Source organism: Camelus ferus, chromosome 22, assembly GCF_009834535.1.
Source record: "Camelus ferus isolate YT-003-E chromosome 22, BCGSAC_Cfer_1.0, whole genome shotgun sequence".
Taxonomy (NCBI): Eukaryota; Metazoa; Chordata; class Mammalia; order Artiodactyla; family Camelidae; genus Camelus; species Camelus ferus.
This window is the reverse complement of record NC_045717.1, coordinates 3926213-4050555: the sequence shown is the minus strand read 5'-3', so window position 1 is coordinate 4050555 and position 124343 is coordinate 3926213. Positions and strand designations below refer to the sequence as shown.

Sequence of the window (124343 nt, the reverse complement as noted above, 5' to 3'; positions counted from 1 at the left end):
CTTCTCCAACTGTGATCGCATTCCATCCTCACGCACCCAGCACAGATGGTAGTTCTACACCCATGTTCACAAATGAAGAAAGAAATTGATGTTCAGAGGGAATAGACACTTAGCCAAGCACACATCAGATTTGCACCAAGCTCCATCTTGCCCCAAGACCAAGGCTGTTTCCTCATCCAATAAAGCTTTCAGCAATACTTTGGTAAGGACCTGTGGAATGGCTCAGCGACCACAGTCTCTGTGGGTCATCATATGAGCATCACAAAAAGTACCCCAAAGTGGACGTTCGTGGTGGAAATCAGGGCCAGCACCCACGGGGACAGGGCCCCAGAGGCTGCCTCCATTCCCAACCATTCCTGGCGTCTCCAAAGGACAAGGTGAAGGCTCAAGACTGTCTCACTACAGAGCCTAATCACGCCCTACGGGCCAGCATGCCCCCAGCCCAAGGACCAGCACGACGCCTGTCTTTGAAACTGACCTTCTCTCTGCTCTTGAGAAAAGCACTGACGGACGCTCTTGCCTGAAAACCCCTGGACTCTTCCTTCCACAAACAAGAAGGAACCCCTTGCAGATAATGATACAACCTCTACCCACTGGTTCAAATGAAAAGTTAATCTTTCCAAAACCACGATCCAGAAACCCTGCACTGATGGGATGCTCAGAGAACTCAGAGCCCTGCAGAGTCAAGCCGGACCAGCTGAGCCAGGACAGAGCATGAGTCTCCCGTCGAATGCACGTCTGTCTGCTCTTGCGAGCCCACAGAGGTTACTGCTTTCCTGAACGCCCCAGTCCTCTGACAGTCCATTGCACAGATGAGAAAATGGTAACCCAAAAAGAAGCAAGCACGCCAGTGACCCAGGGCAGAGCAAGACTTGAACTCAGACCCCTTTTCCTCCAGAGACCATCCTACCCTCACCTCACCACCTTTGCCAGCACAGTGAGAAACAGTAGCCCGGTGCAAGCAGAACTGAGCTCCAAGAAAGACAGTTCTTCATTGCTTCAAAAAGAAGCTAAGTTGCTCCTCTTTCCTGGCATCTGCAAAGTAGGATGGCAGGGACGCTAAGGAACAAAGTCACTTACATTCTGCCCTGAAACCCTCAGAATATACTGCAGCTCTCTGGGAACGCGTCTCCTTAGCCACATAAATAATTGAGAGCCCGTGCGTCCCGTGGCATTTCTGCTGAGATCATCACTCACCCACACTGTCTGTGCTTCCTGCAGAGCCTAAGAAATTCTTTCTGATTTTTTTTTTTTTTTTTGTAATGCAGCCTTTTGTTGAAAGCAACGTTTGAATTCAGCATCCACGGAGCACCTGCTCAGTGCCATGCCCTGTCGTAAGCGGTGGAGACGCAGAGATGGTTTGGACACAGCCCTGCCCTCCGGGAGCTCAGATCCTGCGGAGAAGAGAGAATTCAACAGACTGTTAGAATGTCCACCCTGTAAATTATTTACCAGATTGAGGAGGAGGGGCCAGCAGGGAAGGAGGGAGCAGTGGTAGGTAAGTGCAGACTGGACTGGCAGGTCTGCACCTCTCAGGAGGGCAGGAGTAGTCAAGGCTAGGCCCAGGGGTGAGCCACACTGGGGAGAAAGGTGTTCTCAGAAGGGGGCAGGAGGAGCGGGGAGCCAGCCCAACAGCAGAAGGCTCTGCTAGGAGCCATGGGATTCCTCTGTAACATTTAGTTCTTCTGTCATTAAACTCACACAATCACAGGTGTGATGGGTTTTTTGTGGAGAGGAAGTGTGTACCAACGTGTGTACACCAGCAGTTGATCTGAGGGGATGTGCACAGATGCAGGAGTGGAGGACCACGTGGGAGGAAAGCCAGGGGCATGCAGAAATCAGGGAAGATGTGAACTCTGAAGCTGACCAGTTAGTGCACTCCAGCTCCCATAGCCATTGGCTTAATTAATAATGGACACGTGACCCCAATCAGCCAATGAGAGCCAGCCCTGGGACTTTTGCTGGAATGTCTAGAAAAGAGACTTTTGTCTTCCCCTGGAGCTGCTGCTGATCACTGTGAGGGGAGTACCTGCCTGAGAATGAAACCACACAGATGAAAACATATTCCAAAAGGCGTTATTTAAGCACCTCTGCACGACTGAATCTCCCTCCACCATGGGCTATCCAATGACCCAAGCCAAGAATTTCTCCTTTTTTGTTTAAAAGTATTTGAGATGGTCTATCACACTGGTGACCTCCAGGGTTGTGACAGTGGGTGCAAAGACGTAGAGGTGGAAGATGGCCAGTGTGTCCAGATGCTCACAGTCAGCAGGTTGTGGAAGGGAAGGTGGGTGGTGGCCAGGTCCCAGGGGGCCATGCTGTAAAGCCAAACGTGAGCTGTGGGAACCAGGAAAGGGCTTTAAGCAGGAGAGTGATATACGCACATATATATTTATGGACTCTCTCTGTTTATTCAAATCTGTTTAAAACCTAGAAAGAATTCCCCAAGTAGAATGCGAGCCAGACATTTTTCTTCTCCAGTTTTTCAGCACGAAGGTGCTATTCAAGGTACTAAGATCCCCAAGAGGACTCTTCCAGGAAAGGGAGCTTGCTGAGTCTTGTGGGAGGAGAGTGGCATGCCAGCTCATACAGTCGAAATGCCGGCGAGTTCTAGTCCCTTGTTTCTGCACAAATGGAGTCAGCCCTGTGCTCTCTGTCTTCCTGCTCCCACAGACGGGGAAGACAGTCTCCTTGCATATGACTGCTCGCTGAAATCGACCTCAGGATACACACAGATCTTTTGTCCTTGCCTCCGCCTGGGCTGATGGAGCAGGAGACTAATAAAACTCACAGCCAAGGGGCCCAGGTAATGAGGTCTTTGATACTGGGGGTATGCAAACAGCCAGAATGATCAACACACTCGTCTAGGGTTGGTGGTAGGTGGCATTATTGGCCCCAGTTCTTCAATTCTCCCTGCATGCAAGCCCTTTGTCATGTGATGAGTCCCTCTCATTAAAAGAACACGGTGTATTTTCCCCTTCTTTGACTTTGGGCTTCACCGTATGACTTGCTTTGGCCAAAAATAGGTGAACAGAAGTGATAATGAGCTTGTTCCAGGCTTAGACATGAACAGAACCAGACATTTCCGCTTAGCTTCTTGTAATGCTGCCATCACCATGAAAAGAGTGTGCACCAGTGAGGCCATGGTTGGGGAATAATTCTTCATGTCTCTACACATCTTGCGAGCAGAGTCATGACTGCCTACATAATTTGCAGGTCTCACTGCAAAATGGAAATGCAGGGTCTTTTATTCAAAAAGTATTGATAATTTCAAGATCTGTGATTTTATGTGCATGGCCCTGTGCAATTTCACAGGTCACACACCCAGGAAGCCAGCCCTGGCAGATGCAGTGATAGTTTTTGTTTTAGACCAGGGGCGAACAAACTCCGGTCTCCAGGTCAAATTCAGTCCATCATTTGTTTTGATTTTCCCCTGGAGCTCAGTGGTAGAGCAGGTGCTTAGCCCGCACAAGGTCCATGGTTCAATCCCCAGTACCTTATTCATTAAAAAAAAAAAAAGTTTTAAATAACTGATTAAAAAAAGAATGTTTTTACATTTTTAAACAGTTGAAAAAATCAAAAGAAGAATACTGTTTTGTGACATGTGAAAATTTTATGAAATTCAAATGTCAGTGTTCATAAACAAAGTTTTATTGAAACATACCCCCAGACATTCATTTACGTTGAGTCTGTTGCTTTCATGCCATGATGGCAGTGCTGAGTCATGGCAACAGAGATTGTGTGGTCCACAAAATCTAGAATGTTTACTTTTTAAAATAAGTAATTAACTTTTTATTGTCATACAGTCAGTTACAATGTGTCAATTTCTGGTGTACAACATAATGTCCCAGTCATGCATATACATACATACAATCATTTTCATATTCTTTTCCATTAAATGTTATTACAAGACATTGAATATAGTTCCCTGGGCTATACAGAAGAAATTTGTTTTTTATCTTTTTCTTTATATAGTGGTTAACATTTGCAAATCTCAAACTCCCATATGTATCCCTTCCCACCCGCTTTCCCCCAGTGGCCAAGGCTGTTTACTATGTCTGTGAGTTTGTTTCTGTTTTGTAGATGAGTTCATATGTCCTCTTTTTTCTTTCCTTTTTTCTTTTTATTTCTTTCTTTTCTTTTTTTTTTTTTTTTAAGATTCCACATATGAGTGACATATGATATTTTTCTTTCTCTTTCTGGTTTACTTCACTTAGAATGATGATCTCCAGTTCCATCCATGTTGCTGCAAATGGCATTATTTTATTCTTTTCTTTTTTACTACTGAATAGTATTCCATTGTATAAATATACCACAATTTCTTTATTCAGTCATCTGTCAATGGACACTTAGGTTGCTTCCATGTCTTGGCTATTGTAAATAGTGCTGTTATGAACACTGGGGTGCATGTATCTTTTTGAATTAAGAGTTACCTCTAGAGATTCCTCAAAAGACTAGGACTAGACTTACCATATGACCCAGTCATCCCACTCCTGGGCATATATCCAGAAGGAACCCTACTTCAAAAAGACACCTGCACCCCAATGTTCATAGCAGCACTATTTACAATAGCCAAGACATGGAAATAGCCTAAATGTCCATCAACAGATGACTGGATAAAGAAGATGTGGTATATTTATATGATGGAATCCTATTCAGCCATAAAAACCGACAACATAACGCCATTTGCAGCAACATGGATGTTCCTGGAGAATGTCATTCTAAGTGAAGTAAGCCAGAAAGAGAAAGAAAAATACCATATGAGATCGCTCATATGTGGAATCTGAAAAAAAAAAAAAAAAAAGAACTTAAACACAAAACAGAAACAGACTCACAGACATAGAATACAAACTTGTGGTTGCCAAGGGAGTGGGCACTGGGAAGCAACAGACTGGGATTTCAAAATGTAGAATAGATAAACAAGATTATGCTGTATAGCACAGGGAAACACATACAAGATCTTGTGGTAGCTCACAGAGAAAAAAATGTGACAATGAATATATGTATGTTCATGTGTGACTGAAAAATTTTGCTCTACACTGGAATTTGACACAACATTGTAAAATGACTATAACTCAATAAAAAAAAAGTTAAAAAAAAAAAAAAAGAAAAGAGTTCCCTCCAGATATATACCCAGGAGTGGGATCTGACTTGTTATAAAAATTAAAAAAAGTTTGCCTACCCTGCTTCCAACTAGACAGAAGAGTCACCTTCTCACTGCCTGCTTGGATCGGCTGAGTGCCAGCTGGACCACAGATCTCTGAGAATGGAAACTATTGCTGTATGCCCCCTGAGAGCTTGTCGTCCTGTGTAATGCAGCCATCGCTAACCCATCAGGCTTCAATCTAAGGTTTCTAAAAGGATGGTATGTGGGATGATTTCACAAGTACGTGGAGGAGCCTTACATAGCATTGAGTTGCTTCATAAGAAAGCACTGCTGTTTCCCATTCTCTTTACATCCTTATTTCCTCAAGGAGGGAGCCTCAGCTTGGTGATGCTAAGTCTTTAATTCTGTTCTCACTCCTGATCGTTCTTCAGAGCAGGGATCCAGCAGACCTTGAGCTCAGTCCCTCTATCAGGTAAGGCATCTCTAGAACAGACAAGACTGCTGTTTTCACTGTATTTCTTTCTAGGATTTACCTTCTATTTCTGGCAAGCAGTACTCACCTTCTATTTATGTCGGTATGTTAGCTTCCTTTTTAAATGCAATTGTTGGTGTAAAAATTGTGAGTTTACTTGAACAAGAATTATAAAGGTGATACTATTTAAATAAAACTACAAAGTAAATCATGGTGCAGATATAAAATAGCAGAAAAACATCGCAGAGTGATGGTGATGGACACATGGTTGAAGCTTGGGAAGCATGGATAGAGATGGCTTCTGAGGTCCCCTTTCTTCTCTGGTTGCAGAGCATGACGCTAAGCATGTTAAATCTGGGACCACTCTCCCTGGTTCAGGCTCTATCTCTGCTGCTCATTGGCTGTTTAACCTCAAACAAGTTACTTCACCTCTCTGAGCCTCTATCCCACTACTGCCGCAAGGAGATGAAGCTCTTGCCTCCGAGCTGTAGTGAACACTGGTGGCTGCCTCCCAGCATGCTTCTTCTTTTGGACTCTGCGAGCAGAACCCCAGTTTTGTTCAGGTACCCCTCCAGCAACCACACGCTTCAGGGAAGCTGAGCCCAGCTCTACGTGGGGCCTGATTGCCCTTCTCCTTTGCCAGTGGTTTGCCCAGAGGTAGGTTATGCTCCAATGCTGGCACTGAGGCACGGGAGACTTTTGAGAGCGTCTCACAGCTCCTAAGAGAGAGTCACCGGAAATAATGTTCTCTTATCTTTGCCTGGATATTATTGGGTCTGGATGTGATTCCTGGAGCCAGTGTAGCCAGTGTAGCCAGTTGCCTCTGATGAAGCCAACACCAGCACAAGAGAACAAATGGGTGGACAGACCCCAGGCTTGGTGATACCATTAGGTTGCTGCACCAGCCAACCCTGAAGCTAATCCTACCTCTGGAAGTATAAGATGTGGGCTTATAAATGTCCTTATTGTTTAAGTTGGATTGGGGTTTCTCTTACAACCAAAGGAATCCTAACTGACACAAACATTGGTGTTTTATATTCCAGGTTCAAATTGCTACATTCACACATCCTCCAAATGGTCTACTTGGTCTGTGATTATACAGATAGTCCTTTCACGAAGGCATTTGTAGCAGAAACTCCAGTTTTCCAGCCAGTGTTCCTTACGAACAGAATCCACATTTTACTCAGGGTAGCAACGTGCCCAGTTAAAAGACTACATTTCCCATCCTCCCCATGCAGGTAGTTATGACCACATGACTGAGTTCTGGCCAATGGCATGCAAATAGAAGTGAATTATGTGCATTCCAGGAAGACTGCCTAAAAGGAGCTGATTCAGCTGGAAGTATACCTTTCTGCCCACCGTCTCCTGCTCTTCCTTCTGCCTCCGGTGAAGCTGTGATGGTTGGAGCTCCAGAGCCTTCTTGGAGCACGTGGTGACCTTGAGGATGGAAGTTTTGTGCATCAGAGTGCAAAGATGGAAGGAACCTGGGTCCTTGATGAATTTCTGGAGCTTCCATAACAACGCTACACTGTAACTTTCTATTTTATGTAATAAAGTAAACCCTTGCCTGTTTAAGCCCCTGTTACTTTGGGATTTCTGTTACACACAGCAGCACCCAATCCTAACTGATACATATCTAATTGGAAATTCCTTGTTCTTTTTTAAGATGCTGATGTCTGCAAATATGTAGTAGTGTGGCTGGAATAATTTTCAGATACACAAAAGATCAAAGATTTAATATGATCTTTATTGACACTCAGAGTCTCCAAATCAACTTAAGAGTTGTTGGGAGAGTGAAAACGAATCATTTATGTAATACACTTAACTCAGAGTTCAGTGCACACAAACCACCCAAGCAAAGACGACTTCTAGATTATTATTGTTGTCAGCTAGTCCAACCATCTGATTTGATATGTGAGGCAATGGATGTCCAGAAAGAGGAAGCATCTTGTCCAAATCATGTAACCACTCAGCAGTGCAGGCAAGACTAGGACTCGTATTCCTTCACTCTTGCTTCAGAGGTCTTTCCCTTCTGCTGAGCACTTTTGCAAAGCAATGAGCTCCACCACCAAAGAAGGATGCAAGGGGACCTGTAGGCCCACATCCCTCCAGGGACCCTTCTTGTAGTGATCTCAGTCCATTAAACCTGCTATAACAAAATGCCACAGACTGAGTGGCTTATGAACAGCAGAAATGTATTTCCCACAGTACCTGAGGCTGGAAGTCTGAGATCAGGGTGCCTGCATGGTCAGGTGAGGGGCCTCTTCCAGGTCATAGACTTCTCATTGTGTCCTCACATGGCAGAAGGGAAGGGAGCTCTCTGGGGCTTCTTTTATAAGGGCACTAGTCTCAATCATCAGGGCTCCACCCTCACGACCTAATCACCTCCCAAAGACCCCATCTCCAATACTATCATCTTAGGGATTAGGATTTAAACAGAAGAAGTTAAGGGGGAAGCACACTCAAACCAGAGCACCCCCCTCTTAGGGAGCCAGCTCAGTTGCATGGTCTCTTAGTTTCTTCCAAGTACAGGATTCCACAACTTGTTCAGGACCAGAATGAAAGGGAAGGATGGAGAGTCCTTTCCGCTCCCATCCGTGTGCTCCCCTCTCTCTGTTTCCATAATGCCTGTGAGTGAGTATAACAACGTATTATGGAAATGAGAACAACAGTGGGGAAAGTAAATAGTCTAAACCTCAAATTTGATCCAAACCTGGAAACAAGTGGGGTGGGTTTAAGGCCAACTTTCTTCTTTCTCTGGGGTCTTTGCTTGCCTTCTTCTCAATTGCCCTGTCTTCTGTAGGGAAGGTGGGAGCCACATGACATCGGGGTGGCTCACACAACCGTGGAAGAGGGTCTAGAGATGTCGGACCCACTCCGAGACCTAAAGGGAAGCCTGGAAATCTCCGGAGGCTGTTTTGATGCTGTCTTCCTGCCAGAGGAGTAGCTGTTATTGGCAGAACTTTATCAACATTTCCTTCGTGCTGTTATTAAGGCAGGCAGCTTGCCCCAAGCTGATGAATTTTAAAAGGAGCATAAAATAATTTTTTTGAAAAAAAAAAAAAACCTCGAAGCTGAAAGAGCAATGAATGTTTAAAAGCTTTTGGTGCATTGGAAGCATCGCTCTGGAGCAGACAAACCCACTGGAAGCATCGCTCTGCAGCAGACGAACCCACTGGAGGCATCGCTCTGGAGCAGACGAACCCACTGGAAGCATCTCTCTGGAGCAGACTAACCCATTCAGCGATTATGAGCTCCCCCCCAAAATGATTATTAGCAGATTTCAAAAACCGTGTTCAACATTAAAACATCTACAACCGTTTAATTCTTAGAAGAACCCGATGAGGCAGGGAACTGTTCTCACAGTGCCCCCCCACCCAACTCAGTCATAACTAAGGGAGTTGGACTCACTCCTGGGCCCACACTCTGGTCTCCACCCTGGGCTGTGCCCCTGTTCTGGTCCTCCACCGGTGACCAGTCCACCCTGGGATTCAGCCAGGACAGATGGCCACTTAGCCTGCCCAAGGACAAGCTCTCGTATTTGCCTGCCAGCTCTCAGACCTTCTAGCATGGCCAACAAGGTCAGAAAGCCCTTCGGGGACGGGGGAGGCAAGAGAAGGGGATGCCGTGTAGCGTCTGTTTGGACCCTCCTCCTCCACTCTCGTTGGCTCGGAGAAGCAGAATGCCAACTCCCCAAGAGAGTGGAGGGAGAGCCGGTCTTGGTATCCCCAAGGGCAGAGCTAGAGAGTTCAGAGAGGAGGCCCACACAGAGGCAGTGGACCGCCAGCTTCCAGCAGAGCTGTCCAGCCAGACAGGATGGAGCTTCCCGTCACTAGAGGTATGCAAGCAGGGCCATGCTGCCACCTTCCAGGAATGCAGTAGGAGGAATCCCGGCCTTGGGTGATCTTGGCACTCAATGACATCAAAATAACGCTTGTTCCAGGAGAACTTAGGACAATCAGCATCACGCTAGCGTGTACCGAGCCCCTGCCCTGCCAGGCTCTGCTCCAGGTGTACAGCCCATCCCCACGGCTCCGCAGGTGGGGATCATTGGCCCCATTTTACAGAAGATAGATGGCTTGTCCGAGGTCACACAGTTCAACCCACATCCTCCTGTCTCCCTCACCTGTGCTTTGGCCTTTCTGCATCCTGCCTGAGGCCAGTCCCATTGGCAGAAAGCAACCATTCTACAGGGGAGAGAGATCTTGTCCTCATAATATTGAAAACCACTACTATTTATTGAAAGCCTGCTCCGTGCCAGGCACACTTCCATGCACAACGCAGATATTATGTAGCTTAATCCATCCGCTAAATCATCTTTCTCCTTTGATATATGAAGGAACTGACTTCCCAAGTTGAAGTCACTTGTCCAAGGCTACAGCCAGCTAGTCAGTGGCAGAGCGAGCCTGACTGTGAGCTTGGGCTCTGCTTTGTTTTGATACTCACTGTTCAGGCAGAGGGCAGACTCAGCTGCAAGGCGTGTGAAACAAGAAGAGGGCACTGAGAAAGAGGAGGAAACAAGGACGGTCTGGGGCCATAGGAGGCTGGGGAGGACCTTCCACACAGGCGCCTGGCTGCGGGATGAGGGAGGCTGCCCAGGCTCCAGTGGCTAATGCGGTCAGCTGTGCAGCCTTAGTCAAGTCACTGCCCCTCTCTGGGCTTGGGATGGCCCCATGGTTTAAAGCAGAGCTCCAAGCCCAGCAGGAGTAAGAGGACAATTTAGGAAACTGAAGCAATTAGGCAGTTACAAAAAGCTAGATGTCCACAAGCCCAGAGCCTCCCAGGTCCCCTTGCCAGCTCCCCAGCCGGGAGTGCCCACTTACTCTCCCCGTCCTGGGGGCGCTTGGGAATGGAGACCCCTCCACTTGCAAAGCACTGGGTCCCAGATATTCAGAGAAGGAACTGGGGTGGCCCTTGGAAGATGCCATCTCAGCCTCCCGTACTCTCAGATCCTGGATGTTCACACACTTTGCCTTTTTCCAATAAGGACCTGCAAGGGGCACCATTTCCAACCATCTTCTAGGGAGTTGATCCTCTGGGTCTCTTTTATCCTTTTGTTTATTCACTCAACAAACGTTTACTGGGCACCAACAATGTACCCATTTCAGAGCCAGGTATGTTCAGGCCCATTCCTTTGCTGCTCTGAGGTGAGGCTAATTATCCCCCATGGTCATGTGACTAGAAGGGGCAGGGTCCGAACTTGAACCCATGACCTCGCTGTCACAAGGGCCAGCCCTGACTCCCTGTGTCTGAGATAAACCCACAACCAGGGGCCTGCTGCCGGAGCCATGTGCCTGCGTGTCTGAAGGTCCCGGATTTCCCACAGTCCTGGCACCTGTCACAGTTTAGCAGGTTACCATGGTATCGCTCCCCAGCACCCCGGGCAGCAGGGACCACCATCTGTTTACACGGCTGTCAGAGGAATTGATGTCATACGAAATTGTCAGCTCAGCAGGATGGAAGGAGGAAGAGTGGGCGGCTCTGAGAGCTTCCAAGCCATCAACACTCATCTCAATCAAATCCATGGGCAAGTTGCTGCTCCCCTGGGGGTGGGGGGAGGAGAGGAGAAGGGGTTAGGCAGAGAAAAAAATGTTCCCGAGAGGAAGAAGCAGTAACGCTAGTAATGGTGAGTATTATTCTTTCCATTTTTATACTGGTTTACAAATTGCAAGCTCATGTCAGCTTCTCACAGCCCCGGGAGGTGAGCATCACCATGAGCTCCATTTTACAGATGTTCCGAAATACACAACTGAGACTCAGAGACTCAGTGAATAGCCTGCTCAAGGTCGTAGCAAACCGCATGGCAGGTCCAGGAGGAAACAGCTCCCTGATTCTCGGACTCAGAGGCTAGGAGTTGCTTTTGGCCAAGAAGAGAGGCAGGTGGCCCTGCCCAGGGATGCACAGGGTGGCTTTTCTGTTGACCACACCTGCAGAAACTGGGAGGGAACAGACGTGAAGAGCGTGGGCTGGGAGCCGGGAGTCCCGGGCTCTAATTACAGCTCTGACGCAGCCGATGCTGCAGTCAGGGACAGAGCAGCTGGTGGTTGCCCAGGGCTCAATTAAGACACATTCAATATCCCTGGAAATATAACTGGAGAGTGGAAATCCGTTACTTGCTGCTCACCATCCACCCCTCTTCCTCAGTAACAGCTTACTGATTCTCCCCTGGGAACCAAAGCTCCTCTAGTCTCGCTCCACTGGGGATTGGGGAGGCTGAGCCACCTCCAGACCACCCTGATCTAACCTAGCCGGTGTATCTCAACTCCAGGCCATGGTGATTGGCTCAGGCACAGGCCAATGAGAGCCAGGAAAGAGAATCTCTCCCTTCCCCTGAGCTGATAAAATGAGATGGTGTAGGACAGAACCGGGTCACCATCTTGCACCAGAGGGCGGAGGCTACCTGAGAACACAGCCAACATCAGGTAAAGCAAGGCCAGAAAGGAGAGGATGACAGATTTCCCCTGGATCCAACCAATCCTGAAGGAGAATCTGTTGGATTTACATCGACTGATACATTTCCTCTTTGGCTGAGATAACTGAGTTGGGTTTTCTGTCACTTGCCTCGCCCCTACTCATCTCAGCGAGAGAACCCTGTGGGGTTGGGAGGAATCATGGAAGAGGCTGCAGTAAGAGTGAGGCCTCAGGGAAAACAGTAACAGGTGGTCACTAAACTGCCTTCAAAGGAGTACGAGCAGGGTAACCACAGGGTTTGGTTCTGCTGGGTGGGCTGTGAAAGTTGGGACCAGAATGGGATTGCTAGAGTGAATGACAGGCTGAGGCAGCCACCAGCGACTCCTGTCCTCACCCTTCTCTGTAAAGCACCCAGCCTCACCTCTAAATAAACATTGACCAAGTATTTAGAAAATATTGATTTGAAGGAACCCAAAGTATTAAGCTGCTTATGTGACCCGCTTGTCTCCAGCTAGCCCAAATGCCGTAACACTTGGTAACCTTGGAAAGCTCCTGTTCCCTCCCTCAGTTTTTTCATCTGTAAAGTGGGGACTCTCATTTGCATCATTCTGATGGGGGAGGGGAAGCAATGAGGAGACAGGATTCGACTGACCTGCATCGTGGAAGGGTCGGGAAGCGCTTGGAATCTCTCATCACTTACTGGGGATCACGGCCTTCCAGTTTCAAATAAGCAAAGATTTTCAGCTGGGAAGTTTATCTTCCTTTAAAAATATATCTCCCCTGTTGCTTATTTATTTTATATATCTAAAACTAATATAATATTGTAAATCAACTATACTTCAATTAAAAATGTGTACGTGTACTGTCACCTCCTAAAGTAACAAACTGAAATACTTATGGGTGAAATGATACAATGTCTAGGATTTGCTCCAAGATCATGTGGAGGAGAGAATGCAGGCAGAGGTAGAGATTAACCAAGAATGACCAGGAGCTACTGAAGCTGCCATGATGGATACATGAGGATTTATTATGCTATGTTTCTACTTCTGTATAAGTTTGAAATGGCCATTATAAAATGTTAAAAAATAAAAATAAACTCCCTGACCATCTATTGGGCTGCTCTGACATGTTTCAACATGCTCCACCCAGAACCTGGGACAGGCCCAGCCCAAGGGAGGTGAAAGGAAGTGTTCCAGGGTCTTTGATGGAGATAGTCATTTGAGCTTTTCGCTTCTTGTAGTTCTTCTCTTCCTGCGTCTAAAGCAAGTTGGTGACTTTGTGCTCCCAGACTCACGACTCACAGGGAGGCCAAGGCAGAAAGTCAAGGCTGTTTGGGTCTTCAGTGACGGGCAGGGAGAATTTTCCTGAAGTTGGCAAGAGAGGAGTGGGAGAGGCTTCCCCAGCCCAGACAAGGTCCCACCTTGACAAAGCTCTTTGTGTCCCAAGAGCAGCAAAGAAAACACAGAACCACCAACGGTGACCAGTGGGCACTGCCAATGCCCATTGACAGAGGGGACCCCTGGGAAGTGCTGGCAAGGTTGAAGAATGTGTGGCCTTCACCTTGAGCCAGGGGTCAGGCTGCTCCCTGAACGGCTGACACTGACCTTCTGGTCTGTCTAATGGGTTGAGGGGTTGGGTTTTAATTTAAGCCAATTTAAAGAAAATAGAGGAATATAGAATGGTGGGCACATGCCAAGAACAGGAAAATAAAGCAAGAGGCTCTGAAGAGCAGAGAGTAGGATTCTGATCCTGGTTCTACTGCTTACAGGCTATGAGACTCTGGACAAGTCATTTCCCCTCCCGATACTCAGATTCTCCACCTGTAACAAGCTGACGATGGCAGACTGGACACCATGGGCTTGCTGGAAAAAGGAAGATGAGGGGATGCTCTGAACAGTGCAAGACACTTTCCATGCCTTCTTTCTCCCCTATCCTACCCCTCCCCCTGCCACTAGGAAGAAACTGTTTAAAATGGAACTGTAATCCATATGCAGTCAGCAGAGCCTAATTTGGAATTTATTTTTACTCCTGGATTAAATGATGTTTTAAAGTCTGGTATCTCATTTTCTTGGTTGGCTACACAGAGTCCTCTGGAGCCTTCTGTACATGGTGAGGAAGACCCAGTGAAATCCACACCCAATAATAGGTCATGTCTAGAGCTGACAGCTCAGTTTAGAATCATCTTGCCCTCCAGTACCCGTGCAGCAAGGAGGGTGAAACTCACACTGACAACCCTTGATTTCCTCCAAACTCGCTCCTCTCCTGGACTACCCCATCTCAGGAAATGGAACCCCATCCCCTCCAACCCTGAATCATCCTTGATCATCTCCATTCTTCACATGTTCCCATCCTACCCCTCACCAAGGCTGCTGGCTTCGTACCCCCACCCCCACCACCTGCTCACTTCGCTGCATTTCCACGCCACCTCCCAAGGCAAGCACCATCTCCTATGGTCCAGAGCCTCCTCATTGGTCTCCCTGCCTCCCATGCCCCCTCCTTCCTCCCTCCATGTGACAGCCCGAATTTTTCCAAATATAAATCAGAGTACTTAAAATATTAATCAAAACCCTCCAATGGCTTTGTACTGGGCTTGAAATAGAAATCCACTCCTTATCTCAGCAGATCAGTGTCTCCTAGCCTCTGCCTGTCTTCCCACCTTATATGTCATTGATCATGGCCCATCTTTTCTCACTCAAGTCCAGCCCCTCTGGCCTTGTTCTGTCTCTTGAACACACATGCTAAGCTGTTTCCTGCTTCCAAGGCCTTCGTATCTTCTCACAGCTGCCTTCTTTTCATTTCACAGATGTCAGCTCAAATGTCACCTCTTCCGAGAAGCTTTCCCTGACTGTCCCCTCACCTCTATAACTCTTTGTTATATAAATGAGCCAAAGGTGGCACTGTGTAGTGGCCCCTGGGTTATTTCTTCACAGTGGGCTGGGATCTGTTGACTCAAAAGCCCATCAGACTCAAAGTTTTATACACCTACTTGTTTTTAAAAAACCAACCAGCAGATGTCTAGTTATTTAGGGCCTTCCTGCTTTGCATACTCCACAAAGCTGCACCCAACATTTGCTGGCCATTGATAAGTTCGAGCCTGTGGTTATAAGACCCCAAGATACTATTTCTCTTCAGAGTTCTCTGACCCAGGGTCTCCCAAGTGTCCTGCCATCACCATGAGTGACACCACCTAGACATGCAAACCTCACCTCTGGCCCCCCAGGAGTCCCCTTCTGGATGCGGCCTCCTCGCCACAAGCCTCTGGACGGACTCCTGCAACGAGGGACATCCCCCTCCTCATGCAATCCTGTCCAAGTACCACCCGTTAAACCTTGTCATGTGTTATCAGCTCTCACGGTCTCTCTTTTTCCTCGATGAGGCCCAAATTTCTTGAACCCCCTGAACTCTCATCCACTACAGTGTTTTATTTTCTTTATAATACTTTTCACTCTCTGAAATTGCTTGGTTACGCTGCTTGCTTATTAGGATGTAAAAATCCATGTAATCGGTCAATAAGTCTATGAGAAGGAGATTTGCCCTCACTAGTCATCAAATAAATCACAGAGTAAAGTCATGAGGTGTTATTTTTCTCACATGAGTTGGTAAAATTTCTAAAGTTTGACAACAGTGCATATTGCAAGAATATGGGGGGAAAGGGGCAGCTGCCTACACTGCTAGTGGGAGTGCAAATGAGCACAGCGTGGAAACTTAAAACCCACACAGCTCTGAGCAAGGAATCCCACTTCTCAGTAGGTAGCTACCCTTAAAAAAAATCCTTAAGTCCGCGTAAGGAAGAACGTTAAGAAATAAATCAATAAAAGAAAGATGGAGCAGATGTAATTTCCCTATTCCTCCTGCTAAGGACAACTAAAAACCCCAGGCGTTATATATAAAGCAAACATTAAAAGACACTGAAAGGTGAGAGAAAAAGGTGAATTAGCTAGAAACCTCAGAATCCAATGATGAGCTCCCTGTTGTGTGTGTTTGTTTGTGTGTTTTGGGTTTTTTGGTTTTTGATTTTTTTTTTTTTTTTTTTTTTGGTCTCATACATTCCAGACTTAGAGCTGAAGATGCCAGCAACCAAGAAATGTCAAGCAAAACCCTGCTTTCTCTGACCAAAGGACAAGGCAAGGGGCAACCTAGAAACAAACCTTTTAGGTGATAACCACTCTACTCTAGAAAAACCATAGTCCCACCCTCACCCATAAGAGCAAAGGCAAAGTGGGGAGCCCAGAGCTCCATCCTCACCAGGCTATGAGAAGATGCCCCAAGCCCCACCTCACCAACCCCAGCTGATGTCAAAGAAAACCAAGCAGGGAGCACGAATGAGCCCCTCTTCCACCCACGGTGTCATGGAGGCCATGTGAGGAGCTGGGGGTCCCACACCCAGTCAGTGGTAATGAGGAGCTCCCCCCTACCTTGGGCATCAAAGGGGGTCAGATGGGAAATATGGACTTGCATCCCCATCTGGCAACAACACAGTAGCACCGACCTTCCCTTGCCAGAGAAGTTTCAAAAGAAGCCAGTTCAAATAGAAAAAAAATAAGATACAGGGTCTCCTAACATAATACCCAAAATGTCTAGGTTTCAACCAAATCATTTGTCAAACCAAGAACCAGAAAGATCTCAAACTCAATGAGAAAAGCCATCAACAGACATGCCAACACTAACACGATACAGATGTTAGAGATACATGACCAGGACCTTAAAGTATTCATCCTAAAATTGCTTCCAAAAGCAATCATGAGTAAACTTGAAGCAAGTGAAAAAATATATAAAAAGGTGAGCAAAGAAATAGGAAGCCTCAGCAAAGAGGTAGATAAGTATAAAAAAGAATCGAATGGAAATTTCATAACTGAAAAATACAACAACTGAAATCAAAAAAAAAAAAAAAAAAAAAAAACTCGGAATGGGCTCAGCAGTAGAATCAGAGAACAGAACAAAGAATCAGAGAAAACCTGATGAGGGGGGAAGGTATACCTCAGCGGTAGAGCACGTGCTTAGCGTGCACAAGGTCTTGGGTTCAATCCCCAGTACCTCCATTTAAAAAAAAAAAAAGAAGAAGAAGAAGAAGTAGAAGTAGAAGAACCAGAAGAGAACCTGAGAATAAAACAATAGAAATTACCAATCTGAATGACAGACAGAAAATATGAAAAATAATTAAAGGAACCTTGGGGACATACGGGAATATAACAAAGATCTAACATTCCCATCATTGGAGCACCAGAAAAAGATGAAAAAGAGGGCAGGGCTGAAAAGGTACTAGAAGAAATAATGGCGAGAAGCTACCTAAAGTTGGCAAGAGACATGAGCCCACAGACTCAAGAAGATGAGCCGACCCCAAGCACCGGAACAAAACCGAGGATATCACGTTACCTCCTTCAGGCATGAGAAGGAAATCAACATTCTCAGATTAAGGGGAACTAGGAGAAACCACTACCAGCACAGCTACCCTGAAAAATAAAGGCTGACAGGTTTTCTAAACAGATAGAAAATGATAAAAGAAAAAAGTCTTGAAAAGTCAGCAAGGGAGAACATGGTAAAGCAAAAACGTGGGTAAATACAATGTATTTTCCTCTCCTCTTGAGTTTTCAAAATTAATCAGGACTGGTGATAGTAATATCAGATACAGTGACTTCCAAACAAAGAAGACTACCAGAGATAGAAAGGGACATTATATAATGATAAAGGAGTCTGTCCACCCAGAAGACAGCAATTTTAAATGTGCATGCACAAAAAAAAAAAAAAAAAAAAAGAAAGAAAACCCACACAGCTGCAAAATACATGAAGCAAATCCTGACAGCACTGAAAGGGGAAGCAAAAAAAGACAAATCCAAATATATATTTAGAGGCTTCAACATCCTCTCTCAATAACTGAGAAAACTATTGGACGTAACAATTAGACAGAAAACCAGCAAGGGTACTGACGAGCTTACCAACAACACCACACAGGATCTCACTGACATTTACAGAACTCTCTTCCCCACAGCAGCAGAGCACACGTTCTATGCAAGGGCCCACAGGACGTAGGCTAAGGTAGACCATATCCTGGGCCGTTAAAAGCAAAACAAAGCAAGCAAACAAGCAGAAACGAATCTCAACAGATTTAAAACAGTTGAAATCACAGAGCATGCTCTTCAAACACAATGGAGTGAAACTAGGAATCAGTAACAGGAAGATAAAAGAAGAATATCTAAACATTTGGAAACTAAACAACATGCTTCCAAATAATTCATGAGTCAAAGAGGCAGTCATGGGGATATCAAAACGTGCACTGAGCTGAGTGAAGAGGGAATAGGGTATGTCAAAATCTGTGGCAGAACCAAGGCGGTGCTAAGAGAGGAAGTTGTAGCACTCAGTGCGTACATCAGGAAGGAAGAATAGTCTCGAATCAGTCATCCAAGCTTCCACCTCAAGGACTTAGAAAAAAGAAGCAGAGAAAGGGAAATCATAAAGAGGGGAAATAAATGAAATTGAAAGCAGCAGAACAATAGAGAAGAATCAGTGAAACAAAGAGCTGGGTCCTTGAAAAGACCAATGAAACTGACAAACCTCGGCATGGCTGAAAAGGAAAGAAGAGTGAATGAGGAAGGAAACCAGGGATGTCACTGCAGACCCTGCAGACGTTGGAAAGACAATAAAAGGACAGGACAGCAACTCTGCACACAGAAATCGACAATGCAGATAGAATGGATCAATTCCTTGAAAAAGACACACTACCCCCAACTCACCAGATATTAAAAAGAGCATTTGAATAGCCCTAAAACTATTCAGGTTATTAACTATATGATTCAATTTTAGAACTTCTGAAAAAGGAATCTCCAGGCCTGGATCGCTGGAGAAATTCGACTAAACTTTTAAAGAATTAACATTAATCTTCGCAATCCCTTCCAGAAAATAGAAAAAGAGTAAAGATATCTTAATTCATTTTATGAAACTACTAGTACCCTTATACCAAAATCAGATAAAGACAATATTTTTAAAAAGGAAAAAAAAAAAAAGAACCTGCTTACCAATATTCCTCATGAATGTAGACACAGAAAACTTAACAAAATATTAGCAAATAGAAGTTGCAGTACCTCAAAAGAAGTGTACACCATAACCAAACACTGGCCAATACTTGAAAAACAATTAATGAATGCATACTAACAGGCTAACGAAAAAAAATCACAGGTCACATCAATCGAGGCATGAAAGATATTTGACAAAATTCAACACCCATTCATGATCAGATCTCCCAGAAAAATAGGAATGTGGGGGGAACTTCCTCAATTTGATAAAAGTGTCTACACAAAATCTGCAGCCAACATTACACTTGATGATGAAAGGCCAGGGTATGTCTTCTCCCTAAGACCAGGACCAAGGCAAGGATGTCTGATCTCAACACTTTTCATATTCAGCACAGTGCTGTGAGTTCTAGCCAGCGTGATAAGGCAAGATAAGGGAATAAAAGGCATACAGGCCAGAAAGTAATAAATAAAACTGTCAGTACTTGCAGATGACATGATTATGATTTTATATGTAAAAAATTCCAAGGAATCTAAAACAAACAAAAAACTCACACCCAAAAAAAACCCTATACCTTATCGAGTATAGATGAGTTCAGCAAGATCATAGGATACAAGATAAATATACAAAAATCAATTGTATTTCTATCTACTAGCAATGCACACCTGGATGCAAAAATTAAAAACACAATACCATTTAGAAACACTCAAAAAATGAGAAATACTTAGGTAGAAATCTTATAAAACATGCATGGGACTTGTAATGCTGATGAAAGAAATCGAAGTAGATCTAAATAAATGGAAAGACATATTCTGTTCATGAACTGGAAGACTCAACATGATAAAGAGGTCAGTTTTTTCCCAAATTAATATACAGGTTTAACAAAATTACTAAAATCTAAGTGATGGTTTTTTTGTAGCTACAGATTAGATTATTCTAAAACTTATGTGGAAAGGCAGGGGAACTGAAATAGCTAATGTAATTTTTAAAAAGAAGAATAAAGTAGGAGAAATTATTCTACCTGATTTGAAGATTTAGAACTACAGTAATCAAGACTGTGTGGTATTGGTGGAGGCACAGACAATGGAGCAAAATACAGAACCCAGAATAAACCCACACAAGTACACCCAACTGATTTTTGACAAAGGTGCAAAAGCAATTCAATGGATTTCAACAAATGGTACTGAAGAAATGGGACATCCATGGGGGGGGAGGGGGACCCTTAATTAGACCTCACATCTTACATAAAAATTAACTCAAAATGGATCATGGAATTAAATCTTAACTGTAGAACTATATAACTTTTTGAAAAAAAAAAATAGGAGAAAATCTTCAGGGTCTAGAGCCAAGCAAAAAGTTCTTAGATTTGATGTCAAAAGTCAAATCCATAAAAGAAAAATTGGTAAATTGGATGGATAGCATTAAAATTTTAAAAGTGTTTATGAAAGACCCTGTTAATAGGATGAAAAGACAAGATGCACAATAGGAGAAAATATTGCAAACTGTGTATCCAACAAGAACTAGTATCTAAAAAAAAAATATATATATATATATATACACACATATATTATATGTATTATATACTGAGAAGTTCTGAGAGTGTGTATATTACATATAATACCATTATATATGCCATTATAATATTATACAACATATATACACATCACCCTATGGTGATGGAATGTTTTGTATCTCAGTTGTATCAATGTTAACATCCTGGCCTTTGGTGCTAAAATTTTGCAGAATGTTGCCATGGGGGAACCTGGGTAAAGGGTACACGGGATCTCTTCGTATTGTTTCTTACAAGTGTATGTCAAGCTACAATTATCTCAAAATCAACAGTTTAATTTAAAAATAATTGTTGGCAGCACTGCCTGTATTCAGGGGGGAGAATTGGAAACAGCCTACATGTTCTTATAGAGGGGGAATGGTTGTTGTATAACATCAGCTCCATAAAGTAGAATATTGTACAGAACCAAAAGGAAAAAGGGAAAAAAAGTACGTCTGACCTGAAAAGCTGTGTTGCAGAACTTTTTATATAGCGTGGTACCATTCGTATTAAAATGCACACACACGCGGACACTGTAGCTGCTGTGTGAATGCCCACACCCTGCGTTCTCAGTGATGGCAACAGTACCACCGAAGGGTGGAAAGTTAACTTTGGGGAGGCTCAGAATTCTTACCCTTCTTGTGTATAAAGCACAGACACACAGAGTACGTTGCAGATAAACAATCTCTCTACTGTATTAAAATACTTCATGGGGGAGGAGAGATGTTTTTAGCACAAAATAAAAATGCTTAGAAAAAAGAGAGAGAGAGAGACTTTAGGAGAGGAGTCGTGAAAGAACAAAGAGCTCCTAGCCTGGACCAGAATTTCTCAGCCTCAGCCCTAGTGACATTTTTTTTTGCCAGATAACTCTTCACTGCGCAGGGCTGTCCTGCCTTTGCAGGATGTTTAGCGGCATCCTCTACCCGCCAGATGCCAGGAGCTCCAACTCCCAGTTGTGACAATCAAAAATGTCTCCAGACGTTGCCAAATGTCCCTGGAAAGTGAAGTTGCCCCCGGTTGAGCCCTGCTAGACCAAGGGCTGGAAGTCACACACCAAACCCCAGCCGTGGGGCAGGCAGTACTTCCAGAGTGACAGATCCAATGCTTTCATTTTTGACAAGGAGACTATATTCAGGGCTTCCTTGTGTCATTAAAAATTAATTTTTCAAAAATTGCTCTGGCTGGGGAATGCAGGCCTGGAGGGGGGAAGAGACCTGGGCAGCCCCTGGGACTTGGATCTCATTCCAGCCCTTCCCCTCCCCGCTCTAGGACCACCAGCAAGTGTCCCCCACCCCCTGGGGGCCTCTGTTTGTTCCCCCTCCTCTTGCACACATACCCCCATGCTGACACACCCCACCATGCCCTCCACTCTCCATGATTTGTGCCCAAACCTCCATGCTCAGGCAGCACTCAGTCAGGAACACTGTCTGCCTCTCTTCTGCCTGGAAGACTGTTACTCATCCCTAGAACCCCGCGCCCGTCCTCCAGGAAGCCCTCATCACCTCTCACCAGCATTTAAGGGGCTCCCTGCTGTGATCCTACAGAATCATCCCTCCGTGCAAGACACACACCCCACACCTGGCTGTTTACAGAGCCTGGGGGATATTCCACACTGACTGCCCCTCCCCATCCACCCCTTTCCATCTTGCTTTCAGCTGGGCTCCTTCGCCCCCTGAATCTGCTTGGCTCAGTGAATGTCAGGCACCAGCAAGAGGTGGAGTCGGGGAGGTGAGTGAGGAGGAGGTTGAGTCTGCAGCCTCCTCCCTGCTGGGCACCCCTTCGGCAGTGCCTCAGTTTCTCTTCCTAGGGCCACAGCTCTGCCAGGGCTCCAGTACCTGCTCCTTCCTCTTGTCCTCTGTCCCCTGAGGGTGGTAATGACTTCCCTGGTGCCATCCCATCCCTTGTTAGCACCTTGACCAGGTCCCCACCCTGTAAATGCTCCCTTCACTGAGCCCTCTTCAGATGTCCTTCTCGAATTGTTCCTGACAGGGTCCTGATCTGATACACCCATCCATCCTCCACAACTCAAATAAGAGCTCCTGGGCCACAAAACCTGTGTGTTTTTATTCTGTTTTTGTTTTTGTTTTGTTTTTAATCTCAGAACCCCAGTGGTCAGCGTTGCTAAGACCTAGAACATGGACAGAGCTCAATGAAAGCTCACTGAATAAATGGATGAAAGAATGAATAGATGGATAGGAATTACCAATGGATGGAAAGACGGATGGGCGGATGGACAGATAAGCCAGCAGATGGACTCTACGTTTGCAAACCTTAATAACAGCTGAGATTCCTCGAGCGCTCACTGCTTGTCAGGCATGGCACCAAGTCTTTTATGAATATTCACCCAACCTCCGGGGCCAGAACACCTGCTTCCCGTGGGTTTGGAGCACCAGCTTTGGAGGCACGAGGTGTGGCCCACGACCCCAGTTCTGGGACGCTGCACTGGACCCTTCCCCCTGAGCCTCGGAAAACCGGGACTCCCAGTGCTCCCTGGCTGGACCACGGAGAGGAGCAGATGGAAGTTCATGTAACAAAACTGCGCAGGTAGTGAGCAGCCATCAGCCGCTTCACCTGCTCACATTTTCCCAAACGTTCCTGCAGAGCTGTTTGACTTGGCCGTCTCTGTGAGGATTGCCGAGAAGCCTTTCCTCCCCATTTGGCAAATTAGGAAATTGAAGCGCAGAGAGCTTAAGAGAACTGTCAGAGGTCACGCAGCTGGACGGAGGCAGAGTGGGGCTCAAACCCCAGGGAATTTCTGAGACCTTCCAGCACCCGGCGTCCCCCACCGCGCCCGGCCCGGGGCTCAGCTCTGTGGTGGAAGCAGCAGGAATTGTTTATTCCCTTCATTATTTATGCACGGCACATTTGGAACAGGGCCCTTGGTGATTATAGCGCCTCGGGACAGAAGAGCCGAGCTGAAACATGAGTGAAAATATTAAAAGGAAAACAAAAACACGTCGCATCAACAGGGATATCTCCAGGCAGAAGCGCAGGAGTGCCGCCGAGGACATGACCTCACCCCAGGCACCCTGGAGGGGCTTCACCTTGGTTCCCCCTTCCGGATTCCAGGCTTCCCAGGACCAGGTCAACCACCAACACCGTCTACAACAGTAACATCATCCCTGGAGTTCTGGGGTCAGACGCACCTGGTTTCCATCCCAGCTCTGCCAGATCTGGCTGTGTGACCTTGGACAGGTGAACTGGCCTCTCTGAGCCACAGCATGCTGGGCCCTGACTCCCAGGGCAGTTGGGGAGTATGTGAAAGGATGCAGGTGAAGCCGGAAGCAGAAGACCTGCTACATCATAGCCTTAATGAGTCATAGGGTTCTGTTTTTTTCCATTCAAAAAAAGCCCTTTCACGTACATTTTAGGGAAGGGCGGGCGTGCAGGCTCTGCAGCAGGCAGTCTGCGATGCGGCCTGGCTCCAACCCTGACTAACTCTGGGACTGGGGAGAAGGTTACATAACGTTCCAAAGCCTCGTTTTCCACGTTTTTCAGATGGAATTAACAGTAACTTCTACCTCTAGGTTTGCGTGCCGTTTAAATGGGATAATGCATGCAGGGACTTGTCACAGTGCCTGACGCAGGACAAGCACTCCGTAACTGTTATTAATATTTTCCATCTTCCCAACGTGCCTGCTTGGTACTCAGGCTACGTCTCATTGTCCCTTTTTTGCAGGCGATGGAAATGAGGCTCAGGGAGGTGAGATGGCTCGACCAGGTCACAAAGCCAGGAAGCAGCAGGGACCTCTGCACGGGGCCCCTGACTCTTAAGTCAGTGCTCGTTCCGTGACAAGACTCCTAAGGTGGTTTACTTCACCCACCCTGTGTTCTTGGTCAGCTCTGCTGAACAGAATGGACTGGAAGACACCTTGTAAAAAAGAAAACCGTAGTCCCCAGCTTCAGGCGAATCTGGTTTCGAATCCTCTTCCTAGCTGTGTGACCTTGGCTGGTACACTGAGACTCTCCAGGCTTCAGTTTCTCGTATTTAACTTGGCAATATAATTATTGCCTTACTCCTTGGGGCTGACATGAGCCATGAGAAATGAGGATGGGTGTAAAAGTGCCCAGCACTGTGCCAAAGACACAATGAGGTCTCAGAATATGCCATCCTTCCCTCCCCTGCTCCCATCAGTGCATCTGTCATTGCCTCCCCTGGGGCTCCTGGCACCAGCTTCATCTTCTGCCAGAGGGACCTGAGTGACTGAAGGAATCTGACGTTCTGGCTGACGGAGCAGCTTCATCTCCATCAGCCTGCCCCAGCATCCCAGGCATCTGCCACAGCATTGTCCTTCCACCTGGACCCCAGGAACTAATACAGCTACGAGGAGGGTGGGGCCAGCCAGCTCAGACGAGCCAGGTCCTGCCTCTCTCTCTCCCCCTGTCCTCCTCCCAACTCTGATTCTTCTCTCCTTCCCCTCAGCCCCTTTGAAACTTTCAAGCAAGCAGCCCCAAGGCCTCTGATGATGACCCCAAAATTATTAGCATCAAAGAAGTACAAGATGATTGAATTCTACAAACTCAGTGCATTCTCACGCGGATCGAGGGGCACTGAGAACACAAGGTTGAATAGGACACCATCCTGCCCTTTGGGATCTCCAGAGAAAACAGATGATTCAGCCGAAATGTACAAAACAAGAGGACGTCCCATAAGAAATAAGAATTGTAACAACGGCTATGTATTTATTTAGCACTTCATACGTGTTCCCGTTGAAGGTCACGGCTCAGGTTCAGAGGGGTCGTGAGTACTGCTCCAAGTCACACAGCCAGGAAGGGATAGCACTGACATTCAAACCCAGGTTTGCCTGGTCTCAAAACGTGGGCTCCTTCTACTTCATTAAGTTTATCTCCGAATGTCCCAAACACAATGTGGAACGTGAAATGGGACACCGATGACAGAGTGAGCGACTTTGCCTGGGGAGGGGGCAGGAAACACTTCACAGAGACTTCTGACGAGCTGGCTATGGAAGGATGGTGGTTGCGTGTGAATTTCTCTATACCAATGTCTTTAATTCCACTTTGCTATCTCTTTATCTATGCCTGTATCTATAATCTGATCTCCCAACTGCTAGGCTCCCTGAACAAAATTGTGACCTCACTCTACGCTATGTATGGTGGCTATAACCGAATTCACGCAGCCAGGGCTGGGAGCTGACTGGTTCATCAGAAAGGTCTATTAAAGCAGAAAGTAATTCCATAACAAAATGTATGCTGCCTATCTCAGTCTGTTCAGGTTGGTATAGCAAAACACCCCAAATCGGGCAGCTTATGAACAACGAAAACTTATTTCTCACGGTTCTGGAGGCTGGGAAGTCCAAGATCATGGTGTCAGCATGGTCATGTTCTGGTGAAGACTCCCTTCCTAGATCACAACGGCGCCTTCTCACTGTGTCCTTACCTGGCGGAAGGGGCTGGGGAGCTCTCTGGGGTCGCTTTTATAAGAACACTAATCCCATTTATAAAGACTCCACACTCATGACCTCATCACTGCCCCACGGCCCCACCTCCTAATACCATCACATTGGGCATTTAGATTTCAACATATGAATTAGGCGAGGGAGGGGGAAACAGACATTCAGACCACAGTACTACCTAAATATCTTATTTTAATTTAAAGCATATAAATGTACATGTATCTGAACAATATTTAGATGGCGGCCTCTGTGGCCTTTAAGAGCAGGACTGTTGATGGATTTCTGCGTCTCTTTTCTCCATAAACCATAGCCATAACATGCCTAACATTTACACTTCAGGCAGCCTCAAAATGAAACAAGGAAAAGCAGGCGGGGCGCAGAATCCTTCTGGATTGTCACGCTTATTTTCCTAGTACTTTACCGGTCTCTCACCCACACATAATTGGACAGAATTTTTTTTTTTTTAGCAGCTGACCTTTACAGAGTGTTTCCAAAGCATTCAACTTAGTTCTCAGAGAAATAGAACTTTCTTTCCTCTATTTTACTTGTATTGAACCCCTTATGGTAATCATGTAGTTAAATATGATGGGAACTGATAAAATCTGAGCACAAAAGGAAAAAGGAAAGAAAGGAGAAGGTGGTTGTTCCGATAAAAGCTAAATTGAATGCTTCGGGAACACTCCATAAAAATGAGTTATTTCAACTCATTCAAGTTATAACAAGTACGGCTTATTCCTGCTTCACTGCAACTCACCTGGCAGAGCGTAAAGACACGCCACGCACTGGCCTTGGTTTTCGGCCACTGGCTTCAGGGACCAGGGAAGAGTCATTTATCGAGGCAGACAGTTAAGTGAAAGCCAGATGGGGCCTATTTTATATTTCTGAGTCCCCTGCTCACAGTGTCCATGTGGGGTGGGGACCTGTCCTGGACAGGTCCATCATCCCCCTTCTGCTCCTCCCTAAAGGGAGGAATGAACTAAGTAGCCAGGTCCTGCAACACTGGACAGCCTAGTGGGCAGGGTCACAGTGCCAGAAAGGGACCACTCGTTGTCATCGCCATCTCCTCTTCTCTCACTTCCTGTCTCCCAGCTCTTGTCTCCTGTCTCACACTTGGTGACAGGAAGTCGTAAAAGCATATGTCATGAGAGGATGGCAAGAGAGGAGGACCTGGTGGAAGATGAGGCTGGGAGGTGGGCGGGTATCGCTGTGAAGATCGTGGATACCAGGCTAAGGCATTTGGACTTTATCCCCCAGGCAGTGAGGAGTGATTGAGGTTGGATCTGTGCCAAAGAAAGGTCACTTGAGCAGTTGACATGGACTGGAGAATGGATTGGAGGCAGGGAGGCCATTGGGGAGGCTGCTGCAGTCACCTGGGCAAGAGATGGTGAGGTTTAAACTAATACGGGGAGTCAAGTGGGGATGGGGGAGACCGTTCCGGACCTAGCAAAGGATTAGACACGAGGAACGAAAAAGTTTCTGATGATGTCTCGGTCTCTGTCTTGACCAGCTGTGTCCACTCTGCCTCCCATAAAATGGGGAAGACAGGAGGAGGGGCAGGTTTGGGGTCAGGAAGATGAAGCCTTCTGTGTTGGCCATTTAAGAATCTTGAGAGGCAGCCAGAATTCCAGAGACATTCAGACCTACTGAGGAGATGGCGTCTTAGAAACAGAGCCATTCTGGCTGCTTAAACCAAGTGAAAGCCGCCGTCTGCCTTGAGGATATTTGATTGCTCTTGCTCAAGTCAATAACTGGCAGCAGGACAGGTACAGTGGGAAAAGCCACGGTTGTGAGATCATCCTGGTTTGGGTAGAAATTCTGAGCTTTGTTGATACACATTCGTGAGCCTTTGGATATGTGATTTCATGTCTCTGAGCCCCTGGTTCTTCATCTGTCAAGTAGAAACACATAAAAATACATCTTCAGGGACTACATTGAGAATCAAATGAGATCGTGAATGTAGAGCTCCCAGCTAGTGCCTAGCACATAGTAGGTGTTTAAGAAATGGTGCTAACTATCAATTAATGGTGGTATTTTATTTGTAATCTAGAAAATGTCATCTACTATTTTCGTTAATCCTGCAGAAATCAAAGAGTTGTAATGCTGGTGGGTCTAGTGTAATTCTAGAGTGGTGGGCCTGGTGACTCCAAGGGATTTAAGAAACAGATATTCATTCATTTCATCTCAATGAGATTTTCCTGGCCTCCCCTGAGTGCCCAGACCTACGGCAGGTGCTGGGAATTTAAGGTGAGCTTCCAGAGTTTGCCAAGTTTCTTCCCACTACACACACACATCCAAGGAGGCATTCATGATCCCCAAGGGGGGTTCCCCCCAACTGGGTAAGAGCTCTCAAGGGCTGAGTTAAACAGACATTGCACACTGGGCACTGGGCACATGGAGAAGAGTCGCGCCAAACCTGCACCCTGGGGGCTTAGAGCCCCGTGCTGGGCATCGGTGAGTCTTGAATGAGCTTTTTCTCCAAGAACCAGTGTCCACCCCCGCCTCAGGCTCCCTGCCCAGGCACAAGGCTGCCAGCCCATCTGTGTCCTTGAGAACATGCTGGGCTCCTGACCCAGGCAGCAGCTGGTCCACTACCTGCTGCCCCCTACCCGGCACCCGTCCAACTTGGAGGCAGCAAGGACAGAGAAACAGACTCTGAGAGCGGGGAAGGAATGTGGAACTCATCCAGGGCATGGAATGTGCATCTCACTGAACCTGGAGCCAGAAAAAGGCTTGATTTTCAGTGAACCCGGCCCTTTACCAGCTCTGTGGGCTGAGGCAGGCACCTTTCACTCTGAGCTTCAGTTTCCTTATCTGTAAAAGAGACATGATAAATGGCTCCCTCACAGGGTTGTTGTGAGGATTGTGTAAGAGATACACTGTCAGGACTCTTGTTTGGAAACAACAGACATTCACTGAATTCCAACTTAAGGGGCAAAAATTAGGTGGTATTTAACTGAAAAGTTTAAGAGTAGATTTAACTTCAGAAAACAAGGTTCTCAAAAACCATCAACAGAAATCTTTGTCTCTATCTCTCTCTCTCTCCCCTACTGTCCTCCGAAGTTGCTTTATTTTCAGATACACTTTCCCTTGAAGCAGCCCTATATTCTACCAGCAGAAAGAGAGTGTTTCTTTATCAATGGTCTTAAAATTGACCCTCGTTGGGCTTTGCTTGGCTCTCCTTAGGTTAAATGTTCACTTCTCAGCCAATCACCATCTCCAGGGAGATACTATATTCCCATTGGCCAAGCTCAGGTCACATGTCCCATTGAATACCTTGAATCCCAGGTTGGCTCAACCCCACTCAGTTAACAAGGACTGAGCACGGAGAAAGATGTAGCCAAAGGAAAACCAGGATGCTATTATAGATAAAAGTGGGACAATACTGGGCATGTCAAAACAACAGACATTGACAAACATGTGTAGGGGTTAATTTTCAACAAATGCTACCGTCCTCATCAACATCATTGTCATTACTATTATCACTGCCACCATTATTAACATCATTGTCATCACCGTCATCCTCACGGGCAAGTAATAAGTCATTCTTGTGTGTTCCTGTGAGCCGCTGCTCCCCGTATGGCTCTTCTGCAACTATTCTGTACCTAGAAGAGGGCTCTTGGCACTCGGAAAGGGCTCCTGAGAGCCTGAGGCTCCCCCGCTTCCCTGGCCCCTGAAACCGTCCAGCCCCTGCCTTCATCCTTTCTCTGTGGACTGAGATGGATCTGCTCTAGGCGTGGTCTCTGCTCTCACCCAGCATCAGACCCCAGACTGTACTGTCCACACATTCTCATCGCTGAAGCCCACTGACCACCTCTCTACGGACCCAGCTCTGCTCCAATTCCGAACAAAACCAGGAAGTTTGAAAGAACCCCAGCCCCACTCCCTAAAGCACATCGAACCCAGTACCACACTTCCGCTCCTGACATTAGGGCCTGTTTTCATCACTGGAATTTATACTTGGCCCCACATCCTGAGTCCCTAACTGGCTATTCTATTACCACTAAGGAGGGATAAGATTTCTGGCCAACAGTCAAAAGATGTCCACTATTGGATATTTTAAAGAGTCATGCTCAGATTGTATCTGGAGGTGAGCCCAAGTCTTGCCTATATTCTCAAAGATAGGCAGCCTTCTCTTGTCACTTAAACTCTCTTTTGGAGTTGGGAGACAATTCTTCATCTTGAGTTTTAGTAAACAGATAAACAAGTTTATACTGTAGAGCACAGGAAGCTATATTCAATATCTTGTAGTAACTTACGGTGAAAAAGAAGGTGAAAATGAATATATGTATGTTCATGTATGACTGAAGCATTGTGCTGTACGCCAGAAATTGACACAACATTGCAAACTGACTATACTTCAGTAAAAATGTATATTATATATAAAAAGAGAGAAATCACCCACAAGATTGAAAAGGAGTATATTGGGTTCCTTTGTACTCCTCTTGTATTTTTCTATAAGCTGGAAATGATTTCCAAATAAAACTTTAAATAACCAATAGCATATGACTCCTATTCTTTGCCCCCATAGGTAAGATTCATGTAATTTTTATATTTGCTGTACCATTACTGCAGGGATATTAGAAAAAGGGGAGAATTCAACAAAATTGTTCAGAATGTTGAGAGCACTGGTCTGGAAAGAACTTCTGAGATTTGGTTGGCTGGATGTGCATAAAATAACCAAAAAAAAAAAAAACAGCCTTCCAAACAAAGATTAAAGCATGGGACCTCAATATTAAACACCTCCAAAATGGATCCAAATATTACTTTATCAGGATCACATCTCCTGTCTCAATCACCCCATCGCGTCACGTGGGATGTGAGTTGATGAAAAGGGACTGGCTTGCTCTCTCGCTTTCCCAATGGAAGTGTTTATAGCAATTATGCTGTGGTGCCTCGTTGTTCAGGTTGGGAAGAGGAGACATGAAACATGTCTGTTTAGTTCATCTGTCTTTAGGTCAAGAAGAATGACACTCCAGGAGCTGTGCAGAGATCCAGCCGCTGAGGAGCTTCTCCTCACGATGACACGATCCTAAACCTTGAGCCTGCACCTGACGTCACAGTAGATGAGGTCTGGGGGAAGTTCCAGTAGGAGTGAGTGTATTTTGCATGTGGGGAAAACATAAATAATTTCTGATCAGAGGAAGGGACCATGGTGGTTTTAAAACATGACCCCCAAATTCTTTGGCATTCCTCCCATCAAGAGGTCCATTTCCCTTGAATCAGGGCCAGACTTAGGGGCTGGTTAACCAACAAAGTATGGCAAAAGTGACACTATTTGACTTCTTGTGTCTAGGTTAGAAAACACCACACAGCTCCTGCCTGGTTCTCTTGGGGTGCTTGCTTTTGGAATTCAGACAAGAGGAGGGCTGGCCCGCCCGTGGCAAGGCCAAGTGGAGAGAGACTGAGACACCCTCAGTTCTCAGTCCAAGCTGAGCTCCCAGCTGACTGTCAGCACCAACTTGCTAGCCATGTGAGTGAGCAATCTCAGGGGTGAAGCCTCCAGCCCCAGTCAAGAATCCCCCGCTGATGTCACATGAAACAGAGACCAGCCTTCCCCACAAACCCTGTCCAAACTGCAGATTAGGGACCTAAGTGGATGCCTGTTGTCTTATCAAGCCACTAAGTTCTGCAGGGGCTTATTATGTAGCAAACATAACTGGAACACCACACAAATGAATGCCAAGCCACTTCCAAAGAAAATAATTTTGATATCAAAGTATTAAGAGACACCCTTTGCAAAATTTCTTTTTAATCCATGAATATTTGTTCAAAAATTAGCCTCTTGATACATGTACTGCAAAAGTCAAATGGAAGATAGAGTATGTTGTAACGAGCTGTCCGGTTTTACTGAAAAAAAAAAACAAACACCTTTAAATTCAACAGTTGATTCAATCCTTGTTTGTCCTTAAAATCAACACACAGCTTCAGTTATGACCTATGTTTTGTTAAGTATAGGCTATCATTATTTTATTTCATTTTTTAATTCTTGACAAAGTCCAAGTCAATTCTATTAGCCTACATTTACTACAAAATAATTGTCCCTACTTGAAGTGGTTCATATTGAATGGGATATTTTTTTCTGGTCCTCAGTGTTTGGGAAACCAAGATCCTCTTCTCATTGCTTTGACCATACTATGTTATTGTCGCGTCCTTTGGCTGCCAGACTTGCTTTTTCCTTAGCACTGTAAGAAGAGGCTGTTCCCCAGTCTTCCAGGATATCTTCCACCGCCAGCCTGCCCGCCCTTCAGTATATGCCCAGCCACTCCTCACATCCATTGAGAAAGGGCATCAGAGACAGCTGCCTCCTTCCACTGCCCCACCATGTCCTGCACTATCTCATACCCTACCTCCCACTCTACTTTTCCACTTGTCTCCATCTCCTTGGTTCTTCATCTTTCTTCACCCTCTTCCCTGTGCTGTCCTTGGCACTCCTCTTCATTCCAGATGTATACTTGGATAATACCAGCCTCTTCCAGGAAATAACCCAGACCAATTCTATCTAGTCCCCAACGCCAGTTCTCAATGCTGACATTCCTGCCAGATTGTCCACATTTGTCACCAAGAGAAAGAAGTAGCAATTAACCATGTATTTTCAAGAAAAACTGAAGTTGACAAACTTCACACTGCCTTGGGGTTGGGTCTTGAGGCAGAAAGCTTGTGGATGGGAATTCACATGAGGAAATTCCAAATCCAACCTTTTTTCCTCAAACTTTGGGGCCTCAGAACCCATTATATAGTGATTAGAAATCTTTATGTTGAAAGTATCAAAACACTCAACTGAAACTGGTTTAAACAATGAAGCAAAATTTTTGCCTCATATAACTGAAAAAGGCAGAGATAGGACTAGCTTCAGGTGAGGCTTGGTCCAGACTCTCACATGATGCCACCAAGTCTCAGAAATAAGTCTTTGTCGTTATATTAATTCAGCTCCATCAGAGAGACCGTAATCCTTCCTCCAACACTCTCCCTGTCCCCCTAATCCTCAACACACACATGTACACACACACACACACACACCCTGAAAAGCATAAAGGGATGTAAAGCAAAAAATAAACACTTGTCCCACCACTCAGATAATCCTGGACATAGTAGTATATGTTTATTCAGCTTTTTAAAATATCTATATATTTATATCTACATATGCTAGATACAGAGAGAGATTTCATGTATACATACATATATATGTTTGTATGTAACAAAAATGTTACACATAGTTTATGCTTTACAAAACAAGATGAGTGTTCTATATACACTCATCCTGAACTTTTCCCCATGTTAATTAATATTTTTTTACAATATGATTTCTAATGGTGGCATCTAATCCTGTCCCCAGTATCAGCGTTTCTTCGCAGGCTTCCTAACCACCAGTGTTTTTATTTGGAATCCCTAGCCAATGTTTCAGCTTGCTATTATTAGAAAAACTTTTATAAAATTATTGTTAATTTTATTAGTTGTGATAATGACATTATGGTTATTTTTAAAAGGAAGAAAAAATTCTTATTGGTAAAAGGTTCATACTAAGTTAAATGATAAGATTTGGGACTTGTTTTAAAATATTCCAGGAATAAATAAAAGTGGGGGTGGGGGAGGGGTGGAGGTTGCTGGACAAGAGGAAAAAAATTGATTCTTACTGGCCCGGTTGGCTGACTTTGATTATTTCATTGGCTGATCCTCATGTAATCTCTGTGACCAGGGAGATGAGAGACACTGATGAGAGATAAGAGGAGAAATGAAACCTACTCTTAGGAAGGGGGAAATGGATGTTGGAAGGCTAGAAATTGACTCCAGACGACAAGTCCCACATACTTCCCATGTCAAGGTACTTAACAATCCCCAAGAGAGCGATAACAGTCTGTGTCCTGCACACCTTTTCACATTTTACCAAGTTCCTTTTCATCCATTACTTCCCTGGAGCTTCATACTTTCTCTGAAAGGTAAGTACCAGTAACCCCATTGTCCAGATGAGCAAACTTGTATTCATGCCAAGAACACAACTGGTCAGCAGTGGAGTGGAGATAAGACTTGAACTTCTGAATTCTCTATTTCTTCATGACAATGCCACTGACTTTTTATGAGGTGAGTTTCTAGAAAACCAAATTCAAACCTGCCCTCAAATAGCAAAACATGGTTGGAGCCTAAGTTCTTGGTCCCCCACTCAGTACACAAATATACCCACCAGGACAGCCAGTTTTATGTTCATGATTCTGGAAACCCTGAATTCCACCAACTGTGACTCTAGGGGATGGTGTGGCCCACCCTGAGGCCCCCTGACAGCACTGTTGTTTCCCATTGGGCAGATTCCCTGCTTGTGTCCAAACCAGCTCCATCAGACTCCAAGTCCCTTCTTCTGTCCTTGCTTTTCTTCATCCCAGGTCTATCAAATATCTACTAAAACCCAAAGTCTGCACCATAGCAATCAAGCTTCCCCACCTCTATTTCTCTGACATCCCTTCCAGCGACTTTCCCCTTGCTCACCCCAGTTCAGCCAGCTGGCCTCTTCTCAATTCATCAGATATGCCAGGCACACTCCTTTGTTCTCTGCCCACATGGCTTGTTCCCTTGCTTTCTTCAGGCTTTTGTTTAAATATCATTTTATCAGCAAGGCCTTCCCTGATCCATCAGAAAAAAATGTCAACGTCCCCAGCACTCCTCAGTTCCATCTCTGTTTAAAATTTTTCCATAACAATTGTCACAAGTGTCTTACTCACTAAAAGGTTTATTGTGTGTCTCCCCGCCCATGAGGAGGTGAGCACCTCAGAGGCAAGAATTGTATCTATTTTGTTCTTGGATGAATTCTGAATATTTGGAACTGTTCTTGGCACATAGTAGGTGTTCAGTAAATATTTGTTGAAATAATGAATGTTATCGACACAGCCATCTAGCCTTTTTTTTTTTTTTTTTTTTTGCCTTTAGGGTTTTCCAGACATGGATGATACCAGCCTAAGTGCCTCCCAACATCAGAAGACCCAGATGAGGCTCTCCAGGGGAATCTCTGTAGAGCTCTTCTCACTGAGAAGGTGCTCCTCTCTCTCCCTCATGACAGTGGGAGGATGGGGTGCTACCCAGAACACCACTAACTCCAAAGAAACCCTCTCTCTTCTTTTATGCCCTTAAGGTTGGCCAAACTGGCTTCAAAATCGATTCGCATACCCTTTGTGGGTGGACTGGCACTTCACTTTGCCTAGGATTGCTTGGCACCTGTTTTTTATTTCTGGTCTTTGTGGCTTCAGCTGATACTGAGCTAGAAATGGGCTATTTTAACACCTCGTCACATACACAACATACCATTGAATTTCCACAAGGACCGTCAAAACAAATGTCTTTATCTCAATCTTCTCTGATCTCTCTGATCTCTGAGACTGGATAAATGCTCATCAAGTTCTTGTCTCTCAGTTGCCCCACAAAGCGGTGGATAAGGCTGTCCTCAGCTCCTGGAAGCCACCCCTACACAGTGAGTCAGGATCTAATTATCTGCTGTTTTCTCTGTAGGACTCTGCCTCCCACCTAGTCATTAGAACATTCTCTACTTCCAATCAGGCAGTGCCAGAAGAGCTGCTGACCCTGATCAGCTGGACCGCTTGTCCACTGCTGCAATAAGCAGCTTGGTGGGAAGATAAATGGAAGTGATTATTAGCCTCAAATGAGGCTTAGGGATTATCTCTGGATTTTCTCTATCCTCGTGGCAGACACAATGGAGAGGGGAGGGGCTGTGATTTCAGAAGCCAGGGGAGGGGACCAAGTACCTTTGTGACTTGAATTGTACCAAAGCTTGAGAGTCAAAAGGGTTTGGTTTGGATCCAAGCTCTGTGACCTTGGACAAGTCACTTCACCTCTCTGAGCCTCTTGCAGTTCTCTGTACAAGGAAGTGGAGACATGCTCAGATTGTTCTTCCGCATCAGAAGAGGATCGCTGTCAAAGTTCTGGTTTGAAGGAGTTTATATTCAACGGTGAAGTTCTAAATTAATTACCTCTAAGTATCTCACCTCCTACTGCAGCTCCTCAACAGCATCCTGAGAGAGCAAACTGAATTAGTGCACAAAGCAACAACCGTAGCAACACCGGCCGTTTAATCCTCTCAACACCCAAAAAACCAGATTCTATTCTGTTCTCACTTTACGTACGAGGAAATTTGGTTTCACGTGACTTGCCCACTGTCACAAATTTGACAAGGGGTAAGACTAGGCCTAGAACCCAAGTTTGATTCCCCAAAACTGATATTTCAACCCTCTGCTAAATGCCTCATTTGCATTTTCCATGAATCCTGTGGAGTATTCTGATCTGAGCTCGAACTGGCTTCATTAGAATAACCCTTATGCAGTCTGGTTGAACGGTTGTTATGAGCACTCACTCCACTTGCCTCTCTGAATCCCTGTTTCCTCAAACTGGAGGTGATAACACTTCCTTTCAGGTGGCTGTTTGGGATTGAATGAGATATAATGAATGTTCAAGAAATATCATTTTTCCTTCTTTTCCCCTCAAAAATTAGTATAAGTCGATTTGCTGAAATAATGATGGCTAGGATTTTAAGAACATCAGAAAAATAGGAATATAAGTCAGATGTGAAGTGGATAATGTCGGAAATTTTCAACCTACCTATTCAGTGTGTCACACAATGCTACAGCTTTTGAGATGCTGTACGTTGCACTGAAACAAGAGCTAGATGACATAGAAATAGAGCAGAGAATGTGTCACTCCCACTGAGTCAACACACATTCATTGATCCACTTTTCCCAGTATTGTGGGTTCAGATATAAACACAATGTACAAAGTCCTTGCTCTCATGGAGATTACATTCTGGTGAGAAAAACAGTGTGTCGGGGGGATGTTTTGAAGAGTAACAAATGTTACCAAAAACAAAACAAGATGATCGTATAGGGGGTAACTTGGCATGAGAAGGGGCTGTTTCTCATCCCATGAGAACGCAGGCAGGTAAACCGTCTCAGAGAAGACATTTGTACAAAGGCCTGAATATTGAGGAATAGTCAGCCATGAAAAGAGCTGAGGCCCTAAGCTCTGAATGAAAGGTGTGTATTCAAGGAATGTAAAGAAACTGTGTAGCTGGTGTGGAGTGAGCAACAGGGTAGGTGGTGGAACAATAGGATTTGAAAGTCAGGTGAGGCCAGATCATGTGAAAACTTAAAGGTCACGACAGGAAGTTTGGGTTTTATTCTGAGTTCAGTAGGAAATATGCATTAGAGGTGTAGGAGGCTAGTAACTTGGTCTGTTTCATACTGTTAAAAGCCACATTGGACCCAAACAAATATGAACACTCAATTTATGACAAAGATGTAGACATCAATAAATTGTGCCATATCAATAGGGTAGCCATACAGTCAAGAAAAATTAATCTTAACCCCTGCTTCATACCACACGTTAAAATCAATTCCATGTGGATTGTAAATCTAAATGTAAAAGGTAAACCAATAAAGATTCTGAAAGATAACAAGGAGAATGTTTTGATGAACTTGCATAGACAAAAATTTCTTGAACAGAACACAAAAAGCACTAACTATAAAGGGAAAAATTTGATACATTGAACTATGATAAAGTTAGCAACTTTTGTTCATCGAAAGACACCATCAACAGAGGAAAAAGGGCAAGCCACAGGCTGGAAGGAGATATTTACAATACATTTTGCAAGGATTCTTATCCAGAATATATAAAGAATTCCTACAAATCAATAATAAAATGACAGATATCACAGTAGAAAATTTGACAAAATATACAAACAAGCACTTCCCAAAAGATGTTTTCTAAATAGCTATTAAACCTGTGGATAAGTACGTCCCTGACCATCAGGTGAATTCAAAATAAGACCACTACATGCTCACTACATACACAGAATGGCTGAAAGTAAAAGTAGATTGACAATGCCGAGCGTGGTGGGGATGTGGAGCAACCAGAACTCTCATACACAGCTTGTGAGAGTGTCAATTGGTATTCCCACTTTAAAGAATTGTTTGGCAATATCTACTAAAGTTGAATATTTGCACACCATACCCATTTACTTCATTCATGGGAACATACCCCCCCCCAAAAAAAAAATTACGTATATGTATGAAAAGATCTATACAAAATTTGGAAACAATCCCAAAATCCATCAATAAGCTGAGATACAGTCCTACAGTGGAATACTCCACAGTAATGAAAAGTAACCCATTGCTGACAAAGGCAACAGCATGAGTGAATCTCACAAACGTGATATTGAGCAGAAGATGCCAAACACAAGACCCATACTGCATGTTTTCATAAGTCAGTAACACTCCTCTATAGCGTCAGAAATCAGAACTGTGGTGACTTTTGAGGAGGAGTAAGGGGGTAATAACTTGGGTGCCACGAAGGGGACATGCTCTGTTTAACTCTCTGGGTGCTGGTTGCACAGTTGTGCTCACTTTGGAATAATTAATCAAACTGTTTCATGATTTGTGTTTTAAGTATGCTTTAAAATCACTTTGAGGAGCAAGAGAGGCTCCAGAGAGACCAGTTAAGAAGATGCCATCGTAGTCCAGGCAGAAGATTATGATGGTGTGGATGAGATAGGGTGCGGTAGAGAAGGAGAGAAGGAGACTAAATTTAGGGTGTATTTTGGTGGAAGAGCTTAAATGATTTGCTGATGGATTGAGTGCTATGGGAAAGGACAGTGGCCCCTAGGTTTGGAACCCAAGCAGCTGGAAAAATACGGAAACACTGGTCCAGACGAGGAAGACCAGGAAGGGAATGAACACCATTTAGATGCCTTCATATGTTACTTCATTTATTTCCCCCAGAAAATTTCCTTAGTAGTTACCTTTATCCCCATTTTACAGAAGATGAAGCTGAGGCTCTCAGAGATACACAGGTCTAGGAGAAACAGAGTGAGAAAATTTGTATCTGGGAGGGAGTCAGACAAAGTGTTGGAGCCTACAGACTCAAGTTTGCCTCTGTCAGGATGCAACGTTGGGCAAGTCTCTCGACTTCTTGTTTCTTCATCTGTAAAGTGAGGGTGTCATATCTAACTCACAGGGTTAAGATATGTCAAGGGCTTTAAAGGGACCTGTTACAAGTCGGTCATCTGTAAGTTAGCCATTATTAGGGTCCATATGGACTTCCCAGAGGTGTGGAGAAACAGAAGGTAGATTTTAGTTATTGAGCCAAAACTGAGTTTCATTAGCATGGTGATTTCTCTTTTAAAACACTGAAACAAATGATGGCATGTAATTTTACTGCCACATAATAGAGACCATCAGGACCAAAATCCAGGAGCCAAAAGACATAAAATGCATACAACAGAGAAAATCCTGGTTTGGCTAGGTGTTGGCCGCCTAGGTGCCAATATGCTTTTCTGCATGTTAGAGAGGAAACTTGTTGCAATTATTTTGGACAACTACATTCCAGCCTCTTCAAGGTGTTTGTAGGCAGGAGGCCATAGATTTTACTTTCCAGAATCAGCAACTCAAAAAATTCTGCACTCTTGGATTAAGTGATGCTTCTCATCACTTCTCTCTTACTTGAATTATTGCAGCAGCCTCTAAACCAGATTCCTCCAATTTCTTCTTCTTCAGCAAACAATGAGCTCCTACATTGTACCAGGTTCTCTGCTAGGTGCCAGGGAACAAAAAGAAAAACTCCGAAGTTATGGTGTCCTCATGGAGCTTCAGGTCCACATCACTCTAGAGCAATATTTCTGTTAGTAGAAAGATCTTTGCACGTTGTAAAGGACTGATCCAATGTTGCTACTGTGAGATGATGGCAGGTGTTAAAGCAGGGCTCTTGACTTTCAATGGCTCTCCCCTGCCTGCATGATAAAGGCGTACAGCCAAGTCCAAACTGAATTCCAGTCTCATTCCCCACACCTCATCCCTTACCCCAGCCTTACTCTCCATCCACACCAAACCACTAACAGTCGCTTAATTTCCATACCCCATACCCCAAGGCTGTTGAATATTTGTTTCCTCTGCCTGAAATTCTCTTACCTTCTGTCTGCCTGGAAACTCCTACTGAACCTTTCAAGATCCAATTTCCACCTCCTGTAACTCCTCCCCACAGATAGCATTCATCCCTCCTTCCTTTTCTTCTGCAGCACTCTCTACATGAGAGCTTCTCAAAGAGGTTAGGATGTAATAGAATGACCTAAGAATCATCTTCAAATCCCAGGCCCATCCCTGCTCACCAGACATTCAGATTCAGTAGGTCTGGGTGAACATAATGGTTAAGAACTCAGGCTTTGAGTCAAAAAAAAAACTCAGGTTAAATCCCAGCTCAGCTGTTTACAAGCTTCGTGACCTTGGCCAATTACTTAACCTCCCTAAGGTTCTGTTCACTCTGAAAGATGGGGATAGGAATAGGCAGGAATGATTGGTTGAGACAACATGTTATAAAGCATTTAGTACAGTGTCTGACACCTGAGAATGGTTGAAAAAATTGAAATTGTTATTAAAAAGAATTTCAGTTTATTCTGACCCTGGCAGCCTATCCTTTTCTTTTCCAGCACTTTCCTGCCCAGGCTGAGAACCACTGCTGAGTATTTGTAAAATTGCATTATGGTCCATTGTTCCTGTGCCATGTCTCTTACTAATGTGAAATCCCGGGAGGCAGGAGCCGTGTCTTAGTTCTAGATCCCTAGCACATAGCCCAGTACCAGGAATAGCATCTTCGCTTACAAGCTCTGTGATCTTGGTCAAGTCAGTCTTGCCCTTCTGGCCTCAGATCTTTTTGATGTTGGGGAGAGCAATACCTACCAGATAAGGTTGTTATGAATATTGAGTGAGACTCTGGATGTGGAAGTGCTTTCTATGGTGTGGAGAAGTGAGTTGCTATGGTGAAAGGGGGTTATGTCATCTCACAGCCACATATCCCATCCACTTCCTCTTCTTCCCCACCCCATGGAATATCAACGTGACCCCCTTTCCTTAAACATTCTCAGTTAATTTACACCTAATGGAAGATTGCACAATGACCTGCACAGTAGCTCAAACCTTTCCAGGGAATGACCTACACTGGTGTGATGTAAGAACCCATCAGAATGCTGGCCACTGAGAATACTGCACAGCATAAGACAGACATGATCTTTGCCCTAGCAGAGTCTCAGTTCCAGTTGAGGGAAAGCCAATGAGAAGCAAGAAAACATATAAATAAAATAATTTCAAAGAGTAATAATTACTAAGAAATACAAAGTAGACAATGGTAGAAAGTAATTCAGGAAGCAAGCACTAGAGTGGTCAGAAAAGGCCTCTTTAGGAGGTGACGTTTGAGCAGAAACCCAAAGGACAAGACGGATTCAGACATGTGAAGATCAAGGTTATGAGGGTCCCAAGTAGAGAAAACAGAAACACTTTTTTTTTTTTTAAAGCACCTTGGTGCAAAATGAAAGTCACTGTAGGTGCAATTACTGAGCCAAGGGAGAGTTGGTGGTGATGAGGCAAGAAGGTTAGATGGGGATGCTGCCATGTTGGGCTTTTTTGTTAAGTATAGATATAGATCTTCCTTTACTTTATCCTTTATGTGATTGCTCATTTGAATATATATGTTGAAAGAATGATACATTGAATATATATTGAACATATGTATTCAAATGAGCAATCACATGAAGGAAAGGAAGTTACTTTGACCTCTGTTTCTCACATGTACATTCATTCAGCAGATATAGTTCAACAAGTCTCTTGTATGTCAGTTACCAGGCTAGGAGATGGAGACACAGAGAAAAATAAAACAGGGAACCAGTTCTTATGAGCCTGGTAGCAGGGGATATAAATACATAAGCAACTACAATGCAGTGGGACAAGGAGTCTGGAAGAGGGAAGTAAGGGCTGAGGGAGGTTAGAGAAGAGAGTGATTGTGCCATAGGGATCGGGGAAATTTTCATTGAGAATGAGGACACTTTAACTTGCAGATAAAGCATTAAGTAGCGAGGGGGAAGAACGTTCCAGCCAAAGGGAGCAGTAGGTGCTAAGGCACTGGGGTTAACCAGATCAGAAGGGGTGGTCATCTGTCCTGGTGGGAACACAGCTGGAGAGTAGGCCCTGGGTCTTCCTGATAAAGGATCTTAAATGCCATACCAAAAAGGGTGCGTTTATTATAGATGCACTATATATATGGAAGGTTTAGAAAGCTCTCTCTAGGGAATGGTAGATGATGAACTAAAGTGAGGTATTACAGGCAGTTGGACCTGTAAGTGGAGTTTGCAACAGAGCACTGCCCAGAGAAATGGAGAGGGAAGGAGAGCGATTTCCAAAGCAGAATACCCTTTGTCCCCTAAGTAACAGGACACTGTTAGTCCCCAACTTCAGGGCAGAAATGACTATTTAGGGAACTCCCCCATGTCTCCCTCTCGGTTTCAAACACCTCTGCTGGCGCCCTCTCTCGTCCCTGTCGCCAGCCCCCGCCTCCTTTCTCAGGAAGCTTGGGTCTCCCTGGGAGCGGGTCTGCCCTTGGGGGAGGCCTCTTGGCTCTGTGCCCTGCAGCTCGGCTGACATTCGGGGCGGACCGGAGAGGGGCTCGGCGCGCCCCGCGTGCACATGTGCTAGCCCGGGCAGGGGGGAGAGCCTCGGCGGAGGAGTCCAGGAAGAGGGGGAGGGAGAGGCGCGCCAGAATCTCGGTCCCGGGCGCCCTGGTCGGCCGCGGAGGAGCTGCAGCCTCCAACAGGTTCGTAGAACGCGCGCTCGTCTCTGCTGCTGAGCAGCCACCTCCTCCGCTGGAGCAGGTTCGCCAGAGAGACCCTAGCTATAGGCCCCGCGCCGCGGAGCTCCCTGAGGGCGGCTTCCTCCGCCCTCCTTCCTTCTCCCGGTAGCTCTCAGCTGCCACCGGCTCTTCCGGGGCGAGGCGGAGGGCGCCACGGGCTCCATCTCGCTTCAGCACCACCTCAGGGACAGCTCCCGCGCCCGGCAGGGTCCTCTCCCCGGGGCAGCACTTGCACAGGAGGCCAGTGGGCGCCCGGTCGGCTCCTCTCCTCGTTCGGCTCGGGTTCAGTACCACGGCCGCGGAGGACAGTCCCTCGCGCCCGCGGGCTCCGCTCCCCGCGTCAGCACCGTGGCGGCGGACAGCTCTTGCCGGGCGCCCGCTACTTAACCAGCAGCAAACAAAGACGAGGGGCTGGGGCCTCCCGCGTTCCTTGGGAATGGGTGGTTGCATCGATGGGGGATCTCGGCTTCCCCCAGAGCAGTGCCAGGGGCGAGCTGGGGAGGGGGGCCTAGTCACAGTCGCGCGTATCTGGTTTGGGTCTGCAGTTCGCCAAGGCCTGGCTGTGCAATGGCGGGTCCCAGCTGGAAGTCAGAAAGAGAGTGGGAGGGGAGACGGGTACTGAAGAGTCCCGGGCTGCAGCTGGGCTGGCCGGGCCTAGGCTAGGAGGAAGGAGTGCGCCGCCCCCTCTTTCCTCCAAATCCCCTACCTCCGCCCTAGCTCAGAACCTCGGACTTCCTTCGGAGAGCCTAACACAGATGCCTGAGGCTGGCAGCTGCGATCACTGACTCTGGCTGTCCCCGGAACATCCCTAGAAAGTGTGAGGCTGAGTTTCCGCGGGGGGAGGGGGCCGAGAAACAGCGGGGAAGACTCAAGAAGCCGGCGGCTGCATGTTCCCCCACCCTCCTGCCTAGGGTTCCGCCCCCACCTCCAGAGTGAAGCCTGCAAGGAAGGGTGAGGGACGAGGGGGGTCTGGGCTGCAGGTTGGGAACCCATCCTGGCTCTGGGAGGTTGCAATTAGCAAGAAAAGAGGTTGAGAAACTGGGAGGTTCCTATGCAGGGAAGCCAGTTCATCGGCAGGAGACCAAATGTGGAAGAGGAAATCTTTTCTCTGTTAGCTGAAGCTGGGAGGGCCCTTGAATCACGTGATCCTTTTGCTCACAGATAGTCTCACCGGGAGATGGGGAGACTTGGCTTAGGGGACAGAGGTGATTTGCCCAAGGTCACAGCAATTTTGTAGCAGAATTGAGCCTACAGCCCAGCCTCCCCAAATCCTAGGTCTGTTGTTTAAGGTTCATAGAGAAGTCTTAAAATCCCAGACGCAGGGAGAAGGGAAGAGTAGTTTCAGTTCTAAGTTTAAATCTCAGGTCTGTCATTTAGTGGCATGTGACCTTGGGACAGTGACCTTCTGAGAAGACAGGTCAATAGTACCCACTTGTAGTGAGGATTTAGTGAAGTACCTATACAGTGAGATTAGGGCAGTGCCTGGCACATAATAAGTGCTCAAAAAATGGCAGCTACCACTCCTGTTATTATTCCCTCTGTAAACATGTGCTGAGGACTCTTATGTGCACTGACTGTAAGGTGGGGTGGGTAGAGAAGTGTTCTGAGGAAGACACAGACCAGGACGGGAACCAGAAAGGAACACAAGTGCAATATGATATGATACGTGCTGTAACCAAGGTGGGTATACAGGGCTGTGGGACCACAGAGGCAAGAGTGGTGAGCTGTGGGAAAGTACCCTGGACAGATGGAACTGTGCGTAAAGGCTTTGAAGTGTGAAGTCCCAGCCACTAGATTGATGTCACTGCACCAGTGGTTCCTCGGGATGGAGATTGTGAAGTAAGAGTGGAGAGAAAGGCTGGAATCAGTCTTCAAAGGGTGCTTTATGATGAACTATTTCAAACATATTTTTTTAAATAGAAAGGAAATTACAATAAACCCCCACATACCCATTATCCAAATTCAACAGTTGGCCAATTTTGTTTCATCTATAATCACACCCACTCTTATCACAATACATAGTACACACGCACACACGCACACACACACACACTCACAGACTTATTTTGAAGCAAATCCAAGACATCATATCATTTCATGCAAAAGGATTTTAAGATTAATGACAACTTCCATCATTTGAATGTCGTTTCACCTTGGAAGTCACTAACTCAAATCATGACATTCTGTTCTCTGGGTGTTCTGAACATTCCTGTCCTTAGCAGAAAGTTATGAGAGAGGCCACACTATAGTGAAAAGACACATGCATTAGAGAAACTATTTCAGAAAAAGCAAGGGGGTACATCAACCCTCAACAGATTTTACCAAGCCAGAATGATCTCCATACCTACACTGTGGCCAGAGGCCAGTGACCACTGGCAAGGCTGGCTGACCAAAAGACAAATTGAACCCCTATAGAAAAAGAAAAGAGTGAGAGCTTCCCTTTCAAAGTAATCTGAACTGTAAGCTCATCAAAATAGAAGGCTTGAGGTCAGGGAAATCATTGATTTGGAAATCATTACACCCATCAACCACATTTTACACCGGAGGAAGGCAAGGGTCAGAGATGGGGAGGAATTTATGCAAATTTCCAAAGGGCTGAGACCAGACCCAAGACTTCTGAACCCATAATCAAGAGTTCTATTCAGTTCACCTGGAAGATCAGGCCTTAGACTTTCTCAGCCCCTAACCTTGGGGTGCCATTTCCTTCCCCATCTCAAAGAAGCCAGAAGGAAGAGGCAGAAGTGAGGCAAGAAAGGTCCTTTCTGGTTTTCAAGAGGCTGACAGTGTATGGCAGTCAGTCTCTGAGATGTCTTGACATATTTCCCTTCTATATCCTTCTGAAGAAAGTTGAGGATGGTGGTACCTATATTTTGGCTGCTGCACACCAGCAATGGCCCTGCAGTCAGACATCCAGACCTTATTTCTGTACATTTTTGCCCATCCTGCTTACTTAAGCCTCTTCTCTCCCGTTTGCCCTGAATTTGGCTGCACACCCCTCTCGGCTGCAGACCGCCACTCCTTTGAGGTGTTAAGTGAGTAGTGTTTGGCCCAGGCCCCAGCAGGACTCAGAGCTCTTTCCCCTTCCTGGAGCATGATGTCTCTCCCATGACTGAAGAAATGTGATGGCCGTGATGGGTGTGCGCGCTCTCACTGGGCCCTGGGCACTTCTCAAATCAGCATTTTCGCTTTTCAGGGATGTCCCTCCCTTCAAAATGGTGAGGGCAATCTCTCACGAGTTTCCTTGAGTCTTAGGTGGACAAACTAAAATACATGTAAGAAATTCTAAGCACCCCTGGTGAAGGGAAGTCAGCAGAGAATAGTCAATAAAATTGCCTTACTTCTGGGAGTATGATGGCAGGTAAGACGTAGGGAGGTGAAAAAGATAGTGAATTCAGCCTGTGAAATTAATCCAGCTTTTAGCCTGAGATGAGACCAATTTAGATATATTATATTATATTATCTGGGCCTAGTTGAACTGTAGCATCCCACAGGGACCTTGGTGAGCATCTACTCTTCCTTCAACATGTACTCACTGAGTGGCTATTTTGTGTCAGGCACTGTTCCAGGTACTGAAAAAGACATCCCAGATCCCTGCTCTCATGGGGCTTACAGACTTGCAGTAGACGCAGTCATTAATAACAATTAAAAGGTAAATATGAAAACATTTAAGCGTACAAACAAATGATAAGGGAGGTCTGTCTGCAATGGTGATGTGGAACTGAGGCCCAAATAATAAGTCAGTCATGTGAGGATGCAGGACAGAACATTCCAGGCGGAGGAAATAGCTCTGCCAGGGAGGCCCCACTGTGATCCTGGACTGTTTGGGGACAGGCAGGAGACCAGTGTAGAGGGAGCAGAGTAAGCAAGGGAGAGAGGGGCAGGGGACGAGGGTGGGGAGGAGGGCCGGGACCAGACCACGCGGAGCCTTCTAAATGCAATGCAGTGTCACTAGACGGTTTAAGCAGGGGCTTGATGAAGACTGGTTTTGTTTTTAAAAGCTGCCTCTGGTTGCTGCATGGAGAATGGATGATATAGGGACACTGGGCTGGGCAAGACGGGGCAGAGAGGGTGAGACACAAACTCCCAGGCTGATAAGCTCCGCATCCAGCAAAGGAGATAATACACAAACCAAAACAACAGTATTCCATGGGAAGGGCTGCTGTGGGGCAGGGTATGCAAGGCATTGAGGGAATAAAAAGACAAGAATTCATTCAGCCTGGGAGGCACCAGGGAAGGCTTCCTGGAAGTGGGCAATGGCTTTTGAGTTATATCTAGAAAAGGAGAGTGTAGTAGGGCTGGTGTCCAGGACAGAGAGACAGGCAATGCAACAGCAGAGGAGTGCGGGAAGCAGAAGCCAGGCTGCCTGGGTCCAAATCCCAGCCGTACCATTTAGCAGCTGTGTGCACTTAAGCAAGTTACCTACCTCTCTGTGTCTCAGTGCCCTCATTTTTAAAGTGGAGTTGCTGAGAATCACCACACTTATTTCAAGGGGTTTCTGTGAGGATCAAACAAGTTAAAATTTGTGAAGCATTTAGACAGTGCCTGGCACTTAGAAAGTGACAAATGAGTGTTGGTTAAATAAAAACGGAGCAAAATGGGGGTGGGAGGACAGGGAACATGGGCTGAAAAAGGTGGGCTAGAGCCCAACTCTGAGGGACCTCGAATATCAGGCCAGCACTACCCATCTTGCTCTATATGCAACAACGGACCATCAAAGGCTTTTAAGCAGGGGGTCTAGGGGTAGAGTATAAGCTAGAACCCAAAGGCCCAGAGAAGGAAAGGGTCTTACTCACAGTCACACAGCCAGTTCCTGGACCTGTCATCTGTCTCCCCCACTGATCCAATATTGTAGGGGAGCAAGGGAGTACATATATATTTTTCCCCCATTCAGCCTCAGGGTTAGAAGAATGCCTAGGAGATTCTCAATAAATATTTGTGGAGATGTTGCTGAATCAATGACCAAGTAGGGCAGAGAAAGTCAAAACTCTTGAATCCTCAAGAAGGTCAGTGCATTTTGGGAAGTGGCGAAACTATTCTCAAAAAAAATAGATCAAACTCCTAGAGATGTTGATTCGGGGGCTTCAAGCCCTTCCGAACCCCAGCTTCTCCTGTGACAGAGACACTGCCGCCCACACTCCTCCAGACACCCCCTCAAGCAGCTACAGGAGATGCTGCACAGGGTTCAGAAGTTAATCTTGGTAAAGTGCCTGGAAGATGAAAACCGTTCCCCAGGCATTCAGCATGGTAATTGCCAATGCGGAGAATATGCGTCTCTCCATTGGCAAGAGGCAGGCCTTTGTGTTCCACAAAAACCAGCCATTAGAATTCCTGTCTCTGACTCGTCAGGAAGCTGTGACAGCCGGGCGGGCGGGCAAGCAGGGTCTTGCAGTTCAAGGAGCAGATGGTAAGAGACTCAGAGGAACTCGGATCCAGCTCGCACATTGCTGACCCCCTACTCAGAGCCAAGCATGGCACTGGGCGCTTCTCCAAATGGGAGAGAACCCCAGCCCCAGGGCTTCCCAGCCAGGTCATCTTGGGCAAGTCCCGTCGTTTCTCTGAGCTTCAAATTCATCGGCTATAAAATGAGGATGACACTGCTGGCCCACCTGGGTCATTTTGCTTTTGATTCTGACAGTGTGGGATTCGGGTTGTTACCTCATTTCACAAATGTGGCAACTGAAACCCAGAGTATGGCTTGTTGAGTCCTCAGTGCTCACTGAGCACACATGATGGGCCAGAAACTATCGCGGGAGCTGGAGAGATGATGAGAAATAAGACAGACAAGACAGTGCAAGCTCTTTTAGAGTTCACATTCTGGTGGGGAGACAGGCAATGAGCAAGTAAACAAATATAATTCCAAGTTACGTAAGTGCTAGGAAGGAAATAAAAGAGGAGGTGTGCCAAGGAGGTGGGAGCTGTTTACATGAGGCAGGCAGGGGAGACATGGAAGGAAGAGGCATTGAAGCTGACATTTGGATGGAGAGAAGCAGCTGGCCATGAAATAAGTGTCCAGGCAGAAAGTGCAAAGGTCCTGGGGTAGGAATAAGCCTGACAATGTTACAGGACAGAAACCTAGTGAGCGAGGGGGAGGGTGGTAGAGAAGAGGGCAGAGAGGTTGACCGGCCAGAGCAGGCAGTGCTCTGAAGACTGGTTGAGGCAGAGTGGTGGCAAAAATCTCAAATCAGAGTCATTTCCCTCCACCACCCCACAGATAAGGGGCCTGATGTAGCAAAGCCCACGTCAGAGTGATCCTCTGGAGCTCCTTCAGGCTCACAGTCCCTGCTGCCATCTCTATAACAGGTCAGCCAAAGGGCAAGCAAAGTGATGGATTCCCCTGCTGGGAAATAAATCCATCAGCTGGCTGGCTGCCGGGTGGGCCCTGCAGTGCCTCACAGGCAGCATCCTAATGCCATGAGGCGGGAGAGGGACAGAGAAGACACAGGGCCAGCCTGGACTGGGGTGAGGCAGGGAAGAGAGGCACCTACCCCAGGTGCAAAATGCAAGGAGATGCTGAAAACTTCAGTCATCAAGACAAATAATGTTCTGTCTAACAAATAAGATTAATGCAAAAAAATCCATGATGATAAAATACAACATTTTTCAAATAAAGACAGGATTCCAAAAGAGTCAGCTTGAAGGATGAGTCATATGTGTGCAGCATTCTGTCCTGACCCTGAGATGTTCACTCAGCTGCAGGGACACTTCCTGGGCCAGGGCCCTGTTCCCACTGGGAGCCAGCATCCAGGGGTAGTCTGCGCGTGACAAGCTGAAAGAAACAGTTCTAAGCAAGGGCCTCAGAGATCTCTGGCCACCTCAACTGCGGAGGCACACAAGTCCAAGCAAGGACCACGCCGCCAGGAGGCGACGCTTGGGCTGCACCCCGGGCCCTGTGTAATGTCAGGCAGTTCAGACGCACCCCTTGTATGTGGTGGGGCACATTGCTTCTCAAGCCTCTGTTTCCCCATCTGTAACCCTGCGGCTAATAAGACCTGGTCCCCAGGTTTCAAGAAGATAATATGTAAAGCCCTCTAGCAAAGTGTGGCCCCCAGACCAGTCATACCAGCATCTCCTGGGAGCTTGCTAGAAATGGAGACTCTCCGTTGCTTCCCAGACCCACTGAATCATAATCTGCATTTTAACAAGGCCCCCGGGGGATGGGTATATTCTTGAAAGCCTGAGAAGCTGGTCAACTCTTGGTATATTGAAGATGCTCAGTAAATGATAGGACAGCCCCTCTACCCACCAAACCCTGAGTTCCATCCTGACCTCAGACAAGAGGAAAAACTCAAGATGGAGAAAAGAGACCCAAGGTGGCCACCTCATTAAGTTTTAAATGGTCACTTTTTTTGTGGTGGGGGGTAGGTAATTGGGTTTATTTATCTATTTTGTTGTTCTTGCTGGTGGAGGAGGGTGTGATTTAATACATCATTAATTAATTTATAATTAATGCGCTGGGTTGCAGCACAGCCCATGTGACCAAATAGGGGACATTTGGGTAGCTCTTTGCCACTCATAAAGCACTTTTGTTCAGACCAGTTCATCTGACTCTCAGCCTTCTGGATGAGATAGCAAAGGATTTGTTTGCTTTACAGAGGAAAATGATCTAGGCTCAGAAACGTGGAATGACTTGGCCAAGCAAACCAGGATTTAAATCCCTGGAGCCTGACAATAAAATCCATGCCAGCAAAAGAGCTTCTGACCAATCACCATGGAAAAGATGGGGGGGAAAATGGAATAAGACAATATTAGACTCTGGAGATGGTGTTGTCCAGCCTCTTTGTTTTACAGAAGGGAAAACTGAGCCCTGCGGAGGGGAAGAGACTTGTCCGAGGTCACTCAAACAGAGCACCAGCCCTGAGGTCAGAACCCAGCTCACGAGGTCCCCGGTGGAATGTCATGTCCAGTATCCAGACCCACGTCCTTCATCTGACAGACCAGCCTCCACCTGATGGGCCCAGAGGCGCAGGCTGCAGGCGGCCGGGGCCAGTTCCCCGGGCGGGTCTAGTGGGCAGCAGGCACCCCAGTTCCTCTTTCCATTCCAGACCGATCTAAGGAGCTCAGAGGCTGGAGTTGCCAAGGTGAGGCCTGCGAGGCTGCTAGGACACAGTCAGGTGGCAGAGGAGGGCTAGGCTGGGGCTGGAACGGGAGCAGAGACCAGGACCTGCCGCTGTGAGCTTCTTGGGAGCTGGGGGAGGGGCTCTAACTCCATAGTGGGGGTCAGCAAACAGGGAGGTTCACTGTCACAGACCCCCACCCCCGACCATCTCCACCCTCCATGTATCACCCAAGCCAGGAGGCTGTCGATCCTCCCTTGACCCCCCACCTCATCAAGCACAAGTTCTGCCACTGACTCCTCCCACCCCCCTCACCCAGCCAACCTTGCCCCCAGAAGGAGCTCTCTGGAGCACCAAGCCAAGCCCTGCAGTGCCCTCCATCACTCTCGGGGTGACGCGGACTCAATTTCGCCCCTCCTAACTGGCCTCAGCCACCTCCCTGCCTCAGCCTTCTCCCCAAGGCTTTGACCGAACCAAATTCCTCCAGGTGCCTGGGTGGACCATGCTCCCTCCACGCCTTTGCAGATGCTGTTCCTCCTGCCTGGAAAGCCCTTCATGCTCCACTGTCCTCTAAGCCTCAGTGCCCAACTCACCCTCTCAGAGAAGCCCTCCCTGCTGCCTCCTGGCAGTGAGTCACCTCTGACAAACCTGCCTTTGGGTGGACTTCACATCACGTCTTAATGATCAGCTTTCCCGTCTGTGTCCCCGTTAGGCTGTGAGCTTTTTACATCTCACTCCTAGAGGAAACCCGGGCTCCCACCGTGCAAGAGCAAGACTTCTCTGAGCCTCCATGCGGGTGATGGGGAGGATGGCCTTGGCCTCGCCAGGCTATTGAGAGTACCAGGGATTGTGGATGTGAAGGGCTTGACACAACGCAGGTACTGAAACTGCTGGTGTCGCCCTGCTGTTTCCGTCAGCACCACTGGCGCCCCGCACCGAGGGCTCACAGGTCAATGTGTCCTGAACGGGTCCCTCACCTGCTCAGTGAGAGTAACCACCACGATGTGAAGGGGCTTCTGTAGACAGCGAAGCCCCATTCGAGTGTAAGTCATAATAATTCTGATGGTTAACACTCCGTATGCCCACAAGCCCTTAGACTTGTGTCATCTCAACATACCCTGCCCGCCGTTCATCCACTGAACAAAACTTATTAAGTACCAAGTTCGTGCCAGGCAACAGCTAGGTCTTTGGGACTCAGCAGTAGGTAGACAGGGAAGACTTAGTTGCGCCGCCTACCTGTCTTTCCCGGTCTTCTTAAAGGTCAGCTTCCAACCCAGCACACAGGTGGCCCTGCCTGAGGCCAGCGAGGCTGTCATTTGCTCAGAGATGTCAGCAGGCTCCACCCGCATCCCCTCCCCCCGCATTTCCCTACTTCACCAGTCAGAAAACTCTGCCCTGTTTCCAACCCAGCTGCTAGTTTAAAATTCAAATACTGTCAGCGCTCTGAGAGCAGGGAGCAGGCCTGCCCTTTCACTGTCGTGTCACCAGCGTTTAGAACATGGCCCGGCATAGCCGTTCGGCCTCTTATTTACTCGTTCATTCACTTGCTCGCTCTGCAGTTATTTATCAAGTCCTGCTAAGTGCCAGGCTCTGGGGGAGCAGCGGCAGGGGCCTGCCCCTCTGAGCTCCTAGCCCAGTAGAGGGATCCAGAGGGGGAGGCAATTGTGTTCGGAGGTGGCGGTGCGGGGGAGCAAGGTTAGGTGCTGTGGTACCCAGGGTGGTCCCGGAGACCCCCAGTCACACAAAGGGCCTCGAGTCAGCTGATCTGCTGGAATGCCCGCTCTGCTTTGCCGCATACCATCTCCGTGATCCGGGGCAAATCCCCGTCCCCACCTCTGTGGGTGAGACCGGAATCCCCGCTTCCTGGGTCACAGTGAGCAGGACCATGGTTAGGGGAGAAAGAGAAGACATTCCAGGAGGAGGTGCTCAGGCCCCCGGAGCGAACACTGCAGGTCCCCGCCCGTTGCGAGGCCTTGGCGCCCAGCCCGGGGAGGAGCGGACTGCAGCAGCGTGGAGGCAGCGAGGCTTATGGGCTCTCACCGGGCTCCACACTCGCTGTGTGAACGGAACAGATCGTTTCCTCTCTGGGCACCTGTGTCCTGATCTATAAGATGCGAGTGGGACAGCGACCTCATTGCTCCTGACTGTGGGAAAGCAAGTCTAGCAAGTGTGTTGAGCGATGCTCAGTCAGTGAACAATTACGGGGTATCCTTGGCCTTTTCAGGAGTGCTTGGTGCCTCCTAGGAGAAAGCAGAGGACGGTAACTAGGACCGGAGAGACTGCCATGTAGAAGATGACGTCCGTTATCTTACTTAACACCACCACCGATCATAACGACAAGCACTTATCAGCACTTGGTGTGTGAGGCTGGTGCTATTAGTAGCCCCACTTTATACATGAGGAAACTGAGGCTCAGAGAGATATAATGGATGTCCCTAAAGCCGAACTCAAACCCAGGTGTGACTGGCAATAAATCCGGCCCACTGACGTCGGTCAGAAATCACAGCTAAGCCAGAAAGCAGTGCAGTCAGTCAGTGGTGCCACACAAGTGTTGCCTGACCCCATGCTCGAGATGGGCAATTGCCGTCACGGGTAGGTGAGGTGCGGTCGGGGGGGATCTGTTGCCAGGCAGGGCCCCATCCCGCCCTGCGCCTTGCTGGAACCCAGAGGATTAGCGCGGCCTCAGCAGAGGCAAGGGCGTGCCCTCGGAGGTGTCCGGGGTCCGATGCCCGTCCAGGAAGCCAACTCCCCCTGAAGCTCTCTCCCCTCAGCTCTTAATACCCTCTCTCCTCCTCCAGGAAGTTGTGCACCCCTGGGATGCTACCTGCTCTGCTCGGTGACTGAAAGCTTCTGCACCACAGCTTGGCCAGGAAGCAAAGGTAAGGGTGCTGCCCAGGGTCACACTCACGGGCGGCGTTCAGAGTGCGCCACCCCCCTGCTGCTGAAGGGGGTCATGATGTCACTTCCCCTGTGCAGTCGCTGAGAGCACTCCTAACTGGGCATGAGATGGATCGATCTGGCAGTGTGTTAGAATGGTGTTAGCTCGTGTTACAACAGAGAAGCACTTCCTCACGTGCGCTACCGTATTCAATGATGCTCCCCAAAAACCTTAGGGCGGTATTATCCCCAGTTTACAGAGGAGACAACTGAAGAACAGAGAGAGAAAAGGGCTTGCCTGAAGTCATACAGTTAAACCTGAACTCCAACCCACTTATTCTTGTCTGTATCCCCACGTGGTCTCTGCACCTTATAGGCGGTTGGTACTTGTTTGATGAATGAATGAGTGAATTTTTGAATTGCCCAAGATCGACGGCCGGGCAGAGCAGGGCTGGAAGCTGCTCTCCTCTCATTCCCAGCTCCTGTGCTTTTCTGCTGATCTGTGGTTTTCTGCACTGAGGAACCAGCCCAGCACTCCTCTCACACCCCTACCCCGGGATCCAAGCATCTCGTGCGTGATGTTAGTTACCCTTTCCCCTGTGGCAGACAAAAAGATGAAAGGTGGACCAGTCAGCCTTGGTTCCTCTTCCAGGTGTCCCCCAAGCTTGGGTCATACCCAGCATCCTTTCATCCACATCGCCTCTTCCCCACCACCCACTACCAGTAATCCAACGTGCATAGTTGTAAACTCGTTTCTTTAAATAAACAGTCTTGAGTTTCATACCAAATAGTCTTTTAAGAGGAGGAACGTCTCCAGGCCACCTCGTATTTAGCATACAGTGAGCCACATATTTGCACAGAGAGAGAGTGTGTGGATACAGAGATCGCTCGATCGCTATAGATATCGCTGCTCATCCAGATGGGAGCTATTTACGACGCTGAGTCACTCGCAGAGAATGCCACAGAGGGATTCCAGGCTGGGCTCCCAGCCCCAGCATCACAGACCTCATGGCTCTTTGCCTCATCCTCACTGTTCACAAGTGAGAGAGACAGAGAGAGTGGTCTCCTTGCACAGCACAGGGACAGAAGGAGACATGGTGGCCACAATGTATGGAGACTTTCTCATAACCATAACTAATCCTATATCAAGTCATTGTCCTCCATCCAGAACACCACACCCTTAAAAATCATCCAGTCCAATTTTTTCATTGTATAGGAATAAAAACTGAGACCCAGAGAGGGAAGGGGCTTGCCCAGTGTCACACAGCAAGTCAGCGACAGCGCTGGTCCCAGAACTCAAATTTTCTGATTGCTGTCTGGGGCACTCTGCCATCCTGCAGCAACCTTCTTCAGTTTCTCTCCAATGTCCTGCCATTTCAGCCCTCAGGAGCGTCCTGTTCTCTGTAAACTTAAAGTTGTCACTGAGCACTTCCTTCCTTGGGATCCTCCGGTGGGGGTGGGGCTGACTCTGGCTTGTTTGGGCATCCCTCACGTTTACTGCAGGACCCGCACACACTGGGTGCTCACGCACGTGCACTGAGTGTTATGTAAGACCAAACTCAGTCCCAATTCCTGGGGAACACTAGTTCTCCGTTTGAAAAAGCACCCATTTATCTCCACCCTCCCTTTCTTGTCTCTAAGCCCGTTGTCTATCCGTGCAAAAATAGACTCCCTCCCACTCCCCACCCACCTCTGCCCAATTCTATAATGAATCAATTTTATTAATAGGCTTTGGGATGGAAACTCGACAAAGGCATTTTGTGAAAGTCGCCCTTTATCTCCGTATATAGTCCATTTCTCGAAGCAGTCTACTAAACTGGTCAAGTGGGATTTCGCCTTTCATAAAATACTCATGAATCCACTCTTTCCCTCCAAACAGCATGTGTTTGTTTAAGCATTCGGTGATCTCTATCCTTCATTATGGATTCCATTCAATTGTTCTAAGAGACAGTGGGATGAGGCGGGAAGAGCATGAGCTGTGGGATTTGGACTGGGTTACAACCTAGCTGACCTCTTAATAGTTCTTCACCCAAACTGATTGCTGAGAACTAGATGATATAATGTCTGTAAGGTGTCTTTCCCATATGAGCGCTCAATGAGGTTTGTGAATGAAAAAATGAATGAAGATGCTCAGGACCCATAAGAACCAGATCCTAAAGGGTGAGGGACCAACTGACTCTACATTCTGAAGTTTTGAAGTCATGCAAATCCAGGAGGGTCATTTGAGAAGCCTTGTGGGATTAAGGGCTTGGAAATGAAGCCAGGCTTTGGGATTAAGCCGCTGGTTGGGCTGTCTCCGGGCCAGAAAGAGAAGCTCTTCCTGTGGCCCCTGTAGAAGGGATTCCCTCAGCTCAAGGAAATTTTGAGTGTTGAATCTAGGCTCAGAGTAGGAAACACCTTGAGAGTAAAGGGTGCATCTTGCTGTCAGATTCCAACTTTCCCCCAACCAGAGCCTGGCTCGGAGTGGCAAGGAATAGACAGAAAGACAGGCAGTAAGCGTGCATCGAGTTGAGTTGAGTTGAGTAGAACTGACCTGAGTTGACTTGGCTTGTGTCACCTTGTGTTGTTTTGAGTTTGTGGGTGGACCTGACTCTAGGTCCTGGCAAGGGAGGAGCTTTCCGGAACCCAAGCTTAGCTTAGACCTGGTCCCAAAGCACAGGGGTGACTCCAAGCGTGATGTGCTGGGGACATTCAGAGCTTTCCGAAAATGGAGTCATCTCAGAGAGGACCAGAGCCATAGGAAGGAAAAGGGTGGCCTATTGGCTTGGTTAGGGAGCACCACAAGGCTGAACGTCCTTTAGGAGTCTCTAAAACTAACTGGAACTCTGTCAGGATTTTTCCATATTTTTACGTGAACAGATTCCTTTCTTCCTGACAGAGGAAGGCCCTTTGGTAGCATGCACTTCAGTGGGTCAAACAGACTTCCCCATGAGGGGAGAAGGCAGGCAAAGGCCAGGAGTTAGGCAGGGCCCCATATAGCAGATGCTGGCAAGGCTGTAAACTGGTCCTCCTGTTGGGATGAGGGTTTGGGGGCCTGAGTGAGGTATGAGTCTAACTCTAGACTTCCATCAGGCAGTGGTTGCTAAAGGGAACAGTGACCCAGGAATCACAGTGCAGAATCAGACAAGACCTCTGGCATCGCAATATGGAGGTCAGCCAGCACCACGGGGGTCCCCTTTTGCTGGCCCCATCTCAGGCACTACCCATCACAGGCTGCAACCAGGCCTCTGAGGGAGGGAGGCGCTGAGACAACAAAACAGATTCCTGTGAGTTGTGGCTTCTCAAAACCTTATCGTATTCAGCTGTGTCTGTGCTTATCCGTCTCCCACACTGGCTTGAGAAGCCATCAGAAACGCTACATCAATTCTGCTCAGTCCCTGCCTTGTGCCATCTAAAACTCTGGGTGCAGGTTAGACATCAGTGTTCAATGCATGAGTAATTAGGCCAGAGTGAGACTTACAATGCCAGTGGAAGATTTCAAGAGGGAAAGATGGAAATTTTCAGGATTTCAAGATGGCAAAAGTTCAGGGTAGAGACGTCCAGCCAGAAAGGGCAGCATAGACTCCAAGTTGCCCCTCAGGAGTATGGCTTACAGGAAAAATTGGACTAAATGGAATTAAGAGACACGGTGGTACAGCGTAGGTTAAAAATAATGTTCCTCAGAGTCCTGGACTTCTGAGACAGGCGCTCGTGGGGCATTGTAAGATGAGTTTGAGAAAGGGAAGTTCCCCCAAAACTTCCCCCAAAATCCCATTTAAATTTTAAAAAGCTCCAATATTATCTTCTTTATACATTGGATGTCCACACACATTTTCATGTTTAAAAGATTCTTTGGATGTAAAAAAAAAAAAATGCATTTATAAAGCACTAGTGTTGAAATAGCCTAGGCATTTTAAGTGAGGTGGTCTGGATTCAGATCTCAGCCCCAAGCCTTCCCACCTGTAGGATTCAGGGACTCCCTGAGCCTCCACATTCTTATGTGTAAACCCTCCTTGCAGGGATGTGTGAACATGAACTGAGATGCTGCAGTATTTCCCAGAGGCTGGCACGCGTGTGATTGATGGTGTGCACAGTGGTTTCAGGTGGGATATGGATGAACATTTATTATTTTAATAGCTCACAATTGATGCACGTTAGCAAAACATAAGCAGCGCGCTAGACTCCATGATTTATGGAAAGAATGTAGCATTTCCTTTTAAAATAAAATGCCGTGCTTTTTGAAAGGCAAATCGATTTAAAGGAAAATACTAAATGAATGAACAGTCGCAACACAGCAGAAATCATGAAGGTGGAACAAAAGTGACTGAAACGCAGGGAACATTGAGATAACCTATGAAAAACACCCATCGCCATATCTGTCATTTAGGAAGGGCTCCGTCTGGAATACAGCGCATGCTGGGCATGCGGCAGGCGGGCAGCAGGAATCCGTTTCAGGCAGACAGTAGGGACGAAGTCCAGGCAAACGGCAGAGATTGGGTCCCGGCAGCCAGCTGGCCACAGGCTCCTGAGGCAGGCAGGCTCCTGAGGCAGTGTCCACAAAGTGGGAGGCAACCATCAGTGGCCCATGAGATCACCTGAAGTGTCGTTCAGGCACAGTTAAATACCACCGGTGGGAGTTACCTCCTTTCCGGTTGATCCATTGGAGATCAGCATCTCCTTCAAGCCTCTCTCACAATTGTTTTTTGGTTTTTTTTTTTAATTTTCTTTCTCTTTTTTTTTTAACATTTTTTATTGAGTTATAGTCATTTTACAGTGTTGTGTCAATTTCCAGGGCAGAGCACAATTTTTCAGTTATACATGGACATACATATATTCATTGTCACTTTTTTTTTTGCTGTGAGCTACCACAAGATCTTGTATATATTTCCCTGTGCTACACAGTATAGTCTTGTTTATCTATTCTGCATATGCCTGTCAGTATCTGCAAATTTTGAACTTCCAGTCTGTCCCTTCCCACCCGCCTCCCTCACACTTGTTGATCTTCCTTTTCAACACAGAGGCTCAGCCTTCAGCTGGTAACAGTATCCAACTGAAAATGAATAACAGTATTGTATTTCCCATGTATATATTTTTTACCATTACCTTCCATTTATAGAACACAATGCGGTGTCCTGTTTCTGAGAATGAACTCGTGTTCCCTTTTCACATACATGAATTAAAGATTAAAAAGTGAGTGTGTTACTTTTGTTCAGTGTGAAGTGAAGAGCGGGTCAAGCAGGATGTATGCACAGAAGTAAGATAAAGGTGGTCCTTGACCAAGAGAAAACCCAGAGGTCCTGCAAGGAGTCCCTCAACTCCAGAGGCCATAATGAGCCCACAAGGTGGATGTCTCCCAACCCAGCCACAGACTTTGGGGCAAGCTTTGTCCTGGGGAGGGCAAAGGAGCCCCCAGACAGAGCCAGGGGTCCAGGGACCAGGGCAGCGGCAGCCAGCAGTCAGTACAGTGAGGGCTGCCCCTAGAGAGTGGTCTGGAAGGGATCTCTGCAGCTAGGTGCTCAGGGGAGTCTGATGACCCCAAACCATTCAAGCCAGCCTTTGAAGGGGGCTGTTTATGAGTTACGGTGTGTTGGTAGCAAGCAACAGAAACCAAATCTGCCTCACTCAAACAGAAGCAGGGGTCCTTAAGAGATGACCAGAGAGCACCCAGAACGAAAGGGCAGGCTGGTGGTCTGGGTCAGGAAAGGACAGGGACCAGCGTAGACAAGGGGCCTGGGAGCAGGAGCTGAGGCCATATTTTTCTAAAGTTCCTTTTTGGGACGCATCAGCCACAAGTGTTTTTACTTCCTTTCATCAGTCTGCTCGTGATTCCCAGCCCCTGGAGGGACACCAGCTGGTCTGGCGTGTGTCCTTTGTCCTCCTCTTGGCCAGCAGAGAGCTTGGAGGCTTGGTTAGACTCCCTCCAAGGCTGAACACTAAGGAGGGGATGGTTCCCCAAAAGAAAATCAAGGAGCTGTTACTAGAAGGAGGAGGAATGGGTTCTGGGCAGCAAATGTCTACTACAAGGATTCAAGGGGGGCCAGGCTATGTGGGACCATCACTGGGGCTTCCTTTCTCCCACCATGGCTGGGCCAGGGTCCACCCCATCTGGGGCCAGTGGTTGGCCAGGCAGGGGTCTCGCATGCTTACCATGAAGGGCTCTTGGATCCTCTGATGGTCTGGAGAGGGAGGTGGCTGGACAAGCCTGGCCCTGGGCCCCATGGCTGAAAAGGATCCACTGAGCTGAGGAAGTCTAACAAGAATTACTCACTCAGGGGTTGCAAACCCAACTGTCTGCTGGCTGGCAAGGAGAAAATGCATAAAGATTAACAGCAGTGGCATGCCTGTTGAAAGGGGCCACCCTTATTAGCCCCGGCCACCTGTTATCATACAAGCCCATGGACCCACCCAGGGTTAATATCCTGATTTTTTAAGTGAAGCCTCAAGTCCAGATCTTTGTGACACTCCTCATTTGTAAATATTGTGAACTACCAGGAAAAAAATTAAATATTGTGCTGACCAAACAGTACAAGCCATCAGTTTGTGGCCATTGGACTAACTTCTATTCATCCACTACAACTCAACTGAGAAATCACCTCCTCCAGGAAGCCTTCTGTGACTTGCCCCTCTTTCTACCTTGTTACCCTTTCTTTGGACTCCCACAGACCCTGGATGTCGTCCTATCACAGCACTGACGCTCTGCATTAGAGAAACTCTTTCATTTTCATCCACCGTCTCCTCGAGAGTCAGGGTACCCACCACATCTTATGTCTATGCCCAGCACAATACCTGACACATATGAGGGGCTGCGGCATTGCAAAAAGGGCAGGGGAGCTAAGGGACTGTATTTGTCAGGTTATTCAATGGTAACAAATTAATCCTGAAATCTCTGCAAATTTAATTAAATTAAGTAATCCTGAAATCTCTTAATATAGCAAAGGTTTGGTTCTCTCTCAAGTGAAGTCTGCTGTGGGGCCAGCCACTCTTCAGGCAGCTTCCTTCCAAGAAGTGGCTCAGGGATTCAGGGTAGCCCCATCATTAGGGGGCAGGGCAAGAGGGCCAGCAGAGAACTCACACCCACTCTTAAATACAAGTGACATCCACTGGCTCTTTCCAGAAGTAGTCCCGTGATCTTTCTCACTATAAGGGCTTGGAAATACAGGTGGAATGCATGGGGATTCAGAGTCCTTGTCTCTGTTGCACAGACCCTGGGCTGCAGCTCACGGTGTTGGAAAGACTCGGGGTCTAAGAGGTGGACTCAGGTTGCCGGTGGGGCTGCCAGGGCCTGTCATTCACAGGAAGCAATGGAAATCTTAAGGTCAGTGCATGGAGGTGCCTCCTAATTTGTGAGTTTAACTCAAGACATTCAGAAAAGTAGGGGAGGGAGAGAATTTCATTAGCTTGAGCTTTCCACCTTTCCTCATTTGTCCAATCAGTAAACACCAAGAAATGAAAATCAAATTGATGGAAAATAGAGGGCAAATGCCAATGAGTAAACTGTTTATAGTGAAATCACACTTAGCCCCTTGGCCTTTCGTTTGCAGTCCACGATGTACTGGGAGTGATTGCAGCTGCTCAGAGGGGCTCTCTTCCGTGATCAAATGCTGATGCGTTCAGGCTTCCTGGTCCTCGCCATCACCCTTGGCCCAAAACATGGCTGATGGTGGGTCAGTGGGCACCCCCAGGGACTCAGAGGCACACACCATGACTTCGACAGGCTGGGTACAATGCAACAGCAGGTGTTTCCTTGGAATGGAATCAAAAGGTCTTAGACATGCTCTAGAAAGAGGACATCCCTAGGAATCAGAAAGACCTGGGTTCAAACTCTAGGTCTTTCTTAATATGTCAAATTCCTAGCAAGACTCTTCGCTTCTCTGAGCCTCAGTTTCGTCATCTTTAAAATGGGGACAATGATAACACTTTCCTCCCAGAACAATGGCGCAAAGTCTACGAGGTGACGCATGGAAAGGGCTTGGTGCACAGCAGTACCTCAATTGACATTATTTTTCTTCCTTTACTCCACTGAATTGGAGGGACCAAATTGAACCTCCCACCAATAGCACTCCTGACTGCGTCAGCCAGTTCCTGTTTGCATGCCTCTGGTGACAAAAAGCTCCCCACAAACCCCCAAGCATCCTGTTCCGTTTTTGAACCACTCCCATGGTGTCTGTGATGGGAGGATCTGATGTCCTCAGGGACTGAGTTTGAGGGAAAGGTGCCTGGCCAAACTCCCCTCTCTGGACAACTAATCCGTACCTTGGCTCCCAGGAGCCATCTAGGGGAAGTGAGTGTGGTGAGAATGAAGGAGGGGAGGGGTCCAGAGTAGGGGAATCTGCGTCCATTTCCAGTTGACAGAGAGGAGACAGAGAAACCCATCACTTGGGAGATAGGATCCCAGAGAAGAGAAATCTCTGGAAGACTGTTGCAGGACAATGATGGGGATCCAGCTTGGGATGAAATGAGAGAAGCTACAGAGGAGTGAATAGGAGCTCAAAATAAGAAGGAGCATGCCTTCATTCATTTTGCAAACATTCACTGTTTGTCCACCGTGCCAGGCTTCATGCTGAGGACTAGGGTCAGAGATATGAATCCACTGCAGGTCCTGATCTTGGGGGAGTGGGACAGGCATATGATAAAGATATTAAAAACCATATGGGAATTGCTGAGATGAAAGGAAGTGTGGGATGGGGATGGTGAGACCTCAGAGGAGGGGTACCTGGCCCCGCTGGGCATGTGGTGTTCAGGAAAGGATGAGGAGGTGGACAAAAATGGGGAGAAAAGATGACAGACGGAGGAACCACAAGGGCAAAGACACAAAGATGAAAAACAGCCTGGCCTGTGGGAAGACCTGCCCACCGTCCTCTGTGGCTTAAGGTAGGGAGTGATGACAAGGGGACCAGAGCAGGCAGCGGAGGACCTTGAATGACAGCCACAGAGCTGGGACCTTGTCCCAGGCTAGGAGGGTGCCATGGAAGGGTGGGGCACTTTGCAGAAAATTTTTATTGAAATGCAATCTGCATTCATAAAAGTGGTTGTATAATATGTTTACAGCTCAATAAATTTTCACAAAGCGAACATACCCTTGTAACCAACCAAGAACCAGGAACTTACCAGCATCACACAAAGCCCCCTTTGCTCTCCTCCCCAGTCACCATCCTCCCAAAGGAACCACTGTCTTGACTTCTAACCCCAATGATTAGCTGGTTTGTTTTTGAACTTCATGTAAATGAAATCATGCAGTGGTTTGTATCTGACTTCTTTCACTCAACATTGTGTTTGAGATTCTTTCTTATTGTTATCATGTTGCATTCATTCACATTCACAGAGTTTGATCTCATTGCTAAATTGTATTCCATTGTGCAGTTGTACCAAAATCTATTCATCATTCTAGTGCTGATAAACACTTGGTTTGTGTTCAGCTTGGACCTCTTATGAAAAGTGCTGCCATGTAGATTCTTGCATGTGTCTTTGGATGAACATCTATCTACATTTCTGTCGGGTTTATGCCAAGGAGTAGAATCAGTGCATCACGGGGGATGCAGATTCCCCATGGAGTACCAGTGTTTTTTCCAAAATGGGAGTCCCAATGTATACTCCCCATTGTACTGCATGAAAGTTCCAGTAGCTCCATATCCTGACCGGTATTTGACATTTTCTGGCTTTTCCATTTTAACCACTCTAGTAAGCACGTGGTAGTTGTAATTTGCACTTCCCTGATGACTAGCGAGGTTGAATACCTTTTCATATGCTTACTGGCCATTTGGACATCATCTTTCCTGAAGTGCTTGTTCAAGTCCCTGGAAGGGGAGAGACAAGGTCTACCTTTCATTTCAGAGAGTCATCTTGGGTGGCCAAGGGGGGTGACTGGGATTGTGGAAATAGGTTCTCTGGATCCTCTGGCTAATACAGTGGCATCTCACTTAGGTGCCAGGCTTCCTCTACTTCCTCTGTCTCTTTAAGTGCTCACAGCCTCCCTGAGAGGTCAGAAATGTTACCAGCATCTCACGGAGGAAGTGTCTGGACCTACAGAGGGGAATGACTTGCCCAAGGTCTCATGGTTGGAGCTGGGAGTAGAGCCCAAGGGAGGGGGCCACAGACCCTGAGTTCATTTCCTCATCAATCTCAAACCACAGTGGGAAGATGTAAGAAGGGACAGAACAGAAAGAAACAGAAAGAAAAGTGAATAAACATTTACCAAGACATCTCTCTCATTCCTTATTTCACACAAGAGAAAATTCTCCTCTTCCTTCCTCTTCCCTCCCCCAAAGTCTAGCATCTCCCCAAAAGTCCAGCAGATGTGAGCAGGCATCAGAAGCCTAGTGCCTGACAACCCCAATATTTTGTTGGATGGCCAGTGATGTGAACGGAAGAACCGGGCCAACCCGAGCTGGATCCTGGCCTGCCAACACTCACTGCATGGCCCTGGATCAGTCACTTTACCTCCCTGGGCCTTAGGCTCTTCATCTGGTTCAATGATCCCTTCCGCAGAGCCTGGTGAAGAGGAGCCAGCTCTGTGCCTGGAATAAGGCGGCCCCTGGTTTAGGCGACACACGCTCATTCCTTCCCTCAACTGGCCCAGGACTGGAGGGGCTCCCCACCTTGCCCAGGGCCCAGTCCTCTGGCTCCCACCACCCTAAGTAGCATCCTTTTGTCTCTTGCAGCTATAACAGGTCCCTGGAAGTTTTCCTCACTGCTGGAGAGCAGGTGTGGCTGGGGCAGGAGGAGCATCCATCCCCCCGGGGCACCCTCTCCCCTCAGCAGCCCACACTCAGGCTGACAGCCACACAATTAGCCTCAGAAGGGCCTTTCTCTTCTCAAGGGCTCTCATCTCAGAGCCCAGACACCTTTACTTTAGGAGCCTTGCCTTGGTAAAGTGCTTTGTCAATGCCACCGCCAAACAAACCTCCCACCCCCGTCACACACAAACACACACACACACACACACAGAGACACACCCGCACAGTGCCATCCTGCTGTCCTTCCATTCATTAATCCACTCAGCATTTAGTGAGCATTCAAGACACCATTTTAGGCACCAGGACACCCCCATGGTCTCTGTCTCCATGGACTTTCCCCTGCAGGGGGAGAGATGGCTAATAAACAAGTAGGTTGGCACAGTAAACCGGCTCACTTCAGAAGGTGCTCAGGGCCATGGAGATGGGGAGGGGGAAAACTGTGACGCAGAGGGGCAGCTGGGCAACCACTGGGTCTCAGAGCAGAGCGGGGCAAGTCACAGGCCCGCTGCCCGCGAGGGTATGTCATGGCCTTCTCTGGTTTGGGCTCCAAACTCAGCTCCTGGAGGGGGGAGTCACGCAGCAGCCACCACTTGGGGGACGACCTAGGATGTGGCACTGGAAGGTCCTGGCTGCTGCTGACCTCCACAACTTTGCCTCCTTCCCTCCCTCATTGACAAGTCCGACCATCCCCTCTAAGGTCTGTCTGTTCCTCAAGATAACCTGGCTCTCCTGCCCCCAGGGACAGGGAGGGGGTCACAGGGGTTCTTCCTTGATCTGCCAGCTTCCTCTCCATCCATCACATAGCTTTATCCCTCCCACTCCACTGCATTCAGAGCAACCTGAGCCCTTTCCGGGTGGTTCCCCCAGCAAAGCTCCAGGAGCAAGGCCAACTGAGCCCCAGCCGAGACCAGCAGACCCTCCTGAACCACCACACCCAGGACTCTCTCTGTCTTTCCTTCTCGGCACCCCCACCCCCGTCTTTTACCCTCCTGCTGACTCATTCTTTCTCTGTGTGTCTGTCTCTGTGTCTCATTTCAATTTTGGCCTCTATCTCCCTGTCACTCTAATTCACATCCTAAATGTACTTCTTATCTGGACTTTCATTTGCTTCAAATACTGATTTTTTTTTTATTGCATTGAGCCCCTACTAGGTGCCAGGCGTGGGGCTAGGAGTTTGAATCTAATCAAAGATGAGTAAATCCTGGACTTCCTTGGAAGGGAGCTGAGTCATGGACTTAAAAAAGTAAAATGGGAGGTGCTAAAAGTGACTGATGTTATACCAGGAGACACCGATGGGGGCTGAGGAGCATCAAGGAGGGGGGTCCAGGTGATTTCTTGGAGGAGGTGACTTTTTAGTCAGATTTTGAAACATGGTCATGTTGTGGAATGTGGGCTGACTGCGGGGAGGAGGGTCATCTCCTGTGGGCTAGCTGCTTAGCTCCCTCTCCTCTCAGATCTAAGTCCTAGTCTCCAGCATCCTCCTTACTTAATCTCTAAGGTGTCCTGAATAAAGCATGGACTTCGTGTCCAAAAGACCTGGGTCTGAGTTGCACGGACTCAACATCCTGAGCTTCATTTCATCATCTGTAAACAGCCTCCTAGGGCTGTTGTGAAAAACAAACAAGACAGAGGATGTGAAAATGCTTTCCTGCTGTTAACGAGACTCTTTACTGTTAATGAGGGCCCTTTTGACTGCAAGTGATGGAAACCCAACTCAAAATGGCTCAAAGTGAAAAAAAAGAAAAATCTGACATGGCTAGCGTCAGGCACACCTGGATCCAGGGGTTCAAGTGGTGACCCTGAGACTCTTCCAACATCTTTCAGTTCTGTCTCCCATGCGTTGGCCTCACTCTGAAGCAGGCATTCCCTCTCGGAGTGACAACCACCCACCACCAGCTGAGTGACTCCAGTAGAAATAGGATATCCCATTCCTGGTGGTTCCAGCAAAGCTCCAAGATTGGAGCTCAATGAACTGACTCCAAATCCATCCCTATAGCCAGGGCTGGGTCACACACTTACCTCTGGAGCTAGTGATGACATGATCTTCCCACCCAGTTCAGAAGGACCACCAGTGGGAAGGGAGGTAAGTCCTCCCAAAGAGGTGCTGTTACATTGTTGTAAGAAGGAAGGCTAATGGGTGCTGGGTGCTAATCCACTTGGATAATGGAGACAAGGAACACAGAGGAAAAGGAGATTCATTCAGGTCTCAGCCTCGCTGTCATCTCCTCCAAAAAGTCCTCTCTAATCCCCCAGGGCTGTATTGGGTACCACTCACCCCCATGCTCCTTTAGCACCTTACGCTGCCCTTATTGTCACACTCATCACATTTATTAGAACTTCCTGTTTACTTGTCTGTCTCCTTCACAATAATCTAAGTATTGGGAGGAAAAACATGATGCCTGTCTTGTGTTTTGCTGTAGCCCTCATGGTGACAAATGCTAGACACTTAGTAAATGGTGGGTGGATGGGTGGATGGATGGATGGATGGATGGTTGAATGTAGGGATGATGGATGGATGATTAGGTGGTTAGATGAATGGGTAATGAATGGGTGGTGGAAATGAATGAATGAGTGGTCGGATGAATGGATGGGTGGATGGATGGGTGGATGGATGAGTGGTTAGATGGATAGATGAAAGGTTTGGGAGAAAACCGGTGAGACTAGTTTGATATGTGCTAAGCCTACGCTGCCTGTGAGCACAATGAGATGTCCCTCAAGCTGGTAACAGATGAACTTGGAATTCAGGAGAGGAGTCTGGGCTGGAAACAAGTATTTGAGAGCTATTATCATGGAGGCCATGGGAGAGGATCAGCATTACGAAGGAGTAGGCAAGTGGTGCACTCAAGGTCACACGTCACATAAGTGACACTTGAACCTGGGGCTGTGTGATATGTCTGCTCTCATTCCTTCTGTCCAAGGCAGCTTGGCCCCTACTTGAAGTGGCAGCACAGAGTTAACATCTCTCCCTTCTCCCCTCCCTCCCCCTCCTCAAACCACTCAGCCAGAAGGGAGCAGCTGCCTGGGAGGACAGAGAGACAGATTATGTAAACTGTGATTGCCACCCACAGGAGGAGGAGGAGAGAGAATAGGTATTGAAATGCGCTTTCAATAATGCATGTCCTCCTCCGCAGAGGCCTGGGGCTTAGTGGAGGGGAGAAGAGCCTTAAAGGGACCAAGCCTCTGGTCCCTAAGCGGCAGCGCCCACAGATCCCAGCCATGCAGGTCCTCTGTCCAAAGCTGGAGGGTTCCATGGACGTCCAGCCCGGGGCTTCTCAACCTTTCACAGTCAAGGACACTTGCTCCCCTCCTGTCCCCAGTATATTTGAGTTTTTAAAAGATTCTGTTTCCCAAACACACTGCATTTAAGTCATGATTAATTCATTTCCCCTATTTTTTTTTATTAATCAAAGACACTTAACTGCCAGTCAGAGCTTTGTTCAGCAAGAGGTAAGTCACTGGATGATATCACTCCAACCCAAAGCTGAGAAATATGCCAACATTGTTAGCCCAGCCTACCCTGATGCTTGGAACTGCCCTCCCTCCCCATCCCCCATTCATTACTGTCTTTGGAAAACCCCAGGTTGGGGTACAGGGAACCTGCCAAGCACTCCTATTTCACAGAGGAGAAAACTGAGACCCGAAAAGGTGAATGGACTTGCCTAAGGTCAGAGGATCGGTGGGGACTGAAGGCTGAGGCCTGACCTCTCCAGTTTCAGCTGACTTAGAACTTGGCAATGAGATAGATTGTCCAAGGGATCTGAAAATAAAGAGAATGTAGCCGGCACCTTCACTGCACCCCTACTATGCGCCTGCCCAGGAGATGTATTCTCCCACCTAGACCTCACACAGTGGCCCTGACAGAAGGGCTTACCACGCCCCATTGTGCATATGAGGAAATCGAGCCTCAAAGAGGCTCTGTGGGTTACATAATCCACTTGGCTGCAAAGAGCAAGATCAGGATTCCAGCAGGTTTGCCCACTGACTGTGAAACTCACGCTCTCTCCACCTCACTGGCCTAGCTGGGATGAAGGCGAGGCAGCCATGCCAACTAGATAGGAAGTTCTGCTCACCATTTACCAGCTGGGTGAATTTGACTAATGATCTTCCCTCTCTGAGCCTCCAATCCTTCACCTTCAGCATCTTGCTCCTTGAGTGATGGTGGAAGGTAAGCAGAGACAATGGGGATTCAAGCCCCCAGCACGGAGCTTGGGGCACAGAACTTGGAGGTGGGATCCCCTCCCTCCCTTCTCTTTTCTTGTTGAAGCCGGGCTGAGCGATCTGACTGCCTATGTCTTTGGGGACCTCCTGGGCTGGAGATTAGCAAAGCATTACCCTGTTCTCCCTCTGTTATCAATTCAACACACTGTCCTCCTCTGGTCCAATAATTCTCAGATGAGCCAAGGGTGGGTTGAGGCTCTCTCCCTCCCGTGTGAATGCCCTCCTGGTCATCACCATTTGCTTCCACGTCTGGTTTTGTTGGCATTGGGTCAAGATGGTTTGAAAATTCCCCCCACCCTCCTGGAAACCCCATTTATTTCCCCAAGGCAGCCTAATGAGTGTGAACTGGAAATCTCAGATCCCAGCAGCTGGAGAGGGTGACCTCCTGAGCCTGCCACAGTTGCTCCCCTGAGCAAGGTGGAGGTTGAATCATTGACTCTCTGGTCCCCCACTCCCTCAGAAATGGTTTAAATGATTAAGTTCAATAAACATAGTAAGTGGAATGAAGCACTAACAATTCCTTGGGCATTACGCAATGTATCAGAGGTCGGTAAGGCTCCTCTCTGTGCCAGCTATGAGCTGGGTGTCGAAGACTTGGGGATGAATGAGGCCTGGCTCTGCCCCAGAGGAGCTCCCAGCCTGGGGGGAGAGACAGACAGAAAGATAAGCTAGGACCACAGGGCAGCTTAGGGACTGAGATAAAAGAATGGGCACGATGCCGTGGGAGCCCGAGGATGGTGGGGCTGACTGAGTCGGGAGAGAAACATGGGGAAGCTTCACAAAAGATCAACCTGTATGCTGAACCTGGTGTGGAAGGCAATTTCAGACAGAGGGACAGTTGGAAAGACAGGACCACGTGTGAGCATTTAAAGGAGGATTCTATGTTGTCCGAAAGGAAGGGAATGGACTAAAGGAAAGGCTAGGTTGGGTCACATGGTGAAAGGACTTGAATGCCATTGCCAATGGTAATGGACTCCAGGCTTTGGAGAGCTGTGGCACAAGAGTTTCCCTGGTCGGACTGGCATTTAAGAAAGATCTCTCTGCTTGTAGAAAAAAGAGTCACAAGGGCATAACTGGAGGCAAATGTTCCAAAGCATGAGTGACAGTTCGTGAGAAAACCAGAGGGGCCCTGAACTGAGCTGGAGAGATTTTGTGAAGAATGAATGGATTGAACTTGGTGGCTGATTGGATGTGGGGATGAGAGGCAGGGTGGCTTCCTGGCTTTTGGGCCTTACCCTCCCCTCTGTTCTGTTTGGCCAACCAACGTTTAGGCCAACTCGGATTCCCAGGGAAGCTTGGAGAGCGATGGCTTCTCACCCGCTTCCTCAAAACTGAAGCGGAAGTTTACCTCTTGTACTCTCCTCCTGGTCAACACACTTCCAGCTGCAAGTGGAAGAAACTCAGTTCAAAGTTAGCAAAAAGGACATTTATCGGCACGGTGATGAGAAGTTCAAGGGATGACCGGTTCGCACCATGGCTGGATCAGGCAACTTAAATGATGAGAGCAGATCTCGGTTCTCCACGTCTTGGCTCTGCTTTCCTCTGTGTTCGCTTCATGCTCAGGCAAACTCTGGCCCCTGCAGCTCCAGACTCCGGTCCCACTAGCTTAGCAACCCACCACCAAAGGGGGCTCTCCAACAGCCCCAGCAAAAGCAGCAGAACTGAGTCTCGTTGGCCTCTCATGGGTCACGTGCCCATCCCTGAACCAATCACCGTAGCCCAGAGGGATGGGCCACACTGATTGGCCAAACCCTGGTCACCTGCCATCTCCTGGAGCCTCAGGCTGGGGGCTCAGCCCACCTAAACCACAGGGGAGGAGTTTGGGGGAAGAGCAGCTTCCCCAAAGGAAGTGGGGGGTGCCTCACCGAAAGAAAGGGAAATCAATGCTTAGAATGCAAAACCACCAGTTATGCTCTTGATTTCCTTGCCCCAGCAGCCTGGAGCTATCCAGGAGGGCGCCCTACCTTCCAGAGTTTGGCATCCGTGTTGTGGTCTTGCTCCCAGGGCTGTTCAACACATCTCTAAGGTCCAGGAGATGAATGAGCGGGGAGATGCACTTGACCTTTTCACATTCAAAATAACAACAAACTGAAACCATTCATTCATGTAATCATTGCCCACCTTTGTGCCCTGGCCAGCTCTGGCTGCCATGCATGATGGAAAGACCCAGACTCTTCCCCAAGGAGTTCCCAGTCTATTTTAGGTATAAGTCTCTGATCACTTAGTGGAGTCAGATTTACCCTCCAAAAAATTACATTTCACTGCATATTTTTTCCTGGCACTTGGATGCTTTTATTTGCTTTTGGATTAACTGCCTCACCTGGAAATCACAAATTGAAAAGGCCTTTAAAATTCCCCTTCTACTTCTGAGTCAACTTTGTCTTCACTAATAAAAGCATCTAATTGTTCATGCATTTATTGAACATCCTTACTGAGGCAGCCTTTGGTGTTTCCATGATTTATTCTTTGAAAATCTGGACCTGAGCCCTGAGAAGGTGTGGTGGTCCCATCACAGCCTGTCCTACCAGGAAAGGAGCAAAACTGGAGTCCAGACCACAGAAGACTGGTGGCCTGTGGTCTCTATTGTCAAGCAATGCATGTTGATCCTGAGGGAAGAGGTTGGAGTGACTGGGAATAAATTTTTAGCTCAATGTGAATGAGAAAATATCTAAGGACCAGAGCTATTACAAAATGTATAAGCTCGCTTATAAGGCAGTGAGCTCCTCGTCCCTGGAGACTTGTAAGTAGGACTCTCGGATGGGAAGCTGGACAGAGTGATCTCAGCCTCTTCCGGCCAGGAGATTCCTGAACCATGGGTTGAGTTCTGCCTCAGTCATTGTCTTGCTGTGTGGCCTTGGGTGAGGCCTAGCCCCTCTCTGAGCCTCAGTGACTTAGATAACCCAGCAGCTTCTTCCTCTTCTAAATGTCTCACCTCAGGCATTCACACCTGCCTCTGCAGACTCACGTGATTTCCGTCCGATGCATATTCCAAGGCCCCTAGTGCCTGCAAAAAGCAGCCCAGCAACCCTACAGGTGTGAGGCCCCTCCTGTTCCTAGAGATGCTGTGGTTCACAGTCATGGGGACCAGCAGGTCTTGGGGAGCGGACTAGCCACTGGCGGGATGCGTCCCCTACACTCCTGACTTTGCCTCTGTACCACATCGTCTCTCTGCCCCAGGACTGGCTGTCAATCCGCAGAGTCTTGGGAATTGGCCTCGCCCTATGAGGGCGGGTGAAGGGCAGCAGAAGCTGATGCAGAAACCAGCACCAGGGAGGTGAGAAGTTCATTCCACCTCTTCACGAGTGGCCTTAAGGCTTCTCTCATTTGATGTTCACAACAGCTCTGCAAGGGAGGCATTACCATTCCCAGCTTGTTGGGGATCTGAAGCTTAGAGAAGCTGGTGATTATCAGAGGCCAGCAGAGAAGCAGTGGAGATGGCATGGGATGAGGCCCAGCTGCCCCACACCATGCTGCCTCCCCAGGGGTGCTCATAGCTCACCTTCTGGAAGGAAGCCTCAGCCCCTCCTAGCAAGATGCCCCTTTGCCAGGAGAGTTGGCCAGAGCCAGACCAGAGCCTCAAATCCCTCTGTCAGCATTGGCCATTAAGTGGGCCTGGAGCAACACCTACCCTCTGAATTCTGCTGGGCCTTTTGGAGAGGCCACTTGCCTTCTCTGGGCCAATTCAGTCCCTCCAGCACTAACATTCTAGGACTCCACTGCCCAAAGTCTCCTCGCTCCTGGGTCTCCATCTGAGTGGGGATGATACCTTCTGGCCGTATACAGGCTGACAAGTATTTTCCACAGCCTGAGACGTGGACAATAGAGGTCTTCCTGTAAACCAGAGGCTGTACCTCGTACCCAGGGGCACACAGTCAGGGAGGCACAGAGCCGGGGATGAGGCCCAGACCCTTAACACTCTGATGGAGACCACCCAGCTCTCACAGAGACTTAGCCCAGGGCCAGCCACTACCAGGTTTCCAGGTTCGGCAGGTGGCCAGCTTTTCAGCCCTGGGCACCACCAGCCACCAGCTTCCCTTCCCCAGGGACACACTGAAGCCTGATTTCTGCACCATCTAACTACTGAGCCAGTCCCAGGTCACTGCCTAGTGGTGCCTGTGACCCCCTGACATGGCCGTATCCCCCACCGTGCTCTCTGGGGTTCTGTAGGCAGAAATGTGTGATGCCCTGTTATCTGGAGAGAAGCAACGTAAGCAGAGGAGACTGGGAAGAGGGACAAGAAGGGGGAGCAGGCCTGGGGATGCCCAAATGAACCAGACCTATCCCCCAACCCCGGGAGGGAAGCAGCCAAGCAGGGGAGAGATGACTGGACCTATGTTCTGTGGCTTAATTTTGAGACAGAGAGGTGATTCGCCCAATTTTCCTGTTGAAAACACTGCCACTCAGGGAACATTAAGCAATTTGCCCCAGGCTACAAAACCAGGGAGCGGGCAGAGCCCGGGTACAGACAGCAACGTCACGCCGCCTGCAGCAGGTGCATGATGTCCCCACCCAGGGTCGCTGAGTCAGCAGCCTTTCTCCAGGAGGGGACGGTTTAGCGCTGAAGCACACCCCGCCCCTGCCAGCCAGACACCCTCAGCCTCGGCCCCTTTGCCAAGGCCGCTGTGCATGACCAGGGAGACTGGGCGGCATGCTGGTGGGTGGTCTCTTGGGGGCACCCTTGCACACAGCACCACAGGCAGGCGGAGAACAAGTCACATCTAATCTCTAGAGTCCTCATTCCCCCGAGTTTTCCTGGAAACAGCAGGCAGCTATTTTTAAAAACTGCATCCGCAGGCAGTAACCCAGGAGATGCGTCCCCAGCCCCATCCTCACCCCTTGGGTGGAGGGCGGCATTGACTCTGCTCACCGCTCAGCCAAGAGGCCAGCAGCCCCCCCCACCTGGGAGAGAGGGCAGGGGGACATGTCCCCCGACAGAGGGGAGATGTATGTCAAATTCAAAGCATCCCCCCCATCAGTTGGAAGGGGCCTCCGATCCCCAGAGGGAATGTGTGTGCCCATACTCACACCCTGGTGGGTGTCGGTGAGGCCGTGTATCTGCTGAGTATTGTAAAGTCGAGCCTTGTGTATCTGGGAGCAATACGTGTCTGCAGCAACGCAAGTGGCACCGTATCCCATGCAAGTGTGACATTTAGGTACGTGGGTTTCTTTGTGCTTCTTAAAGTCAGTATGTTGAAGTGAACCTGTGTGTGTGTGTGTGTGTGTGTCTGGATAGGCTGTGTCTGTTTCTGTGTGTAGGTGTGTATACACATGAGTGTTTATGTCTGTCAGTCTCCAGGAAGCCCAGGAGATAAATGTACACGGTTTTAGACGCAGGAAGAACATCAGTTATCTCTAGAGCTCAGTCCCTTCACTTTCCATTCCTCATGTCACAGAAGGAGACATTGAAGCCCAGAAAGGGGAAAGAACTTTGCCTAAGGTTAGGCAGCAGCAGAGAAGATTAGAACTCGGTTTGCTTCTTGGTGCCAAAGCCCGTCTACCCAGTCACCCTATACAAGCCCCATTTCCAAGGTCAACAGCTGCTCCCTCGCTGCTCCCTGCAAGTAATGGCCAGATCAGCCCATCATCCCCACTAGGCGTTGAGTTGGCCGCCGAGAAGGAGGAGGGGTCCAGGCATAAGTGCATCCGTTCTAGGCTCTGAGTAGAACACTCACCAGTACAACACACCTTTGCTGGTGGGGAAGGAGCACAGGCTGAGCCTGCTGGCTCCTGACCCCTGGACTCACAGAGATCCAGAGAGAGGGAACGGATGGTGCCTGCCCTCAAAGGGTCTAGAGGAGGTCAGGCAGGTAAACCAAAAGCTATGACCTAGGGGTAAATGTGCCTACTTGAGGTATGAACAGATTTCTGAAGGATTCTGCACAGAAAGAGCAGCAATTGATTCAGCCCAGAGGGTTGAACAAACCTAGTGAGGAGTGACATTTAAGTTGGGATTTAAGAGAGGCAATGTGGTGTGTCAGTAAGTATGTCATACACTGAAGAGAAAGGGCATTCCAACTGGGTGCACAGATTATGCAAAAGCATCTTATCCACTTCCTGATTCTTCGTTCTAGCAAGATCCGGCTCCTTCCTGGTCTACCCTGACCCTCTGCTTAGTCTTCCTTCTGTGTCTCTTATCTGTGCTCCTGTTAGTCCTACCATCTGGAATTTTCTCATGCCTTCAGCAAATGTGTCCTCGGCACCAAAAAGGTACCCAGCCCCGAAAGTAGTACAGGAGATACAGATGGGAACTGAGCATAGTTTCAGTCTCTAAGAGCAAAAGATGGGAGTAGTTAGCACTCAACCAACCACAGCTCTTTATCTTCTTCCTGCCTGGTCCTGTGCTCAGCGTAGTGAAGGATGAGAAAATACGGGAAGAGGAAGAAAGCTCATTGAGGGCCTCGCTATGTGGGGTGTGGGTGCCCACAACCACACAGAAAGTTAGGTCCAGATGGCCCCATTTCTGGACAAGACAGTTGAGGCTCAGAGAGATGAACTGACTTATTTGAGGTTGCACACAGCGTGGAGTTACGCCAGGTGTGTGGGGCTCTGGAGTCTGGGTTCTTTCTGCCAGGCCCCGCTGATGGCCTGCACAACCAGGAACATGGGTTTGGGAACTGCTGTTTCTGCTGGTCTTTTGCCTACAGCCCATCTCTTTACTGGCTTTCAGTTATGCTCCTTTTGGAAATGCCAGCTAAGTGGGCAGTAGGGCCCTAGGCAGTAGGGGGCTTATTTACCTTTGGGCGCAAAGAAAGTGGGAGCGAACATCCCCCCTCTAAGGAGCCAATGTGGGCCCAGCAGGTTTGAGGTCAGAGCTGTGAGGGAGGACTCAGGGACACAGCTGCACCCTCTAGTCTTCCATGCCTTCCAAGAAAGCATCTCTGCCCTGAAATCACATCTGCTCAGACCAAAAGAAGGAAACATGGGAGGACCCAGTGAGGCTACACACACGAAACCCTCAGCATCTGCTTGCCCACAGTAAGCCCTCCATCACATTAGCTAAGAAAAAAATGACTAGTCCACGTTGCATGTCACCCATAGGCATTTTGGAGGCTTTCAAAAATCTCATTTCTGACCAAATCCTCACAATCCTCCCTGTGATTAGGAGCTGCCACTTTCATTTTACCGATGAGAGACATTGCCTATTAAGGATGTGGAGATGAACAGCACACAGTCCTCACCCTCAAAGAATCATAGACAAGAAACACAAACACACTGTGAGCCTCTAGGGTGCTCAATTCTATAAAAAAAAAAAGAAGCATGGAGGAGGGAAGTGGTAGGGACACATGAGAGATGCCATGATGGAAAAAACATGGAGAATGAGGGAAGGCTTCCTGGCGGAGGGGACATCTCAGCTGAGACCTGAAGATAAGTCAAAGTTAGGCAGACAAACGGGAATAGGGAGGGATGGTAAGTGATAGAATAAGGCTTCTAGCCCAAAGCCCAGATTCTACCCCGTGGTCCCTAGAAGACTTGGTTTAACATTCATTACATGGGTTTGTCTGGAAAGGTTTGGCAACAGGGATCTAGGGTGGGAATGGGAGGCTGAGAAGAGGATAGCTGATCCCACACCCAAAGTCAGCTGGTCCCCAGACTGGAGGGGACTGTCTCTACCCTGCCCCGTCATAGCCAGCCCCTTCTAGGGAAGCCCCCCGCCCCCAGACCCCGGGCTGGGCTGCTGCGTGCCCTCTACTGCCTGCTCCTGTTTTCCTTGCAGCTGGTTCCCCTTCCTGGTGAGTTGTGGACTCATCACACCTGGAAGCCCAGGCGTCTGCAGGGCACTTGGCTCCAGGTTCCATCATGGACCACTTCTCCCTGAAGTACCCTTGTTGGCCACAGTTTCAGCACGAGATTTCGCTTAGGGGTAAATCCTAGAACACTTTCCAAACCAACAGCATCTTGGCATGTGATTGAGATGGAGGGAACTCGGTGGACCTGGAGTCAGGAAGACCTGCTTCTGAATGCCAGCTTTGTCACTCCCATATCTTGGCAAGTTCTCTGAGCCTCAGTGTCCATGCAAATATAAAATCCAGCAATGACATTGACTACAGAGAAATACTGGGAAGACACAGATGTGACAACGCACATTAACACTGCTTATAAATTGTTCAGAGGCTGACACATGGAGGTGGGGTTTTTTTTTGCCGTGGTTGTGGTCATGAATAGCAATAAATGTTCATTCACTCAGCAAGTGTTTATCAAGGGCTCACGTGCCAAGCTCTGTGCTCAGAGCTGGAATCTGACAATGAACTGAGGAGACGTGGGGTCTGCCCTCAAGGACTTCACAGTCTGGGACAGGGACAGACATAGGCAAGTTCAACATAATATGATTCGTGCCTGGGTCAGGGGAAGCACAGGGGTTGAGGGTAGCCAGGACGGTCAGCTAGCTCAGCCTGGGAAGTCAAAAAAAGGTTTGCAGAAGTGAGATCCCGGTGGAGTGAGCTAGGGCAAGGTCAGGGGAGAGAGTTCCAAGTAGGGTCAACAACACCGGCAAAGAACAGGAGGCAGGACCTTGGGGTCGATTTGGGACACCACTGGACGGAGAGAAGTTGAAAATTAAGCAGGCGTATCAACTTTAAGGTAAACTCAAAGTTAACTGTATTATGTTAATGTCTTCCAAGCAGATTGCAGACAATTTGTTGGGTTTTTTTAAGTGGAAACACAAAACCGTAGCACATAAATTTAAATTGTACTACAGTTGTCAGAGCCTGGTGCAGCCAAAACAAGAATTCAGGTCCCGAGATGTAGCCACTGACACCAAGTGTTTGTCCATCAGCTCCAAGTCAACTGGAAAGGCAGGACCTCCCTCCTCTTAGCACCCACAAACATCCTAGGCTTCTCTGGGATAGGCTTGGTTTAGGTCACATGGCCTTCCTAAACTAGAAGGTAATGCAGTGGTCCGATGGGCTAGACTCAGGTGGACAGCAGGGCTATGGCAGCTCTCCAGACAAGATAGTAAGGGGTTGTTATCCGAAGAGGCATGGAAAATAGGGAGGTAAAAACAGTGGTAGGTCAAGACAAGGTACCAAGTTGGAAGTTCTTTCCCTTTCTATTCTGCTTTGAGAAAGCTCGCAGTCATCCTAGGAGGCATTCTGGCATTGGGTTCCATATTTTCTCTCATTTAACTTGATCCTTGCTGTGACCCTTCTATCTGGAAGAGAGGGGAGGTAATTAGGTTTATTCATTTAAAAAAATTTATGGAGGTACTGGGGATTGAACCCAGGACCTTATGAATGCTAAGCATGCGCTCTACCACTTGATCTATACCCTCCCCCTCTAGGAGGGTATTGTCATCCCCATTTTACAGATCAGGAAATGGAGGCTTAGACAGGTAAAAGCCCGGCCCCAGGGCCCCAGAGTTAAGATGCAGATTCTAGATTTGAACCCTGGTCTGCTTGACTCCAAAGTCCATTCTCATCACCAGGCTGCCCCGTTGGTCCCTCCGCTGACCAGCCCCGAGGAGAGCTTGACTGACACAGCTTTCTTGGCTGCACTGGTTTTCTTGTTCAGGTCACGCCTCTGCAACTAGGAATCCAGAGCCCACTTGTGATCACTTATGTTCTGGGTTCTGGTCTTTTAACTGAATAGGGGCAGGTGGAGAGGCAAGGGTGGAGCCCAGAATTGGGGTTCAGCCAGAGTGGTGACACACAGATTTTGTCCAAGCATCTTACCTCCTATTACTGTCCTCCAGAGCCCAAAAGACAGAGATCTGGGGCAGAAAACAGGAAGCAAATGGTAGCAATCATTCCCATCTATACTACCTTTTAGAGTTTACAAAGCCATCATCTCAGTTGATCTCCACCCTGCAAGGCAGTAGAGCGGGTGCCAGCATCCTGTGCATTTCACAGATAAGGAACATAAAGTCCAGGCTGGAGGAGATCACAGAAGTGGTGGAACCATGGCTTGTGTTCAGGTTTACAAGATTCTACGTCCCTGGGTTTTTCAATTCTCAGAAAACCTCTCCAGGGGAAACCAGGCTGAAGCTTAGGGTCCTAAAGGAGTCGAGGGGACGGGGCCCATGGTTCACTGAGCGCCTACATGGCCCCGGGTGCTGAGGCCAGCTCTTTCTCACATTGGGTCTCATTTACTCCCCACTCCAAACCTGATCTGACGTTTTGAGAGGGGCGTTGATCTGGTCAACGTCACACAGCTAGGAAGGGGAATTCAGACCCCAAGCCCTGCTTTCTCCTGACCTTCACTTGGCTTCTACAAGAAAGACCTCTCCACCACCCGCAGCGCATGGCCCGGGGCTCCCGCATCAGGCAGGGGCTAATTGGAAGGCAGAGCGCTGAGAACTTCCAGCTTGGTGCAGAGCAGCCCCGCCCTCCCCCTCTCCACCTGGAGCCAGGGCCATCTGTTCCCTTTTGTCGGGATGCAAGGGAAGATGAAACTAAATTTAAATACTAATAATACTTAACATTTGTCTGGAAAATGTTTTGCACACTAATTGCTGATTAGTCCTCCCCAGGCCCCAGAGAGATTGTGTCTTTGTGTCCCCATTCAGCAGACAGACTGATGGGACCTAGACCAGGAGGCTGGAAGGTGGATTTGTGGCTTACTGGTCTACCTCCATCTCGACTCAGCAGGATGAGGGTGGGTGGATAAATTCATCCAATTCATTGTTGCTCCACAGCTAACAATAAAGCTGGATCCAAATTGGCTTGGCTGTCTATGGACAGCCCCTTAACCCCTCTGAGCCTTGGTTCCCTTCTCTATAAAATGGGAATAATGTTCACTTTTGTTTCAGTCACTCACCAGTGTTTACATAGAGCATCCACTCTGTGCCAGCCATGGGACCAGGCCCTGAGAGCCCACACTGACCATGACAGAAAAGGTTCCTGATCCCTTATGCCTCACGGTCTGGGAACGGGGACAGAGCAAGCAAAATAATTACAGCCAGTGACAGCGAACTTGCTGGGAAGCAATTTGTGAACATGCTTTTTAGACACACCTCAGTTCTTCCAGGTGATCAAGTGACTCCTCTTCCTCTTGCTCCTCCTACTTTTCATTCATCTAGAAATCAGAACAATGGTCTCAAACCGGAGGACGAGACCACAGTGGACTGAATCACGGGCCCAGGAATTTTGCTGGGGTTGGGGACACCCTGACATCTCCTGGCAAATCCATTTTCCACATCTCCCCTCTTTTGTCACCCACCTTCACGCTTCCCAGGGCTTCCAGGCTGGTCTACCCCTCCAGGCTGCCAAGCCAGGCCTTTCTTCTGGAGGCAGTGGCTGGGGCCACGTGGTTTTCCAGCTGTGTTCTTTGAAACCCCAATATTCCACAAGACAGCTTGGGGCCACCTCAGGGGTGCAGGGCTCTCTAGGCCCACCACTTCCCCAGCCAGTATGTCTCCATTCTAACCTCTGGATCCATTTGCCTTCCACATCAAATTCATCTGAAAATAGGATTCCATTTCTTTAAAAGAGGGAGTCAGGAGACTGCAACTTAAGTCTGGATGCAATCAGTTAATAGGAAGTGACCCCGAGCAGGCTGGATGCTTCACCTATAAAATAGGGTTGTCATCTGACCAGAGGGATGAGACCAATGGAGACAAACCCAATGCAATGCTTGGCTCAGTGGCAGCTCTCGAAAAGCACATTTTTTTCCATTTTTTTAAATTGAAGTATAGTTTACAATGTGTCAATTTCTAGTGTACATCATGTATCAATCATACATACACATACATATATTTCTTTTCATATTTATTCCCATTATAGGTCACAAGATACTGGATATAGTTCCCTGTGCTTTACAATAGAAACTTGTTGTTTATCTATTTTATATATAGTAGTTAGTATCTGCAACTCTCAAACTCACAATTCACCCCTCCCAACCCTCTTTCCCCCCTATATCAATGTTTGTTTTCTATGTCTGTGAGTCTGTTTCTGTTTTGTAAGTAAGTTCATTTATGTCTTTTGTAAATAAGTTTGTCTTTCTTTTTAGATTCCACATATAAGCGATATCATATGGTATTTTTCTTTCTCTTTCTGACTTACTTCACATAGAATGACAGTCTCTGGGTCTATCCATGTTGCTGCAAGTGGTATTATTTCATTCCTTTTTATGGCTGTGTAGTTTTCCATTGTATAAATATACCATCACTTCTTTATCCAGTCATCTGTCAATGGACATTTAGGTTGTTTCCATGTCTTGGCTATTGTAAATAGTGCTGCTATGAACATTGGGGTGCATGTGTCTTTTCGAATTAGAGTTCCCTCTGGATATATGCTGGGGAGTGGGATTATTGGATCATATGTTAAGTCTATTTTTAGCTTCTTGAGGAATCTCCATACTGTTTTCCATAGTGGCTGCACCAAAGTGCATTCCCACCAACAGTGTAGGAGGGTTTCCTTTTCTTCACAGCCTCTCCAGCATTTATCATTTGTGGACTTTTTAATGATGGCCATTCTGACTGGTGTAAGGTGATACCTCATTGTAGTTTTTATATGCATTTCTCTGATAATTAGTGACACTGAGCAGTTTTTCATGTGCCTATTGGCCACTTGTATGTCTTCATTGGAGAACTGCTTGTCTAGGTCTCCTGCCTGTTTTTGGATTGGGTTGGTTTTTGTTGTTGTTATTAAGTTGTATGAGCTGTTTATATATTCTGGAAATCAAGCCCTTGTCAGTTGCACCATTTGCAAATATTTTCTCCCATTCTGTAGATTGTCTTTTCGTTTTGTTTATGGTTTCCTTTGCTGTGCAAAAGCTTGTAAGTTTAATTAGGTCCCATTTGTTTATTTTTGCTTTTATTTCTATTGTCTGGGTAGACTGCCCTAGGAGAACATTGCTAAGATTTATTTCAGAAAAGGTTTTGCCTATGCCTTCTTCTAGGAGGCTTATAGTGTTTTGTTTTGTGCTTTCAAAAATCATATTTTAATCTAAATCTTTTTCCCTGGGGATTTAACAGGCACCAATAGAGCTGGGTTGCAATGTCCAACTTCACCACCAGGTGGCCCCTGCCTGAGACGGTCATAAGATCTGCAAAACAAACCCACACCTTAGTTTATCAAACCTGTAGCTTCCACAATTCTATGTGTCCCATTCATTTTAAAATAGGAGATACTTCTCTCTTCAGTTTAAGAGCATCATGTCTGGCCTTCCATGGCGGGTGAAAAATTGGCACAATTCATGGCAGGGCTAAGTCAAGAAAGGCCACACAAGCCGCATTGTCCCAACGCCAAGGTGGGCAGCTATTCTGAGACAGCAGGTCTGAGGCGGTCTTGCCTTTTCTGCATTCGTTGGTGCCAGAGAAAAGGATAAGCATGGCCAGGAAGCAAGGAGACTGCCTTGCAAAGATGTGGCGGAAATATTCCCTGCCTCCACGCACGTGGGGAAGCAAGAGGGATTACATGTGGTGTGACAAGACTTCTTTCTATAGCACGTTCAGTTCAAAGAGCCGCCTCTGCACTGGGCACACAGGTGTCATCTCCGGTCGTCACATCACCACAGTCTGACAGAGGAAACCGGGGCCTGAGAAAGTAGGTAACTCACCAGCCTCCCGCACAGCAGATGGTAGAGCAGGGATTCGAACCCAAGAACTCTCTAACTAGAGAGGCCGTACTGTTTGAAGGGAGAGACGAGGAATGTATTGCATTTCATTAAGTCGATTTAAGAAGCAGGGTGCTTGAGGGAGAAGGTGGGGGTGCTCACACAGTGGCTGCTGGGAGTCCCTGTCCCTCTGGCAGCCTCCTCCCCTACATCCCACCCCCCCACATGGCTGAACAACCCACACACACACAAAATGCAAACTGGTACATGGATACAAACACTCAGATGCTCGGTCAGAACCCACAACGGCACAGGTGCGCTTTGTGCAAACACCCACACGTGCTTATGTGGGTACAAACACAGTGATGCCCAGAGGCCCACCCAGGGAGCAGCAACCCGCCTGCAGACGGCACGTCCACACCGGAGACACATGCCAGGAACACACAGCCTGAACCTACAGGTGGAGACCACCCAAGAAGGGAACCACTGCATGTCTGCTCGTGCTGCAGGCAACACCTCGACTTCTGATCTGCAGATTCCAGGGTCCCCAAGCCTCCTCCTCCCCACCCACCCCACCAGTCCCCTGCAGCACCAGAGGATTGAGGTCCTGGCTCAGCAGGGACACACGGGCACTTCAACTGCAGAGATGGCTCTCCAGCAGGTCCGAGGGCTCAGTTGCCTCTGGGGGTAGGGAAGGAGGAGGGCAAGGGGGGTCTTCCTTCTTTGCCTTAGACTAGAATGGCTCAGTGATTACAAACACAGAGTGTGAGTTCAGATCACCTCCTGTTCAGCTGTGTGTGACTCCAGATTCATCTCCCTTCTGTCTCAGCCTCAACTTTCTCATCAACAAAATGGGGATATGATACCTACCTTGCAAGGCTTTGGTGAGAAATGAGATGAAGTATGCAGAATACCTGGTAGAAACTGAACACATGTGTATTACCTTCCTCTTGACCTTGCCCTTCCTATGCTCACCGCTCGATGCAGCAGACTAATACCCCTCCGCCAGCTCTCCTCCCCATCCCCCTCCTCCAGGAGCTCTGAGAACTGTGGGGAAGGCAGACATGCAAACTGATGGCAATTGTCTAACAGGAGGTGCTGGGAACGAGGGGACAGAGGGCACTTGGGTGCCTGGAGGAGGAAGTGCCCAGAGAAGGGGAGGCTGGGGCTGCCTTGCAGGATGGGGCCATGGGGCCATATTATAATCAAGACTTCCTAGTGCCCCTCAGAATCCTTTCCTTGGCTCCACCCAATGTGTATGCTTACTGAGCACCTACTATGTGCTGGACACTTTGAATACATGTTCCTGTTCAACGAATCAATGCTCCCAACAATATAGCCAAGAAGCTTTTTTTTTAACATTAAAAAAAAAAATTTTCCCCCTTAATGAAGGCACTGGGGATTGAACCCAGGACCTCCTGGGCACCAAGCAAGCACTCTACCACTGTGCTGCACACCCTGCCCCTCCCCAGGGAGCTATTACTATCTCATCTTACAGAAAAGGAAACCAAGAGAAGGGGCATGACCTTCTAAAGGTCACAGAGACCTGGGCCAAGCCTGACTCCAAACGCCATGCTCTTTCCCTACGTTCCCCTCTCTCAGCTGCTGTCACAAAGGGCTGCCTACAGCCTGGCTGTCTTCCTCCCCGAGTTCACGGGAAGCCACACAGCATCCTCCTGACCCAGCATCTCCCCAGATGCTCAGCGCGTGTGGAAGGATGGTCATGGATGGGGTGGGTGCTTCCCGGCTCCCCGGCCCTGCTCCTCCGGCCCCGCCTGGCCTCTGCCTTGGTGGCCCACCTGCAATTGCAAGATGGCTCTTCAGTGTCCCCAGCATGGGCCTGGCCCTCCGGGGGCTGAGACAGCCTTTCCGAGCCAGGGCATCTGCTGGCTCTGCCCTTCTTAGACTCTCTCCCTGCACATCTGACTTGTGACAACCATTTCACAGAGGAGGAAAGTAGGACCAGAGGCCCCAGAGATGAGAGCCAGAGGCCCTGGGAAAATGGCGAGTCTGAGGGTTTTAAAGACCCTTCTCTTTACCACAACCAGGGAACCAGCAGTCAGAGCTCTAAACAGTGAATAGCCCACATGCTAAACTAGGGCTGACGCGGGCTTTCCAGAGAACAGGCTGCTGAGAGAGGCGGGCCTCCCAGCCCAGCAGGGTCAGCCAGCCAGCGACCCGGAGGGCCAGTGGGCCGGGCAGGCGGCATCGGTGACCGCTGTCTGGCAGGCAGTCTCTGAGTCAGCGGGGGCAGGGGCAGCTGGTCAGATTACAAGCCTGCCCTGGCTCTCACCCTCCTCCAAGTCTCCCTCTCCGTCTCCGCCTTCCCAGGAGCCTCAGGAGAACTTGCCAGGCTTGGGTGCATCGCTGTGACGACCTGACCTTCCTCAGCTCCTGATGAGGCCTCAGAATACCAGGCAGAGAGCCCCAAGCTGTGAACAGCGGCCCCCAGGAACACACACTGTGTTCTCTCTCCCTCCCTCCCTCCCTCCCTCCCTCTCTCTCTCTCTCTCTCACACACACACACAACACACACACACACACACACACACACACACACACACGTGTGCTTGCTGTGTAATGTCACACACATGCACTCATTCACAGACAGCCAAGAAGCTTCTGTTTCTTCAGCAGGAAAGTGAGTGTCTAGCTTGCAGAATCAGTCATTTATTCATTCAGCAAACCTTTATTGAGCTGCTATTGTGTACTAGGCAGTGGAGTTACAGCGCCACATAAGGGCTAGCCTGGGGGCTTCTGTCTAGTGGGAGAAGACCATCCACAAGCAGGCAGATGATGACCCCATGGAAAATAAGTGCTCAGAAATAATAAAATAGAGAAATTATCACCCATGACCAGGGAGGTGGGAAAAATCAGAAAAGGCCTCTTTGAGGAGGTGGCCTAAAATTGTCTTGCTGGCTCAATAAGAAGCCACCAGCCAGGTGAAGAAAAAGGAGAAGAACAGCCCAGGCAGGGAAAACAGTGAATGCAAAGGCCCTGAGGCAGGAATGAACTTGTTAGGCCTGGAGGAACAGATTGAAACCCCATGAGGCTGAAATATGAACATATTTCAGGGGGGACTAGAAAGTGCATTTGCAGAGTTGGGGACGGGACCAGATTATGTAGGACATGCCTTACACCCAAGTCTTTGATCTTCTAAGGCCAGAGATCTTCTCAGGGCTCCTGGACTGTACGAGCCCTTGGGATGAGTTGTCCCCATCACAGGAGAGGGGAGTCACTTGTGACTTCACCCTCAACAGGCAGGAGTGGCCCAGCACCCTGCCTCCCTATCCACCCCTGCCCCTCCTGGAAGCACTGGGACCAGACCTTAGCCGGGGACGGGGACGAGCAATCCTCCTGCCACGTGGCCCCTGTGGCTCTCTCCTGCCTTTACTTTGAGACTTGCCTTGCCTGGTGCCTGGCCAGTCCTCCCCAGGGCCGCGCACAGGGCCCAGCACTAGCCATTCCATGTCCCCAGAATCCCAATCCACGACTCCACAAGCACAACATGCCAATTCTGCAGGCCTGTGGGCTCCCAGGAGCCCCACGGCACACCTGGTCAGCAGCGCAGTGGGTAACGAGGCCCTGGGGCTGGTTCAGGAGCCCAGGGACCCAGGCTCCAGGCTTCTCTGACCCCTCTAGCTGCGTGACCTTGGGCGGGTCGTTCCCACCCCTGAAGCGCAACTCCCTCACCTGCAGAAGGAGAACAGGGTGGATTTAGTGATCTCTGAGGGATCTGCCAGCTCCAAAGAGAAAGAAAGCGCAAATGAAGTGGGTTCACCTCTCTGAGCCCTGGCTGGGGAGGAGACTTCTCCTCTAGGGGGACATCGAGATGAATCAAGGCGGCAGTGACGCCAAGGACACAGAAGGGAGACTCCAGACCCATGAGAATATAAACAGAGGGACGCAGGCTGCAGGGGGATTTGGCTGCGGCGGAGGAGGTGGGCTCATCCAAGGCGATGTGGGGCCACTGTAGGAAGCTTCTGAGCAGGGGAGGGATGTGATGTGAGGAGTATTTTAGGAAGATTCTTCTGGCAACCCAGCACAGGTTGGATTGGAAGAGCTGTGTGGAGGAGTGAGAGCCGCATTTATGCCTGGAAAACGCTTGGAAATGAGGCCCCTGTCTCTCCCCAGCCCTCCGGCATCTGAGGCAATTTGAGAAGCAGGGTTTGGGGCGGGGGGCTTCCTCTTCCCCCACCCAGATTGCGCCTATGACCCCAGGGCTGAAGGCACGCTCCAGGGAAACTCCAACTGGCTCCTTTTCTTTTGTTTTTTTTTAATTGAAGCACAGTTGAATTTACAACGTTGTGTCAGTTTCAGGTGTACAGCAGAGTGATTCAGTCATACACGTACATATATATTCTTTTTCATATTCTTTTCCATTAGAGGCTATTCCAAGATATTTGATGTAGTTCCCTGTGCTGTACAGTAGGATCTTGTTCTTTATCTATTTCATATACAGTAGCTTGTATCTGCAAATCCCAAACTCCTAATTTATCCCTCTTTTTACACCCCTTTTCCCTTTCCCCTTTGGTAACCATGAGTTTGCTTTCTATGTGAGTCTGTTTCTGGTTTGTAAATAAGTTCATTTGCATTATTTTTTAGGGTCTACATATAAGTGATATCATATGACATTTGTCTTTTACTTCACTTAGTATGAGAATCCCTAGGTCTATCCGTGTTGCTGCAGGTGGCATTAATTTATTCTTTTCTGTGGCTGAGTAGTATTCCATTGTATAAATACATCACAACTTCTTTATCCAGTCCTCTGCTGATGGACATTTAGGTTACTTCCATGCCTTGGCTCTTGTAAATAGTGCTGCTGTGAACACTGGGGTGCAGGTGTCTTTTCAAATCAGAGTGTTCTCTGGATAGATGCCCAGGAATGGGACTGCTGGATCATATGGCAACTCTGTTTTAGTCTCTAAGGGATCTCCATACTGTTTTCTATAGTGGCTGCACCTCTTCTGAGCTGCATTAGCCCCTTTGCAATGATAAAGCGTTTTCTCACACCCCTGCCTCTCGCCACACACGTCCAGCTCAGCACTGCAGCTGCAGCTGGGGAGCCAGGATTTGAACCCAGGTCTATAGGACACCAAGTCCAGTGACCTTCCCCTTAGAGTCGCAGAGACTCTGGGAAGCTAGTCCCCAGCGCCCCCTGAGCCTCAGATAGGCGTCCTCTGCCCTCACCTCGGTCCAGGGCAGGATTAGACAGAGTGGGAAGCCATGCTCAGCCTTAGACCCTCCACCCCAGGAGGGGCATGAGCCGGGGGCTGCACAACTTACCCAGATGCAGACAGGCTCCAATCACTCAGTACCAATCACTACAGAGGTAACCCCAGCGTCCCAAAGCCCAGCAAGTCAGCAGGGGAAAGAGAGGGTCGTGGGCAACGGCCGTGGAGGACGGGGTGCCTCCAGCCCTGCCTGGGACCCCCAGCCCCCTGGCTGGCAGTGCCCCACGAGGCTGGGCCATCTCACGGTCAGCGAGCTTTTCTGGCCACTGCTGCCAGCAGTGCTGCTCCCAATCTCTACCTGGCAACTGCCTTGCAGGGTTGATGATTACCGCTTATTCATTCAACAACCATCTTCAGTGCTTGCTTAGTGCCAGGTCCTGGGGCCAAAGAGACATTCAGGCAGGGCCCGCCCTCAAACAACCCACAGGCTGGCTGGGGCGGGGGCTTCGGGGAGTGAGACTCTAGAGGGCCGCAGGCACTGGACTTGCAGGGATCCTTGCCCCCGTGTGGAGGAGGTGGGACTTCACCTGGAAAGCTGGGAGAAGCTCTTGAGAGCTTCTGTGCAGTGAGGTGACACAGATCAGAGCCGAGGCTGGAGAGGGTGGGGGGAGGTACCAGAGGGACCAAAGTCCTGTTAGGGAGCTGGGACCACGTGGTGCAGATTCTGGTCCCCTGGGGGTGGGCTGGCGACATGTCCGATGGTGAGTAAAGGAGGCAGTGACTCAAGGGGGCTGCAGGCAGCAGGGTGAGGACATGGGCTTCAAACTCCCCAGGTCACCAGCTTCTACCCCAGTGCTGTCCAGGCCCCCCCAGCTAATGGGGCCTGAGACCCCAGGGCCACCTGAGTGCTTTGTGTGCCCCTGAGCAGTTACTTAACCTTCTCGTGACTCAGTTTCCTCATCTGTAAAGTGGGGGTGTAACATTCCAGTAAGTGGCAGGGCTGGGATTTGAACCCTGGCCGTCACCCCCAGAGCCTGAATTCTAAACCACCCTCTGACTGGTCTCCTTTTGCTGGCTGTGGCTGTTACGAGGACAGAACACAGCACTAAACAGAACCAAGGAGGTTCCTGCCCTCACAGAGATTTTATTCTAGTTGAAGAGACAAACCATACACCCGTGAACAAACATATATAAACAGAAAAAAGATAAAATCATTTCAGACCGTGGCGGGTGCTATGATGACCATTAAACCAAAATGTCTCATTAAATGAGATAGGGAATGACATCCTCATTTAATTAATTTTTTATTTATTTGTCTTTCTTTTAGAGGAGATACTGGGGATTGAACCCGGTACCTTGTGCATGCTAAGCATGCACGGTACCACTGAGATAGTCCCTCCCTTCTGACATCCTCATTTAAACAGAACTGAGATAGGGGGAAAGAGGGGCGGTCTCCTCGAGGAGGGGATGTTTGAGGTAGACATGAACACCAGGAAGGAGCTGGTCAGGTAAGGACGGCGGGGAAAGGTGTTTCAGGCAGAGGGAATGGCAAATGCAAAAGTCCTGGGGCAGCAACAAAGTTGGCAGCTCAAGGACAATGAGTCCGCATGGCCAGTGAGGGGAGAGTGGTGGGCAAGAGGGCAGAGGGAGGAGGGCCCGGTTCATGTGGGGCCTGGGAGCCCAGGAAACGATTGTGCACTCTATCTTAAGTGAGGTGGTTCTATTCCAAGCTACTGGGAGGTTTTAAACAGAGCTGTGCAATGATCTAATCTGCATTTTCTCAGGATTCCTCCGCATGCCAGGGAGACCATGCTGGTGTGTTTTCACACCAACTGATACTGCTGTGCAGAGTGTAAGCACATTCACCTTTCCGCAGGTATCAACAGAGAACGGCAGTTAGTCAGTGTGCTTGTTTCCGTAGGGCTGACCTGTCCGTTGTCACCAGCCACCCCCAGTTGGCTGTTTGCGGCTCGAAGTGGTGCCCTTAGTCATCTGGCCGGCCAGCCACCCTTGAACCAGGAAGAGAGGGATGGACTTGCTCATTCCATAGTAATGCACGATGGTGGGTGGGTTTCAGAGCACTGGACCTCAGCCTGCATCTTCCTAGGATATTCCCGCAAAAGCCCAGAATCTTCCTTGGCCCTCAAAATATTTATCCCTCACCTCATGCACACGACCCGCTGCATGCAGCCAAACTCTATGCTAGTGCGAAGACAAATAAAGCTTGACCTGGAGGGGCTCCCTGTCTTGGGGAGGAGGGGGTCTGGCTGAGTGTGGGAAGCCTCCTCCGAGAGATGAAGGGAGGCTCCCGGAAGAGAAGCCCATTGATGTGAATCGTGATCAGGGACCTTATCAGAGAAGCCAGGCGTTGGCACTGCCCTCGGCTGGGTTCACGTCTCCGAGTTGTCACTTTCTGCCTGTGTGAGCTCAGGCTGGTCCCTCAAACACTCCACGCCTCTGGTCCTCCGGGGAGCTCCCTCCTGGCACCATTCTGGCCATCAGGTGACATGACATGTGTAAAGCAGCAAAGACAGTGCCCTGCACCCAGTGGGCTCTCAGTAAACGGGAGTCCCCTCCTGGAATGTTAAATTCATCCCTTTAGGGAGAATGGATATGTGACTGAGCATCAGAAGCGAGGCTCTGCCTGCCTTCCATCTGCCGCATGAATCAAGGGCTCCCAGTGCCCCATGTACACGCATGTCGCCCTTGGGGGATGCGCTGTCTGCACGGCGGCCACAACCACCACAGCAAGCTGTGTCAGACACGCATCCTGAGTGAGGGGCGTGCACTACAGCTGATCCAAATACTCAAGTTTGCAAATGATTTTTCAGCAAAATTAGGGTGGCTTCAAAGATTCTCTTATAATCACGTCACACTCAGAATGACCCAAGGGCAGTGAGATTTCTGGGCCATGGGGTGAGAGGAGGGCCGGAGGTCTTCATGCTCCAGGCACTCGGGAAGGCTTGCGGAGAGCTGACATTCTGGCTGGGCCTTGAAGAAGAGGCAGCTCTGGACGGACGGAAAGAGTGAGCTGGCAGGAGGATGCGTGGGTGGCAGACAGAGGCAGGAAAGCCGCAGCAGGCACGGGGAGCATCTGGGGGTTCTCTTTGGCCGGGACTTTCTGGGTGTTAGTGGACTGGCCAGAGCAGCAGTTGGAAAGGTACACTTGGGCCATGCTGTGAAGGACCTTGACCGCCAAGGCAAGGCGCTTCAGCTCTGGTCAACAGACTGGCCTTTCCCGAAGCACATCCCTCAGAACACCCCTTCCCTGGATGGGCCACATCCACAGGTTCCACGATCAAATAAGCTCTAGAGGTGCCACACGTGATGTCGCCTCTCTGAGAGTCACAATCCAAATAGCACATCAAAGGCCCCGAACGTTCCTGTGGGGAAAGATCTGTTTGACTTCAATTAGCCCAGCAATCCCCACTCACTTGACCAGGGGCTCCCTTACTGACAGAACCCCCGTGAATACCTGCACAAACCACTAGAAAAATGCCAGCAGAGAAAGGAGTGAGTTGCTAACTGCTTGGAGCAGGGTCACCGCTGCGTGGTCAGAGCTGAGCTCACAGAGGATCTGTGAGTCAGCCCCAATCAAGGGGTGTGAATGAGGATGGCGCCCAGGGAGCCGGGTGGGGGTGGGGGAACATATTAGGAAGCTGGGCTGTGGTGCAGGGGGAGCTGGTGAGGCTTAAGGAATCCACAGGCAGCAGGGAGGGAGGGAGGGAGGCAAGAGATGGCACAGGTTGAGTAGTCTGGACTCCAATCTGGACATCCACCCTGACCAGGGCAGAGCCGACACCTATGACAGATCTGGTGAGAGATGAACGAGTCCAGTTTGGGGCATCTTGTGGGCAGGTGGCTGTACCACTCTGGAGCCATGAGCCAGTTTTCTTGTCTCCCCGAAGCCATCCTCAGGTTAGGGGGCCTCTATCCTCTCTTCCCTAATGGGGCACTCAGTTTGCCCCTGTGGTTTGAGTTGGGGAGCCCTCGATCAAACTCTCCCATGCCATTTATTCATTCAGTAAACAGTGCTGCAGAGATACCTCTGCCCTCTCTGAGACAAGCAGCTGTTTCAAGTCACCAGGCAGGCCACCTCAAAGCCCACATAAAGTCCCAACGAGGCAGGGACCAACTTTGCGCAGAGAAGGAGATGCGTGTCCTGAGTTGTGAACCATTGTAAGAGGGGGAAGGGCACCCCAGGCAGAGACAGCAGCATCTGGAGGTGCAGGGGAAGGCTTAGAGATGAGGATACAGGGGGCTGGAGTGAGATCTCATCACCAGAAGTCACTTCATGGCTGGGGCCTCAGCCTTCCCACCTGCAAAATGGGTATATCAATCCCCATTGCAGCCTCCTCTGTAAGGTCCACAGAAGAAGGGCTGTGGACACTCCCTCATCCAATTCCCAGGCCCTGCCAGGTCCTTTCCCAGCCCCAGGGACCACTGAGATAAATAAACCTTGAGACCCAGGTGGGTTCCTTCACGCCGCTGGCAGAAGAGATCTATTTTTTGTCCTCCAGTGCTTGGGAGGTGGTTATTGTTGGAAACAAAGCCAGGCCTGTCCCCAGCTCCCAGGGGCCTGGTTCCAGATGTACACGTCTGGCAGCCACGCTCTGGTCCTGGCGTGAGTCTGGGGATCTGTGGGCCGCTCAGGAAGAGGCAGATGTATTTTGACAAGCCTGCCACAGCTTCTACAGCATCCTGAGTCAAAATAAGCCCTTCTCATGGGCAGCCCCTGGGACGGGCTATTTCTGCCCCACGTTTCTTTTTTCCACATGGGGTTGGGGGGTGGGGACTCAGAGGCAACGGTTCCAGCTAAAAACAGAAGCCGCTTCAGCTGGAGCCCATGACATTCCCCTCAACAGAGACATCAGCTCACAGCCTGTGGTGAACTTAGGAAGTCTTTCATGTGCGCTCAACTCAGATCATTTCCCCTGAGGGTGTGGGCAGTTCAATCCCAGGAACATGCCAATAACCCTCCCATCCCAGAGGGTTACAAGTCATAAAACTCAATCTTTGCACGTGGACAAAACTTTACCAGAGACAGTGTTTTCTTGCCCATTCAGTAATTTGATGAGGTGGCCGCTACTGTTGCCATTTTAAAGACCAGCAAACTGAGGCTCAGAGAGGCGATCTGACCCTGGAGGGGATGAAGGAGAAAAGATCTGAGTCCAAGGCTGTCAGGGTTTCTAGGTGAAAAGAAAGAGCCTGCGAGAGAGGAAATGAAATTCAGGCAAAACTGAGGCAGAGTTCCTAATTTTGATTGGATCCGGATCCAAGGGCAGGAAGGGATGTTGGCTGCATCCCTGCTCATTGTGCCGGGCACAATGCAAAGTCATCCTGACACAGAGCATCTCATTTTAATCTCCCAAACAGCCCCAGAAATAGGAATTGTTATCCCCATTTTCTAGATAGGGACACTGAGAGTCAAAGAGACAAAGTGCCTTCCCACTTGGCTACAAGGAAAGCCATTTCAACCTGGGGTCTTGTGTCCTGCAACCTTGCTGCAAGGTCTTTGCTTCCTTGGTGCTGGAGGAGCTGAGGCCAAAGGGAGCTGAGGACGGAGGGGAAGTGAGAGTGGCCCCAGAGAAGACAGGGTGGGCAGTTAAGGTGTCTGCTGGCATCTTCCTGGGCACAGAAGCCTGGGGCCCATGGTGTCTGCAGGTGGTGTGGTGGGTACCACCTTAAAGAGTAAATCATGGGCATATGGGAGTTCATGATACTGTTCTCTCTAATTTTGTGTACGTTTAAATCTGTCATAGTTTTCATAAATGAATGCTGTATTTTCTCAATTTTATTATTTCCTAGAAAACAAGTTCAAAATGAACTTGACTGGTTTTGTGATCTTTGAGATAAAAATTAAAACTTCAAAAAAATCCAAAAGAATTAAAAAAGAACAAGTTGTTCGCTGAGGAGTTTACTCCTCCTTTTCGGTTCTCTTTCAATGTTTCAGTTGGCGTCTATGAGTAAGTCTCAGGCTGGGTGTCTAACAGTAGCTCCCTCCCTTTCATTGATGAGAGATTCAAGCCCCAGACTCAGGGCAGCGCCAAAGCCCCAGAGCACGGAGCTGGACGGAGCTGGACATCCGCATGCGTTTCCTTTCCATCACGTGCATGGGCACCTTTACCCTCCATTACAGCCAGTGACACTGGGATTCCGTTGTGAAGTGGCAAGATGAGGTTTCCTTTTTAAATAAATGCAATGAAGGGTTTTATGTTTGCAAGTGAGTGGAATTAGAGGGTGATGTTACGTAAACAGCAGAGGTGGTATGTAGCTGAGACAAGCCCATGGAGGTGCCACTCCAGCGAGCGAGGCTGGCACAGGCGGGCTCCTCACCTCTGGGCTATGCCTGGCACCAGCCCCACGTGGTGTCACCGGAAGTCACTGGTGGCACCCCTGAGAAACCAGGCCCAGCACCCCTCCTCCTGCTGAATGGGCTGGGCGCGGGGTCCTGCTTGTCTCTGGGCCCCAGCAGCAGCACAGGCCACCGCAGTTTTGCAGACGGATGTCTGTCTACTGCCCCTGAGACGCGCCAGGGAGAAGGAGAGTCAGAATCTTGAGGGTAAAAACCACGAAAACGGAAACTCAGAACCCCAAGGAGGCTACACTTCAAAGCAAACAACTGCCCACCTGACCCAACTCCCACCTCCCACTGATACCTAAGCTCAAACTCCTTGAGAAGAGCGGGGTGGTGTCTGGGGCCACACAGCCAGAGCTCAGATCCAGCTGCATCACACGTGCTGGGTGACCCCGAGCAAGTGGCTGCCCTGCCCACCCAGGCCCCTCCTCTGCAGAGCGAGGTCACCCTGGGCCCACTTCCCGGGGCTCGTGGGTGGGTCACTGAATTGACACAGATGAAGAGCTTACAGCAGCCCCGGTGCGTGGCTGGCACCCCATACCCGGTGCCTGCTACTCCATGTCAGGCCCTCGCTAGGCAAGTTCCAGGGTTACGTCAAGGTTGGCATCAGCCCTGCAGTGTGGGCTCAGAAAAGGGCAGTGCCTTGCCCCAGGCCACGCAGCCAGGCAGCGCTGGGGCCGGTGGGGAGGAACCCAGGCTCTCCAGCGTCATGCCTGGCGCCCTTTCTCCAACATCGCTAAGCTCTTCCCTCCAAGCCCTGCTCCTCTGCCCTTCACAGTGAAGACTCTCCCTTGCAGCGGAGTACAGCCAGGCCTCTGTCTGCTGGGTCGGCCTTTTAGTGCCCCTTCAGCCTCTGCTCCTCCTGCCGCCTTACAACCCAGCCCGCATTCCCCCATTAAAGTCAAGAGCAAGTTCTCTTTTGATTGCGTGAGACAGAACCTCAGCTCAAACTGGAGAAGCAAAAGAGGCCACACAACCTCTCTGAGCCTTAGTTTGCCCTTAAGTATAATGGGATCATAACAGTTCACACGCATTCAGTCGACATAAGGATGAAATGGGGCAATGCATGTGTGAACCTCAGCACTGTGCCTAGCAGATAGTAAGTGCTCATTATTATTCCTTAAGCTGTTGTTGTTGTTATTACTACTATTCAAGGGATGATGGTTGGAGACCCTACCGCAGAATTCAAGGAAGTCACTGTCTAGTATGTATACAAAGGTACATAAACATCTGAGATCACAGGTGCCCTACAGCAGAGCAGAGCACAAGCAAACTTTGCAGGGTCGCAGTGATACAACACTGGAGTCAAACAGGTGCACAGCGATCTCCGGTCACAGTGGGAGTGAAAAACTGCACGATTCATGTCTTCAGCAAACATTCACCAGGGGCCCACCACGGGCCAGGCACCGTGCCAGGCATCGGCGCTGCAGCAATGGCCAAGCAGACGTCATCTCTGCCCCCGTGGGACTCCCACCCAGTGGAGGAGATAAACCAGGAACAAATCATTACTGAAGTTCGGTGGAGCTAAGAAGAAAAAGTACATCGTGCCATAAAAATGCCCACCAGGAAACAGAGCTTAGTCTGAGGGTGTAGCCGGGGAAGGCTTCTTTCCCGGAGGAAGTGGGGATTAAAGGGAATCAGAGAAGAAGCAGGGAGAGCAGTTGGATGAGATCTGGGGAACAGAGATTACAGGAGATATTTAGGGGGTAAAACCAGTCTTCCACCATATGGCAGAGGGATCAGGGTGCAGTCTAGAGTCGAAATGCGTGAGGTCTAATCCCACGTACCAGCTAACACCTCAGCCAATATAATAAATCTCTCTGCGCCTCGATTCCCTCATCTGCATGATGGACACCATGTCAGCAATCTCATGAACTGGATGCAATGACATACATAGAGTAGTTGGCACAGTGCCAGTCAATCCTATTTTAGATGCAAGGGATAGAAAAATTCCTCAGAATGGCTTAAGGACCAAAAAGGGCTGTATGAGTTTGTGTAACTGAAAAATTCAAGGGCAGATTTCAGATTTCAGGAAGGGCTTGATCTAGGAATCAGGCACTCAGTCATGAGGCTGTCTCTCTCTCTCTCTCTCTCTCTCTCTGTCTATCAGTTCTGTTTTTCTCTGGCTTGGCTTCCCCCTTAGGCAAGCTCTTTCCGCAGCATGACCCTGCAGCTCCAGGCTCACACTTTTTCAGCCCAGTAACTCCAACGGAAGGAGCATTTTCCTAATATTTCCAAAACAAGCTGCAGGACTGAGTGTCCCCGGACCATCTTGAGTCGCAAATCCATCCCTAAATCCCAGGCCTGGGTTACATACCAATCCCTAGAGCTTGAGGGAAAGAAGACTGGAGGACTCCACTCAAACCACACTGCCAGAGAACAATGGAAGGGTGGTGGGTCCTCAAAGGAATACTCGGATGCTGTACAGGACAAAACAAGACAGATTCTGTCTACTGTAGCAACTACACAGAGACACGGGGCGACTGAGCCGCAGCAGTCAGTGACACGCTGGCCATGTGAATAATCACTCAGTGTCTCCTCAGCCGGCACCCAGCCCTGGCGTGAGCCCCATCTCCCGTGCAGACATCCTGGTGTCATAAGAGCAGAGGGATGAGTGCAGACTTCAGGACCAGACAGCCCGGATGCAAATCCTTAATGGCATCTTCTTGCTGTGTGACCTTGACAAATCTCCTGTCCTCTCTCTGCCTCTTTCCTCATCTGTGAGATGGGCATAACGGTAACATCCCATAAGGTGGCTGTGCAGCTTGAACAAGGTCATACATATAAATCTCACGGAACAGCAGCTGGCACGCAGTAGCTCAGCAAAGTCAGTGTCTGTTAGTGCCATCATCCCACAGACTCTGCACCTCAGGGGTCGTGCTGATTCCTCCCTTCCCACAGGTAAGGTCCCTTCCTGCTTCTTTCCAAACATCCACCGAAAGCCAGTGAAAGGTCACGTTTGACTTAGCCCTTCCACTTGGTGAAATTAGATGTAAATTTGCAAATTTGGGGTGGCAGGAAATCTAAGTAAGTAGATCCTGCAATCTAGGGGACGTGTGGTCAGCTGAGTTGGAGGGGGCTCTTAGGAGAGGGCATTAGAGACCCCTGGACCACCCAGGTCACGTCCTCCTGGTGACCAGCTCCCCCCAGGGGAAAGGCTCTGTGCAGGTTTGATCAGGAGGCCGGCTTCTTTCCAGGCCATTCCCAAGGAGCCCAGCAGCGCCCCCTGTCTGTCACCTGCCTGGCCCTGCAGGCGTTGGACACTGCCCTCCCCCCACCCCAACCCCAAAGCATCTAGGAGGAGAACTGACGAAAGAGGAAACTCGCTTTTATGAAGCGCCCTGAGTGTGTCCCACACTCAGCCAGGCCCTTATTTACAGGTCCTCATTTAATCTCCATCACGATATTAGTTACCGTCCCTGCCCCAGCTTCAGGTGGGGAAACTGAGGCTCAGAGAGGTGGCGCAACCTGCCCAAGGTCACCCAGCCAGTGAAGGAAGGAGCCGGGGCCCCGTCCCAGGCCTTCAGAGGCAACACTGTAGCTCCCGCCACACTCAGCAGTGAGCCACACTGGGAATCTAACAACCGGAGTCCAAAGAGAGAGCAGGTTTCCAAGGAGAAGGAGGAGAGGTGTCGGGAACATGCAGTTATTTACAGGATGTCGTGTGGGTTGTTGCAGGAGAGCGGGAGACATCCTGAGGTGAGGAGGGAGCGGGAGACGCTGGGTCCTCAGTTTCCTCATCTACAGATCAGAGATGATCTCAACAGGCTCTCTGGGAGATGGAGCCAGGAAAGGGAGTCACACTCGCGCAAGGCCGTACCGGTGCACAGCAGGCTCGTGGGGCTGGAGTCGGGCAGCGGTGACCTCCCTCTGGGGGACCAGGGCCTGGCCCAGGGACCATGGCCTTCAGTTTCCCTAGAAGTGAGGGAGGCATGTGCTTAGATCCTTAACAGAGGCCCTCAGTTTGTTAAAGAAATTGCCCGGACTAATGAGATCAGAAAACTTGGTACTGGGGACAGAAAAAAACCCACCAAAGACTCACTGTGGGTTTGATCTGCTGTTTGAAACCTCCCAGTGAATGGAGCCGTCCCAGTTCAGTATCATCCAGGCCCCTCAGTGTGGCTGACAAGGACCCAAAAGACTGGGACAGCCCATCTCTCTGACCTCAGGTCCTACTGCTCTGCCCCTCGCTCCCCACTCTCCCCTCCACATGGGCTCCATTCTGTCCGAGGAACAGACCACTTTCACACCATCTTGGGCTCTATCTTCTGCCCCAGATCTTTACACGTTCAGGTCAAGCTCCAGTGTCATCCCCAGAAGGCTTTCCCAGACACCCCCCACCCCATCTTTTTTTCCTCACATCGCCCAGTTTTGTTTCTTCAGAGCACTCACCACTCTCTGAATTATCTGTTTTCCCATGTACTTGTTAATTGCCTGTCCACTCCCACCAGAAACCCACGAAGCAGGGACCTTCTTCTGTTTTGTCCACCCCTATTCCAGCACCGAGATGTTCCCAGCCCTGAGCAGGTGCTCAAGAAACGGTGTTAAATGAGTGCATAGATGCTGATCTTTCCAAGGCAGGGGTGTGATGGTGAATTCTCGCTGTCATTTCCTGCATCCCTCCCTGGGCCAGGGCCATGTATGCACTATCTCAGCTCTGCAGTATGTCCGCAGAAAGAGGCACTACCCCACCTTGCAAATGAGGAAACGTAGGATCCGAGAGGGAGGCTGACTTGCCCGAAGTCCACGGTCAGGACAGCTCTTTCCATTCTGCTGTGCCCTGGGAGAGAAGATTTGAAAGAGCTGAGAAAGGTGATACACCCTAAGACGTGCGGGAACTCATCTGGAAAGACCTTACCAGGATCCCAGGGTGCTCGTGCCAAGGACTGGGAGCCATGTGCCTGAGGGGGGGATGGCCAGAGCACACCCACATCCTGCTTACTTTTCTCCTTAAGGGCAAGTAATCAGTGAGTCCAAGTGTACTAGGTCTGGCCAATGAGTGGTGAGCAGCAGTGTCGATTATCAGTGAGAATCTGGCAGGACACATGGAACCCTTCCTGTGGGCCATTGGAGGAGAGCTTCATGAAGGTGCAGGCAGAACAGGCAGGTCCCACAGGGACAGTGCAGCTCCCCAGGGCCAGGATTGGTGGGGAGCCACCACCACCTCTAAGCCCAAAGGGCAAGGAGGGAGTGGTTGCCAAGCTTGGAGAGGTTACAGAGATGGGAAGGACCACTTGACAGGAGCAGTGGCTTTCAGCCAAGGAACACTCTCATCTTGCTCTTCACCTGCCTCCAATCCTCCAGTTCTTGCCAGTAACTCCCAATGATAAAACCCAACCAGAAGCCCAGGGGCAAAGAGAGCCTGTCAGTTGGTCCATATGGATGGGCCTTCTGGGCCCAGAGCTGGGTGGGGAGTGGGGGGAGTGGATCTGGAGAAGCAAACAGAAGCTTGCCCACGAGATCACCTCCCAGCAGGGGCCATGGGGACCTGTGTGACATTCCAGGTCTCCCTTTCCGCCACAGTCACCCTGGAAGCCACGTGTTGAGGTGTCGGCATCGAGATGGTGGAGCCTTCTATGAGCCCCATCAACCTTGCACAGAACCTCCCTCCTCCAACCATAGCCCAGTGTGGTCTGACCATGGTGATGAGAAACAAAACAAGACAAAATCAAACAGCAAGCTGAAGAGGGATGTCCTGGGGGCTGTTGCAAGGAAAAGAACATCTTTCAGAAAACCCTTGAAAACTGGTGACTTAGAATCAGGAAGCTTACTTGGGGCAGTGAGCCCTTGAAATGATACAGTCCAAAGACATCCCAAAAGTCACCTTGAGAAGCACCGTGGGGCCAAGAGCCAGAGGTCTTTCAAACCCATCAAATGGAACGAGGTCAGACAAAGGACCGGCAAGACTCTCGACGAGCACCGCTCTGGGAGAGAGCTCAGAGATGAAAAGGAGGTGCCCGGAACGTCTGAGGCAGCCTCAGCCTCAGCCTCAGCCTTGACTGAGGAGGACCGCAGGGAAAGTCTTGCTCCCAAATTGCTCTTTAGAATTAGGGGCGCCAGAGGCACCGCTCTGACGGGCAAATGTTCCAACTCCAATTGACAAACGAGCTGCAGACAAATCGCCAGAAAGGGATGGCACCGGCCCAAGAATGCAGATGCCACTCAAGGGTGAGACTGCAGAGATCCTGGCCAAAAATATGTACATTTTTGAGGGGGTATGGATATATGAACTGGGATCTGTGGCTATGAAGTTTGAGCTTTGGCAAAGCTTTGAGCAAGGACCCACGATGTGAGCTCATTCTCTCACTTAAGTCAACATGACCACAGGGACCACGTTGCACAGATGAGAAGAGACAGGAAGACACATCAAGACAGAAAACTGGGACCAGGATGATCAGCTCCTTCTTGGAATGTGACAGTATTAAGCAGAGGGTCCTTTCAGCCCAGAGCCTGTGTGGTTAGAAGTTCACTGAAGGGGAGCCATACAGCCCCAGTGTCACAGATGTCAGCAGGTCCCTCACAGGTGACAAAGGCAGAAACCTCATTAAAGCCGCTTAAATAGAAAGACGGCATTTACTGGTCACATAATGGAAGAGTACACGAGCCGATGATGCTTAAAGGCACATCAGGATCTGGACACTCAAACGCTGTCATCAGGAATTTGCCTCCCTCCCTTCTCTTGGCTCTGCTCTTCTCTGTGTTGGCATCACTCTCAGGCAGGCTCTCTCTGGGTGGTGGCAAAAAGGTCCAGCTGCTCAGGCCCACATTCTGCCAGCCTTGCAAATCCCATAGAAATAAAAAGCCTCTTTCTTACTGGTTCCAGCTAAAGTCCCAGAGCTGACTCTCATTGGCTTAGTTTGTATCCCTTGCCAACCCTCAGCCAATCATGGTGGCCAGAGCTAACAGTGTGCTGATTGGCTGGCTGGGAGTCTAATGCCCACCCACCCATGGAAGTGGGGCATGGAGTCAGCCCCACCCAGACCATAAGGCCTGAAAGTAGGGGGAAACAAGATGCCAAAGAGACACCAAACAGGCCAAAATGTGTGTCACCATAGCAAATAACACCAAAAACATCCCCATGACAAAATACCATAGTGATGGGGCCAAAGTGTGGAAGGAACTCTTGGGGTTTGGTGTTTGGACTAAGAAATGCAAAAAAGGGGGCAAGCACAAGATTAAAATGAGACTGCCCGCACTGTTATTGTCATCTGTGGCCCAGCAAGGAGCCGAGGTCTGCAAGTCCCCCCACCTGCGATGGGGCCCTGACGGCCCATGTGCCAAGGACAAGCCATTTCAACCCCCAGGAGGCAGGGCAATGCCATGCACAGATTTTACCTCTGGAAATAGTTGTTGGACGTTCACAATGAGGAAGTCCTCGGGTTTGATGCTGGGGATTCAGGAATGAGGAAGACAAAGTCCTTGCTCTCAAACAGCTTACAATCCCAGTGGGAGGAGACAGCCAAGGATGCCTAAATTAATAGAGGAAGAAAATGAAGATCAGCGATGTTGAGGGCGCTACAGCGGGGAGCACCACATAGGAGACGAATCATGGTAAACAGGCTGGCAAAGGAGGCAGAAGGCAGAGCAAGGGGGGCCCTCGCAGGTCTGGACTTGACGCTGTCGGCCATAGTGAGTCATCGAAGGCCTTTGAGCATGGGAGTGACACAAGCAGGAAGAAGTGTCATCATCTTAATGGAGCCAGATAAAGCCCAGAGGAGAGTCACAGAGATGATCAAAGGGCTGGCGACAGGCCTGGGGAGGGAGATGGAAGAGTGAGGACTGGGAAGATCAAAGTCGGGCAGAGGAGCACACCGCTTCTTGAGGCTGGACCGAGACGGGGATGGAGCCGCACCGGGAAGTCAAAGAGAGTCTTGCTTTGTTCAGCTTCCATCGGGAAAGGTAAGCGTCTCACACATATACAAATATCATTTACGTAACAGTGACTCCGCCCCCCCAGGAGGGGGTGCAGGCTGGAAATGGGGACTAAATCACTAACAAAGAGGTTCTGGTAGCGTTTTGAGTGATAGTCACAAAGGAAGGCTGAGGGGCACCAGGGTGTCTGGGGATGTTCCCTGTTCATTCATGAAAAAGACACTTTCTGAGGGTCTGCCTTGAGCCTGGACCTTCTCTAGGCTCAGCCCAGAGGCAGGAGCAAGCTTCCCCAGGTCTTACTACACCACGGCCCCACCACCTTCTGAAATGATTGGGCCCACGTGTGTGTTTACTCGAGCAGCATCTGCTTCCCCATCAGACAAGATGGGAATTTGTGGAGTTATTTTTCTCTCTGTTGTGTCCCCAGGACCTAGTGGAGGCCCCAGCCTGTAGTAGACACTCAGTCCATATTTGCTGAGTGAATGAATCCCTCAGGCTCAATGACACCCTCCTCCCCAAAGAGTGCAAAATCTAGGGAGAAAGTCGGACGAGAAAACCAACGCCAAGCGTAAAGTTTCGTTTCGGGGATGCTGCAATGAAGCAGTCCATGTGGCAGTACACAGGACAGCCCTGACTCAGCCTTGCTTCCCAGGGGGGCTCCTCTCTGCTCCAGCTGAGCCATGATGGTCAAAATAAAAGTATGCCAACTGAACGGAGCAGACAAGGCCCCTCTGGGAGCAAACGGCGTGGGCAAAGGCACAGACACGCCAGGTGGCAGCGTATCCAGGGAGCATAGGTGGCTATTAATGGAATAGGAGAGCGTGGTTCAGATCATGCACGGCCTTAAGGGCCAATTTAAAGGATTTGTACCTTCTCCTGAAGGCAACCAGAAGACGCTAAAGGATTTTTGTGTCAGTTAGGAATCTTTAGGTTGCAAGGAAAAGAAAAAAACTAAAGCCACTTAAAGCGGCTTTAAGGAGAACAAAAAGGAAGGGGCGGTTATTGGCTAATAAAAAACGACAAGACCCGGGGGAGCTGTAGGCACAGCTTGATCCAAGGTGGAAACAATGTTACCAGGCTAGAGTTTCTCCCTCTCCTTTTCTTGGCTCTACCTGCTCTGAGCTGATCCCCATTCTGAGGCTCCATGTGGTTAACTCCCGAGAAGCCCAATTCATACCTCAGTAAAGCTTAAAAGAGAGTCCATTTCCCTTAGCTCAAGCAGAAGTCCCAGAGGTGAGTGTCTCTGGCCCGGACTGGTCCGATTTCGGTCGTGTGACTATCCCTGCACTGATCTGGAGGGGCCGGGGAGACCTACGCGCTGATTGGCTTAGCCCAGTCACGTGATCCGTCCGTGGCTCCAAGTGAAATACACAGGTTGGCTCCTCCAAAGCTGATGCCACTCGAGGGAGGAGTGGGTGCTAGCTGGCAAAATAAGCTGTGACCACCATGTGCTTTAAGGAGGGGGATGATGCAATCAGGCCCATGTTTTAGAAAGCTATGATTCTCCTGCGGATCTGGAAGCCAGTTAGAAAGTCAATCTGAAGGCAAGAGCAGAGGCAGGAGCGATGGTTAGACGGCTGGCGTTAAGAGCCAGGCTGAGCTGAACTGAGCAGAAGCGAGCAAAGGACAGCCACAGAGGGGTTTGCTGTGTTTTGGGTTTTTTTTAACTTTAAATTCTTAGGGCAGAAGTCCAGGGCCCTGACCTACAGCCCCCATCACTTTTGATCACCTTCAGACTTGGAACACTCAGCCCATTAAGGACCAGTTTATGACAAGGTCCCCATAGAGGTGCCCTGACAGGGTCACTCACACTTTGGACCAGTTGCCCTGCAGACCCCGGCTTGGCTGCCAGAAAGCCACCTAGTTCCCCTCTGAAAATGTGGCCCCCTGTAGAGACATACCAAGTTCCAGTACTGCTGATGCCGCCACCTCTCAGCTGTGTTACCCTGAACAAGGCGCTTAACCTCTCTGAGTGTGAGTATCGTGATCTGAATATAAAGTAAAGGTGAGGACATTTGAGGTAACAGAGGCACTGGGGTGGGGATTCAATCACATACCACAGTGAGAGACTCAGTACATGAAAATTCCTTCCTTGTCAACCCTTTCAGCTTTTCACTGGCTTCATCTTCCCAAGACCTCTCCAACCCCTTGTTTATTTGCCAAATGACATGTGGTTTTGTTTCATTTTGTTCTTCTGCCAGAAAAAAACAACTGGAGATGGAGTGGCCCAGAGCAGCCATTTTTAGATTTGCGGGTGGAAAATTCCTCCTGTCCTTGAGCTTGAACTCTAAGCCCCCTCTGGACATCATTCAGGGAATTCCCATTTAAGGACATGATACTCCTGGTCGTTGTGAGTCGGAGAAGAAGGGAGGAGGTAAAGAAGTAGAGGCAACATCTCTCTCATTTTCCTCTAAGCTTCGAAGTCTTTCTTCCCACTCCAACTTAAACCCAGGGGACTCATGAGGCAGAGTTCTCTGACCAAGAGATCATAAAAGGAGGCTTTGTTTAATGGTTGCATTGCCCCAAACTCCAGAAATCCTGCCTTGCTCGGCTGTCAAAAAGAAAGAGGATTAACACTTGCTGAAACTGTGCAGCTGTTTCCCAAACACTGTTTTATCTCTGCCTCACAATCGCCCTGGGAGGTGGGGATCATTCCCCCATTTCACTGAGGAGGAAACTGAGTCTCAGAGAGACGCCACACTATCTGGAAGGGGCCGAGAGCTGCTGAGATTTCATTCCTCTCTCTACGTGACCAGAGCCCGTCACTCTGTCCTCCATGGTGCCTCTGAGTTGACTCGGACAGCCCCGGAGCCAGCCACCCTGTCCGCCCCCCCCCCCCCCTGCTTTGGGCTTCCAGTCCCATCTGCCCTGCAAGCTGTGTGTTTTTGGTTCTCCTCCTCGGAGCTGCCTCTTCACTAGGACAGCACTTAGCGTGCTGTATTATCATTGACTGTCAGTGGGCTCGCTCCTGAGTGCTTCACATCAGAGGCTCTGATCTGAAAGGATCTTGAGCGTGTGAATTGGTCCGTGTGTTTTCTCTCTGTGGAGTATTTGCATCTCTCGCCGTGGAATAAAGAGAGGGAAGAGAAACGCCTAAAGTTCTTATATATTATTGCCTAGGAGAGTACCTGGTGAGTCCCAGACCCTCCATACAAGTTTGATAAATGAATAACTGAGTGAAAAAAGACTTACTACATGGGGTTGGCATGAGCTGAAAGGGCTGATGTCTGTACCATCCCTAGAATGGTGCTTCGCTTGCTGGAGGGTTTTAAGAAGTGTAGAGCTGTAATACTGAGTCACATCTGGGACCCAATACTTTATCTAGGAATTAGGAGTTTCATGAACTTGCTGTGTGGCATTGAGAAAGTTCCTTCCCTTTCTGGACCTCTGTTTCTCCAACTGTAAACTGAAGACACTGGGTCAGATGACCAGAAAAGTACCTTTTCAGTGCTGACTTTTTATGCGTGATTCATCTCCTGGACCAGAAGCTCCATGAGCTTATTAATGTCCCTGTTCCTCGGCTATGCCTGCTTTATTACAACAGCAATAATGTCCCCTCAGATTCATTTTATCAAAGAGCAAAATCTGCCTTATGGGCCAGGGTGTGCCAGTCCTAAATGGAAAGCAGAAGTCATCTCCAGCTCACTCACTCTGTAAATGCAGGGGTTCCACCAGTGGCCTTTGCACCAGGATGGAGAGAACATTTATCTTCACAAATACAGGCAAGACTGAGGAGGCAGCTCTGCAAGGGACGGGGGAAAAGGAGCGGCAAGGCTGAAAAGGAAAAATTCCTCCTGGAACAGGAACAAAATCACACTGCAGGATCACTTCCAGCTCCACGATTCTAGATGTTAAGATTCATAGATTTAAGATTTTAAAGCTGTGCGTGAATGTGTGTACTTTGTTGAATCTAAGCCTCTATTAATCCTAAAATAGCCTATGGTTCCATGATTCAATATTTTTTTCCTATAAGACTAGGACTCAGGATCATATGATTCTCAGATTCTCTTGACCCAAGGCAAGGGTTTTTCAACTAGTGGGTGTATCCAAAACACCTGGGGTCTCGGTGACCCGTGCAAATCCCTGGGCTCCCAGCTCCAAGATTTTTGATTCAGCCCACGTGAGAAAAGCCCCCCAAGAATCTGCAGTGTTTTTAACAGGTCCCCTCACCCCAGGGGATCTAAGTAGGAGGGGGCCACCCTTGGACAACAGTGTTTAGAGGGCTTGTCATTCTAGATTCTGTGATTCCAAATGTGATTCTAAAATGACCTTTTGCATATGATTCTAGTATTCTGGAACTCTTGTTCTGTTTCTGTGTGCCTAAGGACGAGATTCTAAGGTGTAAAGACTGTCTTTCTGAGCACGGATTTCACATGGGGGAAGGGAAAAGGGACCAAGTGTCATGAGGGTGGAGGGACGTTCTGGAAGGGGGAACTCCTGAAGGCACAGAGCAAACGGTGATGCTGAACTGATTGTGTCTGAGCAAGTCCAATGCTAGGACTCAAGTGAAGAGGCGTGACAGAGTGCACTGGCTGGCTCTGTGGTGACACAAGTATCTGGGGTCGTCAGGAGGAATCCCTGATGAACCGGGAGGTCCAACCATGTCCCAGAGTGCTGGAAGGGCTGAGGTTGGAGGAGGGGAGGCAAAAGCCATGGCAGAGAACTTGAAAAAGAACCAGTGGCAAGGGAGGAAGGATTTATCACCAAAATATCCTCCCTGTGCCTGTGCCGGATGGTGGGGGAGCTGCAGACTGGTGAGGCAGACATGAAAATGTGAGGTTTCAGGGAACCTCAGGATGAGAGGGAGCTAACTGTGTGGGGATATCCCAGGGTACAACGTGTGGGCTGGAAGAGGACTGCCTTGACATGCTAATGAGAGCCTGGATCTGGGAGGGTGGAAATGGGCTGAAGGGGAGCAGGGGACGTCTCAGGAGCTGGTGGGCAGATGCTGGGCTGTGGGAAGGGGCTCTGAGTTGGGGGCAGGCTCTGAAATAGAGAGGGGCTCCTCAAGGTGTACCCACACATACCCCCTGCACCACCAGTGAGTCAGGATTCAGAAGGGAAACCTGGGACCCTCTTTCCGAGAAACGAAAGTGGAGAATGGAGGATCCAAAGGTTTCTGCAGCTTCCCAGGTGGGGCAGGAGCTGCCAGGTTGGGTTACCAAGGGCTTCTCTGCTGGCAGGGAGAACGGAAGAGAAAGGATCAGTCACTCTCGGTGACACATTTAGCCTATATGTCTGCACAGTGATGATGACACCCTCCTGGCTGCACATACAAACGCCTCCTGGCCCACACAATGACAGTGACACATGTGCCAGCTCATTGTGACACACTTACACCTGCACCCTTGCCACCAATGGTGGCACCATCTCATACTAATGGTAACACTATCACCTGTGTCGTCTCCCATGGACAGCAACACTCAGGACATACACCATTACACAGAAATGGTGACATGTGCCCAGAACCTTCGCATCTGGCACAGTCTATGCACAACCACTGTGGCTGTGCACTGCACAAGCTGAATAGCTGTGTGTGGTGCCCATACCTTCACCCACACCATCACACTATGCTGTTGACATATTCCACTGTAAAACCACTTACTTAGCTCTACACCTGATAACACTGTCACACCAGAGTCACTTCAAATCAGGATGGATACACCACCATACTCTGAAAGTCTCATAGTGACAGACCCACACCTGCCCTCCTAGCATCTGTATCCCTCCACACGGAGGCTGCCCACTCTCACCTGCACGGTCCCCGGAGGTGGGCACACACACAAGTGCACCTTTGCACACCAGTGGGTTTACCTTCACACCACGTCACTCCGTGTTGAAGGAGGCAGACCGGGATCCTGACCTCACAACCTGACAGTGACGGCACCCTAGCCACTAGCCATTCCCTGTTCACCATCCTCATCGTTCTGTTTCTGCCTCTGCCACATGGCCACCCCCTCAAAGCAAGACCAACTCTGCCCCTCCAGGCTCAAGTTAGAATGACAGGTTGTGAAGTCAGCATCCAGGGGCATTCGGATGTCTCCCTGCAGCAACCAGCTTACCTCCTAGGTGAGGTCAGCCCCAGCCAGCAAGCTCTTCCTCATCTCTTGCATGGCATCCAGAGTGCCCTTTGGACTGAGGCGCGGAAGAAATGAGCTGACCTTTGGACGAGCGCCATTCTCACTGATCACATTTATAGTCTGCGACAGTTGTCATCCCTCACACACTGTTCCTCAGTCCTCACGCAGAGTACTGACATTAGCTCTCCTGATTGGCTTCTCGGTGAGCATTCAAGGCATGTACACATCATTTTAAAAATCTGTTCAAATCTGGCCCCCTGCCCCAGCCCACAGGGCTCATAAATAAAAGTGGAAATTCAGTACCAGCCAGGCTAAGACACCTTAAGCCCAGCCACATTTGTATTTCTCCAGGTGACTCTTAGAAACTGTCTACAGAGCGGGCTCTGCAAGGGCCGAGGCTGGAGTGGGGGCAGGGACTTGCAGCAGACTGGATTAGAGATGCAGGAGATGAAGGAAATGCTGACAAACCACATGACACTGAAGACCCCAATCTGAGTGTGAATTCATGGCAGGTTTTTTTTTAAAGTGCGAAGCTGGAGAACAGGGAAGATGATAAATGTCAATGTAAAAAATATATATATCGGCAGAGCAAAAGTTACATTTCCATAGGCTGTGGGATGTGTCAGAAGAGAAGCAGCCCAGCCTGGTGGAAAGACCTCGGAGCTCAGTGTCAGGCAGGCATGGGCTGGAATCCTGGCTCCAAAGACTCACTGTATGTCCCTGGGCCTTGCCCTCCTCATCTTGAGAATAAGGGGTTTATGTGAATTACAGGAGAAAATGGGGTTTATGCAAAGCACCAAAGTGAGCTCCTGAAACATAATGGGGGTCCGATGGTTGTATGATTAGTTATATTATGATCATTAAGAAAAGCTTACAATATTTAGTGGCATTTCCACAGTTATAAAAGAGTATTTGGAAACCATGTCCAGGCTGGTAACACTGAACAGGATCAAGTACTCCTCCCTCTACCATCTTCTTTTGACAGGAAGCATCGGTGGCTAAAGTGACATGATTTGCCCCCAGTCTTTCAAAGGATGAAGCCACCAAAACTTGGCTGAGCTGTCCTTTAATTCACCAGTAAGATTTTCTGCAGCTAAATATGATCCATGTCAGCTCATGCAGTTTTTAATAGGCTCATAGGAGCTGAAGATCTAAGGGGACTTTATCTGTCACCTGCCACCCAATTGCCATCTTCCAGGGATGGGGGACTCACCCCCTCACATGAGCAGTCCATACTATGGCTGGGCAGCTGCAATTGGTGGAAATGTTTTCCTCTTAGAGCTTCTGTCTGCCTTCCTTTACCTTTCCCCCATTGCCCCAGTTCTGTCTTGAGCACCAGTAAAAACGATAGTACTCCTCTTTCCCTGCAATGGTCATTTATTCATTCAACAAGCATTCTTTAGCCCCTGCTTTGCTAGGCACTGTGCTAAGTGCTGGAATTACAGATTGAGCAATACTTGTCCATCTTTCAAGGGCTAATCACTCTTCAGCATTCTCTCCTCCAGGTAAAACATGCTCAAATCCTTCAACCTTCCCTCATTTGACTGGACTTCCAGAACCCCACCACCAAACCACTCCCTTCTTTTCCAACCATACTCAAACCTACTACAGCCCATCTTAGAGTGTTGTGTCCAGAACTAAGCTTAGTATTATTCTAAAGGCTAAGTTGGATTTTTAGCCCAGCTTAGTCAAAGTCCATGTCAAAGGCAATGCCCATTGTGGAAAAACCCCAATGGTAATGAGAGTCCTGCCAGCCAGGTCCCATTCACTAAGCTTCTGTTCTAGGAGAACAGGGAAGGAGGGAGGAGGAGACAGGAGAACTAGGACTCTTGAAATGACAGGCTGTCAGCTCTCCCTTCCCAGATCTTCCCTCCAGCATTAGGGGTAGGTCTAAGTCACTCTACTCAAAAGCACCTCCCCCAACCCTGCGCCCCCTCCATTAGTATCTGCCTCTGGAAAGAGAAGAAAGATTTAAAGTGAGCCTGCTAATGGGTCAACCCAGAATGAAACAGAAAACTCAGCCGTAAATGAAGGGACTTCACTATACGCAGCCCCACAGCCTGTAAGGGGAAACCAGAGAAAAGCTTCAGAAGGTGACTCTCCAGGTGAGGAAGGTGGGTCCACCAATGGCTTCTGATTTGGGCGGGGTCCCCATTTTGAGGCCTCTGCTGTGAACATGTGTAAAGGAATAGTCCCCCCTTTTTAGAATAAAATCACGCCTCCTTCCTCTCCCAGATCCTGTCCTTCTGCAACTCTTGCTGCTCCCTTCTTGGAAGGAAGCCATCCCCTTACAGAAGCAGGAGTCATCTCCACTCTGACATAACACTGATTGATGCATAAACTCCTGCAAATCTTTCAGAGGCTTGGTGCAAGGCCCCTCCTCTCTGAAGCCATTTTCCTACACATCAAGATGGATTAAAGGAAGCATTTTAGGGCCAAAAGATGGTGAGCAGAATGGAGAGGCTCATTAGGAGTGAGTAATAAAAGGAAAAAATGAGTGTGAGGAAAGGGGGAGAGGATGGGGATGGGGACATATGTTGTCCTGCCTCTTGGTCATGCCTTTTCTTCCCTGGGCAAAGGAGAGCGTTCTAGAAAATGGCCTTCTAGAATAAAGTTTGCAAAAAATTCCTAATTCTTCACAGCATATCAGATCTAGAATGGACTGGCAAGTGACCTGCCCAAGGTCCACTGCAATTTTGCAAGTCTTCTCCCTCTGGGTCCACGGGGAAGATTCTTTACCCTTTATGGGGGCCTTACCCACGTTATCCATCAATGTTTTCTGAGTGTTCGTGTGGCAGGACAGCACGCTGAGGGGCTGCAAAGATGATCCGACAGTGGTCCTGTCATAGGAGCTCACAGGCCAGAGGTTTGCAAACAGAGGAGCAACAGAAGCCTCTGAAACAGGGGTGTGCCTAGGGGTGGTGGGAGATCTGAAGAAAGTGTAACCAGTTCCGCCTGGAGGAATCAAGGAGGGTTTTCCTGGGCAGGCGACCTTAGAGTTCTGCCTTAAAAAGCCCTCCCCTGACCCGCACTGCCCCCTTATAATATTGAAGAAGCAAGCTTGCGGTCCTAAGAGCTGTGGCCAGCATAGGTGGCTGCAGGGAGGATCGCTGGGGTGTCTGGAGGAGAAGGTGGAAGGAAAAGTGGAGGAGGAAGGGGAATGGAGATTTTTAAAAAGAGAGGTGGAGGGAAAGGAGGGAGAATGGGAAAGGGAGACTGAGGGGGAGGAGGAAGAGGGAAAGCTGGGGGAAAGGGAATGAGATGGGGGGAAAGAGGGAGAAAAAGAGCGAGGGGGAGGGAGGGGAGAAAAGGAGAGAGAGAGAGAGAGAGAGAGAGAGAGAGAGAGAGAGAGAGAGAGGAGAGAGAGAGATTTGAATTTCCCATCTGGAAGGGGAGCGGTAGCACGTCAGGGCCGGGCTGACGGGTGTGATTGGAGGGCGCCTCCGGCAGCCGCCCGCGGCAGTAGCCACGGCCCCAGCTCGCCGGGCGGAGTTGCACGAGGCGGCGGCGGGAGCTGAAACAGCAGAAGGAACCGCCTCGCTGAGTTCGGGCCGGAGCCCTGCAGTGGCTCAGACGGTTGCGGGGACCGCCAGGTCGGTGCTGGCCACAGGCCGGGAGGGCGGAGCCGGGCTGTGGGCAACAGGGTCCGGGCTGTCGTCTCGAAGCCGCAGCGCAGCCACGGAAGCTGCGGAGTTCGGCTTTCGGAGGGTTAGCTCCCCAAGTCCGCCCCGGCGCCAGGATGGGAGGCTGCGCGGCGGCAGCGGGGACCCTCCCGGGAGCGCTCGCCGTGGTGCTGAAAGGACAGCTCCCTGCGAGGGCGAAGCGAGCAGGCGGAGGGAAGGGAGGGAAACAGGCGCAAACTGGGAGGGTGAGGTGGGCCCCCGAGCCAGAGACCCCCGGGCAGAAGCCTGAAACTGCCCAGCTCCCGGGGAGCCAAGACCGCCCCGAGGACGGCGGGAGACTCAAGTGTGAACCTAGAGAACAACTTCGAGCTCTTGGGGTAGGGGTGGGGGACGTCGATCTAAGCTACTTCAGGCTCCGGTTAACCAGGAGCTGGCCAGGGTCTTCCTTCGCCCGGGAGGAGGGAGCCGCCCCCGAGGGGGTTCAGTTCGGGGTCCCGAAGTGAGTCAGAGGGCGGCGGGGGTGGGGCGGACAGACCGAAGGTGGAGTGGAGGAGAACCTAAACGTCGATTGGGAGTGGGGGGATCAAGAGGACTATTTGTCATGGAAGGAGGAGGAGGCGAGGTTTGGAGAGCAATTGTCCGCTGCCTGGGGTCATTAGGGACGATCTGTTCTACGCCTTCGCCGGTCCCACTCTGCCCCCTCCCTCAGCAAAGTTTGAGACCCGGCGGGGTCTTGGGGTTGGAGCCCTGAGTGTTGGAGGAGGGGCACTCTCAGGAGCCAACCGTGAGCTCGGGGCAGAGCTGCTGGCTACATCGATCTATGCGGGGGTCCCGATAGGGGCGCCAGAATTCCTGTCCCCTCTTCTTCGGAGGGGATGCGAAGCCCCCGCCACTTCCGCTTTTCTGCAGGAGCCAGTTCCCTACCCCCTCCCATCCTCCACTGCTCCTTCCCCTCCCCCCCGTGCTTCTAGGGGCGTGGGGTAGGGAATAGAGGGACATCCCCAGTCTCTGCCACCGCCATTAGCTTAGAGTCCCCCGCAAAAAAGCAAATGAGTGTTGAACTCAGTTGCGGTGAAAATGGCCCGGACTTAAGCCATTTAAACACACACACACACACACACACACACACACAGAAAAACAGCCACAAGGACAAACACTGCAGGTGCCCCAGTCTGCTTATCAGATGGCGGGCCCAGTCCCGAAAACCGCCTGGGGCTCAGAGGGCCGAACCTGAGGAAGTGCCTCAGCTGCCTTCGGGCCGGGATGGTTTGGAAGGGAGCCGGGGAGGGGAAGCTGAAGACGCGCCCTGGATCCCGGGCGCGCTAAAGGCACGGAAACCTGGTGCTGCAGCAGCATCCCTGCCCCACCCCCTCCCCGTTTTCCCTCCCCCTAGCCTAGCATCCCCACTACCACCACCACCGTCACCCTTCCCGCGCAGGGATAAACCGAGGCCTCCCGCAGACCCGCTGAGGAGCGCCTCCTGGCGGTCTGGCCAAAATCCTCAACTGCACACAACCTGCTGGACTTCAGCACTCCTACAGGCATATGACAAAATATCTCCACACATACACGCCTGCACACACGCTCACGCAGAATCACAATGCTGCCCAAGTTCAGAGTCAGACACGCAGGATCATACCTTGAACGAGTACACTCTCACACACTTTGCTGGCCCACATTAAATTCAATCCAGCAAACATGTCCTGAAGATATACCAAGAACCAGGAGATGCTGCAGATTCTGGGACAGGAGAAATGTGCAAGATACAGGTCCTGGCTTGGGAGGAGTTCAGAGTGACTGGGAAGGGAAAGACACAAAGTTGGACAGGGTGTATGAGCTGGAGACAGGTAAGGCTGCCCTTAGAAAGTGCCACGGGTCTCAAAAGAGAGTGATACCATCACATCTCACCCAGGAGATCTGGGAAGTTTTATGTGATGTATGACAGGGTCTTGAAAATTAATGCTGGTGCTGCTGCTAATGATGGAGATGATGGTGATAGCTAATATATACTGAGAATCTACTACGTGCCAAACACTGGGCTGAGCACTTTATTTGCATTATTTCATTTAATGCTCACAACATGCCTTGGGCATAAGTGTTATTGTCTCCACTTTACAGATAAGAAAAGATGAAGTCATTTGTTCAAGGTCACTTAGTAAGTAGTGGAGCCAGGATTTGAACTGGCAGAGATGAGGTTAAGAGATTCCAAGACTGTGGAAATAGCATAAACAGATGCCCAGGAGTTTTTGGAAAGAATGTGTGTGGAGGTATAGCTGACACAGAGCCACACGCAACGGACGGGAAGTGAATGGCGAGGTAGGCGGGTGCTAGACTATGCAGGACGTGAAGGTCAGCACAAGGACTCTACTTGTTTTAACGAGGCCGTGGGGAGCCGTTGCAGGGTGTGTTTGCATGAGCAGATCTGCCCTTTAGGAAGATTAATCGGACAGCCCTGCAGAGGATGGATAAGAGGAGGGATCCAGTTAGAGGTTATACACAAATTCAGAACCTTGAGGCCCTGAACCAAGGCATTAGCAGCTGTAGAAGAGGGGGCGTGTGGATGCAGGAAACACTGTGAAGTTATAGTCTCGAGACTTTTCCCTCAGCACCCTCTCCCAATTATAACTTGCCAATTCCTTGTGTGATTTCTTGTCCAATGTCTACCTCCCCAGCGGACTGACTGCTAGGAGAATAAATGCTGGGACTCCTTTGTTCCTTGCCATAACCCTAGCAGCCAGAACATTGCCTGGCAGAGAGTAGATGTCCAAAGAATAGTGTGCGAGTAGTGTGTGAGTGAATGAATGAATGAAGAATTCTCTGACTCTGGAGTTTTCTATTGAGGCAGTTGGAACAAGGCATGCTGGAGGAAAAGACAGTTGGGTGGGAGAGGCAAGGATGAGACTGATCTTTGGACAGATTGAATTTGAGACTATCCAGTACAGAGTTAAACGTGCAGGTTTGGGGAAAGAGAGATCTGTAGCTGAAGAAGGGCATAAGCCAAAAGGGTTAGGTGAGATTTCCAAGGGAGACAGAGTAGGGGGTGGAAGGGCAGTGGGAGGGGGAGTCAGCAAAAGAGAGAGAGAAGACAGTCTGAGAAGCAGGGTGATGACCACAGGAGTGCTGTGTCACAGATTCAGGAGATTCAAGAAGAAAGCTGAAAAAAAAAAAAAAAAAGCAGGGCAGGTGGAAGAGGGGTAAGAGGTCTTTATCAGCATCTGATGTTACAGAGGGAGAGGAGGGCTGTGGAAACACCCCTGGGTCTGCGGATTAAGAGGCCTCTGGCAGTTTCTTGGCAGCAGTGCAGGGGCTGCAGACTTCTGATCTCACAGAGCTGTAGGGTTTGACTGGGTGGCACCAAGTGGAGACCACTTGATCATGAAGTAAGAGGGCAGAGATTCAGAGAAGCGTGGGTTCACAGCAGGAGCTGGAGAAGGAAGGGGATAAAAGACACCTAAGGAGTAAAGATTGAAGATGTGAGGAAGAGGGAGTGATGAATGGATCAAGGAGGAGGTCTAAAGAGAGAAAAACTGGAGCTCAGACAGATGGACTGGCTTCAGTGGGACAGAGGGAGACCTCTTCCTTAAGAGCTACGAGGGGAGGTTGCAGGAGCTCACACCAGCTGGCATTAATTGTTTTGGTAATGATAGAAGCCACTATTGACTGAGCCCCCATCATATACAAAACACATTCCATAGATTATTTCTAACCCTTCAAAGTGGTATTATAATGTTCACTCTATAAAGAAAACGGAGACTCAGAGAGGTTAAGTCAATTACTCACTATCACGTAGCTAAAAAGTAGCAGATTCAGGATCCGAGTCAGATGTGCCTGACCTCAGCATTTGTGAGCCTTCAAGTGAACCACACAAGGAGTGGGAAGGAAATCACCTGCTGAGATGGATGGATGGGAGTAGGTTGGACCTGGAGAAACTGGTTAGGGGAGTCTCGACAGGGTGACAAAAAAATTGCTTAACAGCTGAAAGGACCACGCTGGGAGTCACCTAGAGTGACAGTGATGTAAGCACAGAGAGGGCTCAGCCCTTGAGTAGATGTACTCTGCTTGTCGCGAGTGGGGCTGGTAATCGATGTTTTCTGAGTGAACGCAGGAAACAGAGGAGTCTGGAGAAGAAGATGGTTTGGTGATACAGAGGTAGCATGTTGAGTTTGAGTGGTGCCCTGGGACATCCAAGGGGAGGCGGGCAAATGGGAGGCAAGTGTATTTCTTGACTTATTTATTGCCTATTTCCATATCTCTTTCTCTCTCTCTCTCTCTCTCTCTCTCACTCACACACACACAATACATACCCCAGAATGTAGTCTGCACGAGGACAGGACTTTGTCTCACTCACTGTTACATCCCTAGTGCCTAACACAGTGCTGGACACATAGTAGATGCTCAACTAACACTTAATGGACAAATGAAGATAGAGGTCTAGTGCCCAGGTAAGATGTCTAGGTGTCATCAGTGTTAGCAGTCATTAAAAGTCCCTGGGAAGGATGAGTTCCCCCGGGGAAAGGTTAGAGATGAAAAAAAGACAGGGGCTGAGGTCAGAGTCCTGGAGAACACACTTCTGAAGAGACAAGAGGAAGAAGAGGAGCCACAAAGGAAGGTAGGGGAGAAAGAACAGTAGGAGGGGAGGGAGAGTAGTGAAGATGGGGGAGAGGAAAGAACTGAGTCACAGAAACAAGAGAAGAGACGGGTTTGAGGACACAGTGGGATGGCCAGCAGTTCAACTGCTGCAGAACTGCTTCAACAGAAGCACTGGGAAAAGGGCCCAGAAGATCATCTGGTCCAGGAGAGAGACTTGCCAGGCAGCAAGTTAAGGATAAGGCTGGAACTGAAGCACAGGTGCCCTGTGGACCAATTTGAAACATCTCAGATTAGAGTCCTGCATCCTCCACCGCCACCTGGCAATTCCTTGAGCTGCATGTAAACACAGAGGGGGAACCCAAGGGTTCCTGAAATCATTTGATTATTAAATTGTTCATTTCCTGTTCTTAGAAATGCAGTCTCTTTACAACGTTTCGAGTCAAATGAAAACACCGTAATTGACTGAGCCGAGCTGCCTTTAAACTCAGAATTCTGGGTCAGGGTGGGTTCTCCTGCATTTCCTGGGAATCCTGTTCTTTTTTGACGTGTCCTCATAAACATGCAGTCAGAGTGGCTGACGTCACGACTGTAGTGCCTGCTACACGCCAGGCAACTGACCAGTAGCTTGCCTTCCCTTTCAAACATCAGTACAAGGGGGACTTAATACTCCCCAGATTTGCAGGGAACAAGCCAAAACTCTCCCAGGGAACCACAGCCAGTGAGTTTGGGGACCAGATTTCAAACTAGATGTGTCTGATACCAAAGTCCCTGGGGTTGGTTTTCTACACCATCATGACTTTCCTTTCTCGAAACAACCTATCAGGTGATCTGATCAGGCAGAAGCCCTCAAATGAACTCTCAGGGCCCATTTTGTGAAAAGATCTCAGTCTAGTGATATGTTTTCTCATCTTGAAAGAAATGAGGAAAATCCAACATCAACAAACAGCTGGTGACCTTGAACTCAACTTGGTTGCAATATTCAGTCTGACTTCCCGGCCACCATTTCCCAGGACCCCTTTTTTCTCCAAGCAAATCATAAAGACCCCAAGGTTTTGGGGGGTAGGGCTGGCTTCAGCTGACCATCAGGACACATGACACTTTGGAGAGCTCACGGATGTGCCCCTCCACACCTGAAAATGGGTTTGTGGTGGCTTTGCCTGTGAAAGCACCAGTGACACTGAATGGTTAAAACAAAAAGGAAATCTCCGGGGGAGGGTATAGCTCAGTGTTAGAGTGCATGCTTAGCACACATGAGATCATGGGCTCAATTCCCAGTACTTCCATTAAATAAAAATAATAATAAAATATATATATATAAACCTAAATACCTCTCCTCAGAAAAAAAATTTTTAAGTTAAAAAGAAAGAAAGAAAGAAATCTCTAAGAGTTAAAACATCCAGGTTCAAATTCTTAGGGAGGTTCGAAAAACAGGGTAAGAAGTAGGCCAAGGGTGGAGGGAGGCTCCAGACCCTTTCCCCCTCCCCCCACCACCATTGGAATAGTTGCATTTTTATGCATTTTGCATAATGAGATTCCCATGAAGATTTTATTTGGAGAAAATCTTCTGAGGCTAAAAAAAAAAAAAACAATGAAAATATAATAAAAACTGAAAGTCGGTGATTTAAGGAGAGGGAAAGGGGGGCTAACATAAGCTGAGTGCTTATGAGGCCCAGTGCTTGGTACTTGAAAGGCCCTAAGCCCCAAGAAGATTATCATGTCTCCAACTCCCTATGTGTAGTTCAAAATCAAAATCGATATTAAGCTATAAAACATGAAACTTACGTGTATGCTGCAATAAAAATAACTTATTTCTCCACTTACCTAATTTCAGAAGTCTGGATACGTTCAGCCAAGCTAGCTGGTCTCATTTTTCCACCCATCTCTGATTTGCTGGAGCCCTGAAGGCAAGCTCACGCCTCCTAGGGGTTGATTCAGTGGCCCAGGCTGGAATTCTCTCCAGTCTCCACAATAGCCCTGAGCAAGGAGGCACTGCCATCTCTCAGAGAAGGAAACCGGGGTTCCAGGAGGTTGAATAACCTGCATGAAAGTCACATGAAATTCACATGACAAGAGTTAGGGTGGCATTAGAACCCAGCTCTGCCTGAATCCAAATTCCAGATTCTTTCCAACGCTCCTGGCTTCAATCAAATTAAAGCAATAAGGTCAAGATGAAAGTTTTAAAATAGGGTTCAGAAGCCATTGGCAGCACATGTGTGCCTGGAACATAGCAAGTGCTCAGGAAATAGCCCCTTTCCATCTCCTATCCCCACGGTACCCGGCACTGGTTCTTGGCCTCAGACTGATGGTGCCAGATGCCTGAACCAGGGTGAGGCCCTTGTCTCACTCCACCGCCCTGCGTGTGCAGAAGGCTCTCCCATCTGACCCCCAGATCCTCTTTTGCAGGTTGCCACATCTCCCAGAGCCAGGCCTGCCTGGAGCGCTGCATGCAAATTCGGCTGCTGGCTAGGGCACACTAACCGCAGCAGTCGTAGGCATGGACTTCGTCATGAAGCAGGCCCTCGGAGGTGAGGCCCCGGCCCTGCACCCCTCACCCAGTCCAGACCCAGGTGGGAGGGGCCACAGCGCATCATGGCCCCCATCCCCATCCTTACCCCCATGACCCCGCCCTCTTCCTCTCCAACCCATTCCCCGCAGGGGCCACCAAGGACATGGGGAAGATGCTGGGGGGAGAGGAGGAGAAAGACCCCGACGCGCAGAAGAAGGAGGAGGAGCGGCAGGAGGCACTTCGGCAGCAGGAGGAGGAGCGCAAGGCCAAGCACGCGCGCATGGAGGCGGAGCGCGAGAAGGTCCGGCAGCAGATCCGGGACAAGGTCAGCACCGCCCTCCTGCCCACCCTGGAGCGTAGGGGTTAAAGGGTCCCCCCAAACCCCGGCTTCAACTTCGGGCTTCCCTGAATTCCAGCCATCGCCTTACACCTAGCTCTCTCTGAACCCGACTCATTGGAAAAATGCATGTCACAGGAACACCTCCCTCAAGGGCCGTTATGGGGATTAAATAAGATGATGCCCACGGTAGGTCCCCCATAATGTGTGCTGCTCCAGGTCCACGACCGTGTCCCCGAAATCCTGGAGACCAAACAAGTCTGGAACCCAGAATGTGGGGATATTTGGAAAGTGCCATAGTGAGCACTGTTATGTGTCACTCCCAGCGAGTCTGTAGCTGCCACCCTATGCCAGCAGTTCAATACTTGTCTGCTCACACTGCAGTAAATCAAGGCTATATGTAGCCTTCCATCAGTTCCAGTCAAGTTTTGTCACCAAAATTTGGCTCCAAGTGTATGTTCAGTTTTCAGATCTTGGAGGATTTAGGAAGAATAGAGGAATTATGTGGGTGGGCAGGACTTGATTTTAGAGGAAACCCTAGGCACCATCTCTCTTCCTCTTACTGAGCATCGCTGAGGAAGGTGTCCTTACCCTCATTTTATAGACGAGAGGACCAAGGCTGAGGGGTTTTCACGAGCTGCCCCGGCCACGTGTGCATGACCTTGAGACCCAGCTCTCTCTTTGCCCTGCGCTCATGTTGCTCTCCAACCTTCCCCTCTCCAGTACGGGCTGAAGAAGAAGGAGGAGAAGGAGGCTGAGGAGAAGGCAGCCCTGGAGCAGCCCTGCGAGGGGAGCCTGACCCGGCCCAAGAAGGCCATCCCGGCGGGCTGCGGGGACGAGGAGGAGGAGGAGGAGGAGAGCATCCTGGACACGGTGCTCAAATATCTGCCCGGGCCCCTGCAGGACATGTTCAAGAAGTAACCACCCCCCACCCCGCCCCCACTCCACTTGTTACTTTTTTTTCTTTTTTTTTTTTTGGTTCTTTCTTTTCTTTTTATTCAGTTAAGTCTCAGTTCTGAAGGGGAAAACCTCAGCTGGCCTCTGCCCTCCTTCCTTGGCCAGGGGCTCCTCCCCCTCGGCACTCCCTCACACCTCCTTCATCCCAGGGGATCCAGCCTCCACCTCACTCCCAAGTTGCTCGAAGAAGAAAGGACATCGTTTCTCCAGCAGGGGGCACTGACCCCAGTGCAGAAGGCACTGGCCCCCCCACCCCCTCTGGAATCCTAAGGTCTATGCTTACTGTGTTAATCCCCATACATTCCTTCAGGCACCCCACTGCCAGGAGGACCACTGTCCCCAGCCAGCCAAAGTAATGACACATTCCAGCCCTGCCCAGCATGCTGACCTTTGGCCTCTAATCCCCAGTGGACCTCCAGGTCACGGCAGGGACGTCAAGGGGCCTGGCTCTGAGGAAGGGAGTCAGGGTAACCTGCCCTGAGAGGGCCCAGCCTGAGGCTGGCCAATCCTGGTCTGGCCAGGCCTGGGTCTGGGCAGGAGGCTGGGGCTCTCCTTCTTCCCTCCCTCCGATGACACCCAGTCCAGAAGCACCCTCCCTCAGTCCCTACCCACAAAGACATAACCCCTGCCAAGCCAGTCCCTCCAAATGGATCCTCTGTGGACTTTAACTCATCTGTGGAGGGGCCCCAGGGTAGGGCAGCTCCTTTTTCCTCCCTCAACTCTACTTAGGTCCTGGGGCCCCACTGCCAGGCTGGGCCCAACTTACCCAGCCAAGGGGCTGCCCAGGCCTTCCAGAAAACACTCGGAGCCATCGGGCAGTGATGGTGTGTGCCACGGGAGCCCCCCATTGGTACAGCCAAGCTGCCCCCATTCCTATCCACCCCTCTTCCCCACCCTGTCCTATTCATGTGCTTCCAGGGCCGTGTGGTCCCCAGGTGGACCCTTCCTGGTCAAAGCCCCAAGTTTTGGGGGAGAATCCAGTCCCCACTTGACAGAAGACATCTGTCCATTTGTCTCATTGGCCAAGAACAGACTCTCCTCTGGGATGTGTGAGACTGGCACTGGTTTCCCCCATCCCATGTTGTCAAGGCCTCCTGCTCAGGCAGTTGCATGAGAACTGAGGAGCAAGCCACGGAGAAAATGAGAGAGGAAAGTGTGTGTCCAAGGCCTGCATGAGTGTGCATGGCAGAGACTGCATCAGCAGTTGTGTGTCCAGACATTGTACATATAAGTCTATGGTTAGAGTGTTTGCATGTCTTGAGATTGTGTGTGTGTGTGTTGGTCATCATCCCCATGTTGGAGACCATGTATGTTAGCCTTGTGTGTGTATGCTCGTTTAAGGTGGTGTGTGTGAGTTGACATTGTGTCTTGTGTGTGTGCTAGCCATCTCATATGTGTGTTAGTGCTTGCATATGTTAGGTTGTATCTGCACTGGTTTTCAAAAAGAGCACGTATGTCAGGAGTGATGGGTATGTGTTAGGTGTTGAAGAAGTGTGTCTTTAAGAGAGTTGTGTGAGAATGCTGAGAATGTTGTGTGCATGTGAGTGGCTCTGAAAAGGCAGTTGTGTGCAGGACATGTGCTTGGGGAGAAGGAACATAGGTAAAACGCCCTCTCTTGGCCTCCAAATCATTAGTTACAAGTGGCCACATCCAACAGGAGGCTTTGTCCTTGGCCTAGAGTTGTCCCACCCTTGGGGGGTTCCTGCCTGAAATTCTTAGAAGTCCACTGGGATGGACGCAGGCAGAGCCTCAAGAAGCCATGCTGGGCCCCTACCAGGGCCTACCCTAAAAGCAGGGGCCAGGGAGGGGGCGACTTGCCTGCCCCGAAGCCCCTGCCCCATTGACCCCCTTTTGCATTCTGCAGGTTTTCCATTTTAGTGAATTTATGCTTTTATTTCAGAGAGAGACATGTGTCTTCTCTGTCTGTTTCCAATAGTTAAAGCCATATCAGTTAGACTGCAATACTTTAAAGACGAGACAAAACAATCCATATGTTTAGGGAACCAGAAAAATCCCCTGGTCTGTCCCTTCTCTGGGGAGCAGGGCTTCAGCAGCTCCAGCTCCCTGGACTTGCCCTTCTCCCCAACCCCAGCCCCCTCCCCCGTGCCCCTGTGTTCTGCCCCCCAGGGGGCCTGTGTCTGTGTCTGTGCCTGTGATGGGGAGCCACCTCGCACCCCTGTCATCTGCTTGTCTGTTTGTGTCTATTATCCTGGGCAGGATGGTCATTCTCAGGAGCCCCAGGGTCCTAGGGCTGAGACAGGCAGAGTCTAGTCCAGGGACCCCTGACTTCCCCAGACCCTGTGTGGGCCCCACCTGGACACAGGGGTGGACCCCATGTGTTCAGAAAGTTCTCCATCTTGACAGGGACCCCCAGACATCAAAGGTGGTGCCAGGGAACAGAAAGTGCCAGATGGGCAGCAGAGAATGAAGCTGGGGGATCTTCAGATGAGCAGGGGAACCCAGCCATGCAAGACATCCCAGGCAGACCTGAGGAACCCCAGACCCTCAGAGGGCATCCCTCAAGGTCTCCACAGCTCTTTGCACCCCCGGAGCAGGCTCAGAGCTTTTCCCACATGAGAATGCCTTCCAGACTGGCTGGCTTAGTCTGGTGCACATCCTGGGCTCCCCCAGACTCCTCCAGCCTGCTTTGAAGCAGCAGGATAGAGTTCTTCCTGGAGGTAGGGTTAGGGGGAGAATTTCTGTCTGGGGCATACCTGGCTCCAACCACTGTCAGGTGATCACTCTTGGGTCCAGGGAAACACGAAGACCATCATTCCTGACACAGACCTCACTGCAGAGAGAGGCTAAGTAGCCCAGAGAGGATGTCACATGCAACACACTGGGGCAGGCACAAAATATTTGTGGGGTGCTCTAGCAGGGAAGGGATGTTCACGTGAAGCACCTGGAGTGGGAGATATCTGTGCCCATGGATGGGAAGGGGAAGTGTGTCACACACGAGGGGCAGTGTGCATGTGACACACTTAGGAGGCGGGGACAGGGAGGGAGAGGTCCCAGAATTCAGCGCACACACGTACAACATACAAGAGAGACATCCCCCAGTTAGGGAAGTAGGAAGGAGCACTCATCACACATGAGTAAAGACAGAACAAAATACCCGCTTGCCAGGGAAGGCCCCTGCCAGGCTGTGTGCCTGGGAGCTGAGCGCCGGAGAGAAGGGAAGGGCCTCCCTGGATCTCCTGTGCTGGGCACCGGTGATGGCCAGAGTTTCCACGCCTGGATATCCTCTGCTCCAGATCCAGAAGGTCCTGGGAGGTGTCCTTAACTACAAAGGGGTCTCTTCCAAAGGCAAGCAGGAGGTCAAGAGACCCTCCCAGGGGTGTGTGAGAGAGAGAGAAGGGGAAAGGGAGGCAGAACAGAAGCACTTCAGCCCAGACGGCTCTCAGGTGGGACAGCTGGTGGGCAAAGCAGCCACCCCAAAGGCTCCTGGCTAGAGTAATATGGAGCAGACTACTAGCCCAAAGAGCCCCTGGCACCCAGCCGGCAGCGTGGTGCAGGCCCACCATCCACCTGCTCCATCCGGATCCCTCAGGACCTTGACGGCACAGGGGGCTGGGGGTCAGACTGACTCAGATGACGGGATGTCTCTCAGGCCCGAGGACGAGCTCCCCACACATGTCCCCTGCTCCCTTCCCACTCCTATGTCCCACCCTCTTCACTGGGGGGAGAATGGGAGGTGCTCCTTCTGGCCTTCGGGCTGGGGTAAGGGTCCTAGTGAGACCCAGGTGAGGACGACCATCCTGCTCGCACGGGGGAATCCCTTTCCCACATGTGTGCTGTGTCCTTGTTGCTCTGCCTCCTTTAAATGTGTCAGTGCCTGGGGGGAGGGGAGGGGCGCCCTCCCAAGCCCCCCTGAACCTGACCAAAAGCCATGGCTGTTGCTCCCCCTTTGTATGACGCAGATGCTAAGATGTACCAAACCAATCATGACAACAAAGACCTTGTAGAGCAGCTCTCGGTCTGTCGTCTTCCGTCCATGGGCGCCGCCAGGGCTACATGGGGCACCGGCTGAAACGACGGGGGCCGACCCACAGCACGCAAGAGGCTCAGTTTTACCCTGTCTCCTGGCCAGGACACCATCAGCGCCCCAGAAACCAACCCCGGCTAGAGTGGTGACTGGCCCCAGAGTTTCAGGGCCACTCACCTCCTGCCCTTCTAAACCCACTGACAACCCCAAGAGCTGGTGGTCCAACCTGATTGCAACATCCCACACCCCATCTCTGGCCACCCTTCCCCCAAATCTCCTTGGGTGTGGCATCTTGGCACAGAATCAAGTCACATGGCAGTGCAAAGTCTGTCACTGGTCATCCTACCAACATTGATGGAGTTCCTACCTCAGCCAGGCGTGTGCAGGAGGTTGGGGATACAGAGAGGGTGCCGCTCAGCATTGCTCCTGGACACAGATACATCCCAGGTCTTACTGAGGAGTCAGGACCAGACCACACTCAGCTGCCCCCCACCATTACCCTGCCTTAAGCTAGGCCCCTTCTCTCTGCTTGGATAGGCACCTCCCATCCCCCACCCACTGGTCCCCTAGCCTCTACCTCTTCCCTTCCACCCATCCTCTCCCCACCACCCTGCCCCACCTAAAAGACTTACCTAAAACTCAAACTTAGCCTTGTCACTCCCCTGCCCAGCACCCTTCAATGGCCTACAGGACAACATCAAAATTGTCAAACAGCCTCTGTGATATGACCCCAGCTGGCTGGGTCAGACCCACACCCAACTCCACTCCAAGCTCCCCACACATGCTGTGTGCTGTTTCACATGTGCCTATTCTGACCCCTCTGCCTGGAGTGAATGGTTCCTTTCGCCTCCCTGGTGAACTCCTAACTTCTCAAGATCCAGCTCTGATGTCACCT

At 49.3% G+C, this 124343-nt stretch overlaps 1 protein-coding gene and 1 long non-coding RNA gene across 5 annotated transcripts; one reads left to right on the top strand and one right to left on the bottom strand.

Moving 5' to 3' along the window:
* The first annotated feature begins 53466 nt into the window (after positions 1-53466).
* Positions 53467-123434, top strand: CPLX2 (complexin 2). 3 transcript variants are annotated; one of them, XM_032465057.1, is made up of 4 exons: positions 53467-53547; positions 118067-118188; positions 118319-118494; positions 119230-123434. In XM_032465057.1, exons 2-4 carry the CDS (start codon positions 118158-118160, stop codon positions 119425-119427), a joined length of 405 nt encoding a protein of 134 aa, XP_032320948.1. In that variant the 5' UTR covers positions 53467-53547; positions 118067-118157; the 3' UTR covers positions 119428-123434. The 3 variants fall into 3 exon arrangements, with proteins under 3 accessions (XP_032320948.1, XP_032320949.1, XP_006183504.1); XM_032465058.1 differs by lacking the exon at positions 53467-53547 and adding an exon at positions 101170-101397; XM_006183442.3 differs by lacking the exon at positions 53467-53547 and adding an exon at positions 110906-111043.
* LOC106729422 lies at positions 96887-102614 on the bottom strand. Of its 2 annotated transcripts, XR_004314198.1 has the most exons (4): positions 102548-102614; positions 100834-100967; positions 98191-98278; positions 96887-97413 (listed from the first exon to the last, which is right to left on the bottom strand). It is a non-coding gene; the product is annotated as an uncharacterized LOC106729422 (long non-coding RNA). The 2 variants fall into 2 exon arrangements; XR_001365829.2 differs by lacking the exon at positions 102548-102614 and having other exon boundaries at positions 100834-101081.
* Positions 123435-124343: the final 909 nt, after the last annotated feature.

Coding starts and splice junctions, on each gene's coding strand:
- CPLX2 (XM_032465057.1), top strand. CDS start 118,158: ATGGACTTCGTCATGAAGCAGGCCCTCGGAG. Junction 118,189..118,318: donor CATGAAGCAGGCCCTCGGAG/GTGAGGCCCCGG, acceptor CATTCCCCGCAG/GGGCCACCAAGGACATGGGG. Junction 118,495..119,229: donor GGCAGCAGATCCGGGACAAG/GTCAGCACCGCC, acceptor TCCCCTCTCCAG/TACGGGCTGAAGAAGAAGGA.